We start from the raw sequence: 130,496 nt of genomic DNA on the forward strand, positions 1-130,496 counted from the left end.
ATAATCAAGAAAAACAATGATGTCATTGTTAAGTGCCACTGCAAGGTGGAGTGAGCTGTGGAACTCCCTATTTCAGATTCCTTTTCCCATTACAATCTATGTTAATTGTTGGTCTTGTGAACAGTTACATCTGTCTGCTTTTCACGCAATGAAAACATAGGTTTGGAAAGAGCTTCATCATCCTGCCCAAGGCCAGGATTGCTTTTGGCATGCATTTTTCTAATCTTGGAGACATTCAGAAAACCATCCTATTGAAAAAGCCAGAGCACTTAAGTACTGCCTGGTTATCTGCAGGAAGCTTACATCCTATCAGCTGTTAACAATCAGCCATTGGAATAATCTCCTCAGGGAAGTGCAGGATTCCCCAGCGTTGGACACTTTAAAGATTCGGTGGAGTAGGGTGTTGGGACATTTTGCTTTTGCCAAGAAGGTTTGGACAAGATGATGCTGGAGCTCCCCTTCCAACTTGGTATTCTATGACCTCAGTTTATGCCTTAGCCCCAGCTGGAAGATTTGAGAATAATCTTGGAGTGCTGAGCTGAGGCTGGTTGTTTTCAGAGTTTGCAAGATCGCACTTTTGAGGTTTGAATGGGAATGGGAGTAGCACAATTGTAGTGAGAATAGGTTAATACAGCTTCTCTACATGCCTTGCAAACAATCCTAAGTGTAATGACCAGTGGAGTTTTTTTAGCCAGTCCAGATTTCATCTACTTGCAGTTGTCAAGGCTGTGTACAGTTTTTAAAGTATTCCTACCTTAGTCCCCTCTATGTAAGTCAGGATAGAACAAAAACCGGCTCAGCAAGTCCTTAGAATAAACAGAGGATATTAAACGTGACTTTCAGTGGCAGAGTTACATTTTATTAGCAAGAAACTGAAAGCATGAAGTATGTGTAGTATATAGAACCTGAGAAAACAGCAGAATTAAATGTTGTGGAACCATTTTGAAATTGGTATCCTCTTTCTGTAAATGACCCTGGATCACCTAAGCAAATATGTGTGTCTCGGGGGGGGGAATGAAATTGGCTGTGAGAGCTGCTGTCTGTGCTTTGAAAAGATGCCAAGTAGCAGGAAATACCGTTATTCTTGGAACTCACCAAGAAAAATTATTACCCCGAGCTACATCCAAAATAGGCTAGAATGTAACCTGTGAAATCTGGACTAAAATCCCTGTAACATTTTTGTGGAATCTTCTGAAGAGGATGCTGCAGAAGTCTTACAATTTATGGACCTGTAATTCACAGGTTATAGTCCCAACACGGTTTCAGACGTGGTGGGTGAGCTGGCTTCTCTTTGTAGTTACCGGGAGGTTAGATCTGTATCTCAGGAGTTAATGCATGTATTTATGTGTTTAAGCTATTTTTTCCTCCCCTGGTTTTCTTCTAATGGTTCTTGGCCTATGAAAAAAGAAATTTGACTTTTAAAATACAAATTAAGAACTTGAAAGTAATTGCCAAGTACAGCAAAAGCTCTGATCCTACAAACCACATTAGAACCCATTTACCCCTCCCAGTATAAAAGGATCTGTTTCTGGTGTACTGTTCTTCGTTTTGATGGTACATCAGCCAGTTCTTTAGAGAACAAGTTTCTAAAGACTGACACTTCTGTGCCCCTTGCCATGAGATATATCTCTGAACTTTGGATTTATCTTGACTGGCAGAATGAGATGAATCAACACACAATCAGCACCCAGGATGGAAGCTAAATTCTGGGGTGACATAGCACTGAAGGAAACAAATAATGGCTCAATTGCTGTGTTAATTGTGGGCTTTGTTTATTGGTTCTTGCTTTTGTTTTGTTGCTCCTTGGTCATTCTCATCTGACTAAAGACATGGTAATTCCTTAAAAGGCATTTCTGAAGTATTTAGTTTTTGGAACTAAAATGTAAGGGAATCTCAGTTTTGTAGAACTGAGAATAATTTAACAACAACAACAAAAAAAGTGCAGACTTAGTTCCTGAGTTTCTTGGGGCTGAGAAAGTTCTGCTTTTGTTCTGTCCTTGGTCTTACTTTCAAACAAAGGCTGCATCTGATGACATTCATAGCAGTAATATTTCAAGGGCATTTAATTAAAGGGAATGAATCACCCTGAAGACAGGACTGTAATTGCTCACAGAGCTCTTTTACAGCATGGTGGTAGATGAAATGTGCCATGTTGGTAGAAAGTCTTAACACTTCAGAAGGATTAATGAAGGAAGTCTCATACAGAAAATACTCTGGGGTTGTATTTGTAAATCCTGTATTGAATGCTAAAGGTACTCTGTGGTTAGGATTTTCAAAGTTGTCTGGGGATTTGAATTCCCAGAATAGCTACTGAAATGTGATTAATAGATTTGATCTGAGCTGGTAAATATCCTTTGGAACTGTTGTTAACTTTAGTTGTTAATATGGCTATTAATACAGAAAACATCTGAGAATGCTCAGGCCTGAGCAATACATGCTTTTCATGAAGCATTTTGATGAACAATTAGGCTTTAAATATTTTCCCATCTTCTGGAAAGCTATTATAAAAATGTGCACCCATGACTGTTTTATTTGGCATTAGGATGAATGTATATGTTTTTGATTATGTGTTGGATGAAGGAAACATTCGTATACGTGGAAGGGTGTTGGTGGATATAAGTTGCACTGGGGGGGTTGTTCTTTTCTGTAAGTTGCACTCATGGTTGTCAGTAACTAAAAAGATGGAGGAATTTTGCATCTAAAGCAAATGTACTTCCTGCTTGGAGGGCTGCAGCTCATTTGACTGGAATTTAGTAAAGGTTATTTGTTGTGCAGTTGGCTTAGGGATGGGGGGAGAGCAGTTAGGAATACTCAGTTGTTCCTGTCAAATATATTGATTTACTTATATCCACAGAATTGAAGCAGGGCAAACTGGCCTATTCCTTTTAGTTTCAAACTTGAGGTCCATCACAGTTTTTTTTGTTGTTTTTTTTTTTTTTTTTTTTTTTTTTAAATATATTATCTGGAGCTAGCCCAGGCAGAGCACCACAAAGTTAATGCTTTTGTCTGCTAGAGGTCCCCAGGAGGAGAACTGCCTGCAGATGTGGGACAGGGGCACTTAACTTTGTGGTGCTTCTTGTTCAAGTACTTAACTAGTCGAGTTCCATCTCAGTCCAAGCACAAGTGGAAAACTTCACAATTCCAGTTGTTCCTAATGAACGGCCAATTGCTGCTAGTGAATAACAAAAATTATTGTCTGTTCAGAGGGTTTGGTAAGCTAGTTTCATCTGTTGGGATTTACATGCACAGATGTGAAGAGTGCAGCACTGATTTTTAGGTTAGGGAAGGCTACTCCAAAGTCGTTCTGGGGCTGTCTCTTCTCTGGGCTGAACAAGCCCAGATCACTCAGCTTCTGTTCAAAGGGCAAGTGCTCCAGTCTCTCCCCATCTTGGTGGCCCTCTGATGGATTTGCTCCAGTTAGTCCGTGTCCAGTGTCGTCGTTGTACTGGGAGGAGGAAGGTGACCCAAAACTGGATGCACTATTCTAGATATGGTTCAGTGAATGATAAGAAAATGGTAAAAATAATTTTTTTTTTTGCTTTTTAGCTATGGCTCAGTTAACACAGGCCAAATGCTGTCAGCCTTTTTCAGTGCCAGAGCATATTGTTGACTCTTGTTCATCTTGCCGCTGTAGGAGCCTTCAGCTTCCCTGCAGTGCTGGCTGGCCTGTGTTGTGCTCCCTCCAGGATGTTTGCCAGGGTCACAGCATGGTTTACTCTGTGTCCACAAAGCAAACAAACAAAAAAACCTGGCCAAATATGAAGAATGATAAATTTCAGCAGATTTGGGACTGGGGTAAATCCTGCCAAATCCCACAGGCATAATGTATATTCAAAGTGTTGTACTCCTTGATCCATTATTCAGAAGTGCTGTACCTTAATCAGTTGTGTTGTTAGGGATAAGCCTGTGGTTTGGGGCTGCAGTAAATAGGAATAATGATTCCCAACATGATCATAGATGACAATGAGATTTGGGATCTTGTTCTGCCTCAGTGTCCAATGCATGTGGCCAATTCCCTTCTGATAGCCAGAGCCCAGGGGCTCCTAATGTAATCTTAGCATCTCACTATGCTGAAAGAATTTGAGAGTTTTATGTGTTTGGGACACATTTTACTGTCAGGCACATGGTCCCATGTTGAAGGAGCTGATTAACAATATATCTAGATAGTGTGGATGTACCTTTCTTGAGGTTTATGGACAAGCAGACCTTCGCCTCAGCTTCCAAATATCCTCACGTTATTTATTGTGTAATCACCTACTCATCACACATCTAGTCAAGACATGTTTTAATAGACATGAGTCAGTAGTCCTTATTTTCACTCGTTGCATTGTGACTCATGACACCCACTGCATTATTAAAAAGACAGAAACATACTTCCATTTGGATATTGCCGAAAGCACTGTGATCACTGGTTTGACCAGTATGTTAAATTATCAATACATTTGAAAGGATCTCTGGGTGGAAGGGTAAAATGAACCTAAAATGTTTGGTTTCACAGCTTGTTGCCAAGTGCTGCTCCCCTCTGAAATTGTGACCCCCATTTTGAGTTAGACTGGGACATGTGTTTGATGAACACATGCAGAAAAGCAATGCCTTTAACGAGTAGTTAACAACCCGTGGGTGGAAGGGTTCAGTCGAAAGTGTTTTTCTGTTGAAATTAGTCAGCACTGACTGATTCTCTGACAATAACATACAGTATTAAGGTTGCCCTTCTCTTAGAGCAGAACCTACCTCACAACTGCTCTGTAAGAGATGGGAGGAACTGGTGAGGCAAAGCTCATTTTGAGCTTTAATCAACCTCACAGTTGGGGGACAAGTGCTGTAAAGAGTCAGTGTGCATCTCTGGGCTCTATTTAGTTGCTTTGCACATTGCCATTTTCAGAGGAACTCATCTATTCATTTTCTTGTCCCATTCAGAAGTACTTTAAAGGACAATGTTTAAGAACCATGTGTTTTGTACTGCTTGCAAAATGGGAGTCATGTTTGCTTAGCATTTTGAATGCAAAACACTGCATATGAAAAAATGATATAAATCTCAGGCTGAAATTAGAGCTAACCATATGGTAGATAAACAATATCTGTGAAACACTCACACACTACCATATCTTAAATTTGTACAAGATTCTATTTGGCAAGAAAATAAACTAGCACTTCATGTTTCTCTTCTCACTAATGGCCTCAGTCTCATGAAATGCCAGCATGTGTTTTTTCTTTAAGTGGGGGTCCAACAATTTCAAAACAGATGGTAAAAGTCAATCTTTGTGTTTGAATCATTACTTTGCCTAGTATGTGACTGTGATTAGAGTAGGTATTGCTTGTAAGAAATAAGCTGATTGATACTGCTGTGTGTTTGTTTTGTGGATGTTTGCTTTTGAGAGTAGTTTGTAAATTACTCTTTGCTTGAAATTGTCTGTAGAATTCTTTGGAATTTACCATTTGAAACTACATCTGCAGTTGGTCATTTACCATGTTACTTAACTGTAAAAGCCAAGTGTTATTATTGTTGGTTCACTGTTGCTTTTTGTAAATAATCATCAGAATTGAATTGAACTGAGTTCTGATCTTCCATTAAAGGTTTCATAAATGTAAACAGTGCCTTTTAAAGTTCTCCTGAGCATTTGTTAGTGTGTTTACTGCTCAAAACTGGCTTTTTGTATCTCCATGATGTTGTAGGGAAGCAAGAGCTCTGGACTGCAGAAGGTGAAGGGAGATGCACCTCAGCAATGTTGGTGTGAACATGTGGCTGCAGGTGATTGGGATGGGAGCATATGGTGGGATGGAGTTGGAGAGGAGCAGAAACAGATGATTAATAGGATTGATCATGAGCTGGTAAATTTTTAGAGATTGATATTCAAAGCAATGCTCAGACACTGATATTGTGCTTGGTTGGTGTCACCATGGAAAAGTTGGTGGTTCAAATAGCTTCAGGTATTCATTGGTGGGCCAACATGTCTGTTAGATCACAGGGGCTAAATGTGGAGGGAAAACAGCATGTCAGATTAGACTGCCTTTTCCAATCTTTACTGCCTAATGATGTTTATTTAAGGTTTCAGATAAACAATTCCATGGTTATAAACTAGAAGTGAAATTAAAAAACTCACCCACATTACTTATGAAAACCAGAGGTATAATGCTGCAGGTGTGGAGTCACAGATGCTAGAACCAATTTGGGTAAGGATTTAACAAAATGTTAAATTCAACTTTTGGATTAGTATAAGTAGTTTAAAAATGTGCTGCTGCAGAAACTCAAAACTTTAATCTTTGGCATTAAGTTTCTCTGATAGTTCAGCTTTGTTTAAAATACTTATTGGGTTACTCTTGTGCTGTTTATATCAACAGTTGTCTCTTACTGTAACACTTACATTATACAAGAACAGGAATCATCTGTCCTCTGACAGACCCTGAAAACTCATGTAAAAATATAAAGCAAATATAAGCTCTGTAATTTATATTCTTTCTATTCTATTTCTATCACATCTCAATGTGATCTGTGTAGATCCTTCTATTGTTCAAATTTCTGCTGCTGACTGATCCAACAGCCATAGATGTGTGGTAGTGCCTGTGGAAGCCTGGTCTTAGCTATGGATGAGAACATTTTATCCTGGGTATTTGAGTTTCACCTCCTTGTTCTGTGAAAACTGTTAGTTAGCTGTGGCCCAAGTAACTTGTGACACTTGTGCCATACAATCACTGGATGCAAATAATCCCTCAAATCATGCTCACCTAAATACTAAATTGAAATCAAATTAATAACATGAGGTGGCAGAGTACGTGAGAACTCTTAATGTAGTTCCTGGAAGCAAAAAGATAATGAAGGCTTAGATTTTTTTTTTTTTACTATCAGTGGAGGAGGTTGAAAACTGAAATTATTTTTAAAAGATAAGATTGCATCCTTATTGACCAGTTTTGTGGATCTTTTATACAGATTAACTGAATTCAAAGAAAAAACACAGGAGAAGTAATAAAAGAATCTACTGGGTTTGCTTCTGAGTTCAGATTAGGTCATACTGAATATTATTTCATGGCCTTTCTCTAGTGGTTTGTGAATATTTTCCAAAGCCAAAATATACATTTTTGACTGATTAATGATCTGCAGTTAAATGAGGGCGAGCAGTGAAATACTCTTGAGGTTACAGAACACAAAGTGAATTGACAGAGTTCTTCAGCATAGCTACAACATCCCCCTCACAACAGGGGAAACATTATTTCACTGTCCTCATTCCCTTTGACTGGGATTTTGTGTTTCTCACGAAACTACTGAGGTCATGATATAAAATTTAATAATGGTAATGTACATTTCACTTCTTAAGACATAATTTAGGCAGAGAAAATGAGGGAGGCAAGCCAGCAATATGATCAGAAAAATCTCCACAAAGTAGGAAAAGTAGATATATAGATGTAGGAGAAGTTGAAACAGGTGCAGTGCACGCATCTGTTTTCAGCCATTTTCAAATTTGGATTATTTGCAACACAAATCTGTATAAATGTATCAAGATTAATTTTATAATTTCATGGAATCATCACTTTTATCTAGCTGTATTAGGAGGAGCAGGTAAATGAGCTGAGCAGCATTGTAGAAGAACAAAGCATTTGTCTTGCCTTTGTGTTCTTAGCTACTTTCTAAAACAGAGGAATAAATGGTACAATTACAGCCAGGATTTTCTTATGGACACCTGAACTACTTAACTAAGAGCCTGGTATGGAGAGAAAATGTCCATTTGGAAAATGCAGTTTAACATGGGCTATTTTTCACATCATTTAGAAAGAGTTCTCAGGAGTAAGATTCCAGGGTAATTATTCATGTGTGGCAGGAGCCTGCCCTGGAAGCATTGCCTAACTTTGACCTGCTTTCAACCAGCTGGGAAACAGCCAGGTTGCTCAGTGGAATTGATAAAACATTCAAAGGATGTATTAGCATAATTTAAACATGTCATAAGCATATCATCACCAAGGTTTAATTGAGGGCTACCCATAATACAGATTTTTAAAACTGATTCTAGTTACTGCAACAGTTTGGTTCTGTTCCCACTGAAGTCAGTTGAAGTTTTGATATTGAGAATTTTTTTTTTTAAGTTGTCAGACCTGTACAGTCTTTACTAAATAATTTATTACTCTCAGTGCCACATGCAGCAGAAGCAGTTCTGGTACCATTCCTATTCCCAGTTGTAGGAATAGCTGTAATCTGAGTGTAGCTCTCTCTCTCACAGAGTCTACTTACCTGGGATATTAATAATATAATTGAAAATAAATCTTTTAGAAACAGAAGATTGAATAATTTTGTATGCATGCCATTTATTAAAAGGTTCAGAGACTACATCAATTGCCAGATCACTGAGGGTGTCCCACCTGACAGAAGGAGCAGTTACTTAGAAACCCTAAGGTTTTGTGTTAGTGTGGCTTGTGGCCTTAGTGCATCTTCCTTCCATCCTCAGTATGTTCCCAGACACAGTAACTCCTGCAGGCTTTTTGCAATATGAATCAAATGGATTTCAGAGAATATGGGGGCCACTTTCAGGATCAGTATTTAGGAAGAGCATAGACATGGACATCTGTGAAAACTGTTGTGACCTCTACTTGTGAAACCCTGGCTGAGAATGATGAAGGCTCTGGGTTGAATTTGCTGAACTTGCCATGGCCCTTTTCCTGATAATGTAATGTTTCTGTTTATGGAGCTGTCAAATGTAGCACTGCCACTTGCTGTCTAATTCTCCAGTAGTATCTAATGATGCTGTCCTTTCAGTGGTAATCACACAATGTCCTGATTCAAACAGGAGTAGGAAACAATTTATTAAAAGCAACAAACCAAAATTAAGCCCTCTTCCTAACTCTATTCATTGCTGCAGGTTTGTTCCTATTAGCAGAGCCTTTTGAGGTGTATATCTAGAATTAGCCCCATTCACATATTTTAAAAGAAGGCATTGAATGTTGTTAGCAAAAGTAGCTGGGTAAATTAATATATCAATATTATTTATTCCAATAAATGAAGGAGCTGCATGCAGAAACTAAAGTCACTCAGTAATGAATGACTTTTGCAATGAGCATAAGGAGAAAGCAGCAAAAGCAGACAGCTTTTCCTTTGCAGTAATATGATGTAGACCCACAATTTTTTGTATGCTTCTTAGGGATTTAAATTCCAAGACTCAGCTTAGAGTTACTGAATAGGAAGCTATGACAGATTACAGACCATTTGCAGGCTCTTGATAGTGCAGTGTGATTTAAAACTGCTTGCCCCGGTGTAAAGAAAAGCCAGGTGGCATCTGTGTGCTGTGAACAAAGACTTAGCCAGGTGGTTGTTGCAAGGAGGCCTGTCAGGTTTGTTTGTGTGCAAAGAATTTTGAAGTACCTCACTTGAAACAGGGTTACAATATACAGTGCTATTGTAAAAGAAACAGAAATGATTAAGTGCTCACACATTGAAAGTAATTTAAACTCTGAGAATGTACGGGAGTGTCTTAGTTTCTGGATCATCTTCAGACATAAGTGAACTAGTAGCTTATTGAATTTTCTGTCATTCTAGGTACAGAATTTCCTTATATTTGTGGGTATCTTGTGTATGCCATTGGGATTAGTCACTTCAGCTAAAGGACACTGGAGGATTTTCTGGCTTTTTATGGATTTGTCTAGTAGGTGCCTGTGCACAAATGTTTGATTTTGCTAGATAATGAATCACATTATTTTGAAAAAGGCTGGTGTGGATGTCTGGCTCTGGAAAGTCTCCCACAATGCTTGGATTGGTTTGGATCTAGTGAAGGGCTGTGGTGAGAAGCTGGTGCTGATAGCAAAGACTCAGGTTTGGAGCAGTGCAGCCTGGGACTGAGTAGCTGCATTCCCAGACAGATTGCCACAGCCTAGGCAGGCACAGTGCAAGGCACTGGTCTTGGGCTTGTGTCAGCTGTGGCTTCCAGGTTTGTAGGTGTACATTTTTTTCTGTACTCTTCACCACAGATCCAGCTCAGTTCCCCTGAAATGAAATGGAAAAATCCTTTGCAACTCCCTTGGGTGCCTTGCTGATTTGAACTGCACAGTTCATTGGGAACAGTAAGTGACAAGCTGGTGGCTGAGAGCTCCACTGACTGCGTGCAACTGCAGAGCAGAGGCAAATGTATTTGTGTGTGTGTGAAATTGAGCATCCAGACTGTGAAATGCTGTCAATTGGCAGCAGAACAATCAGACAAAGAGCTTTTGTTGCTATCTCTTCTCTTGAGGAGTTTGTTGTGATCAATATGTAATCACTGTGAGAAAGAAGCAAAAGATCTACTATTCTTTATCTATCTATCTATCTATCTATCTATCTATCTGTGCACATATGTGTATGTATTTTTTTCATTAGAAATACTTGGATATTTTTCCTGACAATAATTAAACAGTTTAGATGTTATAAAAAAGTCAACAAGCACTGTTTATGTAATTTTGTTTATTCACATAACAGTGCTCCTTTAAGTGATTTTATTTTCCCTTTATTCAGACATGAATGCTGTGAGGGATGAAGGTACAGAAATAGCCCACCAAGCATAATCATTCTTAGTGTGTTGGAATCTTCAGCCTCGGGGTTTCGGGGGCTGGGGCGCGCAGGGCCGGGCGCTGCAGCAGAGCCCGCGCTCAGCTCCTGGGTGGGGTCATGGCGCTGCCACTCGGTGCCTACCTAAACCTGATGGTTTGTACAGCTCAGTGAGACCTGCTCGGATACGTGCCGGCTTCTCAGAGCTCACACTCCTATCCCTGTTTGCCGGCCCGGCAGGGATGTGTGCGGAAAGCAGCTTTGGGGACAAGGCTGCTGTTTCACCTCTAGAGGGACGCCCAGGACCGGAGATGAGGCTGTGCCACACGGGCGGCAGCGCGGCCGCTCCATTGCTCTGCTTCCCTCCCGAACCCGCTCTGCCTCAGGACAGGGCGCCCCAGGCTGCTCCGGAACAGCAACAACGAAATCCTGAAAGGAGGGGAACGGCGGGAAGCAAAATGTTTACAGGAATGGCACTAGCTACGTGTAGTGTTCAGGGCGGTGAGAAATCCCTCCTGACGGGGTTCGAATGTCTTCTGCTCCGTCCCCTTCCTCCCTGTGAGAGAGAGGAGATGACTGCACTCATGCTTCGTTGTGAATTGTAAATACAAGTGATAAAAAGCAATAATAGGCAGTATTAGTGCTTTTTATCACTTGTATTTGCATTTCAAACAGCTTTGAAGCACTGTTCCTCTCCAGTCTGGCCTCTGCCACTACCGTCAGGGCAGGATGAGCCCTTGGAATATGGTGGGTTACGTGATGTCTGGACGTACCTGTAGCATTTTTGTCTCTGCATTAAGCATTTGCACTGTGAAACTTCTGCTAGGATGAGTTAGGGTAGAAAACAGCTCTTTGACAAAAGATGAGAAATCACTCATTGGCCTGTGATTCAGAACAGAACAAGGTGAGCGTGATTTCCTTGTTACTGTCTCTCCAAACTAGTCTGAGCTTGCTCTTCAGCATGACTCTTTTACGCAAAATTCTGAAAGTTTCCTCATACTCTGCCAAATGTGTCTCCATGATCTTTGATTTACTTATTTTTGATAACTACTTACAGTGAAATGCTTTGAATACATTTTCAGCTTTTTGATCTTAAACCTCTATAAATGAGGAGCTTTAGGTATGCAATGCTGTTTACATAGGCAGCCTTTGAGAGTACTGATTGTCTAATGCTTTGTGGAGCTCTGAGCACCACTGAACCTTGAGTTGGTGTAACATGCTGGGCATTGCTGCACTCACTGCTCAGCCCTGCTCCGCTGTGTATGCTTCTGCTCTGCTTCCAAAGGAGAATCGAAAAACTGCAGGGAAGGTGACTTTCCAGTGTTTTTATTCACACTTATACATCACCGTGTGTCTACGTTTGTGGAGCAGCAGCCGAATGTAGCAAGTGAGCAGCTCACTGCAAGGACCAGGTTACCACTTGGTGGTTGCAAAATAAATTATCAGAAACAAACCAACTGCAAAATTCAGGAGACTTCCCAGCCACAGATTACTTTGTTGTGTGAGTAACCAAGTCCAACAGGTGCTCCAACGTCTGTGGGTGTAGACAGTGAAGTTTATATGTTTTCACTGGTTTGGGTCACATCCCTGGGAAAACCCTCTTTTGGGAGGTCTTTTAGGTGAATGAGCTGTGTCTGCCTGGGACTTGGTCAGACACTTCTCACCTCTTCTCCAGTGGAAAGAGGTAAAGAGGAAGAGAGGGGACCATTGCATGAAGTAAAGGGATAGCTGTCGTTTCTGGAGAGAGTTGGCTGACCAAAGCTCTTTTTTGACTTTCCTTTTTCTGGAGAAATTGTTCCACACAATATAGGCCACTCTCCTGGTCTGTCTTGCTGCTTCCAACAGTGGGTGATGCAACTTGTCTTTTCTGCATAGCTGGAGGGTTGCTGCTGCTTTCCGGCAATCAATGTCTTCATGGAATGAGCTTTGTTTTCCATAGAAACTTGGAAATTGGTTAATTTCTTCCATGAATTAATCAACTCTAACTTTTTCAGATCATAACGCTCAAGGGACTTCTTTTTGCAAGCATCTACAGTTTTCCCCCTGCTAAATTGTAAGAACAGATCAATGTTTTCTTTCTTGAAAACAGCCTCACTCTTTCCCCATGCTACATTTTCATCTTCCTACAGCTACCCTGATAGTCAGGCTGTTGCAGGTAGTCACTCTCAGGAGAAGACAGTGATGATGAAGGTGACTGGGTTGAGCTTTTTTTTTTTTCCTGCCATCCTGTTCTTGCATCATGTAGATAGAGAGTAACCAAACAGCAGGAAGCAGTTTCATAGCAACCATGCTATTTTGCTGTCTCTTTTCTGAAGGTTATGCAAAAAGAAGGTAGCAGAAAAATTCCAGGGACACCCCTGTGTAATGGCTCTCTTGGAGTGTTCCTTGGGCATTTCTCTGCTTTTATTCTCTTATCCATCCTGCCATATCAACCAGTCTTTCACCTCTCCCACCTTTATCAGACCCTTGGAGAGCCCCAGACAGCATTACTGTCCATTTTCTCTGAATCTCTTTGGGGGGCTGGTGCTTTTCAATTGTTTCAACTGTTTTTAAACAAAGGGACATTACCCTCATTTAGGTGGCAGTAATGTGGGTATCACAACCAGCAGTTTCAGAGAGCTGTTTTAAATCCATTCTTGGCAGCATAGCAAAATGAAATGGGTGTTAGGGATGCCAACATAACCTGTTCTACTGCCCAACAGGTTTGAAGTCTTCATTATCATGCACTGAATTTGTTACCTGCATTGCTGAACACACAACTCATGCAAGCTTTTACTTGCATGAGTCAGCTTCTCCACTCTTGGAAGCATCTGCAGAATTATGTTCTGTATCAGTTACATGCTCACAATATGTGATTTCTCATTGCTGCTGTGAAGGAAAAATATGTAGGCATTTCTGATTGCTTTGAATTTTATTTACTTTCATATTTAATGTTATAGTCTTGTAATTTTTCAGGCAGTGTGTCCAGATTATTTTTTTTTATTTCCTTGTTACAGAATGCTGCATAGAGGTTAATTTCCCCCCAGCAATCTCTGAACTTTTAAATGCTGAAGTCACTGCTCCCAAGAACTGATTATTTTATATTGATCTTCCATCTTTAATGCTTCTGCTGCTCTCCTCTGGATACACAGACCTCATAGAGGGATTAGGGAATCCTTAATGAATGTAGGTTTTTGCCTTATTGCTCTTTCTTATTTTTTTCTTTTCTAAATTTTTTTTCTACTGATTTACTTCTTTTTCCTGTACATTCAAGTGCTCCTGGTGACTTTTGTCTGTTTATATGTCTAATAGACTGTAAAGCAAATGTCTTTCCAATATTAAATTACATTATGATTTGCTGATTTTCCTTTTCACAAAACCCTGAGAACTTAGAGGAGGTTACCATAACTTCATGTTCATTTTTGTCCAGTATACCAAAGTAGACATGGAGTTAAAACTAGACCCAGTGACCATGGTGCTAAAATCTGTATGTAAATGCTTTATTTCCAGTAAAATAAATGGCTGACAGTCTAAAACAGTCTGGAAAGAATTAATATTCGGGCTTCATGCATACACTTACCTTCTTTCACTGCTGTTAATCCATGGTTAATACTTCTTCCCTGGGGGGTTTCACCCCCAGAATTGAAGTGTCAAATTGCATTGACACCAACGATTGCCAGTGGACAGGTCATGGTGCAGGCACATGGACAGTAACCCCAGAGGGAGCAGGGGATGGATCAAACTCTTCAAATCAGCTTTTGCAAGAGGAGATCTAACTACATTCCTGAGACACTTGTTTGCACTCTAAAATCTCACCCTACTTTTTAAATTTATATTCTTGACATATTCTCAAGTCACTTTTCTATTTTGTTATTTGCTGTTTGTAACAGAGAGGTGCCATGGGAAGCTATGCCCAGTCACAGACAAGGATGTCATTATGCTGGATACTGTATAGATACATGCTTGAGAAGGGGCTTTGAAGAGTTATAGTACATTTAATTTTCCATTTGTTTGTTATTTATTTAAATGATCTAGTTATGAAATGCCTTAAATCTGTATTAGCAAACTTTCAAGGGAAATTAAAAAAAACTCTACAGCCTGAAGTTTGCCTTTTCTCTTAAACAAAGCTAATGAAGTCAATGCAAATGTGTTTTCCATAGAGGAAGCTAAATTCACTTTCCTGCTGACCCTGTTTTCACATTTTTTCTAGTGATCTGTACTTGTTTTCCATCTGCTGCCTGCAGACCCCCAACTTTACTTTGGTTCCTGGATCAGCTTTTTTTGTTCTCTCTCTTTTTAATTTTTTTTTTAACTTTAAAGTGAAATCATGATGTTGGGGGTAAAAATGGAAGAAGTAAACTATAGTCTGGTTGAGAAACTTTAGAGGCTTGGGTATCTGGATGACAAAGTAACCAGAATAAGAAGATTATGTTCATTGTTATTATAAAGGTTTTTTTCCAGGTTTGAGGGTCGATTTAATAACATCCAATTTCTATAATAAGTCCTAAAAGCAGCTGTGAACACATCCCCAAGGAGTAACACATGCACTCCTTTACCCCAAATATGACACAGTAAGTGGGTGCTAGGTGGGAATGACACCAAGCTGGCTTTGATCCATCCAAGTGACACTTCTGAAGCAGAAATTCCCACTAAGTCAGTTTTATTGTTTTGTGAAACAGAGCATGGCCCCTGTGAAAATGGATGAGAATTTTTACTGTGGTTTGTATGGCATGATTGGGTGCTTTGGGAAGGTAGAGTGGGCCAGCTGGAGAGAGCCCACAGCAGTGGCCCCAGGAGTGTGTCACCTGTCACCGGGAGGGACATCCCAGGTTCTACAGACCTGCCTGTAGAACGAGCCATGCAAAGGGACCAGACCAAGCCACCCAAAGGGACCAGTGTCACCAGCCAGGGAGAGGAGGAGTGTGTTCCACCTCACCTGGTGGCGAGGGATATCTGGTGTGTGCCACAAAGCCACAGCCCCCCCAGCACCACCGCAGGGCAGCTCACTGTGCAGGCTGCCTTGCTGCTCAAGGGCTGCTCTGGGGCTGGACACGCAGGAGCTGCCCTCGCTCCTCACTGGCAACACGGGCTGATCGCTGAGAAACTGCTGGCCTTGGGGAAGGGAGAAAGGAGTGGGCCAAGCCAAGGCTAAGAGAGCAACAGAGTAACGAGAGGGAATACGCGACAAAAGATGTGAAGGGGAGGGAGGGGACTCCCTGTGGGTGTAAATTTTCAAGGACAGGGCAGGGATCGGAAGAATGAGGCTGAAACTTTCAAGTAAGGATGTAGTCAGCAAAATGGAAACCAGTGGGGAAGGAGTAATACAGAGTTGGTTGGTTATTTAAGGTGTGTGTGGGGAAAGGATATAAAATCAAGCAGACAGGGCTGTGGTAGGGTCTCTGTTGAGCAGCCCCATACCTGATCACTGTGGCCTGGAGCAGGACAGACCACACATCCCAACAGACTTTCTTTTTCCTTGCAGGATTTCTGCCTCTGTTCACTGCAGTTTAGTTAGACTTTTGAAAAGATAAGTTTGAACTTTTTCATTGGTCTCTTCAATAATAATCATCTTCACAATATCTCTGAGATAAGTGTTGTCTTCCTTGTATAGAAGTGCATCTAGGTCATGAGGAGAGTCAAATTGAAATTCATGTTGGGTGCCTGATTCAAGAAAACCGGAAGGTGACCCTTCAGAGAATTCAGCATGATATTTCACTGTGCCTATTGACAGTGTTCTCCACTGGCGTGGGTGGCAGATTCAACTGCTGTGTTCTTCTGCTCACTGGGATTGTAAATAGCTTTTATTCAGAAAACGAGACACTGAAATTCCAGAGGTAACATGATGCTTCAGTGGCCTAGTCAGCAAGCTGGGGGACTTCCAGAAAAGGCAGACATAAAACTGTGTTCTCCAGCATTCCTTGCAGCTGCACCTACTGTGCAAAGCTGTTCTTACTATTGCAGTAACCCTGTCTTGTCCCAGCGTCCCTCACCACACTGCCCTATTCAATTCCATGGTGAGTTCTCTGAAACTCCAGCAAGAACTGCATATGCACAGTGAAGTTAAATTAAGGGGCTCAGTGGAAGCTTAGCTGCTGTTTTCACATCAAGGAATATAAATTAGCTGACAGCAGGACAAAATAACACATTAACCACCACAAGCATAAAATCCTGACCAAGCATTTCTGCCGTTCCATCCAAGGAGCTAATCTGATCATACCTATGTCAGCAATCCAGCATCCAATTAGCACTTAAAAGCAGAGTTGGTCCAAATGTTGCTATTATCAACTACTGTTTAAACTCACATTTTTTAAAATAAAAAAATCTCTTATAATAAACAGATTTTCGTTGAGATGGATGAAATAAAATGTTTTAATAAGTCTTAGTCCTGTTACTCTTCAAAGTTTTTACTTAGTTTTAATTTTAACTAAGTAACTTCTATGAACATAATTTCCCAGCTTTATTAATAGTTCCATAGGTAAATGAATCTATCGGATTGCAACATATTGACTCAGTTATGTCATCAGCTTGCAGTGTCAGTCTTACACACAAACTCCTCCTTGTGTCTCAGGCTTGCCCCTCAGTTTGTTCACAATACCTATTCCAGTTGTGTCTCCATCCTCAGGCTCCTAATGAGTGAGCTTACCTCTGTTTCACACATTTCTCAATGTAGATTTCTTGTCTAAGTAATTTGTTGGCCACAATGCACCATCACACAAAGCTCTATTGTACCTGTGGGTTGTGGTTCCCCTCCTGCATTCCTCAACAATCACCAGTCTTAATTTGCCACAAGTAGCTCCTAATGAAATCCCAGGAGTTTTTGACAGTCTCTCATCTTCTTTTGCATCTTGCTCAACTCACCCTTGGTCCTGAACCTGCTTCTATCTTGATACCTACTTCTCAAAAAAATTCACGCATGCTTTGTTTTCATTTAACCTTCATTTTACAAAGTTAAACAAGATGTCAAATAGTAGTATCAATGTAAGAGGGAAATGTTATAATACATCATGAAGAAAATTAAAGTGGGAATTAGAAGGCTTTTTGCTATCCATGGAGTGAAATTCTGCAAGATCCTTTGAGAAATAAGTGAAAAGAGGTATGCTCAAATATTTTCATCTGTATTTGCACGGAAGTTTAAATTTGCTCAGGAATAACTATCTTTGAAATTTCAGCTATTAATCTCTAATAAAATCCCATTGACCGTGTGTAATAAAAGATATTGCATAAACTTATGGATTTTAAATTCTTGCAGGATTACTGATCAGGAAGGTAACAAGATTATCCATTAATTTTTAAATTTTTTGGCTTTGTTCAGACTCACAAAATCACTGAAATGGTGAGGTTGGAAGGGAGCCCTGGAGATCATCTAGTTCAAAGACTTTGTTATGCTGAAGTTCTTGAGAATCCTGTCTGCCCATTTCTCCAGCATGTCCAGGTGTCTCTGAATGGCAGCACAAAGAGTGGTGTATTAACCACTCTCCCCAGGTATGGCTGGCAAACCTGCTGAGAGGGCACTCTGCCCCATCACCAAAGCCTTTAGTGAGGAGCTTACAAATACTGAACCCCCTATCATGCCCCTGAGGATTATGTGGGACTCTTGTCATTTTATTGCCAAAGTGACAGAGCCTTTCTTCACCTTTCCTTTCTTCACCATACAAGTTTTGGCTTTCTTTTTCCTCTTTTTTTTTTTTTTTTTTTTTTTTTTTTTTTTTTTTTTTTTGGTTCCTTTCATTTATTTTCTTTTTTTTTTTTTTTTTCTTTCTAATTTAATAATATAACAAATATTTACAGAAGAAAATTTAGGCTCAGTTCAGGAAAATAACCTAGTTGTATGAAAGGACTTTGGGATACACCTGGCAAGTGGAATTTCCTTGGTGATATAAAGTCACTGGCACAGGATAATTGGCAGCTGTGTTTGGGGTTAATGTGGCCAAAATGGTACTGCACCTAAGGAATTATGAACTCTTGGACTTGTCTTTCCCAGTTGCATAGAACTGATCTCATATTAAAGGACTGCACATAGTTCATCATGGATACAGCTAAGAGTCTGGGCCTATAAATCTAATCTTTCTAATCAGTTAATCTGATAAATGTCCTTTCTGAAAGTGCAGAAGAATGCTGGTTGGAAGGGAAGAATTGGAATTCTTTTAAAGCCTAATTGCCTCATGATCACTATTATTTTAATGTATGATACAGCCAGCAATTGGCCAGGATATGTAGTTCTTAGGCCACCTTTTAATATTAGTTTATTCCTGCCAAGAAAGGAAAAGAAGGTCCTTGGCTGTATTTATGTGCATACTACTCCACAACAATAATGCAAGCCTTCTCACCAGTATTCTAACAATGCTAATTGGGGGGAGTTCAGCAGACGTGTCTGGTATTCTCTGAGGTCCAGCTGGTATCCAATTTCCAGCAGAGTTTGCTGAGAAACATGAAGGTCAAGTAACGTCCCCAAGGTTACACCATAAATGGCTCAGCTGGGATTAGGACCCAGATTGGCCTTGCTCCTAATCTTTTGCCTAATTAATCACTGTAGTCTCTTTCTGCAAATACTGAACAGGTTTATCTTTGTAGTTCCACCAACAAAAAGTTGTGGGCAAACTCACTTAATTTGGGGGAATAGATTTCATGAGGAGGGAAATAATGAAATAGCATTAGCAAAGCTAACTCATAACTGAAATGGAAAACAATTAGGACTGGATTTTGCTTCTGGGAGATATTATTGTAATAGCTGTGTTGTGCTTCCCTTCTTGGTCTCTTATGTTTCAAAGCTGTGCACATCCAGCCACTCTCCCCTATCAATTGTTGAATGCTGTTGAGAGCACGATATTTGCTGAAATTTTTGGACTCTGCATTTATTTATCTTTACTGTAACTCAAGGAAATTGGCTGACTGGAAATGCAGAAGCAGTATTTGGTGGTTGTCACATGGTTTATTTATCCTTTTGTAAAACACTCTGTGATGCAAAAACTGCAGCATTTTGGATACAAAACTGTTACAAAGCAGTTGTTTTACTCATCTCTTGTGTGGGATGGAATAGTCAAGAGGAAAATCAGCAACCACAGTTTTTAGGTATTTTCTCTCATTTTCTCTATATCTAACTGAAACCCCTGGTCAGTATTATGGAGCACCAAACAATTTATAAGTGCCAGCTGGTTCTAATTAAAGGCTTAGTTTCTCCAACAGAAAGACACTTCATTACAAACCAATGAACATGTTCACACCAGCAGTCTGCCTGTTTCTGTAAATAGGAATGGGTACAATGTACAAGTCTGGAAAACTGCTTGGAAAGTCTTGTGGTGCACAGAACTAAAATAATAGCTCACACATGAATTAAGGAGCCAGAAAAACAAAAATGGTTTTATTTAGCCTGTTGCTAAACTACATCATCACAGTGTAACTGATCTCCTGCCATTAGGCAGTGAAACCCGAAGACACTGAGCACAATTAAAAGGCAACCTGACACCTGCAGTCTCCAATAAACCTTTTAAAATAGGAGAAAGAGAATATGCAGCTTATCAAGAGGCTGAGGATGGTATATGAAGGATTATCCATGGTAGGTTCCTACTTTAAATTTATCCAGTACTAAAAGCTTGGACTCTTACATAAAGGGAGTCCAGTCTCTATCTCCACTCTTCAAAAGTTACTTGATATTAGCAATCTCAGCAAAAGTGCATCAGATGAATGAATATGGGAGTGGGACTTGTTTGCAGTGCAATTACAGATGATTAAATGCAATTACATAGTTGTGGGGCTATGCAAAGAAACTCTCTTGTGCTGCTGCCTTTGTGAGACCTGCAGTGCAGAAGGATCTGCTAGACTAAGATGCAAGATGACACAAAATTTAAGAATTGAAAACTATATTAAACCAAAAGATTGCTAGATTTTAGTTTAAAAATAATAATTTAAAATCAATTTGAAACTTTGTAGGGAGCCAATTAAACAGATGAAAATTGGATAAACTGGGAAAGATTTCTGCCAATATCTAACTTGAGACCATGATGAGACATTTTCAAATCAACTTCTGGAAGATCCAGATAAAATTCAACATGTGGTGATACAACAAAAGTACAAAAAAGCACAAAGGTATGTGAGGAAAAGAAAGGAATTTCATTTCCCATTGTGTTTAAAGTCGGTGTGTATTTTGTTAGGAAAGGTTTATCAGCAGTGACTGGAATGGAAGTTATTGTTCAAGCAGCAGAGGAAAACAAGTCCTGACTTATTATGCATGGAGATACTTCTGCAATTTTCACGGAATTCAGCAGGAATCAAACATTCATGCCTGAATGTGGTTTACTTCTCCAGTTTTAATTTGGTGTGAAGAGTATGTGTGTTATCTCCAGTTAAAATGCAGAAAGTCCTGTCAATACTCATGAGAAAAATAGGTTGTATGAGAAATGTCACCTAGTTCTTGAAAAAGAAACATAAGAATTTCCTAACTGATATCAAAGAATGTACAAAGCTATTGGTCAGAAAAACAAATTAATCTTAAAATAACTAATTCTTTAGGAGTGCACACCTTCACACCCACTGATGGATACACTGAAGCAGAGCGGGTAAACAGCCTGACCTGAAGTGTGCAGGTGTGGACATGTGCATCCAGATGGTAAAAACTCATGAGAGGGCTCTACTGACAGATACTCATAACTACTAGAAATGCAAAAATGGATAGAAGTTATATTGTTATGATATATATAATGCCATGTCTTATGTTACGGCACAGAACAACTTGTTGGTTTAGATATTTCCGTTTATCTGCACCTTCCAAAAGGGAAATGAGTACCTCCCTTGCTAAAGAACACAGCCCACTATCCAGGATGTATTTTGCAATGTTGCATCAGGACAGTATGTGCAATGGTGTGTGGTTTCTAGTTTGATTGCTACCAAGAGTAAAATCTTCCCCATTTTCAGAAAGGCATGAGGTTAATCGCATTTATGAGCATGAACATTATTGCAGTTTGCCAGTCTCTCTTGTCTCACCTGGGCAATCATGATCCAGCTCACTGCTCACATGTCACTTGACTGCTGATGAAAAGTGTTGAGGTCATGACTATCTGACTATGAGGAAGATGCTTGTGTCACTCAAGACATCCTGCTTGCTCAGCTGCCACTGAAAATTGTGAAGTCAAGGTATCTCCCACAGGCAGCTCAGACACCTCTTTATTACTCATTTTTTTTTTCTTTATTACTAGTTTTCCAAAGGGTAATTCACCTCTGAGAGGCTGGTATAGCCTGTCTTGGTGCACATGAAATAGGACCAGGTACTCTGGAAAGCTTAATGCCTCTTACTTGTAATTGTGCTCTAGAATCTTAATCTTGAGTGTTACTTCCTGTCAAAAATCCTGATCCAGTTTCCTGCTTTCTAGACCTAGATCTTGTCCTAGTTCCTCCTACTGAGTGCTAGATCCTAATCTGCCCTTCATGTGTTCAGCCCTGGTTCCTAGATCTTGCCGCTTTCTTTTCCAGCTCCAGTTTCTGCTTTAAATTAACTTGCCTGAACTTGCTGCAGTGTAGACTGCTCATGATGGTGAAGACACTTGCAAACATTGAGACTAAAACTATAATGAGCCAAATGGGATCTTCACTTAACCATGCAAGCCTCAGTTTTCATGAGATTAAAGCATTTTCCAAGGACAGTGATAGTGATTAGACAGCAATAGTCTAATCAAGATATAAGATCTGTAGAAATTCTAGTTCAAGCTACTCGTGAAGGTGTATCACATCTTTCAGCAGATTATCATGAATTGATTTACACATGGTAGAACTATAAATAAAGTGATAAACTTTAAAAAAAAAATTGTTTACCCATTTCTAAGAGTGCTTCTTCCTTTTGCTGTTTGGCAATACTTCCCCATTCACAAATTATAACCATAAAAAGTCTCTTACCCATTTCACATATTGTGAAGGCAGAGAGATGCTTTTTCCACAAGTTTCCAAAGAAGATTCAATAAGTTGCTAAGAATGTTTTCTCAGTTGTACAACAGACCCTTTGTATGCAAGTGATCAGAAATTGTACTTGAAAAAGCTATGCTGAGAATAAGAGTGTGAATAAGGATATTCATTATAATAGGGCCTCTTAACTGGATGTGTCCATCTGGTGGCTGTATTAAAATAATTAACAGGGGAAACTGATGTACGGGGTCTATTTAGCAGAGCATCGTTTGGCCAAAAGCAGATTCCAACAGAGCTCTAGATTATGGCAAAGGCTGCAATTTCCCAAGCTGGCTTAAGAAACTTACTGTCATCAAATTTTTGGCATGGTTCTATTTCACCCTTCTTCCTGAAGAAAGATAAATTAATTTAAATCCTTGTTAGATTGAATGCTGTCGTTATTGTTTGTACTTTTATTCCTAAAGTTTTAACAATTATGGCTGAGATAGCTCCAAGACTGATTTCTGCCACGAAATCCACCAAGAAAACTTAATTGTTGACTTCTTTCAATGTTGCAATATTGCTTTAGCTGTGCAGGTGGAGAAATGAAAAGAGTGCATAAATGTTCTGATATTAATAATGACACCTTTAGCTGTCATCATTAAGGCTGTTATGTTTATGAGATAATATATGTAGAGAAGGAAGGCTTAACATTATGTTTCCCTGCTGTTTTGCCCTAAACAAAAGTAGGCTATTTATCATAAGAAATACAGAGTCAAAAATTACAGTGACATTTGTCACTGACAGTAACATATAGGCAACCATCCATTGCTCAATACTTCATCGTCAAAATCAATGATGTAGTGTATTAGGAACTGCTTAAAAAGGCAATTTTCTTTTTTTCTCTGTGTACTGGTGTTTCATCTTAGAAATATGGAGCTTCTCTTACAGCCCTACAGCTTATTCATATAAGCATTGTTTGAAGTACACTGTACTTTGTGAGCTCTGTCTAACCAATGTATTATTTATTTAAGTGACAAGCACAGTTTGGAGATTTTTGTAAGCAGATCAGTATAAAATACTAGACTTGAAGAATGAACTCAAAGGCCCCACTGAAAGGCTTTTATGTAAGAATTCAGCAGTAAAATGTTTAATACAGAAAGTCAAGTTAGCACCTTTCAAGAGTGAAGTGGCACAGAACAGAAAAGAATGGATGTATTTTCTTTGAACCCTCCATTTGTAGTGTGCTGTTTACCTGTAAGATTACACTTTCTATTTATAGTCATTACAAGAATTTGAAACAACCACCTAGCAGTAAGACTACTTGACTCAGACTTATTGTTACTATCACAACAGATATTTCTAACTCCTGTGAACCTGATATTCTTAAATAGAAATAGAATCTTAATTCTTTCTTGCTTATCACTCAAAGACTGTCCTGCTGGGTACTCTGCCTACAAGGTACTCTACCTGTCAATTCCTAAACATAATCTTCCTACATCTGAGTATGTTTAGCCCCAGGTTCCTTCTTCCACGAGTTTGCAGCCTCTGCTACCTGTAATATTGCCCCCCAGTTGTACCATGAAGACAGACATATTTTTTAAAATAATTTTTCATGGACATATTCAGAACTTGCTGTCTTTTGGAGAAACACATAATCATTGCAGCTGTTCTGGTGACACTGAGTAGAAGCTCTAGCTGCCAAGCAGTACATAAGAATATGGTTTATAATCTCATTATATACAAAGCAAGAAAGAAATACCAGTTAATTATATTTTATAAAGTGTGTATTTAATATATTTATTAAATGCTGACATAGAAGAATGCATGAGATTGTTTTATTTACTGTCACTAAAAGCCACAAAGTGATTCAGAATTTTATCTGCTATAATTATGAAATGTTTAGTCCACATCATAAGAAAACTATCAGAAACAGGAATTCTTCCAGAAAACCCATACAGCCAATAAATGAGCACTCAGAATTTCAACACTCATATGTGTTCTAAATTTGAATTACAAAGTAATAAAATACAGATAAAATATTTGTTCCCATCTTACATGTAAATTCATTGGGATTAATAATTGACAATATGATGTATATTTTAATTTGACATCTGGAATACACCAATTTGATACTGTAGCTGCTTGTTAGACTAATGATTTTCATGGATCATTCTTTTCTGTTATCTTTTCTGACTTTAGGGTTTCAGTCAGAACTATGCTGTTTTTCTTTCTTTTTCTTCAGTTGTAGTTAAGTATTCATATATGAAAGACACCATGGATGTGTACAATCCCCCCTTTCAGAAAGCAGAAGAATACTTTTTTCTGCTTGCTTTTGGCACAGATTTATTCATTTGGGTGTAGTAGAACAATTATATAATTCTTTCCTTGAAGATATTTTTTAGGGCCAAGGAACCCACCCCAAAATGGCATCTATAAATTTTCTTTTACAGTCTAGGACACAAGGGAAATAAGTGATGTCAGCTGGAACAAGAAATTAAAAATATGTTCATGTTCAATGTACCCTTAGTGTACGCACGCACACTCAAAGACGTCAACACTCCTCTTTGTTCTCATATTTAATCATGAGCAAATATTGCACTTATTAAACTTTGTTATAACTAGTAAGATACCATAAGATTTGTGGAGAAATGTTTAGCTGAATTGCTAGGCTAAATTGTTCATTAGTCAGATTTCCCAAAGGAAAAAGCTCAAGCTTTCTCCTCTTTGCTTTCAAATTTTGATCACTGTTTCCGAAGTGGAGAATGGATTTCCTTTGCGATGACCTCTTCATTTAGAATTCATCTTTACAGTCTATTTCTGCCATGGGCATTCGCCCTTTTCTGGCCATGGTGCAGCTCCAATTCCTGCTTCTCCCGTGCCCTCGTTCCCTGCGGTGACCTCACTCCGGGTGGTCTCCGTGTGCCTCCAAACCTGCACAAACGTGAGGAGCAGCTCCTACCCACTGCTGGTGCCACTCCTCAGCAGAAATGGTACTGTCTAACACGACAAGCACTTTGTAGTGATTATCAGCTTTGATTTTTGTTATTTTCAGCATGTTAAAACAAATTAACCGCTCTATCGCACGTATATTTTCCTGAATGCTTCAATTGCTGACATCTCCTACAAACAGCCCTTTATTTATTGTGCCTACTCTTGTGTCTGTGCAGCTCAGCGAACCCACGAGCGCGGTACGATCATCGCGGGCCAGGCTTTTGCCTGGGAGCGTTTTGTGAGGGGCAGCGGCTCTCCCTGCCACTGCCATTGGCCGAAACACGCCCATGGGTGCACAGCCAATGAAGGTACCGACGGGCGGAGCGGGGGGGCCGTTCCCCGGCCGTGCCATGTGCCCCAGGCCCCCATCCCATCAGGAGAAGGAGGACGGGGAGCGGGACGAGCTGGCGGAACGCAGCCGGACCTGCCGGGACCGCCCCGCCCGCTCCTCCCCCTTGGGCCTCGTCGGCCGCCGTCCGCCCATCCCTCAGGTGAACGCGTATCCCTCCGCCGCGGCCGCCCCTCATCCGGGCTCGTACCCGGCAGTCCCCGGATGGAAACTGTGATGGCGGCCGGCAGCGCCTCGCCGGACGGTGGCGGTACCCGAGGTAACTCCGCGGGGGTTGTCGGGCGGGGAGCGAGGAGGCCCCGCGCGGGGCGAGAGGGACGGTCCGGAGCGGCTCGGAGCAGGCAGGGGGCGCGAGTGGCCGCGGCGGCACGGGACTGGACGGTGCCCCGTGGTGCGGATAAGACATTAAATAGTCCGCGCTCGCCGGCAGCGGGAGGCTCGCGGGGCAGCCGGGGCTGGGGGCGGGCGGGACCGCGGGGCGCGCCCGGGGCGGCGGGACCGGGCACAAATGGCCTCGTGTGCAGCCGCCGGGCCGGCTGTGGGACCGTATCCCTCCGCCGGGCTGCGCGCCGAGAGTTGCGGCCGTCCCGGGGCCGTGCGGGCGGGGGCGGCGCTGCCGCGGGGCTCCCGAGGAGGAGCCGGGCAGGGACGCGCCTCGCTCGTCCGTGCCCCAGCGCCCGCTGCCGTGCCCGCGGTCAGACGGAGCTCCCGAGCTGCCGCCGCCTCGTCGCTCGGCCCCGCGCTTTGTCCCGCCGCGGCCCCTGCCTGCTCCTGGGCACCGCTGCTGCCCCGGCGGGCGGGGGCAGTGTCAGCCCGCCCGGGGCCGGCGCTGGCCGTGTGTCGCCGCCGCGTTCGGCTTCTGTGTTTCTAAAAGGCAGGTTCGCCCTGTGGCACGGGCAGTCTGCGTGTGTGAACTCTGAGAGCGCTTCGGTGATTTTTTTTTTTCCCTTTTTTTTTCTTTTTCTTTTTTTTTTTTTTTACTAAAACGTTGCTGTTCGGGTTGTGTCTGACTGCTCCAGCTCTGTGCGTTTCATAAGATCCAGTTTTGAGAGTTCCTGCCTGTGTCCCGGTCTGGGGAGAGATTAAGGCGCCACTCTAAATTTGCAGACACACAGAATGGAACTGGGCATGGGATGTACTTCAGTATAATTTTATTTATTTATTTATTTAATAGAATTTACATAAGCCGAAAATTCTTCAGAAATCTTGAAGATCCTGCCTGCTGGGATACCTATTTTGAATGTAGTTTGAAATGGAAAAACTGTAAAAGTTAACTAATTTAGCAGTGTCCAAGTGCTATCTGCAATTTCTTTCTAGATCAAAATATATACCTTAAACTTCTTATCTGTACTTTTTAAAACGAAATATGGACAAATTGCAGCATTTTTGAGGGAAGAAAATTGTGGCTGAGAGCCTCAAGTGGTTGCTTATCCTTGTTCTTAGTGGTTTGGGGATTTTTTTGACTGAGAGTTAGCTGTGGCACATGCTTATGTGTTTTCAGTGTTGGTACTCATTTTAACTGCATTTAAATCTACGTACTGGTTTCAGATACTGTGAATGTAATATTCTGCCTCTTTCCCAGGCTTTTGCGCAACTTTATAGAAGTCTATGGTTAGGTTTTTGTCATTAAATTTTTTGCTTGAAAAAAGATAAGTGCCTTTTGAGTTCAGGTTAAAATTTGATGGACCGAGATACCAGTCACTTCTTTCTGTGCTGTTTTTAAGTTATCATGTGCTTGTGTTTCCCAGCTATGAATGCCTGAGTTGTAGTGGCAAATCTAAGGTAAAATAGGCATTGTTATATTGTGTATATATACAGTATTGGTATTGCATTTGATGCTGCTCTGTGAGAGAAAAGTTGGTGTATATTCTTGTCTTCAATGTGGTAAAAATCCACATAATGTAAATTTCTGAGGGACATGGGCTTTTCAGCTTATTCTTTCAGTTATTGCTTGTATTTACACGATTTAAAATACCTTTTCTTTTGTTTCCCGAACTTCTTCTAGTATTTCTCCTGACTGTGGCCTTGTCTGAGTCTTGCAATCTTACCTCTTCTGTGTGTGTGGAAAATACCCAGCTGTTGGAGAATTGAAGTCAAGTATTTTCTTAACACGTAAGTCAGACTGCTTTGAAAATACTCCTTTAGAGATCCCTGGGATAAAAGAAAGCCCTTTTATTTTTAAGGATTGTTTCAAGTAAATATTTTTATTTGTCATGCTCCAGGAGCTTGTTGATTGTTGCATACTACCCAAAAATAATAAAATTAAGTATAAGGTTAGTTAATTAAAGGGGATCTTAGATCGTGACTCTTTGCCAAATGTGTTGCCCAGTCGAGGACTGCATTGGCTTGGTATTGAAAGCCTGAGCCTTGTTCTCTGCAGCACTTTACCCACTTCTGATTTCTACAGTTTTTATTGTAAACATACTCCAGGTTTCAGTGTCTGGCAGCGTAACCTTCTAACCTGAGGGATGGGCAGCTCCCAGCAGGATGATGTATTGCATCATGCAAGCTGTAATCTTTGTGTTGCGCCCGTGTCTTAAAATGTTGTTCAAGCAAACAAATCCAAATAATTTTTAGTTACTTATTCTTTATGAGGAAGTTCAGCTCGCTTCTATTCAAATAAGGGATATACCATTGGCAAGAGAATGCATTTTAATGCAGTACTCTTTTGGTGAAAATGGAATAATATGCACATGAGTTGTTCTTTTCTCAGGGCTCAAAGCTGGGTAATATCCCACATATTAATCATCTGTGTGGAAGATGGGGAGTGTGTCGTTGAGTTAAAAGAAAAATAAAAGTCCTGTACCCAAAGTGTTTCCATTTGGAGAGATTCTGAGGAGGGAGTGTATGTCTCTGTGGTTTGTTGTTTTGGGGTGTTTTTTGGGTTTGGTTTTTTGTTTTTTTTTTTGGATGTCAGATGTGTAATTGAAGTCTTGGTGGTCTCATAGCTGGAGAACACAGTTAAGTGAATTTACTTGATATTAGAGTCTGTGTCTAGTGTCGAAGTCTTTTGTATTTATTATTTTCAAGAATTGTGCCGAAGTGCTAGTATCTTCTCTAAAGAAAGGCATTAAAGGATGTGCTTTAAAAATATGGTTGCTTTTCTTGCTGCATGATACAAGAACATGGAGTTGAAAATTTTCAATCTCCATTTTCTTTGTCAGGTATTTGCATGTCTAATGCTAGATACTTCCTTCTCCCAGGACTGGGAAAATATTTGAAAGATCTTAGGGCCAATGCTTATGATGGCTTGGAGATCTAGAAGCAGCCGTTGCATTTATTCACAGTGAGGGTGTGATCATTCTTTCAGTTTGAATGTGAATAGATACGATGATCTAATGAGTTGCAAGTCTGTGTTGCTTCAGGGCGAGCCCCAGAGTAGTGGAGAGAAATTCACTAATCAGCCTTCAGCTAACGATTTACTAACTTCTGTTAGGAAAGAAGAAAGTGACTTTGTGACTTGTACTGCAAAAAAAGTTTTTTAGTAAAAAGTGTTATACTAGTAAAGAAACAGTTCTTCCTTTCCAGTGTTGCTTTTCAGAATTTATGTTAATTTTGCTGCTGTTCCAATTCTGCTGATTCTGTGTCCACATTCTGTGCAGGAGTGTTGTTCAGACATAGACTTGAGCTGATATAAATTGTTATGGAAACACTGACATGAAATCTGTAGTGAGACAGTGATGCTGACCATAACTGTTTGAGCCTTTTAATCCATAGAGGGGTACTGTGGTCAGTCATGCACTGAAAATATTAACAAGTACCCAGGAACATGCAATGAGAAACCTGAGAACTTGTATCTGTTGACTGATTCAGACTTGTGTGGTACTAAAGGTAGGCATGTGAAAAATTCATTGTAGGTCAGTGTGATTGGTTTTTGGTGTTGGTAAAGGTCATATCTCCATTGGTGAAGTGGATCTTTTGTCAGATTCTGATTTTACTTTCTTTCCTTTTTAAACACAATAGTAACTAATAGAGTAGCGCACTTGAGTAATAAAAATGTAAAATTCTGTAGATTTTGACTTCTTTTTAATACTTCAGTTAGTGGCATGTCACAAAGGAGTGGTTTTATTTGCATGAAATCCCAACTGATTTATTACTTATTTGATTTATTTGCATGAAATCAAATAAGTAATAAACACAGGCTTCATTTAAAAAAAGTAGGTCTTCGGACTTTATGCCTACAGGGTGGGAGAAACCCAAAATTTGATGACATGTATCCTTCAGTAGATGTTCTTTAAAACATATTTTTCAAGTTTTATTTATTTTTTTAAAAAAACCCACCAAGTAACAAACCAACAAACACCCCCAACACAAACAAACAGAGGTTATACTGTAATAGGTTTTTTTGCCTCATACTTTTTTTTTTCACCCCTTGAGTAATATTTTAAAAATTACCAACTTCAGAGATTGGCATATATTTGTTAGTGAATTGTAATAGGTGTTCTAATTGCATTAGTTTTAAGAGTAATTATTTGCTTTGTTTGTTTTTAATTTCAGGAGAATGAAATGGGGAAGTTGTAGATCTTTGAGAGTAACTTGGTGCAGTTGTCTCATTTGCTGCCGGAAGTAAGACTAAATCTCAAGAATTCATGTAAAGAAAAGTAGAACCTAAAATCATGTCATCTGAACAGGAACACTTTTTTTGTGACAGAAAGCAAATCAGTGTCTTAAAACACAATGCTATGAAGAATTTTTCTACAGGCATTACTTTGAAGAAAGAACTGGTGAGTGATCCTTCAAGTATGACAATTCAACCAGCAATTTTAGATATCAATCTCACTTATGGACTAAAAAACGTGAAGATTGAATTGCCCAAGGTGAACATTCCAAATGAAGTATTAATGAAACATGAAGTTGATAGGTTTAGAAAACTCTTTCAGTGTAAGCAGCGAACTGCTAGGAAATCCTTAAGTCTAGAGAAAATTAGTGGAAGCAATCTCAGTTGTTCAGAAGGAAGTCACTTGCAAATTAAACCAGAAGTGCAATTTGAAGAAGGATTTAAAACTGCAGCAAAAATACTGAATTTCACTTGTACGAAGTGCAAGGATAACATTAGATACAGCCCAAATGACCTACAGAAACATTTTCAGCTGTTACACTATGGTGAGTTGCCTCTGTATCCTTGTGAGATGTGCAGCTTCTCAGCTAATGACTTTCAGTCGTTTAAACAGCACAGACGCATCCATCGTAGCACTTTAGTAAAATGTGAGCTCTGTAATGATGAGCAGATATACACTTTGTTGGCTTTGACAAAACACTTCATATCAAAGCATTGTGTAAATGGACACTTCCAGTGTGAAAAATGTGGGTTTTCTACCTATGATGTGGGTACGTTTGTTCAGCACATTCACAAACATAAGGAGATTCCCTATAAATGTGGAAAATGCCATCAAGAAAACTTTACAGAAGAGGAGCTCCAAAATCATCTGCTTGTTCATACCAGTATGTTTTCTTTTGGTTGTCCTTACTGCAGTTACAGCACATCACGGAAAGATTATCTTTTAAAACACATCATAGCTTTACACAGAGACCACTTAATTGCAAAAGAAAAACTGGAAAAGGATAAATATGAAAAAAGAATAGTAAAGACTCCAGCAGGACTGAAGCTTGTGTTAAGGAGGTATAAAATGGGTGCATCAAAAAAACCACTCTGGCGACGGAAGAAGATAAGCAGTGGAAGTGACAGTGCTGGAGAAGAAAATACACAAGTGCTAAGAAGTGTAAATAAAATTCAGCCAAATGCTGAGGAGCTGAATCAGTGTGTGAGAGACGTGGAAACAAGTGAAGAGAAACATCAAGGTAAATACACGGAAAAGCGTCATTTCATGGGTGGAATGCTCTCTGCTACTACTGCACAATACAATAAGGCAGATGATGGCACAAGTTATGGCCTGGGATTATTGAAAACTGCTGTTCATGGGCCAACAGTATTGATGTTTAAAAACAATAAAATATCAGTACCAGCAAATTACAGTGCAAAATTTATGGGCTTTAAAATGGTAGATGGAAAACAACATATTGTTATAAAATTGCTACCTACAAGTAAGCAAAATGACTGTTTGTTGGGTCATAAAGTTGATCCTGTTAAAGATGGTTCTGCAACTCCTTTGCTACAGACTGCTGATCCCTGTGGCTTGTCTTCAGGTGCTATACCACATGTAAGTGATCAGTCGACTTTAAAGAACAATTGTGTTCATCCATTAACTTCCCCTCCGTTTTCCTGTCCTGCTCCTCATTCAGGAAAAACAAAAGTGGAAAAACAAAATAACTACTTGTTGTATGGTAGGAGTGTTTCTGAAACTGTAGCACCTTCTAATATAGCTGAAGGAAAAGGTCCAAATTGTTTGCCAGTGAAGCTGGACTCAACTGTACCTCCACATGAAGCAGTAACAAAAGTTGGAGCTCAAACTGGTATCTCATGGGGAAGCTTTCGTCCTTCAAGTCATCCTCAGGTATTATCACCCGCTATTACAAATACCCTTCATTATGACCCTATGAAAATGCCCTACTTTCCTGAACTGAAAATGCAAAATGGTGGCCTGAATAATAGCAATGGAACTAATAATCTCTGTTATTCAGCCTCAGTGGATTCATCTAATGAAGGGTTGTTGTCTTTTCACAACTATTCCAAAGTGGACTCTTTGGATAATCCATGTAGCATTTGGACGTCAACAGATGACAGGTACAGAGAATTTAGCAAAAGAGGTTCTTATCAAAACTCTGGAAATGAACTTCCATCTTCACATTCAGAGTCAATGAAAGGTTTGAAAGCAGAGAAAATTGTGTCAGCCCAATCAAATATTAATAAAACTTACAAACACATAAACACTAAGAATAACTCTGTGTCTTTTAAAAGCCAATCTCAATGTGGTGTTGACAGCGAGTGTTTTACAGAGGACAAGCATAATGGCCGACAGTATTTGGACACTAACCTAGAGCAAGGCTTTCAGAACGTAGCTGAGAAATTCCAGGAAAATGCCTCTGATGGTGTTAACTCTTTCTTAATGCCTAAAATCACATCTGTTTTCTCATTGCAAAGTGAGCAGGCAGCTAATTATTTATCGCCTGAGATAAACCAATTACTGCAAGATGTGTTAAAAGTAAAAACAGCCTCTCAGCAGGAGTTTCACAGCAAGACTAATTGTGTCCAACTTTGTTCTGATAAGCTGCTTTCTGGTCCTGAGACTGGGAGTGCAGCCTGTGTGTGTTTAAAAAGCTCTGCAACTGTGTGTGGTTTTCAGAGGCCTCCACCTAATATACGCTTCCCTTTATGTAGGAGAGAGTTCAACACAAGATGTAGCACAAATGAAGGTACATGTTGTGGGAGAGAAAGACAGGCACCCAAAACATTACTTGATTCACAGGATGTGGACAAATTATCCAAAACTCCAGGTGTTGGTACATTGCTAAAAACTCCTACAGATGAGTTTACACAGCAGGTAGTAAAAGATAAAGTACTGTCTGCAACTCAAAATCCTAGCAGCTTTTCACCAGTTTTGCCTGTTCTTCAGGAACAAAAGAAAGCCCTTTTTGTTCAGTCCCTTCCGTCACGATTTTTCGTTCCTTTCCACCTTTCTAACCAATCTAGGCAGCAGATGGTGTCAGGAAAATCTCTTCCATCAACCAGTTCATCAGATGTTACTAAAGGTGTACCTGCATCTTGTGTTTCAAATAAAGGACCTGGAATGATTTTGACTTTTAGTGGGGCAGTTGGAACAGTTGCAAATGCTGCTAATGATAGTTCTCAGGTTTTAGAGGGAGTTGCATCCAGAGAATTTGGGAAAATACCACCTTCAGAAGTGAAGGGGAAAAATGGCCATTTTAGAAATTTAAGAAGTTCCTGTAATGAGGAAGTATGTGGTACAGTAAATGACTGTATGCCATTCAAAGCACCTCTTGTAGTTCCAAACTCATCAGAGTCATCTGTGAAGGCAACTTCTTCTGTGAAGGTGTTACCAGAGCACCGGGATGCTGCCTTTGGGTCTTTGGAGTCAGTAAGACAACAGGAAATTAAGCAGGAACAACACGTTTATGCACTTTCGCCTGATGGACAGCAGGGAGTTTTTCTGCAATGTTTGACACCAAACAAGCCTGTAGTTCATAAACCAATGTTTTTTCAGGATAATGCTCATCGGAATTGTCAGCCAAAGAAAACTGGAGCCATGCAACAACAGCCTTTGCTAAAAATAAGAACTCGTACTTCAGATACACTGTCTGATAACACTCAGTCAGTAAGGAACTTGGTGCCCTCACTACAGGTGGATAACTTGCAGTCCCTTACTCCTGCACTAGCACAGAAACAAACTAATCTTAGTTTTAATGATGCCTTAAACTTACCAAGTGGGTTAATGCCAGCAAATGCCTCTTTGGCAAGCTCTAATCCAGCATGTCGTGTTCCTCCTGTAGAACCTGTTTATTCTGCTAAATCTGCAGGGATGCGGTTGCAGAAATGTTCTATCGAGAGTATGCAAGTAATAGCTGCTAACAAGAGGAATAACTCTGGTTCTCAAAAGTCCACATGGAACACCCAAAACAGAACTGCAAAAATAAAACCTGGTTTAAAACAAGCTGGATCTAAAAGTTCGGTAACTGTGGGTGGGCAAAGAAACAAGAATTTCAAACGTAAACGGAAGGCTAGTTGCCCAGAACCTCCTAGAAAGAAAGCAATGTTGCGCAGAAAGTGTAAAGAAAAGAATCAAGCTGAAATTGTTAGTGAATCAGGTAGCCCTTACAAACCAAGGGCATCAAAAAAAACTGTAAGGACTTTGAAATTGCTTCCTTTTAATTCTAACCAGCTTGTAAAATGCCCTAGGAGAAATCAACCAGTTGTTGTGCTAAACCATCCTGATGCAGATGTTCCAGAAGTTGTAAATGTAATGAAAACTATTGCTAAATTTAAGGGACATGTTCTTAAGGTTTTATTGTCAAAAAGAACCATTGAAGCTCTTCTGCAACCAGACTTCCGCAATCCTTCGGATGTAACTACTGATAATTTTTCTCAGAAAAGATACAGGACAATAAAACCCCTTAACCCTGTAAAAGAAAGATTTGTCTTAAAATTGACACTGAAAAAGACTAGCAAAAACAATTACCAGATTGTGAAAACTACCTCCAATAATACCTTGAAAGCTAAGTTTAGCTGCTGGTTTTGTGGTAGAATATTTGACAATCAGGATAATTGGGTAGGACATGGACAGAGGCATCTGATGGAGGCTACTCGAGATTGGAATTCATTAATGAAGTGATGACCAGTGAAGAAAATAGTCATTAAAGTTTAAAAAAGCACCCCAGCTGGATTAGGATACACAAGTCATTCTGTTTTCTATGTCAGTATTGTAACTGAGGTTGAAAAAGTATGCAAAGTTCTTGTGTTATACAAGAAAGAGTGTATTCCTTATTGCCATCAGATTGGAGAAAGATCAAAGAACGTTGTGGTTTAAATAACTTGTAACTAACTGCAAATACAATTCCATGAAAATATATATTATTTTTATTACTGCTATAATGTGCTATATTTTTATTCTATAGAGTAAGTCTTCAGGGCCTTTGTTCTGTACATACTTAAAATCCCTAAACATGTAAATATTTTTATACTTTTCAAGTTACTTGGTATAATTCTTGCACAGAAATTACATCCTTCCCCCCAGTTTTTCAGTTCTGTGCATGCACTATTAAAAGAAATTTTTAAAATATTTTCAAAAATACACAGCTGTTATCCTGGGATTTTTGTTATTTTCACTTATTAGCTCTTGATTTTGTTTTTCAGGGATTGAACACTATTATTAGCAAGTGCCTCAAAGATGTGAAGCAGTTTACATTATGTTGACTGTGTAACTTTGGGTCTGTATAGGGCCATTCCCCCACAGTTTCATTTAAACAAAGCCATATGTAAATGCTTTAAGCTATATTGCTATGCACATGACACTTGTACTATTTCTGTGCAGTTTGTCTACTTTCTTAGTGAAGTATTTTTCATATAAATTAATAAAACAGATTATGATTGTGTTAATACGGTGAGTCAGAATGAAATCAATTGAAAATATATATTCATAATGTATATGGTGTTTAAGAATGGTGAACATTCCTAATCTGTATTGATTTTGTCACTATTAAATTTGCTATAACTTGTGTTTACAGCATATGACTTTGAGCATTTATAGAAAATGTTCCTATCTTATGTCTGCCACAAACCCTATAGGGATGGTCAGGATGTGGGGAGGTGCAGAGCACCATTTTAGGCTTGTAATTGCTTCATAGCTTTATTTCAGGTGGATGTAATTTGTCCCCATAATGATTTAATGTTTTCTACTATTGCTTATTCTGATGTACTGCCTTTTGGGGCACCAGGGATTTGGCTAAACCAAGGCTCGAGTTGTTATTCCCATATTTTATCAGCTGGAAGTGTAATGTTCTTAGCGGCCTGCTTGCTTTCTACTTTCAGTTTTAGAGATAATGAAGGAACATTCTATGCATTACAGTTTTTAGTCTTTATACAAGGGCATGTCAGCAAAAGACCTCTTAACCATAGTGACTGAGCGTATAGAGATGAAGGTTGTTATTATCTACAGTAATAATGTCTTGAGGCTTTGTGCTCCAGGTTCTTCATGAACCTCTGTAGGCTCGAAGTTTCAGTCTAATGTGGGACTGCTCTTACCATATGGCTGGCACCTCTTGCCCAAGTATGAAGGTGTAAGCCAGCTTCATAAAGTATTGATGGAAAAGCTGTCAAAATTGAACAGTAGGCTTGGAGAGGACTGGGGCATTTAAATCCTGGGGTTTAGATTGTATGCAAGCCCAAGTAGTTTTCTCTTACTGGTGAAAATGAAGATTGCTTGCTACCAGTGAAACAGTAAGAAGTCATGGATGTCACAGGCATGTCACCACTAACCTGAATTCAACTTATGTTTTAAAAAGTGTTCAAATTACTTAAAAACAATTGCTTCAGTGATTAGATAAATTTTTCTTTCCTGATTTGTGTGTTGGCAGGAAGATGCACACTAGCCTTGCATCTGGTGAGTTATGTATGGAAGACAAGTGAAGCAGTCAAGACATCATCCTTTGGGTGAATTAATACACAGTTGGCATGTGTTGTGTGCCTAAACTGAATCATTTTGCGCTGCACAGTGGACTTGAGCTCTGATGTTAATTTAGCTAGGAACTTTGAAGAAGACCAGTGTAGTGGTGAGGAAGCAGGTTGGAAAGACAGTGTTAGGAAAGGACAAAAACATGTTGAGCTTTTTTGACTACAAGAATCTACTGTCTGCCTCTGCTTGCTCTTCTGTAAACTCTGAAATTGAACTTGCAAATTTTGGACATTGCCTTTGCTGCCTTTGGAAAAAATATACGTGAAACCTACTTGGTGCAATTTCAGTGAGGATGACCAGTCTTTATTAACAATTACTTAGCATTGAGGTGGAAGTTCTGCTGTAGCATTAGGGAGTTTTCTCTGTATTGATGAAGCATGAGGGTGACAACTGTCACTGGAATATTTTTTCTAACTTGTTTATTTTTGTATGAATTGACCTTAAATGGTACTGTGAAAACATTGTAAAGCTAGGAAATGTTGAAATAAGGTTACTTTATACAATCTTAATTAATTGTCATGTGTCACTTTTTCCATGGACATCCATCTCATTCAGTGCAGAGAATTTTTGCTTCCTCCTGGGTAGCAATTCACTATTTTGTTTCCCCACCCTTAATTAAGTCCTCATATTATTTAGTGCAGGTTGCTCAAGTACTGTTCCAAATACATAATTTTATTCTTATGACCTTTTTCATAGTGCATTGTTTGAGGTTCTTAGAGTTTGGCATTTCTGCAGATCAGGTTTCAGAAAAACTCAGGTGGGCCTTCACTGAAATTAAGATCACAATTAATTACCATCAGGAGAAAATTAGATTGAAGTGATCTGACCTGTGTTGCAGTATATGGTGTGGTAGAAGATGCAGGGAAGATATGTTCAGTTCTTCAGTTCAACTACTTTAATTGTATGAAGCCACCTTTTTACTGGCTGACTTCTGCAATGTTGGTGCATTTCTCAGCATTTTCAGTAACTGGGGAAAGGTGTTCTACAAATATCCTACAAACCACGGTTTTTCATTATACAGCTACGATTTATCCTTGAAGTATTGCATGAACCAAGTGAAACATAAGTCCATGTGGAAAAATATTCACTGATTGTATATCTAATGCTTGTATTGTAATGGATATAGCTGATGTGGCAAGGTTGCACAGGTAACTTGAATTATCTTGATTTTGAGTGCTTTACTATGCAACCATAACATTTTAGTAGTTTGTAACATTGCAAATAGCAAGATAAACCTTAAATTGATGTTATTGTTTTGGGACATACAAAGAGAGGTGCAAGCACAAGGTTATCAACTATTTGTACAAACTTGAAGAGGCCTAAAATCGATCCCATTATGTGTTCTTGGCAAGATGTGCATTCATCAGTAAGTCATGGTGCCCTTCCTCAGTAATTCCAGTGTTTTAACAAAAATTTGTTACAGAGCTGTTATTACGTGACACACCTTTATGTTGTTATGTGACACGCTTTTTTTTCCTAACAATGCTTCCTAATAATCTCTTTTTGCTGCTGCTGCTTTTGATTGAAGGAAGAATGGAGTTTTGTACCTTGTGTCTTTGAACACTTGGATTTTTGAGAATGCAGGTTCTTATTCCTTTCATGGAGCAACATTGTCAGGAATGATATGCAGTAGTCATTGTACTCTCTGTATCAGGTAGGCAGACAACATTTCTCCCTTTGTGTATTATTAAATATGACACTTGCCCTGAGTTCTCAGACAAAAGAATTCATTTTTAGTTCTTGATTTATGGGTTGTTTGTGAGTGTGTGGTTTTTTGGTGTGAGGTTTTGGGGGTTTTTTGTTTTTTGTTTGTTTTAACTATTCAGTGAATGATATATGGAAGGGAAATTAGCAAACAGTATCACAATATCAAAGAAAGATGAGGGGAGGGGTGTGTTGCTGTGTCTGTCAGGTCAGACTTGATATACCTCTTACCTGGAGATGACTGCTGGCACTGCAACAGCCACACCAAGTCACCATTTCCTGCATTCTGTAATGGCTTTTCAGCCCACAGCACTGGGATTTTTAACTCAGCATGCTTCATCCTGAGTGCCAATTTATTCTATGTCCAGAATGTAGGAAATGGTAGCTTGGTGCAATACCTGAAACTTGCTTAAACCTTCTCCAGATAAAACTTTGTTTCGTGGTATGTCTGCACCAAAGTCCTGCCAAACTAGAACAGATCTAGCTGGAGTATGGAAAACAGAGTAACCAGTCTGGTGCCTTTGTTCCTGTACAAAACACCAAGTGTAGTAAAGTAGGTGGTAATGTACTGGTGTGTTTTGTGTGTTTGTTGGGGGAGGCTCCCCCAACGAGCCTTATTTTGCCTAAATAGTGCCTAAAAAGTTCTCATTTCAGGCTGATTGGATTATTTTGTGGAAGGTTGTGTTACCTATCAGCTCCCTGCCTTGTTTTGTTGTCCAAACTATAAGGTAGCCCTATAATCGTGTAGAACATGGATAAAAAGTAAAGTAAGGTTTGAGGATGAAGGTAACTGGCCCCTTTATCTAGAGCAATTTGTTATTTGTAGGTCAACCACAATATTCTATGTAGTGCTGAGCACTTAGAGCTGAGGGGCAGGAACAGTGGTGTTTTAAAGTGCTCAGTGCTAATTACCTTTTAAAAAAGTGATACTTAGTCCCTGTTATGAAATATACACACTTGAACTTCCCTTGTTCATGCTATTTTTTCCCCCTCATCCTAGAATGATGGAGATACTGCACACTTAACTTGGAAAGAATGAAGAATCTAGAGATTTTGAGGAGCAACACAGAAAGGTTGGCAGACAGTACCAAGTTGAAATACTGTGCAGTACATGATTGAAAGGCAAGGACAACATGAATGCAAAGGAAGTTAAATACTCAGTGGCTACTTTTTCAGAGTACTTCCATTGTGAGTATTGCTTGAAATAGCTTCTAAAGTGATACTTGAAGTAGCTAAATAAAATAATAGTACACATATAGAAAGAGTAAATGAAGCTTGCAGACACTACTAACTTGTGGTTTTACACCTTGACTTGGTAATCTTAACGTTCTAAACATTTCAGTAGTATTAGGCATAGTGTTAAATATAAAATACCAACTGAGCAATATACTAAATATAGCCCTTAGGTAGTACTGTGTGTAGTCTGTATACATTGTTTCTTATTTGCCAGTGTGTTATCCCATCACATTTGGGTAAGTGTTGCCTGTGTTGCAGAGGGAAGAAGCTGACCTGCCTCAAGGTATGTAGGTAGCCATGTGCTGAGAATCCTGCTGGCATACAGTTCTTTCTAGGAGACAGCTGCATGACTTTTAGAAGTATCTGATCAAAAGCACAAGAAAGTATTTGCAGAATTCAGCCACCCTGTGGTCCTAAGTGACTTGCTGAGACTTTGCAGGTCTTGACTCGGTCTCATCTTTAAAGCCTTGAATATAATCCTAGAGAACACTGCTTTATATGGAACAAAAAGAATGAACTAAGTGTGTGTAATATGTCAGTTTTGGAAAATACCTTTAAGATGGATCAGTCTTCAGGTCCAGTGAAATCAAACACTGCTAGAACTAGTTAACAATTGCTCCTAGAAGTTTTTAATTGATGCAATTTCTACATTCATCAAATTAATTTTTACCACTTGAATATTTGTGGAAGTTTACTTTTTCCACAAAATTACAGTAATCACAGTATCCAGTAATCACAGTAACCACTGTGATAGAACAGGCTATCACATTAAAAAGTGGTTTTTTTCCTGTGTGTGTCTCCATGAACTGTAATTCAGCAAGAAGTGAGTAATTTAGCAATGATGCAGTGTGCCTGGGTCAGCAGCAGTAGGCAATTTGAAGACAAAAGATTTGAAAGTCATTAAGCCAAATTGTGTGTATGTGTAATATATATATATATATACATATGAGATAAAGTTGTAAAAGTGATGCTTTTTCATAACATTGTGAAGGAGCACATACAAATATATACATTAAAACATCAACACTAGTGATGCTTTCTTGCTGGAAGGGTGCCAGAAATGCAGTCCAGCAAAGTCTCCATACACTACTGAGTTTACAGTATATTTTAAATTTTATTTTTACATTTGAAAATACAAACAAAAATATCAGTGAAACAGGGTGAAGCTGACGGAAAGTACAACACATGTCCATAAATCTAAAACATTCAGGTGGATTTATTACCACTAATCAAAGTCCAGTCCTATTTTCACCTTGTGCACAGTGGTACATTAGGTCAAGTTGCTCTAATTTCTGGGGCTGTGCACTTTACAAAGAAGTTGCTGAAAGCAGTGATATGTGGTAAATATAAATTGAAAGAATAGATCACTGTGGGTATTCTCATTTTTAAAATGAAAATGTCCTTCAAGAAATCTGTCTCCAAACAGCAGTCAGAGGCTGTGGTATGCAGTTGTTCTTCCCATGACTGGATACCCATGTTGTCACAGATGACAGTGTGTCTGCTTTGGCTTCTTGTGTTAAACTTTCCTGATAAAAGTGACGTTGGGTTGAACTCTATGAAATGCATTTCTTACTACTCTGTAGGTGCTCTTGAAGAGTGTTTCCCATCATTTTGGATTTTCTTCTTTTAATACTTTGTCCACATCTCAGTATGTTGAAAGAAATGATTAAAGAGGTCTTCATTTTAGCAGTTCAGTTTGATTAAGAAACTCTTACAATATATTTCAGTTTTGTTGAGTCTTTTGTGTTGTTTTGGCTGTCAATTAGAACCAGGGAGGTGCGTTGATGATTCTCTACTATTTCAGCAACACTGTCAAAGCGCTGGAAAAAGAAAACAAAAAAATAATTAGTGCTGGCTTCCTTTATGCTATAATATTGACAAGAAATCACTGCATCTTTTTATCTTTGCTTCTCATCTAATTGAAGAGAATTAAGCTACCTGTTACCAAGTTAGATGCTTTGCCTTTTAGTGAGAGCACTGATCCTTCACTTAGTTCTGATTTTAGTCATAAACAGATTAGATTTAGACAACAGAAGATACTACAGACACCAGCTGTCCTCCTTTCCATTTATGATTGCCACCTGAAGAAACTGAACCACTGGGTTTGCTGTGGGCCATAGTGAACTGACATTTCATTTTCCCTTAATGTATAGTAGGCTGCAGCCTGGCTGCTCAGCAGCTGTGGCAGATGTGGTTCAGCCACCTCAGAGGGAAGGCTGTGTCCAGGAGTAACACGTACAGGCAACCATCTATGAGGCCTGTTCTAGTTACACAGCTTTAATGTTTGTCACTGTAAATTAGTATCCAGAATCTGCCAGGGCTATTGCTTTTCTTTTTGGACTTTGGTCAAATAAAGACTTTGGACTATCTATTTATCCTGAGGTCATTTTTCACCCTTTGCTGAAGACCAGGTGAACTCCAGGCTATTATATTTCCTCTGATCTCAAAACTGGTGCCTGGGAGGCAGATAATTAGGCTATGTCAAGCCTACTTCCACACTGCTGAAAAGCCTACTCTATGCAGTGATGAACTGTTTTCATTGCTATTTGTGTTCCAAGTTTCTGTTTTCCTATCAGAGTAATTATCTCTGTGGCAGAGTAGATAACCAGTGATCTTTTCAGTCCAGAGCTGAAGTTTAATATTTTCTTTATGTGAAAACAGTACTAACAATAATGTCATTCTCATTTTTAGTAGTGTTGGAGGGTTTTGTTTTTTGAGCATGGCTGTTCTTCCTTTGCAGTTTTCCAAGAAACATAACTACAGTTTTAGACAGAAGGTAAGTGGAGGACTAAACAGTCAGAAAATTTATCTAGTGGCTGCAGCTCTTATCCTGTTAACTTTATTTAAACAGCTCTATGAGCATGTTTCAGATTTGGTCTGTGGTTTTAGTTACAGTGTACAGGAGCTGTTACAACACTGGTTTCTCTAGCTTGACAGATTGGTCATTATGAAGGGTATATTTTTGTCTTCATACATGAGGAATCTTTGTGGTCATAATGCAATATATCTTAGTCCTTGCTTATTAAAGGTATATAACTGAAAACTGTTAGGAAAAATACCCCCAAATCATCTCACCTCTTCACCACTTTTTTCTCTGCCCAGTGCATATTGCCTTGTTGATTCAATGAATCGTATTGGGATGTTGTACACTCTTCTGTTGTAAAACACCACCAGTGTATACGGCTGCCGTGAGTCCTGCCCAGAACTCTTCCTTATTAGAAAAGATCCATCCTAAAGAGAGAAAAGCAGTCAGTGTATTTGGCTCATTTCTTTCCAACAACTTAGTCTGCTTTTGGCTTTTATTTTGATTTATATTTACATTGAACCATTTTTTCCCATTAGAAAAATAATAGCAGCAGATGAGAAGTAGCATGTATTCCTGCTAACAGTAGCTTGCAAAGGTGTCATTTAGGAATCAGCTTTGTTGCTGCCTGTTCTCTCTCTCAACCAGAGAGAAAATGAAGAAATAAATACACAGTGGCAGCCATCTGTTGGGATCCACAGACTGTTAGGGAATAGTTTCTATCAGTGTCAGTAGGCAGGGAAGGAAGCAGGGAGGGGTGGTGACACCATTTCTCCAGAGCTGTAAAAAGGAGCTCACCACAGTCAAGCACCTGCACTCCTGACTATGTAGCCCTGTGCTCACTAACTCACAGTAGCCTTCACCTGGTGACAGCCCCCATGCTCTGCCCCTTTATCCTCTGTGGACTTAGGCAAGAGTGGAAATGTACTTGATGCTGAGGATGCAACTCCACATGCTCCTCTTTCCTCCTGTGGCACTAGATTTTGCACAAAGAATAGTTGAGAAAATTCAAACTGTCCAAATACCTAAATGCACAGTGTTGCTATTTCAAAAGGCATAGCAACACCAGCCTTTCCAAACAGCTGTTTCCACATGAGCCACTGGACAGTGGTGGAGACCACTTAAAAGCCACTGGGCTTTGCATTTCTTTTAAGGGGGTGTGCATGAGCTGTAAGATCTTCCTCAGCTCTCTAGTAGCTTTCTCTGTAGTGCTTTGGTCTTTGAGTTGCACTAATGCAACTTTGTGTTGCAATGAAAGCCAGCATTAACTGGCCTAATTAAATGTCACCACAATAACTCCAGGTTTGACAGTACTTGCATGGCACAGCAGTTCTGACCTGTTCAGAAGGCAACTGATGCTCTTTGAATACTTCTGGTTGTCTTTTAAAAATTTTTTTATTTGAAGTTCTGGGGTTTTCCCCCATAAAATAGATATTCTTTAAAAGTGACCCACCTTGTTTGATCGGTACAATGCATCTTCTGCCATTTTCCTATCACAGGTAGCAGCATACCATGCTTTTCTGTGAACACCAGCATCCTAAAAAGAGAGGAACAGTGTTTCACCTGTAAAATAATAATAATAATAAAGAATACGGCCTGTAGGGGAGTTATTGCTAAACAGTGACAGCTATGAAGAACTAAAATGCAGAAAACTCAAGAGTTTAAAAAAGTCTTTGCCAGGAGTTCACAGTTTTAGTTGAGTAGAGGGAGGGCAAAGAAAAACTGGGAGTGTCAAAACAGCGGTAACAGATTTGTGATAGAAGCTGATAAATGACAAAAGAGAGATGCCCTGAGGAAAGCAGTCAGGTTCAACTGTAGGATCCTTCTAAAGACAAAAGCTATTCCAGTAGAATTTAAAGAGGAACAAATTGTCGAGGAATGTTGAGGAATAATGCTCTTTGTGAACACAATCATGCCTGACTCCACATGGACAGCATGATGCCTGGATAAGTTTTGCTCCAGCTTTACAGTAACAAGTTTAATGATAAAATTAATTTTCACACAACCTTTGTCACCTCTGTACAAAACAGATTAAAGGTTGCAAATTATAACTGAGCTGCCAGAAAGGGAATGTCTTGGCTTCTCTTTTATGCTCATTTTGTTGCTCATCTGATCCCATGGTGAGATAATTCACTTCATTAAACTTGCAGAAAAAAAACCAAAAAACTTTCCTTTTTTGTTTTGCCTTTTTTTGTGTTTGACTGCCAAGCTCATTTTCTGTCAGTTTAATGACTTGGTTCAACCCACTGCAGGATCAGGAAGGAACACCACACAAGCTGGGAGGGGAGCTGACAGTGAGGAAAGAGCAGAGCCTCAATTTTGGGGGCATTGTACTAAATTCTTAGACTGGCTCAAGCCATAACATATAATTTTACCTTCAAAATTTTTCCATTTATTTCTCCACTCACACTATTCATTGGAAAAAGAAATGCTGAGAGGAATTGCAAAAATGAAAGATACTTGCCCACATAGCAAACGAGTCCAGTGAACAAATCTTTGTTCAACAAAAGAAGGAATTAATGGCCTCCAGACTTTTCTTCTACCATTATCTGTGGCCTATAATGTAGAAGCAGAGAGCTGCTGCCAAAGTTTGGATGGGAACCAAGCAAACAGTGAATGTTGTGGGAATTAATGACATAATTAATTGTCATTAATCTGTGAGCACCTGTATTGTGGAGGATGCTCCAGCAAAGGATACCACTGTATATAATTGCTGGGAAAATAACACTAACAGCTAATTTTTTTTAAACAAAATGGATCTTTGATTAAGTTCTGTTTCTGCCCATGGCTGTTACATAAAAATTGCAAATGTAATTGCTATAAGCTGTTTATGTAGAGTCTTCTGGATTGCTTATTTGAAAGTAATTTTTATAATAAATATCTAGTATTACATACAGTTAAAAATTTTCCAGAACTTCAAATCCTTTGTGTTCTTCACTGTTGTATTATCTTTGTCAGAGTTTAGAACGCTTACTGTTACTGGCTCTGCATGACAGAGCCTTTGGTTTACACTCAACAGAACTATTTTTACCTTGTTTGTGACTACTAGGTTTATAAGAATGAGTTTCTGCATTTTGTAGTCTCCTTTCATCCAAAATGAGAGTAAGGGGAATAGCAGTGAAATGAAAATAACCTTGCATTTGCTTAGATCATTCAAAGCTTAATGTTGCAACAAAACACATAAAAAAGAGAATTGGCCATAAAACTGACAGTGTGAACTGTAATGAGAAGAGATCTGTTTAAAGGAACAGAAAGGAGCTGGACTTGGGAGAGACTAAAACAGAGGGGAGGCATCACAGCATCATTGTATTTGCTCACTGCACCTTTTTTTCCTGTACACAATTTGTACAGCTATAAGTTAGAAAAAAGTATGTGATTAAAAACTCTTTATAGCAATCTGTATCAAAGACTAGACTTAAGTATATCACCACAAATTTCCTTGTTACAATGATGTTGAAAGTATGAACTGGAGAGTCAGGAAGACATGAAACCAAAGCTTTTTGTGATTGGTAGGGTGCCAAGATTTAATATAATACTGTTTACATATTTTTCTACAGTTTGTTAAACCTCTCCTATGCTACCTGTTCTGTGCATATTTTAATGAAAGATAACATTCAGATTATTTGTACTACAGAAAAGCCTCATTGCAAAAGGAGGCATAGAAGCCCTCCAGGAATGTAATTTTCTACTGAAAGGAGGTGGAAATACTATTTTAAAATAAAGGATATTTTTGTAATATGAATTTAGCTAATACTACACCTGGTCTGCAGAACTTGAATCAGATGAAATGCTGCTGGGAGGGGAAGTACCCAAAGATCGGTTTACAGCTTCTGGGACTTCTAGAAAAGAGAAAGAACAACATGTATAAATTTTCAAAGTATGTTTGTTATGATGTAAGAAACTGAATTGTTACAACAATTGAATTGTTTGGAAGATCTGGAAACATTTGACCTTTGATATCAGTCAGGAAAGTTTTCTACTGGAAATAGATGGGGCCTATGTAAGTGCTGACACACTTGCTTGCCCAAAGGGTAGCCTTGCTTGTGAAGGAAAAACCAGTCTGGATAACAATTTGGTTACTAGCAGAACTACACTCAGAGTACAGGAAAAAACCTCTTCCACCACCAAAGTGAATGAATGTAGCAGTAGATGAGAAAATGCAGGAACTCGATGCAAGTAATTTTCAGTCCTGTGAGAAGCAGTCTTACAGGTGAGCAAGTCAGGAAAATGAATTTATTTCAGAGATAATTTTTCACCAATTTAGACTGCCTGAATTGTTTGTATACATGTTCAAGAAGTCCAGGCAGCAAAATGGAGAAGCAGAATTAATAGAAAACATTACGATGCTTAATTGGAATAACAAAGCATAGTTGAAAATAGTTACTAGGGCTGAAATACAGATGTAAGAGTTTAAGAAATCAGTAGTGAAATATTTGAGTAGTGTTGCATAGTAATGATATGATGAAAGAAGTATGGATTATTGCTTTCTGGTAAAAAATAATTTAGCCCAACAGTGTAGGTGTCTGCTATGGGTACTTGTGAACACAGCTGGATGCAATCAATATACTAGAGAAGATCATGTTAGAAAGTTGAGTGATCCTTATTTTGCTATTATGGGAGGCTTTTTTTCCTGTGTGCTTTACTTATTAGGGAAAACAAATGCTTCCCTTTCTGGATATGGTACTCTGCAGCTTGTAATGTTAAATCTTCACTAATAAAATTCTGATTTAGATATTGGTTTAGAAAGCGATAGAATGTTATAGAGAAGACCATACAGTGACCAGAACTAAAAAAATGCAGTTGGACTGGGGACAAAGACAATTGTGTGAAGTACATTTAGAACTTCTTTTGCAGTAAAGATGCAACTGTCTGGAAGCTGCATCCCAAGTGGAGGGCAGACATTATAGAGAGCAGTTCCAGCTCTCAATGAATTAATAATCACCTGAAGAAGGCTGTTCAATATTACGGATTTTGGTTTTTCTGGCAAATTTTGACTGACTGGCTGTTAAAGCTACATCTGAAAGTAGATTGTATTAATAAAGCAAGAACTGAGAGAAGTCAAATTAGTGAATTAGACTTGACAAAAGGATATTAAAATAAGTAATGAAAGATGCCTTGGCTGTGTGTAAAAAAGTAAAGAGAGATGGGGCTTTATGCAATAAGAATTTTATTGATTTTAAAGATAATCTAGGAACTAAAATAGTAGTTCGGGCACAGAAATAGAAATTTCCATAATCAAATTGGAAGCAGAGCTTAAATAACATTACAATTAAACTGATGGGCCCAGATTATCTTTACCTATGAAATTTTAGAAACTGGCACATGTAATTCAGGGGTGGTAACAGTTATTTTACATAATTTTCAAGTCAGGATGGTACCAAATAATTAAAGAATACCAAACATAATTGCTATACCTAAAGTGGAAAAAGTGACTTGAGCATCTACAGCGCTTTTTGCCTGATTCCACAGAACACAAGGCCCTAGGAGAGAATTTGAAGGAAATAACATCACGATTTGGAAGCAAAGGTACAACTAGCAAGAGAAAATCTGAATTTTAGCCAAGTAGATAAAATGTTACAGCTCTTTCATAGAATAACAGAGTTCTCCAAGGAGGGGATGTGGCAGTGTACTTAATCTGGACTTCAGAAGAGCATTTGACACTGTGCCATATGGGAAAAAAGTACTTGCAATGATGAAGACAGAAGTTAGCTCTAGGCTTGTGTACAAAGAAGAGATGGCAGGTCATGCTCAAGGGACATCAGTGATTATGGGACCAGTGGTTTGTATTATAAAGTTGTTATTGGACCTGGCACTGAATAAGATTATGCTAAAGAAAGTTTACTAATCAGAGCATCATTTAGCACCAGATGGTCTTGAAGAAGAGTTACAGTTCCAGGAGTAGTCAGAATTTATGCTTCCAGTTGAAGCACATCAGTTGTGTGATGGGAGCAGACAAACTTGAGTGCATCAGTCAAGAGCATTGATGTGAACCATGTATTAATGTGAACCTCCTCAGCACAGGAGATATAATTGCAACATGCATCAAGCAAATGTTTCCAGGAAAGAAATACACTAATAACAGCATGTCAGTTTAAGCTACACCAAATGCAGATTTATATGTGCCATTCTCACCATCTGTTTACAATATGAAAGATATGTTCAGACTGAATATGTACAGTAAAGGGCTTACAGGAAGGTCAGACAAGTGTCTGCTAACAAGCAACTAGAAAAATGTTAAATCTGATTTACACTTCTGTACAAAGTGGGTTTATATACACATTACCTAATTTGTTTTTAGCTGAGAACTGAAACAAAGTCCATCTTGGAAAGCACTACTTAGAAAAGACCTTCAGCAATTGCTATTATAAAAGTACTTTCTTTTTTCCTTCTGTAGAAAAAGAATAAATTGAATGTAATAATAATGTCTGTCTTGTAGGCAACAGAAGCCTGGAGCAGCCCAAAAATGTCATATTTAGGATTCTTCTGTGACAAGGAAGATTGATGGAATCTTTATTATGATGGGAAATGACCCAAATTGCCTTTGCTACAGATTTCCAGTATTCCTAAATATAAATGAAGCACTCATTTTCCATCAATAATCATGAGATACTCCCTTAATTTTACTAGCTGAACTAAAGTCTTGGATACTTGACCTCCTCTTTGTATGCATTACAGATACATTAATTGCAAACTAATTAATATGCATGGTACTTTGAAATAATTTTAGTTCAAAGATTAATTTGAAATAACAAGTTAATAATATTTTAATTCAAAAACTGAATTATACTTACTGGGCAGAATTGAGGGCTTTTGGAGCAGAGGCCTGAAATAAATGTTGAGAGATTACAGAAAGGTCTGAGGGGATGTACCCAGTCCTGATAATATGAAAACTGAAAATATGCAGTGGTAGAATGTGTTCTATCTCACCCATGTGTTCATTGAGAAACATGGGCCTGATACCGGTATTTAAAAAAAAATGATATCCCACTAGGAGGAATTTAAACATGTGTTTTAAATCTTGATTACTTTATTACAGATTATATCCCCTCATGCTTTTTGGTGATGGTTAAAATATTTGCATGCATTCATTTGCCATGTTTTATTTTTTGCCACTGTGAGGCTTCAGGAATCTCAGTTCTGAGAAAGGAACAAGGAGGCTCCAGTGAAAAGAGTGCTCCCCTCTGAGCCTCTCAGAGCTGGTGCACTGCAATATTCCCAAGAGGATGGAAAGGGACCTTACTTTTGGGCACCACTTGGAAGGGGGGGAAGTGGAAGTTCCTGGCTGGAATTGCGCCGTCGGTCTGGTACCGTGGGTTTTTCTGGAGTTTGGGAAAACAAATGGTAGAGTCAAGATTTCTTCAGAAGTATATTATCCCAGGTTAGGGAGTCCCAGTAGGTGAGGGAGGGTTTCTTTTACAATAAATTTGGGTTTTTTTCTGACATGGCAGCCTGCCATTGTGCTGCTGTTAACTAATTCTAGGCAATACCTGTGCTGTGGATGCCTGCAGGGCTGGGTGGGACTCTGTGACTCGGGGAGGAGGGCAGCCAGCCCTGAGGAGGCAGCAGCTCCTGCTGGAGCCGCCTCGCCCCGACACAAAGAGAGCCACAGACACAGCCAGGACGGGATGGATTCCCTGCCCACACAGACACAGCCAGGATGGATTCCCTGCCCACACAGACACAGACACAGCCAGGATGGATTCCCTGCCCACACAGACACAGACACAGCCAGGATGGATTCCCTGCCCACACAGACACAGACACAGCCAGGATGGATTCTCTGCCCACACAGACACAGCCAGGACGGGATGGATTCCCTGCCCACACAGACACAGCCAGGATGGATTCCCTGCCCATGCCAGGGGCTGCCTCTTGCCAGGAGTCGGCTCTGTGAGGGATGCTTCTGGCTGAGTTCAGAGCCTGTCCCTCCCTTCCTCCTTCTCCACTTCCAGGGCTCCATGGGCACACTGCTGGTCCATCACTGTGCTACATTACCCTGCCAGGAACCTCAGCAGCTTTACTGGGACTGCTGTCAGAGAACAATGATACTCACTGCAACTAAGGCTGCCCAGATCCAGTTTGAAACTGCTAAAACCAAATACCCCTCAAAAACCTACAGTAACTTGAATGTGGTGCTGTTTGTTTCATGTTTTTAGTAAAAAAATAATCGGATAAATGTCAACTTTTCACATTAGTGGGTATAATTTACCTTCATTTGCAGTTAAGGTCTCTCTGGAAGGTAAACATGGTTTCTGCAGTAAAAGAGAAGGACAACTAAGTATTAACTGGCACTTGTGCAGCAAATGTTTATCATTTATACTTTTTGTGAAACAGTTTAGAATTGACAACATCCCAGAAGAATTAGGAGGCAGGGACATAGCCATTCTGTGGAGTCTCTAGTTGTATGACCTTGAAGTTTGTGATTTTGCAAAGGAGATTTGGAAAGAATCCCAGCTTGTGGATATAAATAAATGGAGAAAAACTAAAATCTAGATGGTTCATTCTTATCTCAGGAGCTAAAATCAGAAGTCTATCCCAAGTACCTGAAAATGAAAATTGGATTTTCATCCGTACTGAACTATGCACACAAATATCTGAACACATTTTCTTCTGTTTACTGGAAGTTAAACTGTCAGTTTAGCTCACAGTAAAACTGGAACCAATCTTCCACTTTTTTTTTTTTTTTTTTTGCTTTCATTTTGAAACAATGATAATAAACTGCCAGTTTTGAAACATTTTTTGAATTAATTTCTTTGAAAATTTCAACCAGTCCTCTTACTTTCTGCCACAAGAAGTTTTTGGATATTTTTTGAATTACTGAAAAACCTCAGACAAATTCTGGTAAAATCCTGCATATTTCTTGAGCTATCACTTTCAATGAACTCATGTTCTCCATAGGCAGCCCTGTACATTCTGGGAATACTTCTGAATTGTCTGTGTTCCTATCTATTTCTCATTTATTCAGTTCATGCACTGTTTTTATTGTTACATCCCAGGGCATTGAATTGAAACGTTGCTTTGATCAAAATATTTTTCTGCTTGAGCAGAAAGATCACTGATTTTCACTTGTGTAATAGCACCCAAATATTTCCTGTCTTTGTAACTCTTTCCCCTAGCATTTTTTACATTTATCTTGTAACCAAACTCATGGTAAAACTAAGTTTTACAATAAATTAAAAATATAATAGAAGTTTTGGGTGATTATACAATTACAAGTCAACTTACTGGTGAAATTACTGCATTAGAAGTTTTCTTGCTGAAGTATGGAGGAAAAAGAAAAAGAATATGGTTACTTAGCAGATACATGGATTCATTTAGCAACTAAACATCAGTTTCATTGGTTCTCAGGGTATTTCTGTCTAAGATGGGATTCACTGGATACTTGTACCAGTTAGAAACAAAGAAGAATAAAAAAGGAATAAGGGTATTATCAGATGCAATGTGGGCACTCACTGAAGGTACTTACACAAGGAAGCTACAGCTCTGTCCAATACTTAACATGAGTTAGGAGGGCAGGAGAACTTAGTGAAAGCTTTCTGCAGCTCCAGGCTTGCCTGTGCTGCAGTATGGGACTAAAACAGCCAGGGCAGCCAGCATCTGCCATCAGTGGCAGGCAGTGAAGGGCAAGGCCACTTGGCATACAAAGAGTGTTCCTCCAGAAACAGCAAAATAACAGCTTGCCTTTAGCTAGTCAGGATATCTTTCATAAACAGGAATAAATATTATTCCTGAATTCTAATTGTTACAGGCAAGGACAGGAGTTAGCTCCTAATACACCTATTAAACCCATCCCCATCAAAGAAGTACTTTTATAATTTTTTACTCACAGGCCCCTTGGTAACGGAGATGGAGCTGCTCCAGTAGGAAATCTGGATTCCTGTGTGTTATTGAACCTCTGACCTAGAGATGCAAGCAATACATTTAGTATGCTATGTGAGCTGTATCTGAACAGTGGATTTTCCTCATTGCCATTTTAGTAATAGAGGTAAAAAATATCCACTGCTTTAATTTTTTTCTCAACACTTTCAGTTGAGAAATGTTCAGTTCCTCTCATATTGCTGTATTTTCATCTGAATACTTACTTTCATCATTATTGTTTGCTTCATGGTCCTGCAATGGAAAAATAGGTTAGACTTGATATGAAGGAATTAAAAAAGGAATTACTGTGTTCAGTTTTAATTCCTTCACTACCAGAAGGACACAGAGGTAATGGAGCAGAGAAGGGGAACAAGGCTAGTGAAAGGACTGAAGCACAAGTCCTATGTGGAGTGGCTGAGGGAGCTGGGCATGTTTAGCCTGGAGAAAAGGAGGCTCAGGGGGGCCTTAATGCTCTCTACAAGTACCTGAAAGGAGTGTCTCAGACTTTTCTCCCAGATAACAAGTGACAGGACAAGAGGAAATGGCCTAATGCTGCACCAGGAGAGATTTAGATTAGATATTAGAAAAAATGTTTTCACTGAAAGGGTGGTCAGGCATGGAATGGGCTGCCAAGGGAAGTGGTGGAATCACCATCCTTGGAGGTGTTCAAGGCCATGTGGATGTGGCACTTACGGACATGGTTTACTGGTCAATATGGTGGTGTTGGATTAACAGCTGGAACTTGATCTTAGAGGTCCTTCTCAGCCCGAATGATTCTTTGATTATTAAATGAGAACTGCATCAATAATCAAATATTTCTTTAATTTTTAAAGAAATATTTGTACAGAAGGCATATAGTATCCAGAATACTTTCATGATGTTATTTGAAAAATTTTAAGCAACCATCAAATTTTGAACTTTCTAATAATCTTGAGATTGCTTGTAGTAAGTATTGAGAAAATCTAGCCTTAGTTTTGCAGTGATACCTTTTGATTCACGTTTAATTTCTGACCTGGAAGACAGAAATTTTGCAGCAGATTTGAACATACCAAAACGACATCTTCCATTGAATGGAGAAAACTGAGTAGACCTTCTTATCACCATGCTAGAATTGAAGCAATCCACCTAATTTCCTGGCTTCTTTGGGAGAATCTTAATTTTGACTCCCATTTCTTGACTTTTAGGGAAGCAAGACTCCCATCTGATAAGTATCTTTCAAAGAAGCACCAGTTATTAATTTGTCTGTCTTCATCTACCCAGCTAATGGCTTTTCACTAATGTTAGTGACAAATGCCTCCATTCTCTTGCTGGAGAGGTGTAATCCATCACCCACCAGCTGGGGAAATGAGACATGGCAAATTTTTTCTCCCAGTCAGCTCAGGCCTTTGAGAGGAACAAGGGTTACAGTTCTGTGCACATGATCAGTGCTGGTTAGTGCTGCCAGCAGACTGAATGGGAGCAGTTAACAGATGTTTTCGTTTTTGTTTGGGCTTTGTCAGTGTGCTGTAGCCAGGGATGGAAAGGAACAACAGAGAACCGGACAAACATCATGCTCATTACCCTGTATTTGTATAAAATTGTAAAGGCTGCCACTTAAAAGACAAGCAAAGATCCCAGGATTGGGATTGCACTGGATAACTCTTTCCTAGGCTGACTCTTGTGACAAACTCGTGAGCTGCAAGCACCCAGGAGCTGAATATGCTCACGGTACCAATGAGTGTTTGTCTGGGAGCTTCATCTTGGAGCTGTAACTCACTCAGTGTGTGGCTCCAGCTAAAGGATAGTTTCTTTTTATTCTCTGCAAAGCTACTATGATATCCATCTCAAATGCAAGCTTTGAAAATGCATTAATGGAGAGGTTTCAGCAGCAATGTGGCATTTGAGTCTGTTCTGAAGCAGGAGTATTCTTAGTGCTGATCAGATAGTGGAACTTCTGTCCAATATCCTCCCTTGAGATGTGAGATTTTTTCTTATATTGTATTGGTAAGAAAAGCTGAGAAATCAAACTATTTCCTAAAAGAGAAATCCCAAATTTGGCACTGCTTTGGATTTGTTCAGAATCCCACAGGATACAGATCTAAATGGGAAGAACTTTGTGATGAGGTGGAAGGGAAACTAAAATGCTGTTGTACATACAAACTGCTTGGCACGTCTAGAAATTTAAAGACTGAAGACTATAAGATACTCATATACCATCTGCACTGTTACCATAACTTCTAATCCTGTTATATGACCCCAAATTCCTGGTTTCAAGTGTCTAATTTCTCTATATAGTTATTGGTAGACTGATTATTTCCTAGGGACAATTCAGAGCACAGGGCTGGGACAGGGTCTGAGCACGCAGCTTTCGGCACAGATGCTGACACAATTGACACACTGCTCTGTCTGGATGGTTGGCTCCTCAGGAAGACCCTCTCAAACTAGCACAGCTGTGAGTAGAGCTATGGTGTAGATCAGTTAATGGAGCTAATCTGGCTGAAAAAGATTTGCTTTTGCTCCTTTCTGCAGCTGGACAAGTTTCCAAATAGTTTGCTTAAAACAACTTAGCACAGTGGAAGGGACAGATGGCATAAGATCAGAGGGAGGCAGAGGGAGATAAGGACTGTCTGAAACACAGCCTTAGGACCCAAGGCTTGTAATGAGTCCTTCAAGGACTGCATTTTCTAGTGACACTGGTTATTCACACTATCCAGTCTGACATTTTAGAAGGTTTCCATTTTCAGAAAGTAATAATCATTCACCATCTGAGAGGAATGAGGCTCAAGGAAAAGTGCTTCAGATTGGGCAGAATAATCCTCTGCTGCTTAAAGTAAAGTTCCTGAAGTACAACTGGTACAAGAAATTGTTTTTGTGGACTGAAACATATATATATATATATATCCCTTACATCCCAAAAAACATTTGAACTTTTTCTTGGATCAATACAGATGTCCAGTGCTCTTTTGCCCAAAGGATTAATAGCAACAATCACAATATTAGATGAATCTGGCATTCAGTCATCTGTTTCTGTTATTTAATCCAGATAATAAATAGATAATCCATCTCTTTAGATATGAAACACAGGACTAAACGTAACACATTCTTTTAGAGTGGCCCATTAACTACTCACTGGTTTTGGATGAAGACGACTTCTGGGGAGAGGCAAAATATTTCTGAAAAATACACACAGTAAGTTATAATGAATAGGATTTATTTATTTAATTGGCCCAGATAGGCTTTTTAAGATCTAGAGGGAAGGAGGTCTGCAGTAAATGGATTTGATTTCAGCTCTACACAGCTAGAGTACTTGTGTGGATGCTGTGCCCTTGGTGTGGAACTACTCTGGAACAGCTCCTGTCCTGGACCTTGGGTCCCCTGTGACTGCACAGGACCTCATCAAACACCCTCACACACAGAGTACTGTGGATGCCTCCTTCTGGGGGCACATAACATACTCTGTAAAATAATGACCTAGAGAGGAGGCAGGGCTTATGATGCAGCTTGCTATGCTTCTGGGGACACAGGAGTGAAGGTAGGCTGCCCACTCAAGTATGACTTTGCCCTTTTCTGACAGAGACTTGGGATATAAACAATGGATTTACTGAGCCCAGTTTCTTGACAAGCAATTTTATACAACTGCAAAAACATCTAATTTGCAAGGGTGCAGAGATGGCTAATAGGACCTTAAACTGGCTGGCAGAGATATTTTATCCCTGTACTGGATCCCTGAAGGGTTATTTAAGAAAATCCTATCTAAATGGCAAACTGCCTTCAACACAGAAGTTCACAAAGCAAGGAGAGCTTTTGGTTCTCACCTTGTCCTAGCATCCCTAGCTATTTGAGTGGCCTGACAACTGTTTATTGTTTGAAGTCTACACATTAGAGAGAAGATTTTTTTTCTCTGCTAATATTTCCTATTGATCTAAGCTGCTGTTAACTTACCTGGAATTATCCTGCTTAGGTGACTCTCTGGTCATGCTGTGCATGTGGGAGTGCTCTGTACTCTGAGCAGGCATGAACATGAGTGGCTTGGTGAACCTAGTAATTAAACATGAATTAAGAAAGGAAAATTACATTTAACAACAGTGAATACAAACAAAACCTCTCTTTCTTCTCCCTTACCCCCTCAAAATTCTAATAAGTAACCTCAATACATACAATTTACTGTATGTATTTCTTACTTCTGTTACTGTAATTCTTCTAGAGAAAGAATTACCAGACATGTAGTATCTAGATGAGAAAAAATATTTTCTGACAGTTTTAAATAATGCACAAACATTGACAGCAATGGGTTACCTGGTTACTGGTGGTGGTGATGGTTTTTCCTGTAAGAGAAAATGCACTGAATTGTTTTTTAGTCACTTTTTAATTTCATAAAATAGATATTATGATCCTATTTATGTTATCACATCAAGATATTATTTTTGCACTGTGATACAGATTTCTACTACAGCTCTGTGTGGTAATCTACATTAGGATGGGACAGGCAAGAACTCAACATCAGTAAATCTGCTTTGGCCATATGTTATGTCAGTACCAGCAAATGGGAAAAAAATTACTGTGTCAGAACTGTCACTGCTCCTCTGCTGCAGTTCTTCTGCAAAACATTCCCTTAGGCTGCTGCTTCACAGATTGGGTCACTATCACAGAGGACTGGGAAACTTTCCCCTTCCCATTTACTCTTTTGAAATGGTTTGCCAGCTTTTCTGAAAAGGGAGTGTCAGAAAGCTTTAAGTGCAGGAAGAGTTATGTTCCCAGTTTTCCCTTTTGAAAGGCTGATAATCTTTTCTCTCAGTCACATCTGTACCCTGCCTGAGGGCAACGGGATTGATACTGTAGAAAGGCCTCACCTCTTCTTCAGGAACCTCGTAGACTTCTACAGGACAGGGAAGAAATAAAAAGCATTCTTTAGTGTAGCAAAACCATACTGCATGTTACCATAAAAGCTGATCTTAATTTCTATCAGTCATGCTTCTTACTCTGGAAAAATAACTTGAAGAATCTGCTCAGAATTTGAATCTGCCACCCTGGAGCAGCAACAACCCCTGTCTTGTAGGGAAAACTTCAGGTGAAGTCTGAAGGAATTCTGATATACAGTCACTATATTAATCAAGTTTCCTCCCATTGCAAAACCGTTTTATTGTTTTGTTTTTCTTCTCATTCCCTCCCTGCTGCAAGCAAGATGAATGCTTGTGTTGTGCAAACCTGGGTCAGTTTGGAAAAAATGTGTTATCACACCTGTAGTAGCATTTAGCTTTTCCTTGACTCAGGGAGGAAGAAATCAGGTCAGTCATAAATACAAGCTGGCTCATTTGCATGGCCAACATCCCTCCCTGAGTTCTGACCCACAACTATATTTTAGTTCATAGATCTTGGAAGAAAAAACCACCAGCATCTTTATCTATGCCCAGTTTCTTCGATGCAAATAGAATCCTATTTCAGTAAATTTCATGTCTGGTTTCATCACTTTGCTGCACTCAAGTGTCCCAGCTCCCACCAGGGGGAGATGTTTTATTCCGCAGTAACATCTGTCAGGAGCTCGTTGTTGCTTGACACTGATTTACAGAAAGGCTGAGATTGAAAAGGGCATTTTAAAATGTCTGCAAAATTACTCACAAAGTCTTAAGCAATGCATAACAAATGTTAGTTTATGACTTGTAGTTTGTGACTTTAAAGCTAAACACATTGCTAATGAATATGCAAAGCTTTTTAAAGAACTGTGTCATGTCTGGAAAGGATACATCCAAGCAATTAATGAGACTGAGGATGCAAAACAAGTTGGAAGAGAGAGATTAACAAAAATATCTGAATTTACAAAAGCAAGTAGGATTCCTCTTATTTGCTTCTGCTTTTGTTTCTTTTCCAAATAAACTGCTCTTTACAGAACCTCAATGGGAACACTGTTATAAAAGGCCATGCAAGACATCAGCCTGTAGAGAATTTCTATATGGTTAAGTCTGAAGTATTGGCTCTTGATTCCTGTGGTGAAATGGGATTACTGACATACTGAGTCCTATAATTCTTTTTACTGTATTGATCAATTTTGTGTTCCTCCACTAGAGCAGAAGACTAAAAATAAATTAATTTGGGGCAAATAGCTTGTTCTAGTTTTATTCATGCTTAAAATGGATTTACTGTTCCACCTAGACAAAGCAACTGCTACAACACAGAAAAGCTAAAGGGGAACATATTTTTGTTTTACTTTAGTATGTCACAGGGTTAGTGGTGTGAACACATCAGGCATAATTTAATATTTCACAGTTTTACATTCTTTTATTCTAACAGCAATGCAAGCTTCACATACCTTGCATAACAGAAGTAAGAGAAGGCTTTGGAGAAATAGGGGGGGCTGGCTTTGTTGTCTTCATAAATCTGTTCACAGGTGCTAAAAACATATTTTATTAATGTACATATATATATATTTGTGCATGTGTGTATATATAGACATATATTTATATATATCTGTTTACAAACTAACAATGTAACATTTATACAATAAGAATGAATATTAAGTAGGTCCAAATGACAACCTTTTGTGTGACCTTGAATAGATCAACTGAGTCATAAAGCAGCTCTCATTTTAAAAATGAAGGATTATTCAGTATTTCAGCCTTTCTGAAGAGGTTTGATACTGTCAGTAATGTCAGACAGCAGAACTACAGTCTCTTCTCTGTTTACTTTTCACCTTTGGGCTGTAGTAGTTTCATTTTCTAGTTAAATATATTTATATATAAAGTGAGATTAAAAAAAAGCAAAGTCTGTCTTTATCGACTAAATATCTAAAAATGCTTGTTCTTCTCCTGAAGCACTTCAGCAAACAGAGAATTTTAATGCTACTGCTCCCTTGGTTGAGAAGGCAGGTCATATGTCATGAGAAGCCTCCTGGTTGTACAAGGGCTGGACTTTGAAACAGCTGAGAGAGGCAGAAATTAAACATGTCTTTCCATAGTTAAAAAATAATTTTCCTTGGCCTTGTCATAAGCCAAAGGAGCCAACTGCCTTTTTGCAGGCTGTGATCTCTTTAATAGCTGCATCTCCACTCTTTGAACCCTAGAAACAGACCCATTAATTTGACCCATATTTTTCCACTATTAGTCCTAATAAAGCAATAATTATAAGCTTAAGTGACTAAAACTCACATCTTGTAGGTAGTGACATGCTGCCTTCTGTGGGTTGAATATAGTTATCATCATCATTGTCCACTGGCACAATGTAGTTATCCTACGAGAAATTCAGGACAAAAATCTCTCAGTTAAACCTCCATCATGCCATCAAACTGTTTGGATTGAAGCCCTGGCAGCAGTTTACAATAGTTGCCATTTCACAGTGACTCCTATTTCAGACATTTATCATCCTGTGTGGAAGGGAATCCCAAAGACTGAAATCCCTTTATTGAATTATTCCACTGGTGCATGGAAGCCCTCCCTTCCCTCCAGTCCTGGAGCCTTTGAGGTTACTCTCTCCCCACTGCCTGCAGCTTGTTATGGATGATCAGGAGCTATTGCACGGTCTAAAGAGCCTCCCTGATGCTCAACGCAGGCAGATATCCCCTAGGAGTCAGTGTGGTACTTGCAGGTCACTGTTAGTGATGTACAAAATGATTTGTACTACAAAGGGTAAGATGAGACCAGCCCATGGCATTGCTATGACATTTACACAGTTATAACAAATATATCTGTAAACTTTACCTCATCATCACTGCACTCCTTAGGCTTAGGTGGCACTTTTGGTTTTGCAGCAGGAGATGGCAGTGGCATGGATGGCACACATGGTTTCTTTGGTCTGGACATGGCTGGACTGGGTGTGCTTGGGAGAGGTTTGTTCATGGGAGGAAGCTTCTGGTGACTGGGGCGATTGTCTTTTAATTAGTAGAAAATAACAATTTTAGTAAAAATTACACATTAGTCTCTGCACTTTCTTCTACTGCTTGTGCAGAAGTCTTTGCTGTGGCTGCAGCACAGGTCAAATGGCAGACCTGGGCACAGCTGGACCTGATGTTGAGATTTGTGTGTGAACAGGTCCTGCTCCCTTGCCCAGGGCAGCAGCCTGTACAGTGCAGTGGGTGCCCAGGCACTGGCTGCTGTATGAACAACTGTTCAACTCCCTGGGAAAAAGGTGCTGCCTGGGTGGGGTATTGCACATGAGACATGAGAAAAATCACACTGGGTGGGACTGGAACATTAATTATGCCAGGTTCTCTGGGGGGTCAGGTCCTTCCCTTTTCAAAGAACACACAGGTGAAGGGCTGATAAACTTCTGTGAGTACATATGTGGTATTTTTTGATGAATAGGCTACAACCAGTAACAGTCTGGTGTCATACAAAAATGAAAGCAGGCATCATGTCAATGTTTCTTTTCTCCATGTCTCAAATCTTCATTAACTGAAGCTAACTTTCATTCACTTCAATGCAACCTATCCATGGTTGAAAAGAATCAAATCAGAAAGAAAAAAATCCCTTTATACTGGACTGATGAAAATAAAATCTTGATTCTGTCCTGTTTTTTAGGATATTTATCATCCTTAGTACCTATTTTGAAGGAGTGAATATTTGGGCTACTTCTTTTACTGCTTTGCGAATAATGATTGGAGAAACAGAGAAGTTTAAGAAGGGACCTGTCTAGTCTTATGTGCTTCATCTTAAGAGTAATTGCTGCATCAATATATGTGTATTAATTTGGAGCCCCAACTTAATAGTACCTCTCAGACCTCTGCTTGAATTTTGTCATTAGTAGACGTCTATCGCAGTCTCTAGAACACATTATATTAAAATTATAAACATCACTACTGGCAATACTAACCTGTTTCATGCTGTAATTTAAAAAAAAAAATCATACCCCTGAATGCTTAAGATCTGAGTAAGAGAATTAAAAGCAAACTCTTGAGGAAAGGACAGATAAGTGCATTTGGGGCCTCTTCTCTTCTGGTACTGATAAAAAAGCAATTATGAAAGTGACATAGTTAACTATTCCATATCTACCTGCATATTCACCCCTAGAAATAGGGAATGCAGAGGGAATCTTCTTTTTCTCCTTCTCACTTGGAGGTGGCTCATAGCTGTCATCAGGATTCTCTTCACTGGGGACCACATACATCTCAGAGTCAGAGTGGTCATCTGGATTTTCATAATCACTGTCCTAGAAAGACACAACTCCCCATTTCTCATCTCATAGCATTCTATAACACAAAATTACAACAATGTACCCTTGAACAGACACATCATCTTCCCTTTAGTATGTCACAGGGTTGCCTTGCAAAGAGGCACTCCTGCCTTCTCCCCTTCTGCTCCTCACAGGAGCTCCCTGTCTTTTTGCTATCTCCAAGCAGTCCTTTCACTTGAAGAGCTCAGTCTTCAAATTATGGACCAATTGCTTCTTTCCTTTCCCACAACAGTTCATTTCTAGATCCAGCCAGATGGATCTCAGGGTGTGTTGTCACTTCCTCTCCCTTTCCAGTTAAAGGGGTACTGAAGATCTGACTCCAGAAGAAGACTGGTCACTTCAGGCTCACAGCTGCACCACTACTTTACATGGCTGACAGCCGTGAATTGCTTCATTCGAATGTTTTCTAAAATCTTAGCAAAGTTTTCATTTTTAGTAACAAGTGGCCTTCCTCTCCTCACCCCTCCCACCCTTCCTGCCCCACAAAAACCTTCTTCTGATTTCTAAAATTATTGTTCAGTTTAGCAAGTCCTTCAAATTGATGCCATGTGCTTACTTATCCAAAAACCTTAGTGTTCATGGCAATCATTGACTGTGCTTCTGAAAGTACTTCTAAGCTGAATGTAAAAAAACTGAGGTAGCTAAAAATCAGTGGCTACTTGTGAATTAAACTGAGGTAAAAAATAACAACATTTCAATAGTATTTAGCTCAACCACAAGTACATGATTTTAAAAGAAACTTTTATTATTATTTCTTGAGCTAACTTGTTGCCACAGTAACACCCTACTAGCCCAAAATATGTACTTACAAAATCATCTGACCATTGTTCCTCTTCATTGTCTGCGTGTTCTAAACCAAACATTAGAGTTATTTAAGGAGATGTAATAATGAATATCAATGTTTGTCTTAGGTTGGTTTTTCAATCTATAGTTATGATATTCAGTTAAAAAAGAGTAAGCAAAATTTCCAAACAGTTCTGAGCAACACATCTGTTTGGACAGTAAATTAAATGCCTTTTTGCTTATTTTTGACACCTTATTTCAGAACTGTTGGAAAAGCATTAGAAAATGGCAAACTGTGCATAGTCTGAACAGCAGAGCATGCACTTTACCCACAATGTCCTGCTAATGCACCTCATTTTTAAGTAGGGGTGCCCATTTCTAGATAATGGAACTCTTGCTGACCTCTGGGCCCTGGTTAAAGTCAGCTGTGTTTATATTAAACAGGGAACAGTTACCTGATAAGTTCCAAACTCTGTCCTGCTTTCTTCTATTCTTATCTTAACAAGATGGCTGTTAACTTGTAGAAACAGCCATGAACTCGTTTGTGGGCAGCACTGTATGATAAGCAAGTAAAGGTCTACCTTTAAGATAATTCATGATGATTCTACCTTTAAGATAATTCATGATGTCATAATTACATTAATAGCATTAAGATTTTAAATCTGTAATGATATATTTGTTCAATTTCTTTTGTATTTACTTTCACAGTTTCTGTAAAGAGGGGCTGCATGCAAATTCTCCTCCATTTTTACAGCAGCCTTGATACAGAACTCTGATTAAGACTGATTTTGAAAGAGTGGTTACTTGCTACTCTTTATGCTGGCACAATTAATAATTTCTTTCTTGCCTTTCATTTCAGAGGTGTGAACTACCTTCAGAGTTGTTGATAATGGTATCTTGTTCTCTCATTAAAAACAAATTATGAGGCACTGCATAGCTGAAATACTGTTAGGCATATAGACAGCAAATTAACACAGACATGCAGTTTAAATTTACATTAATACAGCCTTACCTGAAGCATAATCCCTTTGTGGCAGACTTGGCGGTGGCTTTTTTTTAAGGCTGTAAATTATAATTATTACATTTATGATCTCATCAGTAACATTCACTAGAAAGGAGTATTAGCCAGACACATTAAAAAGCTGATAACTAAAGAAACCCGCAGCTAAAGAAATACAGATTACCATCACAGATACTTAGCAAATAGCTGTAGAAGAATGCTTTCAAAAGCTAGAAACTGATAAAATAATAAAATAGAATCTGAGAATATATTTTTTTCACTAAGAACATAGGTTGAAAGGACAGCTTCTTTGCTCACCCCACGTCTTCTTCATTTCCAGAACGAGATAAAATAGGGGGCAGAAATAAATGATGATGTATCAGAAGATGAAAATCTGTTCAGGTTCACAGAGGCTTTATTAAGACTATGGTATAAGAAAGTGGTGTAAGCACTCTCCATTTGTATTTTTAGAACGAAATAATTTTGCATGCACTTTTTTTGATGGTTAATATTTAAATATATACGAGGTCACTCAGTGAAAGATTCCACTTTTTATTATTTTATGATGTTATGTCCCTTTTTTGGTAAAAACTGTTACAATGGCATCACATACCAAATGAATCAAAAGATGACTGATTTGTAGAAATACTGAAAGGATCTTTTTGGCTACACAGGAAGGTTCATAAGTATGTGCACATATATATATCTATCTAGGAGGCAGAAGTACACATATGTGTAAACACATACACACATACACATATGTAAAATACACATATGTATATATGTGTGTATTCATGTATACTCCTCCTTACTAACTTGCAGTTGTCCAAAGAATACATTGAATTACAGTCAGTTGAATTATTTCAGTACCCTGTAATGAAAGAGAAGAATTTGGGTTTAAAGTCAAGATGAATGGTGCATGTGTGGCATCACAGGCCAGACTGATGCCTCTGCAGAAGGAAAAAACAACAACCCTTTGTTTTTAGTAGCCAGATAAAACATTAACATAATGACATTAAAATTGTTCTTTAAAGCGGCTTTTGAACATTGTCTGACAGCTTCCTTGTAGCACTGATGAGATCTCACTGTGGACCTGAAGCTTTGTCTACTAAACTGATGACATCACTCATTCTGCAGTCAGGTCCTAACAAATTAATTTGCAAAAATAAGCAAATAATTAAAAAAAAACCACATCCCCAAAGAATTGAAAATGGTTTTTTGGATCTCTGAGCAATAGTGTTAACAAATGTTGCTTTACCACAAGAATTTGACACTCAATATTTAGGTCCTATTTAGGGTTGCTGCCTAGGTATCATTGTTCAGGCGCCACTTTTACTCAGGGTGGTGGCAGGCTGGCACTACCACATCAACTTACAAATTTTCCTGTCTGTTTTGAGAAATTAATGGGTTGAATTAATGGAATTCTGTTGCTCAGACAGTCGCCAAAAACACCCCATATACATGAATCAATCAATGAATAAATGGTGCAGGTATTGCTAAAACTCAAAAAAGACCAATCCCCCAAACGAAACAAAAACCAGACCAGGAAGATAATTTTTGCAACGTTAGCCTGCTTTGTTCATGGCTAACGACACTAATGGTGGATAGCTGACTCCTCAGAGGTTTTAACTTCCTGAAGCATAATGTAACTCAGTGTACAAACAGTAAACTAAAAAGCATTCTCAACAGCTCCGCTCTGGTCCTCTGTCCAGGTTAGCACAGCCATGTTAGATAGAAAATCCCAGGGCCACTGCCAGGGCTCATCTCACATCTTAGGAAGGGGAGACCAAGATCTCTTGATGTATTTTACAACATATCTGCCACGAGTTGTTTGGAAATGGTGGAGACTTGGAAAATAGTGGAACTGAGGCAACAGTAAGAGGCTCTCTGGGTCATGGTATAAAGTACATAGCTAAGCAATATCACACATTTCTAAGCTGCTAAAGAGAAATCATCCACGCTCGGTACCAGGCCCTGTAAATCCTGGCAGTGGCCCTGGCAGAAAGTGTAAATAGGTTATAACGAAAGCACACGAGGGAAGAACAGAGGTCTGTGTCTAAGCAGCCTATCATGCCATGTGCAGCTATGGAATAGCATACCGATCCCAAGTATCTTTCCCAGTTTTGCAAATTAAGGCCACTTGTTCATTTTGGAACCTGAATATCAACAGAAGAAAACAAATAATGTTTCTGTCACAGAGCTGAAACAGTTCATGGCCACATCTATATTTGCTAGAATCTTTTCAAATATGTTATTTATTCTAAAATTCAAATCCACTTAAAAAGACGTTTTCATGGTACTGGTAAGATTTTATGAGTGCCAGAACTGGAATCCAAGCTCTTTTGAAGTCAGCTGCAGATTCACTTTACAGGAGCCAGAGCTCTACCCAACGTGCAAACCACAACACAAGTTCAAAACACACAACCCTACACCAAGGCGTGGTTACCCAGCTACTGCAGGCTCTGACCTCACTGTCCACACAGATCCTTGCAGAATGGCAACTGACTCTGTCCTGTTCCCTGAAGTTACTGAGAAGGGACTGCAAGATTCAAATGCCATCCAACTGACCACGCATATTTAAATGTATTTAATCCTAGCACATATACTGGAGCTTCAACAAATAACCAGGGAGCGCTTGAGACACTTCATATATTATAGATGCTTCTCACATAAGAATATAATGCAGGGTACAGAAATTTAGAATAGCTTTTAAGGAATAAATTATTCCATTTTAAAACAATATATTCCAAGATTTCCCCCTATAATATGCTGAGCTTGATCCAACAAAACATTTAGGCATGTAATTAATATGTGGTCCTGTAGGAGCTGCAAATATATTACTTAGAATTTGTAGCACATTTGTGTTCTCTGTTTTGAGTGAAGAATTTTAAAATAAACTGCAGCAGAGATCTGGGTGTTTTGCTCTAGCAACACTTGTTTTTACAGGCTACACCCAGAAAAACAATCAAACACACATATTAGTAGACCTTTACATGTAGCACTTAAATTTTCCCACAGGTGCATTCCCCTACTAGTGTTTCTGCTCAGTCCCCCAGCATTTAAGATATGTCTGAAAACTCACTGTTTTCAGAAGTCCCTTGCTTTTTTGTATTGTTAAGTCCGTACAAATTCCACTCCCTTGTTAGGAACCATTTTAACATAACAGTTTTTACAAAAATTATATTGGCATCTTTTCTGACCTGAGTATTTATAGTATGTATTAGCTTTACATGCACTAGAACATCACACTTGTGATTACACAATAAATTAATTGGACTTTGCCAGAAACATTTTCAGATGTCCAAAAGGTGTGATGAGAACAGATAAACTTTTCCTGAACTGTGTATTCCTAGTGGAAGAGTTTGTTATACATGTGGAATTATGCAGAAGTTGTACAAGACAAAATTAAACTGAAAGGGTTTTTTTTTTAAAATTGTTATTATGACTCTTTCACACATGTTCTTACAATATGATGTGGCAGTTTTAGTAATAAAAATCCTGACACTCAAAACATTCTATTCAGTTACACAGTAATTTTCATGTTCCTTCAGTGTAACAGTTAAAATCAGGTATTATACATTTTCCTGTTTTCTTTTTCTAAGTGTGGTACAGCTTGATTTTGGTACTTTCTCTCACTGTTTGGTTGATAAAATACTGCTTTTCCCTCTGCCAAGGGTTTGATCACTAATGCCTTTTAGTTGTAGCTACGCAGGTTGAAGAGATATTTAGTGACACAACTATTTTTCTGCCTGAATAGTGACACAACTATTTTACTGCTTAAATTATAAATGACATAGAAAAATGGACCACACAAATCTGAAGCAAAGACTTACCCAACTAAAAAGCTGGGTAAAGCATCTTTGTTCCATTTTCCAGGTCACAGGGCAAATGTTCAAGAAATGGACCCATTTGGATAGTGTGCAGTCAGAAACATGAGTACAAGTGCATGATTTCTGATGGCTTTGTGAAGGATGGGATATTACAACATGGAGAATACATTGAACTTCTTGTTTCTTACTCAACACAGTAGGTCAGCCCATGCAAAACTTCAGGTGAAGTCCTGACTTTGCTGTGCATGCAGTGTTACTTTTAAGACTCAACTTCAGTGGAGCCAGGATTCCACTGAAGAAAGCCTTGAGGCTGAAAGCTGATGATGCACAGATGAGTGCTCTGTCTTTACAGTGTGTTTCAAGCACAGGCCACCATCCTCCATCCTGAAACCTATGATTGCTCTGCTTCCCTGTCCTGTATTACCAAGGATATGAGTATGAAAAAAATGTCCCCAGCTCTCATTGTTTATCCAATGCTGGCTGCACTCATTGCTTCTACACCTGAGTACATAATGCTCCCTGACACTGTGATCTGCACAGCAGCTGGGACTCAGGGCTGTAAACAGCTTTGCATGTGATTAAGGGCAAGCAGGTGACAGCTACCCTGCAGTGGCCAATATTTTTACTGCCAGAAAACGCTGAGTCGGAATGGGGAACAAACAGGAACTTTTAAGCAATGAAAAAACAACCTTTCTATTTCTTTCCTGCTACCAGGACTGCTCAGCCTGCTTTCCACACACCTTTAAGACATATATGGATAGCAGATTAATTCCTCCCCACCTGCACCCCACAGATGAACTAGACTGGATAGCAAAGGTTTTAATTTCTGCACTTCTGAAATGGAAGTAGTGATCATCTGGATAACCATGTTTTGTTTGTTTTTACAAACAAAAAGCCCCCAAAGATTGCACAGTAAGGAACACAGCCAGCTCTAATCCTGTAAAGCTTAGCACCTCTTGTACATATCCTTATCAGTGCTGTCAGCTCATGCTTTTACTGCAAGTCTCATTATGTGCTGAGTTCAAGATTTGAACTCTGAAGTCATGTGCAAATATCAGAAATTCTTCAATTTTTAAAAATTAAATTTCTGATCTTCATAGCTGCAAAAACGATTATTATGACTCAGATGAATCACAGTAACATCGGAAAGATTATTATGCTTTTATACCTCGTGTTCTTTGTGTTCTTATAACTGGGAGAGTTGACATGTGAGTTTTGTGCTGCAGTCATACTTTGAGTTTTTATGAGTCTGCTCTTTTATATATATATATATTTTATCTTGAGTGAATCAAAGAATTACAGTGCTATAGGAGCAATCTTTGACACTTAATGATGACCTTCCCAGCTTCAGAGCAACTGATTAACATCAGAATTCACGTTCAGGCTACTATAGGAGACACTTTGTAGCCTCAAAATGATAAACCTTAGATGCTTCTGTTGTTTTTGTCATCTTTCCTCTCCGAGGCTTTTGAACTGAGTCCACTGGAACATTATTAATTGGAGTTAAACAACTACTGAGAAGTAGGAAGCCACCCTTTATTAAAAAGCAACAACTATAAGAAAGCTCTAACCCTCTCCCCTCCAAAACCCCACAAAAAGCCTTGGACAGCCTAGCAGCTCTTCCCTGTGAGCAGGTCCCAGGTGAGAATGAGTCTTTTGTAGATGGGTGGTGAACACAGTGGTCACCACGCTAAAAAAACCCCACAAATTTACTTAAAACCCCAAGTAGTTGAAAGAGGGCCATTTTATGGGAAACTCTCTTTTGTGCTTGCATGGAAATAAGTATAGCAAGTGACTGTGATTAACTGTGAATTGCAGCAATCTTAGCGTGAAAGAGGATGAAAACAGGAAAAAAATTATCTCCACAATCTATCTGATAGATCAGGTGCTCAGGGTCTGTGGGCAGAAAACACAGCTGTGGAAATGAGAGCACAAAGGAGGCCAAGATCACCCCTCCTGGCGGGGGAACAGCAGAGCTGGGCAGTCGTGCTGCTCCTGGGAGTGCAGCCCCTCCTTGGCAGCTCCAGCAGCTGCCCACCAACAGCAGCCCGGGCTGGCAGCAGGGCCAGCAGCTGGGCCAGCCTGGCTCTCCAGGGCTCCTGCACAGCCACACCTGCCAGCAGCTGGCTGAACACTGCAGCTACACCCAGAATCAGCTGCTCCCCCTCAACTCTGCCATCACGGTCCCTCTTTAAAAATAATTTAAAACAATGCTTCCACGTGTCTTTTATGTACAAGAGTTGTATTTCTAGAATTTAACACGGTTGTCCTGGAAACACTGCAGATAGGTGCTGTAATTAACTTCTAAAAGTACTTAATACTTTTGTTGCCAATGACCCATGTAAAGAAACACATCTGAATGAGAAAATCACATCCAAATGGAATTTCAATGCAAATGAGCTGTTGCATTAAGAAAAGTGTGCTAAATAGCTAATTGCTTTAAATAGATGTTTGTCTGGAAACAGTGAATAGTGTATTCATTTGACAAGGATGCAAAATTACTGGAATTTCTTTCTATGTATAAATACATATGAATATTTTATAATACTTTCATGCACGTGACACAATCTGCATGTTGTTCAGTATGTCTTACTAGAATAAGGGCGCTAGGTAATTCTGCATTTTGTTTTATGAGACTGAAACACAGGAGGACCGTGCATTTTTATGGGAATTTTAAGTATGATGTCTGACCAGTTGGTTCAAGGTGGAGCTCAAATTCAACTTAATTGCAGCAGGAAGCCTAAACAGTTGCCTAAGGAGAAAGGCAGACAATGCAAACAACAAGCAATGACCACTCCCAGCAAACATTCAAAAAAAAGGCTCTTCACTCAAATACTGTTTTTTTTCAAAGCTACAAACACAACCTATCATTGGACTCCAGTTCTGCAACTCCTTTATGATAATCTTAATACTGATGACCATTCTGCAGGTTGCAGTCCGAACCAAAGCTCCTTCCATGAAGTGCATCCCTCTGGAATGACAATGGTCCCATCACTGAAGTACCACACACCACTCTGCTCATAATCCAAACTTCCCCACATTGATAAAACTAGGGATTGGCATTGCAAACTTACTTTTTGAACTTGTTTATTATCCCACTTTCATTTTTCTTGATGTCATGCACCATCTTTTGAAGCTTCCTGTAAGATAATAAACAAAGCCAGCATTAATTTACCAAGTGGTTCAACATTAATATAAATTAAGAAAAATATGCTCAGTATATCTTCAATAAGTAGTTTAATTGTTAAATCATTTGTGCATGAAGTTTTCCTTCCTTTTAAGGAGCTCTTTAGCATTATTTGTGTTATCCTTCTAAATACAATAAAATATGGTATAAACAATCAATTTAAGAGTAAGTGCATCAGGAAAAATCCTTGCCTAAGTTAATAGTTTTGAATATTTAAATGTTGACATTTTATCTAGAACTGACCTCAAAACTCTGCAAGGTTATAATGGTGATGCCCTCTGATTTCTAGCCATACATGCGACACTTAAATATAATGAGAATAATGGACAAATAATTCACAAGCACATCTTTACCTCCTGCTGAAAACTCAAACTGGTCATTTACAGCAAAATGATACAGCGTTACATGCTAATTTAAAGAAATGCATTACTTATAGATATGAGAAACAGGTGTACAGCAATGATCCAAAGTTTCTAACAACAATGTACTACACCTATAAAAGCAGCTTGGATTATTGTCTAAACTAACCAGATACATTAAATGTGAGGTGAAAAGCTCAGAAGAACTTCTGCTTTTCTGTTGTATCTGCTGGGGTTTTTTTCTTAACAGATTCAGCTTCTGGTTCTGCTTGAAACATCAGAAATAGCCATCATCTGCAGTTTGCTGTTTCTGTGCTGTGCCCCAGCTGGCACCCGGCAGTGTCTATAAATGAAAAGTAATGAGGAATGAAAAGAATGAGAGGAGATCTAAATGGTTTAGTTCTAGTTTGGGCAGAAAGCTTGTAAGTGTTTGTGTTTCTTTCAAAAAGGCTTGCCAGACTTCAATTAGGGATGGATGTCAGCATCAGTTACATTTCCTTTGTTGTTTGTCAGAAATAGAACTCACCCACAAAAATCTAATTGTAGATTTCTTTCTGAATATTGCTTGTTGCTCTTTACTGACACTAATATTTTTACATTAGTAAAACTATTACTTTATTATAAAAAAAGGTGTGCTTTTTTCATTTTACTGGTTTTATTCTATATTGTCATTTATTTGCTAAAAAATCCTTCACACACACATGCAAATAAGACCCAAAACAAAACTGATAAGTAAAAGCATCTGAATTAGTTTGCTTTTCATTTGATCACATTTAGGTGAATTGATTAGAGCATCATGGATATTCCATGAGCCTTGAGTAAGGCTACAGTTTAAAAGATCATTTTATTACATATTTCTATTTTAAAAGATGCATTTAAATTAGGAAATCACATGCACTGGTGCTATTATGATATTTTTTTCCAAGCAGATGGACTGAAATGAAAACATTCCCATTTTTTGCATAGTTAAATTTCTTAAAAATCTGTGCCTCTTATGCCTTATTCTATTCTAAATGCCTCTAAATGGAGGCATTTAGATTTCTAATTCCAACTTTGATAAACTAAAGAGTACCTAATATGCATTAGTGTGAATTTTTTCAGCTGTTAAAGTTACATAGCTCTTGTAGGAGTTGTTAAAATCCTTGTTTGTTGCCCCTGGAGAATTCAACTTTTCTGAAGCCCGTGAGAGTAAGCAGATAACCAGTGCACTAAGTGGGAAGTGTAGGAAGCCATCAAGCACAGCTGATGTCCTGTTCAAGTGGAATCCCCTTCCACCATAGAGCTGAATGAGCTGCAAAAACCAGTCTGTCCAGTCAGCTGGAGGCTGACATCTCTTGAAGTGCCAGGCCATATAAAAGGCAACGACTGAAAAGTTTTAGGAAAAGCTGTCTGTCTGATTTGTGATCTTGGAGGGACAGAAGAAAAGAAGAGAGGCAGATTGAAAAGTCTATGGCAAGAGGGTTCTCCAAATCTTCAAGCACCCAATCCCAGGCCCAAAGGCCATTCCAGACTGATGAGGAAAGTGAAGCCCAGAAGGGTATTTATAGACATACACGTATGTAGACTGAATCTATGTATCTGACTAGTACTAAAATACTTGTATGGCTCTCAAATACTTGAGATTGCACTCCAAGAAAAGGGGTTTGTTGAGAGAGGGCCTCACCAGAGCAGCACCCAGGCAATGGGGGCTGCCATGGCCCAGTGCAGGCAGCCCTTGTGCCAGGTACAGAACTACAACCTCCTCCTTCACAACACCTAAGTCAGGACCTTGTCACCAGCTAATGTCTATTCTCTGGTGCTCTTTTGGGATGAGCAGATACTAGAAACACTCAAGGACCTCCTGACTACAGCTAGTACTGTAAATAAAAATAATGAGTAATGCTGGTCTTACTTGGCATTGCATATAATTAAAGATAATCAAGAGGTAAAACTTAAAGTTGCTTCTTTAACTACAAGCTCCAACTCTTCATTAAACCTGCTTGGGATCTTTTTATGCAAAATCAGGTTTGCAGATAAAAGCGCAGTCTGTTGCAGTCTGTGTTACTGCTAATCTTTGAAAACACATTTCAGCAATAGATACTTTGAGATCCACTTTAATTGTATCTTGCATAGACTGGATGGGACCCTTTGATCAGGATTTCATGGCGCACAATAGATTTTCAAAGTTCTGCAGACAGCAAGTTTGGAAGTCTTGGCTGTAGGTGCTAATAAAAGTTTTAGGTTTCTTACAAGTACATTAGAAATTCTTACATGTTGGAAGGAATAAAAGAAAAAAGACAGAAACCTAAACCAAAACCCTTTTTAGCCCTGTGTTGCTAATTTTGTAGCTAAAAACTCCAGTAATTCAGAATTATCAGATCAAATGACAAAGGGGTCATAAGCTGTGATAAGTACTCGAAGGAAGGTGCTAAGTTTTCCCATTATAAATACCATACATCCTGAAAGAAGGATTTGTTGTGTGCTTGCTGCACTCAAGGACTGTCAGAGCTGCCTCAAGATAAAACAAAATGAAACAAACCCACCCTCTCTTTGATCTGGTCACAGCTCAGCTTATGAGGAATATGTGATGATGAAGTAAGGATGATGGGTGGACCTGGCCTGAGACACATCCCCACCTTCAAACATCACCTGGAAGCCTTTGGCTCTTTTGCATGCACACTATCCTACAAAAACTTTCCAATGGTAAAATATGTTTTAAAGAGAAAAATGAAGAAGAATAAAGTGTGTAACAAGTTTTAACTCAGATGTGAGATGAGGTACAGAGTCTCTAGACTTGAGAAAGAGAAGTCTGTCTTGCTTTCAGACAGATTTGTGTAATATGGAATTCTCCCACCATTTAGACTAGTTTTTGAGAAATTGTACTTATGGGTATTACAAATCTGTAATTGCTTTACAAGCAATATTGATTCATTCAACATTAAGGGACCTGTATGTTTCTTCTCCTTCTCCTCACATCAGTTAGGTCGTTAACTGATGAAGCTGAATTGGTTTTAAAATAGTAAAAATAATTAAAAAAATAAACACAGTAAAATAGACAATTTGCATGCCAAGTGCATGTTCTTATACCTTTTTGGTATCTGTTTCTCACTGATAGGACAGCCTGTAGCTCTGTGCCTAGAAAGTCCCATTTTCTGAAGATTAATTTGTCCATTCACTTTAAGTAAGACTGTGGGTAGGTGCAGCACTCACTTCTGGCTTAAGAAAGGAAGATCACATTAAAACAAAAAAATGTTTTTCAAATGTTTGTTTGTTTGGGGTTGTTTTTCAGGCAAATTTAAATACTTGGCATTAGAAAACTAGCATGGTATTTAGTAAGTGCAAATTTAGACTTAAAAAAAAAAGTCTCCAAAAATACCCACTTGCCTCAGCTATAAGAACAACAAAACAGAAAGCAACGAAATTTGGAAAATAAAAGCTAAGTTATTAGAAGATACAAACCAAAACTCAAAGACCAGAAATCTAAAAATTATAACAGCTACTTCTGTTAATTAAAAAAAACCCACATTAGAATTTGAAACTGAAGAAAGAACAGTGTGTCCAGACCCCTCCTTTATGGCTTCTCACAGCACAATTATCCCAGCACCTTCTCCCCAGCTGGTCTTTGTTTTGTGTTTCTGTTATCCTTCAGTTTTATAAATAGCTATGCAGGTGACCAAATCAAGAAAGAAAGTTATTGTTTCTGGACAAAGGGAAGACTCCTGCTTCTTTTTGGGGGGAGAAACTGCTTACCTAGAAGGGGATTTGTAAAACTGCCACTTGAGATTTTGAAAAGCATTAAGCTCTTATGTTGAAATATCTTCTCAAATTGAATTAACAAACCAGAAAAGGACCACCTTTCCTATGGCAGGCTTCCATGAAAGCAATGCTCCTGCCATGGTCTTTGTGGAAGAACATGGATTTTGGTGAACTGGGTGTGTTCCTAAGATGTAATTTCCTATTACTTGTCACTTTTGTGCCTCAAAGACAATGCAATTAAATGTTATGAAACAATTCTACCCCCTTCATCTTCACTTCTAATTCCTCAGTAGAAAGCAAAAAGAAACACCAAATAAATCTACTTCCTAACTAGACCTCCTTCAGGTGCTTCAGATCTCTACATGTGCACACCCTTACATCCTATTCTACCTGGAACAGAAAGAGTGGGAGTCCTTTGCAAGGAAATTCCAGGTTGAATCAGCCACCTGGGTCACAGTTGTTCTTTTCAATGGCTGAGATTTGTGTAAAATGCATAAAAATGTGTAAGAGACAGATGAATCCTTGAGGGGCTGTCAGATAAACCACTTCAGCAGCTACTGGTCTAAAATAGGGTCTTAGAGCCCTTCATCTAGTCTGGGGTTTTATCCACCCCCTGCAATGCCTTTCTTGGTGGGAGAAGAGGAAGTTTGGAACTGGAGGTGGTAACCTGTGGCACCAAAGCATCCATTCAAGGCACTGAGCCTTTGATCTTTATCTGTAAAGCTATCTCAAAGCTGACAAGAAAAGTTCAAAGAGGTTTGCTTATTGGGAGAAGTCAATTACAGCTACCTATCTGAGAGGAAGAAGAAACAAGGAATTGTTCTCACCCATATTTGGGAGATGCACAAGGGGAAATGACAATAGTTTATATTCATTTTGACAAGAGTGTTGGTTTCTTAAAGTCTCAGAAACATCCTGTTCTGCTCACTTTTGTATCATCCACTGTTTTGCCTAAAGGCAACCCCCATAGTTAGAGCAGGTGTGTGTTTACATGGTACACACAGAGGCACAGAAAGGCTAAATACTGATTGTATTTTTCATCTTCATTTGTCCTCTACATAATCTTTACAAAAAAGCTGTCAGTCCTCCTTGCACTGGTTAAGTACTAATATTCACTGAGTTAATAAAAAATGTAGCATGCAAAGGAATAATACATTCTTGACAGAAATCATGCCTAACATGAAAGTAAAAAATGTAAATACTTTGGGGTGACTGGGAGTTCTGCATATTGAAAGAACCCATTCTAGGTTTCCAATGCTAAGCATTTGAATTTGCCTGGAAACAAACAAACAAGCAAGCAAACAAACAAAACTTCCAAGTTTTGGACATCTCTCCCCTCTTATGCAGATTGCTCTTCCCTTTATCCCAACTGAGTAACAGTGACACTGTAGGGAATACAGAAAATGAGGCAGTACAATATGTAAGTGAATATTACATGTCACTCCTTGACATAAAAAGATAAGCTATGTTTTCTGTTCTGTAACTGACCTGCTCTGTTTTGAGCCATTTTTTGGTTTGCTGATCTTTTCTGCACCAGCTCTCTGGATGTAAGTTAATGTTTTAAAACACAAAACAAAAAAAACCAACCCCTACACAGAAGCCACATTCACAAGACTTACTCCACTTTTCCTGAAGGTTTTCAAGCAGCAGAAGGAAGTTCAAGCCATTAGGCTACTCTAAAATGCAGTTCCAGTTTAAACTCAGCGAGTGCTGTACCTCCCTGAAGGATTAGTACCCTACAGTCTGGTCACTGAAGGAGAACAAGGACAGAAATTTACAAGACTTAAGTGGCTTTTATAGTTCAACAAGAAGAAGAAGCAGAAAGACATTGTAGGGAAATGAATAAAGACAGGATCTGGTACGGACCCAGAATATTCCCACCAACAAACACTGCTGTGCTTGGGCTGAAAGTGTTCTTGCTCAAGCTACAGAAGCATTATACCCATCATAGATGTGGGGTGGCACTAACAGAGACCTAATGGAGGCTGCTTATGGATCAGTTTTGTTTGTTTTGTTCTGAAGCCAATCAAATTTTGTTCAACTCTGAAGAAATTCCCTGGCTGGTCCCTATGTCACTTTAATGGAGCCCACGTGGGCTGCCACTGAAAGGGGAAATTCCACTCCTCTCTGCCCTCGGTGCTTCCCCAGCTATGATGAATCATGGGAATTCCAGCTGGGAAACGAACTTCTTTTTTCTTTTGCCAATTTAGATATCAGCAGGATCAGACCCAGCTCTGTCACGTGGTCACTGGAACCCTGGTGCCAGCGAGAGGGCAGAGAGGGCAGGGCGAGCAGGGGCCTCGGGAGGCTGGAAGAAAGGGACCTGCTCTTCTGGCAGCTGCTCAGACTTGTGCCAAATTCAACTGGCCATGTGGCTACAGCTCCAGTAGCACTTTGCTGCCTCTGTGCATCCTGCAGAGATGCCCACAGCATCCATATTTTAAGATAGGAAGGAAACATTAAGACACATGGTTTAGCCTCTTCTATTAGTAGCTTACTTCACCTGGTTTCCCCTTGAATTAAGCTTGAAAAACATATACTCATGTTTTTCATATTACTGCCTCATAAATACATATGAGTACATTATGTAGTCATTATAACTTAGATTTCACATTTACATATAAAATACCTTATTTCAATTATTTCTAAAGCATTTACTATGTAGTAATTTATGTTGAGGTCATAAACTTGTAGCATTGCACATCTGCCTTCGCTTATGTCTGGAAAATAAACTTGTTCAAAATGTATATACTAACCAATTAGGATAAAGATGTTAATAGAATTTTCAAGCTTCTTCAGTTACTCTTCAGTAATTTATTACAGCTGGCAAAACCAGACATATCTACATTGCATCCTATTACAGTTTACCAAAAATCTAAGATGATACCCTAAAGCCAAATGGGAAAGTACTGTCCCTTTCAGCCACTGTTTTCCATCAATTTTTCAATTCTCTTGTCTGCTGAGCATATAAACTAATATGGTTTTCCAGTGGGGCTTTTTCATAATGATTTATGATTGCCATATTTGCCTTCCAAAAGCAAAGCATCTATCACATTTTAATGTCCTGTGCAGTACATAGATTTTGAATGATTCTGTAAAACACAAAACTGTTTGTTCTGGAATCAACATATCACTGAGTACCTGCAATATCAAATTATGATTTAATATCTAGCTCTCTACACAGCTGTGTGGGGCACATTTATAAACTAATGGTAAAAAAAAGAGTTTTGCCACATTTGCTAGAATGTTTTTTCCCCATGGGCATGAACATTAATTTATTGGGTTCTTTGCTTGGCTTTTAATAATTTATTATTTTACTAAAAAAAACAAAAAAAACTACCCTATGTCATTAGATCAAATCTAAATTTTTCGCTTCTGCTGAGTCACTGACAGTTGCAGGCCAAGGATGGTGTCGCTTGCCATTGCTATGGTTGACAAATGCTTCTACTCAGGACAGTTATTTTAGCAGGCCTTTAGTGTCACTACAAGGCCTTATTTTATTTTGAACATATTTTATTTGCCAATGACTTAATAATTTTGCCAGCACAAGAAGAATGCAGCTATAGGTACTACATAAGCATAGCTGATCTTGTGAACACATTGCACCCTTACACTGCTGTCTACCTGCAGAGACCAAAGCAGGGTATCTCTTGATAGTTTCAATATTATACTGCATCCTTTTGTCCACATTACCATATTTCTTTAAATATATTTATTTAAAACACATATAGATCACAGTCACACTTAAACATCCTTTCTATAAACAGCATTATAGGGAGGAAATTCTGTCTGAGAATAAATCCTATGTGGTGATTTAGTTTGGGTGTTTTCCCCCCTTCAGTTTGTGGGTGGATGCTTTTTTTTGGCTTTCTGTTTTTAATAAAAATTAGTGTGTTTCAGGTTTGGTTGTTTTGGTAGGTTGGTTGTTTTTTTTAGCCTGGGGATTAGTCCAGGTGGATGACATAGCTGGAAGGAAGAAAAGAAGCTTTAAAGGGATTGGTAGAATGAAGTGGTTGTGCAGAGAGAAGGGAATAAAGAAGGACAAATATAGATGGGATGGAGGCTATGCTGTGCTGAAGCAAGGTCAGAGGAAGAAGCAAGAGGATTTGACTGGAGAAGTCACACTGAGTGAAAGAATGGACTTTTGCAGTGGTATTTGCGGAAGTTTGCATTTCCTATCTAATTTCATTCCAAAGTCCAGAGATGAGAGAGAATTTATGAACTATTTAAGCTGACATAAACTGTGCTTTGTATGGCAAACAGGACCTAACAATCCTACAGCAAAAACTTTTGTTTGTGCTCCTCAGCGCAGCAAATGCAGCTGGTGTCCTCCTTTCCCTGTGCCAGTGAAACTCAGCTTTGAAGACTGCAAATCACTGAAGTGGGATTTCATGTGACCTTTTATGTTCAGCCTACACGTTGCTGGGCTAAAACAGGGTGTGCCACAGAAGCTGCTGCCACCACAGAGTGGTACTGTGCAGTGGGAAGCTGTCAGGAGACACTGGAAGCCGAGACAGGGGGTGGCTGTGGGTGGCAATGGGTGCTGAAGAGCAGAAGACCTTCCCAGCTGTTATCTCCTTAGGGCAGATTAGACTTTTGCTAGAAAGGGGAGATCTCCAGAGCAGGTCGAAGAGCAGAAGTGAGGCTGAGAGAATTGTGATTGTTCAGCCTGGAAAAGGCAAAGCTCTGGGGTGATCTTACTGCAGCCTTTTAGTAACTGCAGGGGTCTACAAGAAAGCTGGAGAGGAGCTGATTACAAGGGTATGCAGTAACAGGAGAAGGGGAATGGCATCAAACAGAGCAGTTTGGATATTAGAAAGAAATTCTTTACTGTGGAGTGGGGAGGCACTGGAACAGGCTGGCTTGAGAACTTGTGGCTGTCCCATCCCTGGAAGTGTTCAAGGCCAGGTTGAGCAACCTGATCTAGTGGAAGGTTTCCCGGCCCATGGCAGAGGGATGGGAACAGGATGGTCCCTTTCAACCCAAACCACTGAATGATTCTATCATTTCCAGAGCCTTTCCTCTGGACTCTATGTAACTAATGACAGGTTGAGATGTTACAGTTGGATGTGGGCTTTGATGGCTAATTCTGTCATGGAGAACATTCTATAGGTTACTTCCAGTTAATTTCTTGCTTGAGTTTGTTTTTGTTCTTTTGTCCTGTTCAAGTTCACTGAGGTAAAAAACTAAGTTAAAATTTGCCTTGAAAAAACAGATTCAATTTCTAAAACTGTTTGCTACCACTAAGAGGAATTTGTAGAACTACTACAATAAAATATTTTCTTACAGTACAAAACTCATATCCAAATATTCCCCAAACACTTTCTCCAAAAGTAAATGCTCCCTATGGTAAAGCATCCTATACATAGGATGAAATTTGAGATAATGAATAAAATTTCAATGCCAAATGAATTATTTTTTCCTACTATACACTTTCAAGAAGACACATTGCCAGAAGATCCTCTGTTAAAGAAAAAGGCCTAGCAGTTACAGCCAAGCTACCAGTAGAAAATTAGTGAACACTATAAACACCTCCTGGTTTGACAGACAACAGACATTCTGGCTTCAAGGAAATCCCTCTTGATTTTCATGGAATTAGGATTTAAACCCTTCTGTTTAACGAGGACTAATACAAAATCCTGCAAAAACAAACCCCAGACACACTTGTTCAACCTAAGAAAAGCAAATTGTCAGTTTATTTCCACTTCCTTTTAAATGGACATTATGCTTGGAGATAGGGATTTTAAACCTTTGTTTTTGCTGGGGGCAGAGACGGAGTGCTGCAAATTAAAGAAGTCATGTAAAATTAACATGCAACTGTGCCCTTGGAAAAGGCTGTGTGCAATCTGGAACTCCCTGGCTGCATGACCTTAGGCAAGCGAAAGCATGTGGCACACTTTGGTTTGTGCCATGGTTTGCCCATCACCACAGAGGCGATGATGCCTTCAAAAGGACTTAGTGCCACACAGCAAAGCCAGCTATGGGCAGAGGGTCATCATTAAGGTTTGTGGTCATAATAAAAAAATGCAGCAAGTCTGAAGAGATGCTGTGACACAGCTACATATAGTAGCTAGAAATTATTTAAATCATAGGAATCATAGGCTTGTAGTCCAGGGAAGTTAAACCACAAAAGAATTTGTAAGGTTAGTGCAGACTTTTCTTCTGAGCTTCTAACTTCCCATTACCCATGCTGCCTACTGTCCCTGATCATGAGTGCATCTATTTCTGTATGTTTGCAGCATAATTTTTTTTCCCTGAAGTTCAGTCTGAAATCCAGGCACACTAGAGCTTGCCATGGCAGTATGGGTATTGCTCATGTATTCACTCCACTCTTTGGGAAACCATTCAAAGTACCAAATTATTTCTATGAACCACAGATTAGTTTATCTCACAATAAATAACCAAGCCTTTGAATTAATTTTTCCTGACTATAAGGAAGCAGTTAGAACACACTGAGGGAATATTTGCATAATACTGTGCATGCCTTATAAGAAACACTATATAGAAATTAATACCAGAATTCCATGAAGTTCCAGCATTCCTGTCCAACTATTACTGAAGTTAGTTGAGTGGCTTAACTGCAAACAATGTACATACCACAACATGTCAGGCAGACAGACATATAAGAACATTTAAAGTTCTTATTGTTGCAATAAACTTAACAAATGGAACATTTGTTAGATCAGATCTGATCTAAGATTTGCTAATGCAACAAAAAGCTAGGTCTGGTGGGCTCAACTACACCCATGGAGAATAGCTGAGCTTAGCAAAACCACATAATATCTAGCTTTTCAGGTCTGCACTTAAAAAAATAAAAAGAGTCTCTCTCAGACTCAACAGTAGCGCTTTTTTAACTTTTGCTGCTACAAAGCAGAAATTTTAAGAAAGTTGTCTTTAAAAATGCAAACTACAATCACATAAATTGAAACTATGTTTGGCAGGAATGTTTCTTGGCATCGCATCTTAGCATATGAAGAAAAGTACAATTTTGCCATAAACATTTAGATCATGTAACATTCAATACAAACTCTGAACCACCTGTGTGTGTTCCATGCAGACAGGGGTGGAATTAGGAAGTCAACTGCACTGTTAACAGGTCACAGAGCACGAGGTGGTACCCAGGTGTTTCAAAGATAAAGGAAAAGGCTCCCACCACATTACGCTGATTTCTTCCTGTATTTGCATATCTCTCTTAAATTTATCCTGTGAATATCTAGTCATGGAAAGCTCTGCCTTCAGGTTTTAAAATCCTGACACCACAGTAAGATTTTGTAGCCACATATCCAGGTTTCTAAGGAGTATTTCAACATGCTCAAGTCGAAGTATGCATGTCCACTGTGTGTGGTGAGAACGCTCACACACTTGAGAAACAGGTGCTCCTCCTATCCCTGCACAAATCGGCTGAATTGGCCATGAGGAGGAGAGAAAGGGCAACTTGTAATACTTCAGATTAATGCAGGAAAGCAGAGCTACTTCTTTCTCTTCCCTATTTTACAACAATATTAAAACCTCAGATGAGATGTGGAGTGCAGTCTATGTGAAGGTGCAGCAGAGGGGTGGTGCTGCCTTTTGGGTTTAGGGCTTTTGAATCAGTTCACCAAAATGTTGTGGGCCATTATAACCCTCACACATAGACCCACTTTAGATACTTGAAGGTAATCCTGCTCTAATTGTTTGCAAAAGTGCAGAAGGAGAATCCCAGCTATAATTTTATGACAGCAGGAGGTGTGTACTGTATTTTTTTATGTACCAGTAATGGATGGAATCAAGCTTTCCAACTTGTTCCTCAACTTGTTATTTAAAGATAGCTAGTTTAGACCAACACCATTTAAACCAGTTCAGACTACTTAAGGTGGTAAATTGCAGGCAATGAGGAAATTCTCTGCGTTCTTCCCCCTGTCCATTGAGGCTTCCACAGGTTAGGATGCAGCCGGCTTGGCTTTCATTAGCTGTGCCTGGCTGAGGAGCATCAGTGTCACTGCAGCTCTGCCAGTACACACCTCCCCAACAACACTGCCACAGTATGGAGAGAGTCGGCATCAATAAACTGCATTCCATCAAAATTAGCTTTACAAAAGATTATTCCAGTTTGCATGAAGGTTCCTGGGGAGAGGGAGAGTGCCTTGATAAGGGTTTATAAGTTAGTATTGAGTGCTTAAGTATGACTTATTTTAGGAAAAAATATTTTTCAGTATTTCATTCTTATTTTTTCAGAGGAGGAAAAGAATTCCATGTTACCTTAATCTGAAACAGAACTTCTTTTAAGTATTCAGAAATACAAAAAGTCATGATGAAAGAGCCTCGAAGTGCCAACTGTAGCAGCACATGAAGCGAGACACACTAAAAATACTTCAGTAATGGCCAGCTTCTGCTTTTTTCCTCTCAAACCCTGTATTTAACATTGTTCTCCTTCACTTAGGAACATTTCCCGTTTTCCAGTTCCCTCCATTCCGCCAGTTCTTTCGAAGATTAGGAAACATTACAAAACTTAACTACAAAAGCCATCTTCATAAGACATTAAAGCATTAAGCAATTAATTAAGTTTTTCTAATTTGCATAAGACTCATACATGATAATGAGTCACACACTATTTCCTTACAACTTTGAAAATAGACACTTTGAAAATATTCCTCTTTGCGCTGCAGGTGAAACCGACACATATTTTACTTCTAAATCTGCGTTATCCACTCCAAACCCGTGTTTACCTCCCGCACTTCCTTGCGGCGCCCTGGCCAGCGGGTCAGAACGGGTAAAACTCCCTTTTACTCTAAAACCTCTGCCAACTTGCTCGTGCCTCGGCAGCTCCCGATCCCCCCGCGCTGCGGGAAGCGCCTCGTCCCCCGCTGCCTTCCCACCGCTGCCCTCAGTCCCGCGGCAGCGCCGTTCCCGCAGGAGCCGGGAGCGGACCAGCCCCTACCTGAACTTCTCTCCGGCCGGCACCGTCAGCCTGTTGAGCTTGTCCATGCCCGTGAGCGCTGCCCCCCGGGACGCGCTGCCCTCGGCCCGGCACCTGCCGGCGCCGCCGCTTGCCCGGGCCGGACTCTCCTTCCGCCGGGTCCCGCCGCGCTGCCGGAGCCTCTCCCCGACCCGTCCCGCCTGCAGGCACCGGCAGAGGAGGGACTCGGGGCTCGGCCGGCTCCGCCCCGCCCGGGGCGCGCACAGGTGGCTACGGAGCCGGGAACCGAGGAGGAGCCTTTGGGAACGGGGGCCCGCTGATCCGCCCCTGCCCCCGGAGCTGCCGGAGCGGCCCGGCCGCGCTGGTTCAGGGGCGCTGAAGGGCGGCCCGGCCGCGCTGGTTCAGGGGAGCTGAGGGGCGGCCCGGCCGCGCTGGTTCAGGGGAGCTGAGGGGCGGCTGAGGGCGAGCCCAGCGGGCCGTGCCGGGGCCGGTGAGCCGCTCGCTGTCACCTGCCCAGCCCAGGGGTTTCACCGGCTGCGGGGAGAGATGCAGGGCCTGGTTCCTCTCCTCCTCCCCGCTCCTGGTGAATTTGTGCCAGGTGGGAACATGCTGCGTGGGAACTTTGCCTTTCCCGAGGTTGCCCAGTGAAAGAGAGAAAAAATCACCATCTTATCCCCATTCTTTTGAATGTAACTGTAAAGAAAAAAAAAGTTTCTTACCCTATTTTAAAACTATTTAAAACTCTGATCCTTCCAGAGACACAGCAAGGCTGTTCCCACCCAAGGTGCAGGCAGCTGTGTTTTATGGCTCTGGTATCTCTGAGCTTGGGACTTTTTGCTCAGTCTTAAGCTCAGCAATATTTTCCTCTATAAAGCCGAACTTTGGAGGCAGCCAGTTGCTTCTAAGGGGCAGTGTAGGCAGTTGTTCACATCCAGCCTACTATTATTATTATTATTAGTAGTAGTAGTAGTAGCAGCTGATTCATTTGAATTCTGCACCTTTGGAGGATGGCTCTGTTGCTCCCCTTCTGTATCTTTGGCCTCTCTGCAGCTTAGTTTCTAACCTAAGGCTGTTCTAGAGAGGAAACCTAGTAGTTATTTTTTTAACTGTACATCTACATCGTGTTAATATATTTTGATACATACAATATGCTTTGGGGACACACAAAGGTATTTTTTGGTGGGATTCTTATTGCCACTTGGCTAGGTTTTCCCATGGAATTTGTCTTCCTAGAGAGTACTGACTAAAGTTTTTTTTTTCTTGTGAAACTGAAGGAGCAAAACAGAGTTTCATGGTTAGTGCAGGTGACTCTGGGGAAATAGCCTGCCATGAGATTTTTGTTTTTGATAGCAGTATCGTTGTGATCTTGGCAGGCTGCTGGTTTTGGTCTCTGAGCTTTCAACATAGGAATTGCCTGATGTTTGAATACAGTATTTTCTAGGCTGGGCTGATAGTGTACAAATTGCTTTTTTTGGGGGTATCTTATAAAGTTTGTGGGCTTTAAGGAATAATACAATGTTGACTGTCACATAATACACAAAACTGGATCTTCATGTTGCGTTGTATCTGGTTGTGGACCGGTCAACTTTGCAATTTTACTCCCTAAAAGTTATTTTGAAAATTAAATTAATTTTGAATTCGGTAAAGTTCACACTGACAGTGTAAAGAAGTAGATAGGAATATATTGCTGTGTCACTTTCCCTTTTGCTTATATAATCTTCCCACTTATCTGAACACATATCAGAATAAGAGATTTGCTCAGTAGGTTCCTGCAGGGTTTCCCTTATACAACAACTCCTCTTGCCTGACTGTCGCAGAAATCCTGAGCTTTTTTCCTCTGGGATCTCTGAGATCTGTCATCTGCAATACTGTGCTGATTTAACCTTGTTTCTTCCTGACTCAACCAAGGCTACAGGTTTAAAACTCTGCAGTGCCAGTGCCGAGTTTTCTCGCCTGTCCTTGCAGTGCTGTCACCTCCCTGGTCCCAGGAAGGGGTGGCTGCTGATGTGTCATGCTCAGGGCAGTCCCTCAGTCCCGTGCACTCAGGGCTCAGTGACACTTTGACTCACACAGGATTTCTCATCCCGGTCATCTGCTGGCCCCTGTGTTTGTGTAGCTGTGCTACATGGACTGGGAAAGGAGTCCACTACAAACAATCAAGCAAAAAGTCACAAAAATCGGGGTTTTTAGCTGCAACAGTTCTTTGGTTTGATTTGGTGCACAGATGTTTGTGAGTGTGCAGTGCAGGATGAGCAGAATAGGGTGTGCGACTTTTTAGACTGGTACTGCTGCCAAGAAGTTACTCCTAAAAAAGTCTTCATTATACAGGACTTGTTCTTGAGATTCTGTGGCACCTGCTTAGCTCTCTCTGGTCTGCCTCCAAGTCAGCCTTGGGCTATCTGCCCCAGTGCTGAAAAGGCTGGTTTGGGTACCCCAACATAGAAAAACCACTGGAGAAAAACCTTAAATGAAGCAGGTGTTTGCAGAGTCTGAACTCCAGGCCTATGTTAAGACTGATCCTGTCTGTGCTCAGGAGGATTTGTGCAGCCCATGTGGACAGGGACATGTAACTGTCCAGCTGGCAGGGTGGCCCTGCAGACCTGCACGAGGGACAGGGCAAGGAACAAGAGTTTCTCCATCACTACAGCCTTACTTGCCACCCCAAAATGGTGTCTCTGGGGCCCAGGCTGGAGCTGGGGGCAGGGCCTGACTGACCCCCAGTGCAGGAAACACCCTGCCTTCCTCTTCAGGAGCCCTGGGAGAGCCTGCAGGCGGTGGTCGGGTTGAGCCACACAGCAAACATAATGTGTGCTATTTCTGTAGCTGTAACCCCAGCAACTCTCCCTCTTTGACATTATATGCTCATTTGGATAAGGCCAAAGAGGAACTGGGATTTTTTTACCACGTGGGTGGCATCTTGACCATAGTGATGGTTAACAGGAAACTCTCCTCCCCAGCCACAGGGACTCAGGGACTGTTTTGGGTAGATGGGGATTTGTTTTGAGGTATGCCTTTGTCACCTCCCTGCTCCCTGGCACATCTGGGGCCAGTGGGGATTGTGCTGCTGCCTGCTGAGACATGGCCTGGAAGGGCTGTGGGGCATAATGGTGTCCCAGAAGAATGTATCTCGAAGTCTTGGATGAGGTGTTTTGCAGAGGTGTTCCCACAGTACTGCTTCTCTGGAGCGACATCACTGAAGCCTTTTGCCTAAATTGTATTTTCCTATCTAATGTTTTAAGAACCTGCATCCACACAGACTGTCACTCTTGTGATTATGTAGATAGGCACTAACTTTATTTTCCTTTATTTGGCTGCAAAGGATAGGGGATGGATTCCTGGCACTATTCCCTAATGCAGGTATGCAGGATTTGCCAGTTAAGTCCTTTGGCAGGATGGCTTACAGAATATACACGCATTTCTATTTTAAATTTTTGATGCTCAAAATGCCATTGTAATTTTGAAAAAGGCCTTCTAAATGCTTGAATAGATTTTATAAATCTATAAATCCACTGTCTGTTGTAACATAATTTTCTCTTCTTTGCAAGTGCTGTGGCTCCGTCTGTGTTGGTCTCTCTCATCCTCTCCCAATATGACTGCATAATTCCCCATTTATGCTCATAAATAGATTGATTTTTAAAAGCAACTTCTTTAGCATTTGATAAAGCATGTTGATAAACATGTTCAGAAACAGAATGTGTTTTTTATCCCCTCTGCTATCTTCTGCTGTTAATTTCCAACCAGCTCTTTCCTTCCACATGCTGCCTCATTCTGGCGGCATGTTCTGGTTTCTGTTTCAGAGCTGTGAGGCCATTGAGGCATGGTCAAAACCAGACTTGCTGAAACAAACTCTGTGACAAAGACTGTGAGCATCCCACCTTCATTTGGTCAAAACTGTGAATTGCCAGGTATGTCCTGTTTCAGGGCTCCAGTTTTCTATATCCTATTGTTAGAATATTGTTAGAATAATTTTTGGTTTTACTTTGGATCTCTAAGTAGATAAAAGACTCCTGTAGCATAGAAACAAAGGATCAGATGACTTTTCTAAAGCATTTTAGTTCTTGTTAAATTATGTCCCTAGATCAGAAAAAGCATCTCCATAGAGAGTCAATTGTAGAGAAATAAACAAAGTCCGGGGTTTGGCTGCTATCACTGATAAGATGGGTGTATTTTCTTGCCTGAAGGTTTTTCTCTGACTCCTTTGATGACTGCCTTTTGTTATTTCCACTGAAATTAATGCTCCCTAGTTTAATACATGGTTTGTATGCTGATTTTGGGTTTGTCAGGGGTTCCTGCTGAAGCTATTAAATTTAAATATAATATAACAGCTATGCATATCTTCCTTTAAGACTCTTAAGTTTTGGTGCTAACAGCTTTTTATGGAGACCATTTTTGCCGTTTTCTTAATGCAAGTTGCAGAGTATGGCTGTGTGACATATTAGTCTAGGGAACTAATTAGTCTGGGGAACCTGGGGGCCTGTTTGAGCTCTTGCTCTGGGTTGATGCCTGAAGCCACATCCTGACTGCTGCTGGGGTGGGGCTCAGTGGTGCAGCAGCATCTCCCCTTAGCAACTTCTGCACAGCAAGAAGCCCTAGGAAGGTGTCCCAGGCAGGAGCTCTGGCACACAGGAGAGATGGACAATCAAGCTGCAGGAAAGGGAGAAAAGTCCAAGCCAGGGTACAGGTGCAGCCTTGGCTCTCATTGCCATTTCTGAACCTCTAGGGTTTCACACAGTTGAGATAAAAGCTTTAATTGTAAACTCACATTTAGCAATAAGAAGCTGAATAAAAAGAACTGCAGGTAGATTCAAATGATTTACAGTGAATCTCTTTAATGCTTATTTTTGATGCTTTGAGGAGACAGTGCTGCGTCAAAGGATCTCAAGCTATGCATGACTATTCAAGAGGAAGCTACTTTTTACAGATTACATTAATGCTCATAGATACAGTCTAGTGCCTTCAATGTCTATGAAACTGCCAAGAAACCTGATTTGAAGTAAGTAATCAGTTGGATTACCAGGTTTCATTTTTATTCATGACATGACCATATATGACTTTATCTCTCAGTCATGTTAGGAAACCCATTTCTTAACTCCTTCTCTATTAACAAAGCTTTCTCTCCAACATTATTAGAGGTGATTGGGCCAATTTTTTTTTTTCTTAGAAGTACTCAGGAGTGAAGGATCCAACTGTTCTTTATAGGAAAGAATTAATGGAGATAATTTAATGTGCAACCTTCTCTGCTAAGTGTGTTCTTTGATTTTGACTTCCCTACTTCTGGAGAATGTGGAGAATCACAGGATATTGCACACTTTGCTCTTTAAAAGACAGCTTTGTGAGCTTTTGCTTGGCTTTTCTGTTAGGAAATCCCAGCAACAGAGCTCCACTATAAGCTCTCCTGAGCAGTATGTAAAATGATTGATAATTCACTTCAAAATATCTGTCTGATTTTACTCCCTTGAGGTCATAGTGTTTCACCTAGCTCAGAGGTACTTCTCCCTGCCCATATCTACAGGCTGTCTTTAATCTTAGATTGATAATTGCTTCAAAGACAGTATGTGTTCAAACATGAAGGACTCTATTTAAGAGAGGCATCTACTGCTTGAGCTCTGAGCTACTAGATTAGCACTAAAGAGAGCTCCAGCCATAGAAGCACTGTAATGTGAATGTAAATATAACTGGTCAGTAACAGGAATTTGGCTTGATCAGTCTGTGTTCACATGAAAGTTAGGAAATGATTGCCACAGTTCTCTTTTTCATGGCTGTGGAGTGAAAATAGCCCAAACTGGTGCCATCTGCATCGGAAGACAGCCCAAGTACAAACCATGTGAATCTAAACTAGAATCTGTAGTTGTGCTGCAAACTCGTTTTTTTTTCCTAAAAGAAAAGTGCTGTTTGATAATATTTTGTATGTATTTGATTTCTTCTACTTTCAGAATATCTGTAGGAAGATATGCTAGCAATGGGCTGTGGTAGTGAAGAGTGCAGGGGAAACAGAAAATTAGCAGTAGACAGTCACATGCTGCCTGTGAGGGTTTTGTGCTTGATCATATGGATCTGAATGCAAATTTGTGGTACTTCATACCGGGCCAGAAATGCACTCAAACTCTATTGTTTAAAACTATGTCAATTTAGATATAGTTTTTGCCCCCTCAATTTCTATTTTGGTCAACACACTGCCTACATAACTTAGTATTCAGTGTCTCATAGCTGGTATTTGGAAAACATGAGTTTATGGAACATGATTTCTCATAATATTATCTATATTTGCTACTTACTGATTGCTACAAACAGGTGAAATAGTTCTGCTTTTTATTTAAAATAATACATCTCTGTTTTTTTCCAATCTAGTATCTAGTTCAATGGAATTTTCTCCTTTCCCAGGATGCTTATATGCCATTTTAAACTAGGAAACACTTCTTGTACAGGGAGAATTACATGTGATGAGAAGAGAGTACATTTCTGTCCCAAGTGTTTTTACATAATACTGATTTTCAGGAGTTTTGGTCTTCTCACTGTGGGTCAAATAGCTCAATGTCACAGTGTTGATTTTGGAAGATTCCTATCAGCTGCCCTAGAAATCTTAAAACTTTAATCCTTTATCATTTTGGATACCAATGGCATGCTCAAAGCTGATCTTACAGTACTAGTAATAGAAGATGCAGTTGAAAATGCAACTCTAAATTTTATTGAATGGGATTTGGGTTTGTCATTAGGCTCACTGGAGGAAACAGGTCATACATGTAGGCATGTACTGCAGGCAAAGATGTGAAAACAGTAAATTTAGTAGGATTTTCTCATGAAGAGTCTTCTGAGCAAACACATTTTAGCACCTGCTGAGAACATGTGTTTTCTTTCTCTGGGGACTGTGCAAAAAGCTGCACTTCTGCTTTTCAGTTTTACTGTCATCTGTTTCATGTGCATACAGAAACACAAGTATTGCTCCTACAGACACACTAATTACTTAACGTCAAACTCAAAGCATTTGAGATCAGATTGTCTCAGAGGCAGTGACCTGTCTTGGAGCCAGCTGACACCCACGGTGACTCTCGGGAGCAGCTCTGCAAGTGCTGCAAACCTGATCCCCTTCCAGGATCACGAGTGGCTGCCAGGGAGATGCCCCTGAGTGTCCGGCTTGTCCCACTGTGAGCCTAACCACGGGAGGGAGGGTGCAGGGACACAGGGCTCTTTGCAGCACGAGCATCACTCAGCATTCAGGCATGGATGGTGAATGGTCTAAATATGTTTGTGTCCCTGCTGATGAAATTGCTCACACGGACAAAAGGCTGCACAAATTTTTAAAATTTCAAAGTTAAAGGAATGTCTTGAAATAAGGTCATTTTTGTATAGTGCTGTTACACATACCAGGATGCCTTCAGTATCTGAAAAATGCTTAAAAACTAACAATTTTAAAAGCACTTCTTTCCTGCACTGGCCTGTAATACATACAACCAAAGGGAAAGGGTTGGTGGGTGGCATAGTTTGGTAATCTGCACTTCACTGACCATAATTATGCTGTCTGAGCGTTTTCCTATTCCAGCTTAAGAACAGGAAAAATTATTTTATCTATAGTCTTTTCTATTCTCATGTGTTTCCATCTGCTTAATACTGCTCTCTCCTGTTTCCGGATAATTGGAATTGCCTGCCACTGTGTTCTGGAAGCAGAGAGGTCACTGAACAGAAAAAGTTTCAAAAATTTTTTTCACACAAAAATGTAGTGGATTTGAAATACCACCTTCCAAAGAAACCCCAAAAAACAAACAAACAAAAAACAAACAACAAAACCCCACCCTAAATAAACCCCAGTAAAATGATCAGGGAGATGGGAGACTCTTTAAAGAAAGAAATTATTGTCTTAATAAGTATCAAACTACTCTTTGAAATATTAGCAAGAGAACATTTTATGACCAAAGAGATACACTTTAATGGAATTCTCTCTTGTGTTGAGAAAAATTGTTCAGACTTGTAACTACAGCCATGAATTTTTTCTGTTGTCTACAGCTACAAATTTTGTGGATTGTTGCTAAGGATATGTTTACACAGTTGGTAACTTTAATTGCATTAAGATCACAAAAATGTAGCAGATGAATTGGAGTCCAACACTATATCAGAGAGGGTTATTATTTTTATAGATCCTAATGTGAAGCATTTATTGCCATAGTACATAATTTAAAAGAGTTACTTTACAAGTTTGTGGTCATATGATTCTTCATCTTTCCCCTCCCACAGGATATTGGGACAAAAAGTCTATGTTTACTATCAAACACTGGATTTCAGAATAACTTCCCTTCAGTTTTAAAATACAAAGGGAAAATACAATATTCAGAAAGGAAAGAAGAAAGAAAATATGACAGAAGTCTACACGTAAAGAAACACACATATGTGAATTTGAATATCCATTATACTCCATTGTATTATTTATAAACAATCTTCCCTTTTTTATATAGTGTTATAATAGAGAACAAGAAGGTCTCTGCAGTGAGGAAATTACCAACTAAAGTATTTTGTGATGGAAGAAAGTTTCTGACTATTAGTTTAGGAATAATACGCATAGGTGATAGCTCTACAAGATTTTTAATGTCTGGTTGTTAGTGAATTTTATCAACATCTCCAGCATGGATTTAGATATTTAACACCTTTCTCTGTATTGTAGCTATCTAGGGTTATGTCATACATTTGAAACAGTCCTGTTCATTTTGTCATAATGGTGTTGAGTCAGAATTGTGTTTATAAGCAGACTGATAGTGCAGACTAGATTGCACTGTTTGTAATTTGAAACTACTCACAAGATGTATGATCTTTGTATAGCTTTTGATAGAAAATATTTGTATTAGTTAGCAAATAGGAAGACAATACTGATACAGTAGAGTGTTCCAAAGAGAAGTTATTGGTTTTTAAGGTACCTTTTCCTTAGGCATTGTGATTTCTTTCAAGCTTAACCTTTCCTTGATGCCAGTTAACTTTCATTCTTCTGTTCACAGGAGAATTGCTCCTTGTATGAAAAAAACTACTCAGAGTATCATGAGGCTTCTAAAGAAATGATAGATTTCTATTACTATGCTGATTCCTGGTGGAACTGATATTACCTGAGTAGTAGTGCACTGTGCAATTTTGTTTGTTTCAGGTGGTGAGTGGGGTGTCACTGCAGCCCAGCAGTGACAGTTCACACACGGGTGTGGAGGTGCCCACCCAAATCCATCCCCTCCTTCTTTCCTTCCTCGAGCACCGGCTGTCACAAATGTCACCTGGCACCCACCTTGGAGCTGGCCCAGAACTGCTTTGCTTTAAGGAAGCTGATGCACAAGGATGTCAGAGTAGAAAGAAATGCTGATAAAGGAAGGACATTTTGAGCTTGGTGTAGAATGAGTTCTAAGCCTAAGCCTGGGTGTCTGCTGGAGCTATTCCCTGGGGCTGTGCTTCAAAATGTTCTTGGGGCATTGGTTGTGACTGAACAGCACTTCAAATCTGTCCAGAAAGTGGTGCTCCATCCTGTGGACTCGCAAAGGTACATGACAGGTATAGATGTATACAGATGTGTTGGTTTTGCCTTAGGCTGGTTCAGGAGCATTGAATTCTTTAATCCTGATGGATTTATTCCCACTATTCACTGTGATTAACAGAGGATCTGAAGCTATAGTCATCTTGGTGATGATAGAAAAGTGTTGCTTGAAAGACATTATCTGTAAGGTCTGTGATCAGAAATTAGCTACAGTTGTTATTTTTCAGTATTTACTTAGCTGCCTTTTTTTGTTTTTAAGAGAAAACCCAATGAAATACCAATGCATGGAGGTATACGACAACGGATAGAACAAGAGGACACAGTCTCAAGTTGCGTCAAGCTAGATGTAAGTTAGAAGTAAGAAGGAAATACTTCACAGAAAGAGTGGTCAGAAACTGGAATCATTTACCCAGTGAGGTGGTAGAGGCATCATCCCTTGAAGAATTTAAAAAAAGACTGGATGTGGCACTTGCTGCCATGATCTAGCTGAACAGTTAGAACATCGGCTGGACTAGATGATCTTATAGGTCTCTTCCAGTCTTGAAAATTCTGTGATTCTGTGATTCTGTGATATGATACATAAATAGTACTGCTTTTGGTTAAAAGCTGAAATTGTTGAAATTTGTTGGTTTATCTGTAATTTGGAATTAATCCCTGGAAAGGGACAATCTAGCAGAGATTACCTCTAAAACTATACATGTGAATCATACTTCTATTTCATTAAAAATAAAAATTTATACTAAGAAATAATTGACTTTGGAATGTCTTTTCAGAGTGTATTTAAATCTATTTGTGGGCTATATGTGAACAATATTTGTACCAGTAACATAAAAGGAATATAGCTGGTAATTCATGTTGACATTCCAAGCAATACAAATAATTCTTTTACTTTTATGTTCTTGAGCTGTAGTATCTGTTAATGGAAGCAACAGTATGGAAATGTCTAATATTCTTGTGTATTTCTTCAGATTATTCCCTGAGCCAGAGGAATGAAATGAGGAACTAATATACTGATAAAGGTAATTAATGATATCAGCCAGATCAGTGATTTAGGAAAAAGGATTGATTCCACTTGTGAAATGCATGGTAAGGTATGTTAATTGAAATGGTAACATATTTTTAGCTTTAGTCTGTATTCTGAGAGCTTGGTAAAATAATAAAAAGCCATTAAACTGTGCAGTGAGGAACTAAATAGGAGAAATGATAGAATTGTGGTAGCAGGTGTCTGTCAAACTCAGTGCCAGAATTGTGAAGAAGAAGCTGAGACCCAATGCTCTGTCAAGGATATCATTGGAGAGTACCTAAAATGTGCAATGGCATGGCAGTAGGTAGAAAAGCTAGTATAAGAACTGTAAAATACATGAAATCTCCTTTTGTTTTTCTTCCCAGAATTCTTGGCTATTAGAAACAGAAGGAGATTGTCAGGGTTTGAAAAATTAGGCATGGCTTGTGGAAGAATAAAATAAAATATTTTTAAAGACAGATTATGTAACACTGTTCCATTATCATTTTTAGCAGCAGTCTCAGTCCAGACCAAAACAGATTTGGGCAGGGAGACTGACCTCTTTCCCTACTATGGAGAATGTTCTTTAATGCCTCTGTCCTCCAGGAGCTTGATAAAATAACCGGGAAGACATGGTGTGAGTAGTCCTGAACTGTGGCATCCTGCAGGAAAGCTGCTGTTCTGGTCCTGTGCAGCATCCATTGGAGCAGTGTCCCTGCTTCTGGCAGCTGAGCAGCTCCTGTGCTGGATGGCAGCTCCTCAGTCCCTCCTGCACCCACTGCAAGCACACAGGTGCTCTGAAGCATTGACAATGAGAAGGCCAGGATGAAGGTGCTCATGACTCATAATTTAGTAAATATGTACATTATGGTACTGTCTGTATTTGGGTGGTTGCAGGTGATCCATCCAGAGAGGCTCTGTGATGCCCTGAGTCATGTGTTGATGGGGGTCAGTGCATCTGCATGCAGTTATGCACGAGTGCTGCCATGTCAGTGTCTGTGCTGTTACTAAGGCAATCCTACACTCCTCCCACTGTTTGCTCCTGGAAAGGGACTTTTTAAGGAAGGTGCTAGTAAAAAGGTATTTATTTGCATGCTGAACACAATTTCTGCATTTTTGGGGGGAAATCTTTGAAATATGTATTTTTGGCAAACTTGTTAATTCTATGGGTTTCAGACAGTTGGGTTTCAGGTCTTGAATTCTGTTGCACAAGGGGCTGCTGTGGCATTCCTACCAAGCGCACTTCATCTTTTCCAGCCCAGCTGCACTGAGCAGCCTCCTCTGAAGCTGTTTCAAGTGTCTGGTTGCTGCAGCCCCAACTGTCTGGCTTGCAGCTGCATCTGACCCTCCTGCCATGGTCCCTTAACTTCTCCTTGCAGCTTATCTTGTACCTTCTCTACTTTGCTTGTCTTGATGACCCCATTTTTAAGTACTGCTGTTTTAATTGCTTAGTATTATCTCAACCTGTTATTTTCTCATTTCTGAACTGAAAAAAGTTTACATTATTTGGTTTAATACTTTCCTCCACTATCTTAGCAATAGTGTGTAGACCCCCTGACATCACAGCATAAACTTATGAACTATTGAATGACGCTCTCCACATGCTTATACAAAAGCAAAAAGAGGTTGTGTTTTCACTCATTTTCACAGAGGCTAGTCTAAAGCAAGAAGAATGACATGTCCCTCCTGCAGAGAGCATAAATATATGTTGATAACATGCTGTAAATTAAATATTTTATTTCTTCCAAAAACTGAGAGGACTCCAGTTTGGACACTTGGAGCAAAATGAGCCCAGACATTTGTTCTTTTTTCTGCCCAGTGTGTACTTGAGCTGGGGCACATGTGGAATCCTGGTAAAATGAGATTATAAATTAATGGCCCTTCACACTTCATTGCTTGAATGAGTCAGAAGTTATTTTCTTCTGGTTTTGAGTCCCAGGTGCAGCACTTTCTGACTAAGAAATATGATTCTCTAAAAGGGAAGAAAGACCAATGATTTGAAACTACAACAGCCTCTTCTCTGTGGTCTGAGTGCACATATGTAATAGAGAAAAGGAAAGCACATCAACGGACAGGGTGGAGGAAAGGGATCCTGCCCAGAAATATGATGTTGGTGAAGAAGTGGTTTGTGATTTGGGCAACAGCTTCCATTTCGGGTCTTTGCTTCTGCCTTTGTGTGGAAACCTAAGCAGGTCATTTGCATACATGCCCCAAACAGATGACCCATTTATTTGAATTTTGGTACCCAAATTGAGTTGCTGTGTGACTGATATTGCATTGCTGTTTAGGCTGGTTTAGGGTATTAAAAAAGGGAAAGATATCTACCCTCACAAAAACTTAGTGAGATGAAGCTGGGTGTTACAGTCCCTCTGCCTGGACCAGCATGGGCTTTGTTCTCAGAGGCTGATCCACTCTTGCTCTTCAAAGAGGGCTGACAGGTCTTTAGTCTCTCACTGTTATTGAAGTGTACCTCTGATCTATCTTACTGAAGGTCCCTAAAAATGAGCATAGTTTCAATATTAAAGAAACACTTAAAAATTTTACCCTCATCCCCTCTAATGACATTCCATAGATGGCTGAGCATGGTAGGGTAGCATGAAAAGTGATTGGGCAAGGTTCACTAACTCTATAATTTTCTAATTTATAAATTGTCCTGAACATTAATTTTAATGTGTAATGGTATTTGAAGGATATATTATAATAAGAAAACATTATGATTATCCCAAGGATAGAGGAAAATCTTTCCTGCTTACTAAGTATTGGAATAGAAGTAATCTACTTCCTTTGTTTTTCAGTTGAAAGCTTTCTATGGACTGGGGAAAGTCCAAATGCAGATTGTCTGAACAAGACAAGATGTCTGTACTGCTGGATCTTACTTAAAGAGACAGCAAAAGCTCTTTATGCTTTTTTTAAGGAAACACCCTAGTTGTCATAGAAATCTCATTAGTTTTATTCATATTTTTGTTAGGAATTGTCTTTGATTAAGTGTATGTAAGTGTTGATGTCTGTGTCAAAGCTGAAAAGTTAATTTTCCACATTAAGTTGTTTACCTTAATAATAAAGAAATAAAAAATGTGAGCGGAGAGGGGAGAACAGAAAAATATGTTAATGTGTAACATTTCTAGTTCTTGTAGTTTGAACTATGCAAGTTCAGACATCTCAAGTGGAACACCTCAGCATTACTAGAAAAGTACTTTCCTGGTATGTAACAGCTCTTACAATTGAGAATTTATTCCTATGATACAGGAAAAGACATTGCCTGTTCTTGGAAGGCAAGGATGGAAAATTTCTGTTTGGAGTTCTTAAAAATTATGATCAAATCAAATAAAAAAGATGTTAGAAACTCATCTAGAAATCAATTATAGAATACTTACATGATTTAAAACCAGCTATTTTTTCTGCATATGCTATAAATTCCTGGTGGAATAAAGTATTAACATTTTTCACAGAAGTGAAAATTGATAGATGTTTATTTCAAGCAAAGAAGATCAAATGCTGCCCACACCATAATTACACAGAACTTGTAATTATGTGTTCTGCAACTCAGCTCACTTATTACCCAGGATCTTCCATAACTGCATGTTGCTATATACAAATGGTAAACTCAAGACTTGACACCTCAGACCTGATTTGCAGGTGAGGATTTCTCATTTACCTGGCAATCTGTCACAGCCAGAACAGGCTTCTGAATTAGCATGTGATAGAAAGTACTGATTTTGTGATGAAAGATTTCAATCCTGATTTTGTAAAGTAGCCCCCAGAGCTCCCGAGCTGAGAGCAAAGTTTATTCTGAGTTTGATCTGGGATGAATTTCTAATCACATTAGCTATAAAGGCAGCCTTTTAATTTCACGGTCCCTGGGAAAATGAAACTTGGGTAGACTGAAAGCATTATGAAAAAACTTCTGCATAAACATCTGATACTGTAAGTCTTGGAATATCTACACTGAGGTGATGAAGCTGTAATTACATTTCTTTCTGAGATATGTTTCCAAATTTTGGATGTTTGTAATTGAGTTATAGCCTATATGCTGGGTTTGGCTGGATACAGTTATAAGTACCAATCTTATTTGCACAGCAAGACAGTGTGTTTGGAAGGGCCTTAAGTTCCAGGATTCTTGTGTATCTGTGGTATAAGGTTGATTATGGCACCTGCACTCTCTTAAAAAGTGCTCCTGAATGTAGCTTGATGTTTTTCTATAGAGTGTTCTCCCTGGCATAAATGTTAGCACTGACTAAAGGGGCCCAGGACTGGAATCAGTAGGATTTGAAACTGCTCTCAGGGGAAGTATCTGGAAAGTGCAGTTGTACTGGCATTCTTGAGAGTGAGCTGGTTCAGTGCTTTGGGTGATCTCAGGCTTTCAGGGTGAGAGTTTATCAGCTGAGTCTGCTGTGTGGAGTGAAAAGTACAATGGTGCTTGTGCAGGAGGAAAGGCTTTAAGCAGAGCTCGAGATTTCAACATGCTGTTGGGATTGCTGCAAACATGTAAACCTGTGAGAGCAGTTTGTTGCACAACCTTGGCAGCTCCAGAGAGGGTTTGGACTAGTGACTCACTGCTCTGCTGTTCTGTGTTTTAAAGCAGGACCTCTCTTCTGATACAGTTTAGCAAGTGGGGAGGAAAATATTTCATTATTGAATTTCAGAGGTAGGGCAAGACACTAGTAGAGACTGCACCTTGGTAATTTCACCTTAACATCCAGTAGTTTCTCAGAAACAATCTAGGTACACCTGTGGCTTCAAGTGTAGGTGGGAACTAGTTTATATGGGGCTGTCATTAGGCTGTCAAAGCCAACATTGACACATTAAACTCAAAAGAATATGGTAAGAAATTTCATGAGAAGCGTAGAGCAAAAAATGTTTACTTAAGGGTATCAAAACAGAATTACTATGATAAACTCTTTCCAGATAAACCATTTTGTCTTTTTTGCCTAGACAATTTTTTTCCCCTTAGAGAATAAGCATGGTACTGGCTGGAGGGAAAAGAGCCTTGCATTAAGTTGTTGGAGGTGTTTGGTGCAGAGGGCAGGGAAGCACACCCACGCATGGCTGCAGATTGCTCCTGCTACCTCTGTCATGAGATGTCCCAGCAGAATGGGGAATAACTCTGTGTTTTAGCTCAAAGGGCACTTACAGCCTTGTGGACTCAAAATCTTGTGGAAAACAAGAATATCAAGTGTTGAACTGGAATAGGAAAGGCAAAGAGCTTTTGCTGGTGGTCAGAGAGCTTAACTCCTGCCTGATGAATCCCCATGAAGAAACTTTCATCAAGGCAGAGACCTGAAGCTCTGAACACAGCCAGGAGAAACACAGGATCTCAGTCCCACTGTGTCTGGCAATTATTAATTTTCTGTTTGTCTGTCCTCAGTGTCTTGGTCCATTGGGAATTACCTGCTGTGTGAACATGCTGGAACAGGCCAGCTGGTCTGTGTTAGGTGTATCAATGTAGACTCAGTGTCTCCAGTTAAACTGGAGTGCTGGAAACTCAGGCAGTTTTTGCAATAGCAAGTAGTACGATGTAAGAGTAACACATTTTAGATTGGAAGTTGGTACTGAGGATATGACATCCACACTGTGCATTTAAGGAATTTTAATGCTTTGGACCGTGGAATTCAAATGGCAAAACACTTTTATTATTCCAATATACAATTTGAGGATTCAAAGCTTGAATGCTCACATCACTAGAAGTGCAACTCTTGGCCTAAGTTCAATGTTTGCCCCAATATTTTAGCAGATCAGATTCATGTATGTCAGAAAGAGAAAATGTATCCTTGGTTGACTTTCTCTCTACATTTTCTCTCAAAATGATGTCCTGTTAGACTAAAGTGCTTTGCAAGAAAGTCCATTCATTTTTTTACTTACCTAGTAAATTATTAAATTAAACCCAGAAGAATATTTACCTATGCTCTCAATGAATTCCTATCAATAGGAATAGGAATTTATTGGGTAAAAATGCCTTCAAGCTTATCCAGTTTCTTACCAATAGAGTGGAATTCAGAAAACAATTTGCAAATTGATCAATGTTTTCCCACCTAGTGATGGAGGGGAAAACTACATGGAATAGTAACAACCATTAGGTGAAGAACAGCAACACATTATATTAAACTGATGTCTTCTTGGTTTCACTGGCTCATAGAGAAAATTCCCTAATATTATTTCTGTGTAGTACTACAAGAGAAATAATATGTTTGAACATTAAGGATATCCTTTGAAACAGACTTGATTTGTCACAAGTTATATGAAGGCATTTCTCATCTGTTATATCTATATTTGCTTATTCAGTACTATATTTAAATTCTAGTTAAATTACTTTCAACATAGCACTTTGTTGAACTGATCGCTTAAATTAATCCCTAAGTAGCAGATGAAAATTTGACCTCAAATACAATACAAGCAAAGAGCCTTTATGTTCTGGAATAGGTTGAACTTGTACTTTTACTAATATCATGTTTGCCCCTTTCTGCTCTGAGGAAGAATAACATCCAGCATCTGCAGAGAGGTGCAGAAGAGACTTTCCCATCAGGTGATCTGAACCATAGCTCTTGTAAATATTCCTGGATCCTAATCCTGAGGAAGTCCCACCCTGTCAATGTTAAAGTTCACGTGATCAGGAGGTTTCAATTCTCATTTTTCCTGATTTATTAACAGAGCAACTGTCAGGGTAGAAGTGTATTAGTCATTCAATGGGGAAGTGGAAAATAATGAGAAACTTACGGCTGGTGCATTGTTTTGAATCTGCTCAGCTCATATTCTGATGCATTCTGAAAAGACAGAAAACAAGTTTTTTAAATTAAATGGAGATCATTTTAATCAAGAGCAATTCAAGTAGTGAAATACATGATATTTTAAAAAATGAACAAAGGAAAGACCTGAAAAAACAGTTTTTAGTTCAGTAGCTACATGCTTGTCCCATCTTGGTTAATGCTTAACTTTTTGTTATTAGCCTGTTGTAACATTTCTAGAAAGCTGGTAGTAGAGGCTACATTGCTAAACTGGAATTTTACCAGGCATGTGGCAGATTAAATTAGGTGGGTTAATGAATCTTTCAAGAAGTGATAAGCAAGCCATTTAATATGGTCACTTCATCACAGAATTTCTTTGTATTTTTTTCACTCAAATCAGCAGATTAGTATAACAATGGCTGAGTGGAAGATACTTTAACAATTGCTGGGATATTATTAACCTCATGTTTGCTCTCTTCTTGTTCTAAAGTTCTGCATGACTTCTCAACCCATGAAGAGCTGGTGATGAAAAAGAAATAGAATTTGTAGAGTACTACCTTGGCACATAAGTGCCCATTCTAATGCTGAACTAGCTAATGCAGGTACTGGAAAGAGTTTCCCCAAATGATTTCAATAGTTTGTGTAGCTCTATATACCTCTCACCTCAATGTGAACAAGGAGTTCATGCAGGTCTTTTGATGTTCAAGCTAGTGCACAACTTGCAGGCAAACTTCTCAAGTCAGAGTTTTAAGTTAGTCTAAGTAAAACATTTTTATATCTGTGGGTTTTTCTTTAGTGCAAAATTTCCAGTGCAGTCTCTGGATTGTACTAAGACCAGGGGTGGGATTGCACACTTTCAGTCCAGAAACCTAATGCTAAAATGCCCCCTTTTCCAGCATAGATTTCAGCAGAGGATAGGTCAGGCTGAAAACATGTCCATTTAATAGATACAATTCTAACCCTCCATCTGTTTTTGTCTTGGGAAAAGCAAATTAATTTGTGTATTTCCTGACACTTTCTAGGTGTACCTATAGTGGATGTGAAATCTCTGAAATAGATACTTTCCAGTGAACTCAGTGATAGTGAGTTCACTGTGGTATGACTGGTGTTTGCCCAGATCTGCTTTTTCTGAATAATGTCCCAGCCATCAGTCCCAAACCAAGCTATTTTGCCTTTTCTCTCACCATCTCATCAGCATGATAGATGGGTTTGTATCAGGCATACAAGTGGAGACACTAATAAGTGAATGAGAGAAGATCAAGTGGAGGACATGCACATTCCCAGAGAAAACATATTTCCTCAGTCTATATTTCAATCCCAGTGAATCTCTGCATTTCTTTGACATATTTGTTGGGAAAATATGCCATTTCAGACAGTAGAGAAGCCCCTACATTTAATACTTAGCCTGTAATTATACTGTAACAAAAAGCAGCTGCATATCTACATGTAGTGGATATGGTACTTAGCAGATGATCCAGCAGATCTAGAAATCACCAAATTCCTGAGGAAATTTAAAGCTGCATTGAACTGTGTGATTGCCATTCAGGCCCATCTGGGCTCCTTTGGCTTCATCAGCTGTAGCAGTGATTCACCCCATTGCCTCTGCATATCAATGACCAGCAGAGCAGGGCCATTTCCTCACCTCCTCTTGCACTTTGTAAGTAAGAAGAGGAGGCAGCTATGCTTTTTGTTGCAAAGGTTTGATTCTTGTTCACTCCCTTTTCTTTGCAAAATAGAGTATTTAAACCTTTACTTGTTCGTATAAAGATTGCTGGGGTATAAGGGCTTGATGATTTCAGGGAAATATCTTGTGTAACTTTCAGTCTTCCCAAGATGCTGTTTTTTGGAATGTGCTGCCTAAGCACAGCTGCCTTTCCACACAGGCAAGTGCTGTGTGTATGGTTAGATCAGGCACTTTTAGAACTTGCAGTGGAGCTTGGTAGAGAAGGAAGCAATGGATCTGAGCCATTCCCTTATTGAAGAATGTTTTATTGAGAGAGTTTTAACCTATTTCTCCTCCCCAGGACAATCTTCAATGAAGGGATCAAGCAATGTGTCTCTCTGAGGTTTGAGATTATTGATATCTATGAGTCCAGCTGAAAGCTTTTTCTTTTTTCCTTCTTCAGTAAAATGCATGATTGATTGAAACTAAGAACTGCTGCTGCTCTTTAGCAGCAGAATTCTGGTCCTAGGAAAGAGTACAAAAATATCTTGCAAACCTCAACACTTTTGAAATTACATGGTAACTTCTGTAGGAAGATGACTAATGCTTCCAGGTTTTAATTAACCATTGCTTCTGTTGTTGCTCATGATATACATTGTTAGTGATTCATATTGGCATGAATGGAATAAGTTGCAAATGAGTATGTGTGATAAAGAAGAAGTTAAAGTCGTTTTTTTTCCTGGACGGATTTGTGTTGTCAAATCTACAATGAGGAAATAAAGGGACAGATTGTTCTTAAGGGTTTTTTTTCGTTTTGTTTTCTTTTTTTTTTGTTTGGTTGGTTTTTTGTGTGTGTTTGGTTTGTTTTTTGGGTTTTATGTTTACAATTTTATATTAAAGCGTAATTATAATTTAGAAAGCATATAAATATATATAGTATTAATATATAATATTAAAAATATATAATATTAGAAATTGATAATTTTAAAATATATAGTATATAATTTAGTACATAAAAAAGAGCCCATCCTGCTGTAGGTACCTGCCACCATGGGTGCTGACGGAGAGGCTGCCTTGCATCAAAAGCAGAGAGCAGGTATGATCTGTAAAGTCTGGAGCTGTGGGTGCACAGGGGGCTTTGTGGATTTTCACCTGGAGAGCTTTGGACTGGCTCATGCCCATGGACTGTGCAGTGCATGCAGAGCAGTTTGGCGTGTCTGAGGTGCTCTGCTTCTGTGGAGGGAGCAGTGTGGGTGCAGGTGGCTCACATGCTGTGGCTGGGTGGGATTTAGGGCATTTTGCAGTCCTGGGGATGCCTGGTAGGTGGATAAGGGATGGTGAGTGTGGTAGGAAGGCAAAGGGAATGGGGCAGAACGTAGCAACACAAAATGTAGCACATACAACACCCTCATCTGCCCCAGCCATGGCGCTTTTCTAAGGAAGTCATGAACATTTCTGTCAGCAGCCATGGCACTGGATGTGTTTCGGATTCCATCTTTGCCTCGGAGGTTTTCTGCCATGCTTTTACATTGCTGAGACTGTGCAAAGAGATGGTTTCAATGGAGTTGCTGTATAAACAAGTTTTTGGATGTCTTTGGAGAAGATTGTTGATAGAGTTGATTGCATGATACAGTGTTTTCAACTCTGTTTTGAAGTTCATTGATGTACACCTTTCCCCTTCGTTGCTTTCCTCCCCTTGCTGGTAGGCAAGCACTTGTATGAGATGGTTATGGCTGCACGTGCAAAGAATACCTTGAGCAGTCCAGGAGAGCTGTGAAGGATCAGTAGGAGCTTGAAAACATCAGATTTTGATGTGAATGAGGGTGGGGGGATTCCTTTGACATTATGATAAACAAACAAAGTGTGTTGCTAGCTAAACTGTCAATATCTGGACAGTACAGCTTCATGAAAGGCGACAGTCTTGTCATTACTTTGTAAAAACTCAGAGCTACATTCTGTAACTTTGCCAGTTCTGAGCTTTGGAGAGCTTTGTTGTTTTCTGTGGAGTATACATATATTTGACTGTAATAATGTATAATGAATTTGACTTCATCCCAATTTTCTTCAACGATCTTTTTTTTTGCACAAGGAAGTAAAGACAGATCTACTTGACAAAAAGCAATTCCATTTTGTGATAAAGTAAATGCATAATATAGAAGTTCTGTATTCAGTATGACCAAGTTTATTTTAAGGCTAGCTAATGAAAAATCTTCTTAAGAAAAACACCTGTAAAGAGCCCTTGTAGGAGATTGGAGGAATGTACAGCTATGTTTTTGACTCTTGAGAGACAGAGATTTGAAGTATAAATAAAATCTATCTGCATTTAGGCAGTCAGTCAATATAACTGAAAATCTGAAAAATCATAAAATTGTAATAAGCCATATCAATGATATTCCTTATTATCTGGCATGGCAGCCTATCTGTAATTACTTTGGCATTTCTTAGTAAAGAAATGTAATGGCATTTCTTAGTAGAAGTGTCCTTATGGAATATAAAAATATCTCTGGGGAATAAAAGTAAGATTTCAGTGCTGGCCTCTAGAGACACAATCTGAGATATAGACTTTTGTCAGTGACATCTGGCAAAAACTGCCAGTGTCTCAGACTGAGCAAATCATGGAATAAATGCATAGCGGAGTTTTTTTTTTTTTCTTTAATAAAGGAGAGCTATGCCCCGAGGGGCTGGGGAAGAAGTGGAGAGAAGGTAAATAAAATGTGAGACACTTCAAATTAAAGGTCAGTTCAGAAAGAATTGCATAATATAGAGCTGTTTCTATTGTGAATGGAGAATTACTATTTTTAAGGGAATTGGCCATTTTTAAGTGTGTAAAACTGACATCTAGTGGTAGCAATAGCACTTTGTGCAAAATGGCTTTACAGTGAGACCAGTCTGCAGAGCAGATTAACAGATTGTAACTATATTACATACTAAAATCGCAGTTCTTTGTACTTTAGCTGGGTTTTACAGAGCATTCAAACTAAATCTTGCTTCTTTTAGTAATATCTTGCTTGTATAATGCCAGGTTGTGAGTCATCTTTGTGTATGCATGGCCTCATGCTGGAGAACTGATGAACACATTCATTAGAGGAGAAAAGGTTGAAAGGGGCATGAGGGTTAAAAAAAAAGAAGGTGACAGTAAGGGTTACAGAACTTCAGGGTCAATTGGGAAACTGTTTGGAGATACCATTCTTAGACCTCCAGTGAATGAACAGAAGTCTAGCCTCAGAGCTGTGATGTGCTTCTCAGGTGTGGCATTACTCATGAGTGTAAGCTCCTCTGGGAGAGGAAGCAGGAATTTATGGCCAAAACTGAGATCTCACCTGAATTCAGGCAAGGCATGTGGGCTCTGAATCAATAAAGCACATAGACATGTGCTTAAAAAATTCTCATTTTTATTTGCTAAATCATGGTTAATATATTAATTTCTAATTCACATTTTGGTTCAAAGGGCATTCAAAAATATTTTGCTTTTCTCTTTTGTCTGGCTTGTGTCTTTGAAGAAAAAAATCCCTTGGTAAAACTCTGCATGCCTGCCCCACTGAGACTCTAATTTATCTTTGCCTCCAGTGCCGTTATATACATAATGAATAAATTACTAATAACAAGCAAAGATATGCAAAAATGAAATATCAATTATTTTTAAAAACATGGCTTAGGGGCACCATACCTACAGTCAAATGGTGCAATTTAAAATGAACATGGAAAAATATAAAAGCTTAATTCAAAGCTATCTCCCAGATTATAAAATGAAAGAGATCAGCATTAGAAGACTGGGTGAAGACAAAGACAAATCTGAAGGAAGAAGGAAAGGAAGTGTGCTTCAGTGAAATTGTAATTAGAAGTGGGAGGAAAAAATTCATAGATTATTTTTTCTGGGTTAGCAGTTTGTGGCAAGAATTGTCAAACTATATTGATTTATTTCTGGTTGTGTTTATTTTACAGTTTTCTCATTTCATAATAATTGTTGCAAATATTTCAGAGATAAAAGATGTTGGTAGCATAATTCTAATTCAATGTGTGTTTGTGCAGTTGTGCAGTTTCAAGGCTGGAGTGAATCATATGCTGCCTCTACATTCCATTTCTGTTACTTTCAAAACATGGTGAATCATATTTGTTGAACACAAATGTTGACATTCTGCAGTGAGACTTGAGTCACAGTTATAGAAGTGGTATAAGAAACAGCAGCTGTCATTTCAGATAGGCGAGCCTGCTGCTTTAGTGGAAAGCAGAGCTGAGCAGCAATGCTGTTTGCTGCAGAGCTCCTTTCTAAGGATGAGATTGGTTGTTAACACTTGTGCCAGCCAGAGCTGGGAGATGCAATCTTGTCTGTCCTGAACCTGGTAATCCACTGCAGGTGCTTAAGAGCCCTAATAAGCTTCTGACCTTTTGGGTCTGAGTGGGAGCTGTTGCAATGACATGAGGCCAATTGCTGTGTGCAAAGTCACTCTGACTTTGTCTGCACTCCCTGGGGCTGCTTCTTACCTCTGGGACCTTTCCAAAGTTGTGGAAGCATGCTAGTGGCACCAGAATTGTTAATATACATGAGATCTCTAAGATTTCAGAGCAGGTGCCTCTGTTTGGTTTATATAAAACCTTTCATAGTACAAATGTAGTTGTGTTGCTGGCAGTGGTGGTATCAAGGGAATATATTCAGGATGTGCTTGTTGTAAATACAACTGCTGAGATTGGGTTTCTTGGGCTGCTGTGGATTTGTCATCCCTCATGGAGTGCTGCTGTTATTTTTTTCCTCAGGCATGCTTTTAGTTAAAAACCTGCCAATCTAACACTGTGTTACTAAGAGCTGTGTTCAACATGTAATGGGAGTTTGAGATCTAGATGTTTCCCTTACTGGAAGGAACAGTAGAGTACTCTAAATCCTTTAGGGCAGCTGGAATTTATTACATTGATGGAGACTGTCTGTGGTATTGCTGCTCTAACACTTCAAATTAAAACCAAGGGGGTTTTGGAATTATTTGGTGAAGTGTAATATGCATTGAGCTGTATGGCTCTGAGGATTCTGTACTGCCTCACTTATCACATTTTTTAGCTGTTGAGATCATAGAAATCTGTTTTTTGCTTGACTGAAAGATGTTTTCTTTCAACAGTAGCTCAGTGGACCCCTGTGGTTTGCATTGTTCTGATACTATTGTTCTGGTACTATTGCAGTAGTACCATCTCACGTTAAGAGCTCAGTGAAACCTTAAACTAGTTGACCCTTTATTCCTGTATGTGCCATGAGTGGGTTCACCTATGATTTATTTGTTTATGACCTAGTGTTTCTATCCTGTTGTATACCCCAGGAGCTGTTTGCTCAGGCTTGACTGTCCAAGACTTTTTGAACCTGTTTTACTCAATCTCATGTGTGGAATGTATGGTTCTTCTCCTTGACAGCTGGCTGCAGAAATAGCCTTGTTCTAAGACAGACAGTAAGGTTTGATTTGCAATATAAATCTATTTATATAGTGCATTCAATGGGAAAGGTCATGTTATCTTTCCTAGAACATGATGTCCCCATTAGTGTTAGGCTGATCTGATGGAGAGATGAGAGGTTTCCAAGGTTCTTTCAAAAATTATGCTATCTTCCTCACTGACAGTGTAATGTTCTGTGGGCTGAGCTCTGTCTGTGTTTGCATGTCCTTATTGAAAGGACATTTACTGGAACACAGAAAATAAAACCACTTCCCAAATCTTTGCAGTAATGCACCCAATATATGCTTAAGCAAATTGAGTTTTAGTGTTTGAAAGAGGAAGGAAGTTACCACATATAGAAATAACTGTGTCCACCAGAAATTTAGCCTCAGCAAAAAAGCAGCAGAGCCTCTGCTGATGTAGGCTGCAAGATTAGGAAGTCTGATTTCTTTTTATGAGAAGAAGAGAATTCTAAAGGGCCAGCTGAAATTCTTCTAGTAGAATAATTTATCTCTAAAAATGCTTCATCAATTAAAACAAGTTGTTTTTCAGGGTTTTTTTTACTTCATTGATGATTAAGACTATTAAAAAATTGGTGAAGTTGAATAAATTAATTTTCATGTTTTTTAAAAAAAGGTAAAAGACCCAAATGGGACATGTAAGCATTACTGCCTTAGTGATTCCAAAGCACTTTATTTTTACTTTTATGGGAAGTTTGCAACTGTTCCTTCTGAATCAGAGCAAAGGGAAATACTGAAGTGTCAAAAGCTCCATTTTTGTCCACATCTAAGAATTGAGGCCTGGAAAATATTTCTAGTCTGTAGTCAAAATACCTGTCACCTGAGAACGGGATATGCTGCAGGAATGTCCTCAGTACAGGGAGTCTTGCTGGAAGCAGACCTGGTGCTTTAAGAACAGGCTTTTCCTCAGGACTCAGCCCAAGGTGAGTGCAGTAAGCTGTTGACCCAGTTTAATGGTGACATACAGCAGAACTGACACTGTCAGCCTCCGTTAATAATCTTGCTTTTGTCAGGGCTGAAGCAGGTCTGAGGCCAGCTGCTGCTTCCAGCAGTTACCTGAGTGCTGTTCCAGTAACTGCATGCAGGTGGTTTCAGTCAAGTGGTGCCCTTCAGTGTCTGGCTTATGCTGTGAAAACAAAGATTGTCCCTTGGCTGGGTGATTATGCACAGTTTCTTTCTAGTTCATATTTCCTATTAAACAATCTGGTTTTGCTATTTGTTATTTCCTTAAGTGAGCAGACATCTCTGCAGGTATGAAAAAGTCCCTTCAGTTCTTCTAATTTGCCTACTGAGGGAATGGAAGGAGGCAAGAGCTGAAATGACTGTGGTGGTGGTATTTTCAGTATTTGAATATTGAATTAGTAGGAAGAGTAATGTCAGTAAACAAAGGCTGAGGCTGAGTTGGTGGAAGATGCTCTGTGCATTGCACTGAAATAGAAAACTCAGTTTTCTGGGTGCTGACTGTTTCACATCCTGCTCTCATGAGGGACACTGAAAATGACCAGGAAATTGCCTATCAGGAATCAATTCTCAGGTCACTGGTAGCTGAGACTGGCAAGGACTCTACTTTCTTAGGGAAAGTTAAGTCATAATCTTAGTTAACTGCTGCTGTACAAGCCAAGTAACTAAATATGGAGCTCCCCAGGTGTGTCAGGCTGTGGAGACTGTGGGATCAGTCTTGGAGAATCCCAGGCAGTGTGTGACATTGGACCTTCAGCTCTCCCCTGCTGGCCAGGGGCCTGGGAACTGTGCAGATGTGCTCCCTGCTGACACTGCCTGCACAATCTGCTGCCTTCTGCTTTCCTGAATCTAGACAAAAACAATTACAACAAGAACTGCTGGGAAACAGCTGAGACAAAAAAAGCTGTAGAGAAGGAGTATGAGAATCATCTTACCACTCAGAGCAAATACTATGGCAGAAGCTGTCAGCAACAGTTAAGCTGTAACAGCAGTCTTAAAAGCAAAATCTATATGTTCTTGAAAGATTAAGAGAGAACATCTGCATAATTATAAGCACATTACATTTCATCAAGGGAACTAGGAGTAGCAAATCTTAATTATAAGAATAAATACTCTTACAGAATCAAGAAACTAAATGTGGCTTAGTACATGCTTGTCTACCCTAAACACTTTGATAGCTGCCTGTCTTCTCTTTGGAAAAAAAACCACCTCATAAGCTCCTTGAGCATCTATATTGAAGAAACAATTTCAAATACCCACACAGAAATGTGCTGGCCTATTTGACTTGGAAAGTATTCCCTGGATAGTGGAATAGATTTGCTGTACCTCCTTTGATACTGGTTTAGGTTTTTGAGGTAGTACTGGAGTTCCACTGTTTAGATTTGAATAATTGCAATGGTTATAGCTGTATATGGTTATAGCTGTATATGTATATATAATCACAATGGTTACAGCTGTCCTGTATAGATACTCTTTAATGCACACAGTCATGAGTATGTCATGTATTTATATCTTGAAAATGAGAACCAGATTTGCTTGATTCACATTACCTCAGCCACAGCAAGCAACATCATTAATAGTGACTAATCACTGACTTCAACAGCAAGATCACGACTGCTGCATTTCAATGGCTGAAATAACTTTGTGAAAAGTTCAGCCTTAAGTGCTGGCTGGCAGTCATTGCAAGTAGGGCAAAACACCACATGTAGTGATAATTTAGGTAAGCAGAAGAGGTATCAGGACTGAGCATGATTAAGACCTGTTACTGTGAAGCACACACAGGTTAGACCTTATGCCCGGTCTAAGCTGCTGCACAAACTCAGCCTTTACAACTCTTATGTGTGGAAAAGACTGTCTGCCAACAGTGAATGCAATATGTGGCCCTGGCTCAAACAGGAGAAACTGTTTCTGCCCCTGGAAAAAACAACTAAACATGCTTGTGTCTGTAAATATCTTCAAAGTATGAACAAAATCTGTGTTGGATCGCTGAGGTGAGTCTGGATGAGGACTTCTGAGGTGGGGAGGAGGACAGCTGTAGCACGGATTAGACACCTCTCCCCTGGTCTGTGATAGAGAAAAGGTTGCTGTTTAGTGGTTTATGGCTAGGACAGCTCCAGATTTTGAGATCCACATCTTGAAGGGGCAAAGCCAAAGGCTAGTACAGTATTACTGCATGTGTACCAGTGACACAAAGAGCTTTGCAAACTTTTTAAGTACTTGGCTACAAAGTGTTTAAGGGTGTTTGGTTTAAACATCTGCTTTATTTTTCTTAGTTTGGAAATTTGAAGACAGCCTGTAGATAGACCATTCCCTTCCTCATACCCCACTATCTCATCTTTCCGAGATGCCAATAGATTTGTTAGTGTATTCAAATGGTTTCATTAAAGTATTTTCTGCAATTAATGCAATCAACAATGTCTTTTGTCAGTGCAACACGTTTAGTGCTAATGATGCTTCTGGATGATAGATGTTGTGGAATAGCTATCAAAGTAGAGAGTAACTTAATTTGAGAGGTTTGATTTCCTTTTACTTTAGCTGTCAAGACCTGAACAGTTAGTGTCAGTTAGAAAGAAGCAAAGGAAAAGGTGTTTTGAAAGTTTTTCACCTCCTTTGTTTTTGTGTGGAAATTTAATAGTACAATGACCTGCTTGTGAAGTGACATGTCTATCTAACAGATGTTAGACTGTTAGATGATTTCAAAAGGAAAAAGTATAGGAAAACTCTCAATATATTAGGTGAAAGTTTCGGTGTTCCTGTGTATATTTATATTGCTCTACAGACTGTGAAGCACACATGCCAAGTATGTAAGTGATCTGTGTTTTTTATACTTCTGAATAGCTGCTTGGTCTGTACACACAAACATTTATTTATTTGGATTTCATGCTGGATCTGCATATTTACTCAAGGTCCTGGGGTACCCAGCGTGTGAATCTTTCCCTTCCCTTTCAGCATGATGAATCTTCATAAATGTAAATATCAATCTTTTTCTCTTTGACACTTCACGGTAGCCAGTGAAGTCTGTCTACATCTGAAGTTCTCAAACCTTCAAAGTATTCAGATTTTATAATCTTGCTCCTAGTATATTCATATTTCATAGCATTAGATACTGTTCAGGAATGCATGTGTAACAGACTTCCTTTTGGCCCATTCTTGAAGTGACCCAAGTTAATTTGAGAGGAAGGCAATTTGTATGGGTTCTAAAAATGATGCCAAATGTCATTGAAGTGGCTCTTCCACTACATATAAATACACATGAATCCTCTTTAAAAAAAACTACTTCTACCAATTTTTGAAATTTAAATTAAAGTCATTAGCAAGCATGGCTCCTGAAGAGATATAAATACCAGAATATATATTTAAAGTCTAAAAATAAATATTTTTGCTTCAAAGCTTTATAAGTCAATGACCCAACATGTTGTTGACAGCCAAGATTAAATGCTTACAAGAAATTCCAAATTTCCACTGACATACAGACACTCTTTCTTTTCCTGGCAGTTCATAAAGCAGCACTTGAGTTTCAGGATGCTGCCATTGCACCATTTTGAAGCAGTATGTCTTTAAATCTATTACCAAGTTTGTGCAGAGTTCAGAGTGTGGGGAGAAAGGAAAAGCAGCATGTTTTCTTTGAGAAAGGTTGCACTTTGAAAGCTACTGGAAGTTTTGGGATGTTAAAAGACAAACCAGCTGAGATATATTAACAGGCAAAGAGCAAGAGAAGAGGTCAGAACTGTGCATGCAAATGTCCTTTCACATTCTAGTAATTTCTGAAGATTCACATGGCTTCCAAAATAAGCTTGTTCCAGGAAAACAATACACATATTTTGAACAGTTCTAATATTAGCCTGTCCTTATAATGGTATCTGGAAGCCAGTGATATTTATGCTGGGATGACTGTGACCAACATGTTAACTTCAAATTACTCTCTTAACCCCAGTTTCCTTGTGTGTGGGAGTAGTTTCTTTTTAGGAAAAAGTCACTGTTGGTTAATTTTATCTCTCCCTTTCTCACCCTCAAACCATTGACTAATACTGAAATTTAGCTTGGAGTGACTATTTCAATTTCTTACATTTAAATGCTTTAAGTGAGGTTTTAAAGAATTTTATTGTGCAGGGTGACTATCATGTAGTGTTTGCATGCAGAAGCAAACTAGGAATTGTGTGAACACTAAACATTTATAAAAACATATATGCCATTCTCTAAATGATTTGATGATTTGTGAAAGTAAAGAGGCAATAATGGATGATTATATTACATAACAACCATCCTTACAATTGGGCATATACACTCGTAAAATAGGAGAAGAACAAAAAGAGAGAGCATTTGAATTTTGATATGTCAATTATCAATTGCTGGCAAATTGTTTATTAGAAGTTAATCTCCCACTGTGTCAAAAGGTTTGTAATGAGTTCAATATCAATGTGAATCAGTTTTTTTTTGTTGATCATGTGCAAAATAGAAACTTTTTTGGATAAAACTAGGCAATTTTGATTACTTAAATTTCTTCATAGTTCAAGAAATACTCTAAGTACTATTTTTTAGCATGGCTTTCCACATTCATTCTAGTGAGCAAAGATGCTAGCCATGACCATATTACTTCAGTTATAGGTTCCAATTACTTGTAGCCATTTCTGGTGCAATAAAAGTAAAAAATGAAAACAAAAAAAATCAAACTCTCTAATAATGTGAGATAGTGATGAAATGGATGGGTGCTGTTGCTAAATCTGTATTTTACCGTCACTTATTTTTCTGGAGGGGGGGGGGAGGGAAGCACAGATTTAAAACTTCAGACATGCAGACTTAGAAAACAAAATCAATTAAGAGACTTGTCCATATAACTTAAAGAAATTACCCATAGTAGTGTGTACCTCTTACATAAAACTAAACAGAAGTGTTGTATTTTTAGTCCAGAAAAATAAAACATTGAGTAATAAAAGTAAAACTTTATTTACTTAGTACTTTCTACTGCTTTTTACATGTGACTGTAGTTACCCAGCCAAATAATATAGTTGCATAGTATTACCAGATGTCTTCTAGAACACTTAAATAAGGAAAAACAAAATATTTTTTTCCTTTTTTTTTGCATCATATGCCAAGTAAGTGACCCTGGCATTTCCCACTGTAATATGTTTGTAAAATGAGAATGGCTTCCCACTATTATCCATGTGTGAGAGAGGGAATCTGCAGCTCATTCAGATGTGTGTGAGGTGCACAGCAGCTGGATGTTGGAAGAGTTGTTGACCTGACTGAGAGCCAGGCTTTAGCAGAGTGTCAGTGAATCTGGGTGCTGCTTAACATGATAAAAGTGGCTCTATTTGGCTTTAGCTGATTAAAATTCACAAGTTGATGTTACTTCAAGCTGAAGCTCAACAAAGGCAAAATCATATCCAAGAAACTCTTGATGTTGCAACCATACTTCATGTTGTGTTGTGGAAATTCAGCTATTGTCTGCCAATATGAAATTATACCAGTTTTATCTGTGCTGACCAAATGGATATTTATCACATTTGGAACTAATGTGGTGGTTTGTGTTGTGATGAAAAACATAGGACAACATAAAAAACCTCCTATGACCTAATTGTTGAGTTCCTCAGTTTTATATATTTCTGAATTTATTCATGAGCAGAGTCACAAAAGTCCTTCAAGACCCAACAGAAAATGTAGCTCTGCACTGTAAAGTTCAAGAATACTTAATTGGACAGGGAAAAGGAAGAAACGATAACACCATAAATAATGCATGGTACGGTTCTAAAAAACACTGAAATTTTGTCAGTGGAGGACTTTCTGTTTGGAAAGTGTATATATGACCAAATAAACCCCAGGCTTTGGGGATGATACTATTACAGAATTTATTTGCCCTTTTTTCCTGCTGCCTCTTTAAAATCCAGTGCTGTGTTTGTACAGATGCATTTCCAATACTCTGATATAACCTGAATCAAAAACATTCAGGTAAAAGAGTGAGGTTTTGAGGTTGGTTTGTTTGTTTGTTCCAGTGAAGAGTCTCTTACACTTACAGTGTGATGCTGGTGCACACAGACATTTCTATAATCTGCTTTTTATATACTGTGGGACCCAGACAGTCTAATACACAAATGAAATGTTGCATTTTCCCCTTCACAGGAAACTAGGGGTTAAGGGCAAATGTCAGCATTTGCCTTGAGTGGTTCTGAGTGAGTAAAATAGGTCATCAGCTATAAATAGATAACATATATTTGTAGTCTAATGCCTCTTTTTTTTTTTTTTACCAAAAAATTGTATGACTTGTTCAATTGGTTTTTATCTCGTCCTACATTCAGATGGTTAAGCACCCTGCCTGCTCATATTATGCTGATTAGATGTTCTAGATGTCTAATGGGACATTTAAGTAAGTTTGATAGAAAATCAAGTTTTACTCTATCAGGGTCATACCATGAGAAATGAACCCCATGGCATTTGTAAGGTTTTAATAATTCTCTGTCTTATGCTTTTCAAGGACTCTGTTGCAATGGATGCAGATAATAACACCTTTTAAAAGTGTAAATTGCATTCAAGTAGCAGGGGACAAAATAGTTTAACTGTTAAGGGAAAAAGCCCAGCTACACAGGAACATTGGAAGAAAAAAAAATAGAAAAGCAAAGTAAAAAACTTCTATAGCATATTGAAAGAATATTAATAAACAAAATATATTTTGTAGGAATTTTGTGCCTATCTGCTTATTAAAGTGAAGTAAAATGCTGCAGGTAAGAGTCAAATTCCTATGCTGCCTAAAAAAAGTCAAATACCCTACAAGTAGAATCTGTGTTACTGCATTTGACACACTAATGTGAATTTTGAATAGAATTTACTCTTCAGTATTCCTGGGGCCTAAAATACATGAAATGATTGAAATTCTTATTCTTCTAAGCACTGGTTTTGTAGGACCTCTGGGAATTCTAAATTCTTTCCAGCATGCCTCCTCCTGAGTCCCAGTGTGTGATGTGGTTTCCCAGCAGTCCAACCCAAACTCCAGGCCAGATTCCCTAATGGTAAGGTCTGTGCTTATGCACAAAACTGGCACTGCAAAAACTCATGAAAGATCTCTGCAATTGCATTTGTGTATGTTCTGTTTTTATTTTTTAATATAGGCAAATTCCATGAGTTTTTAGATATGGAAAGATTGATAAATATTTAATAGTGTCTTTTGAGACATTCTAAGAATGGCTGGAAGCTTTTGCTCTTAGCACTATGCTGAAAACTGACAGCTTTTGCAAGACATCTGCTGATCTTTTTAAGTTAAAGACAATATTACATTGAAATTCAGAAGTCACCACATTAGTAGCAATCTATAGGCTTGGTGTTCCTGTTGTGTTTGCTTTTTTTCCCCCTTCCCCTTATCATCATGCTTATTCAGAGCAGATGTCATCAAGCAAAAAAAACCCAGGATGGCTTCATTTTACTAAGGGAAACTCCCTGACTCTTGGTAACTTCCTCAATGCTTCTAGTTTCTATAACTTTGCATTGCAGACTTCATATACTTTCATTTTAGATGCCTTAGGCTTTTTCATACAGCCATAATAGCTCAGTCAGCATTAGCAAAAAGTGCTCAGGTTATTGTGGGTTATACGTAAATCTTAGGCTGCAAGGGTTTCTAAGTGAAAATCTACCATCAGAACTGTCCTGGCATAATTATCCTCAGATAATACCCCTGTGGATGTCCTGTGGGGGTAACAGTGTACTTGTTTTAGGTTCATTCATGTCACTTTGCAATTAGTAGCTTTGTAGTTGCAATATCCAGATAGGTTTCAACAAAAAAGTATTCCTTTTCCTGCCTTTTTTTTTTAATTAAAGTTCTTTTAATATTTTTTTAATAATTTCTAGTTATTTTTAATTTCTGCACTTAGGACTCCAGTTAGTTCCTTGATTAAGAATAGCAGGTTGAAATGTATCTCCTTGGAAGTTTATCTCATTTTGGCACTAACATCACCCACTGCCTCAAATAAAATGTTTATATTCAAGGCCTTTCCAGGTTCCCTCTGTTTGCAATAGAAACTTAGACTAAAGTCAGCTGTACATAATGCAATCCTGTTTTTACATAGAAGGCTGATGAATTTCTCTCTTTCTGAACTCAGTAGAAACAGACAACTTAAAACTTCAGACTCTCTCCAGCCTATTCCCAAGGAGTCCCTTCTTCCTGCTGTGTTGTCTGGTTCTCACAGGGTTTTCTTGTTTTCCATGGAATTGTACATGTGTTCACCTTTCCAAACCAACAGAGCCCTAAGAGTCGGCCCTTTCTTGGAAAAACTCCTCTATAACATAAATTTTAACTTTGTTCATGCTTTCTTATGAGAATTGCTAATATTCACCTGGCTTTAGTCTTTACTGCAGAAAAGTGTGCTTTGCCAGAAGCCTTTGGAAATATCTCTCAGGTTAAGAGCACTATGGTGCCCCTCTTCAGCCACCCCTTTAAGGATGAAGTAAGGAGTGGAGAATGAGGAATTGTATTGGAAACAGATAATAGGAAAGCAGAAGGACTAAATTCTGATTAGGCATGCTAGAAGATTTCTGAAATGGTTAGCAGCTGGTATTTAACAATGGGGTAGTGACTATGGTTTCTGGCTCAATTTTTAATCGTTACTAATGATTTTGCACATTGGTATTGTGAAGCAACTTACGTGTATTGTCAAATCTCCTGATCTTTCGTGAAGGAACAGGTACAAAAGCAACCAAAATAAAGGTTCTTCTAATCACAAATCCTCTAAAGAAGGAGTGCACTTTTATAACTAGGATGCTTGAACAAAACCAGAAACAGGAGGAGATTGAAAATTACAAAGCCCAAGGCTCTCTGGAGTTTTCCTATTTTTCAGTGAAGGGCTTACAAAGTCCACGTTGGAAACTATGACACAGGGGCTTAATTTCCACAACTTCTCACATTCTTTTTCATGTTCCCTGAACTTGAAAGGTACACAAAGCTCAACATTTAAAATTATCAGCAAACTTTAAGAACAAAGAATTCTGTGTCAAAAGATATTCCTTTAATCCATATTTAATGTAATTATGACTATCATGACATTTAGAATTCAATTGAATTGTTATGGCTGGAGCTTAAAGACTGGAAAGCAGACAAGCACTTTACATCCTTTGCAACTACTACATAAAACAAACAAAAAAAGTTAAAATAATTTCTGGCAGCAGCATTTGGAATATGAATAGAAATACTCTTCATCGCAGAAAAAAAATAAGGGGCCACTCCTGCAATAAATACTTTTGCATGGGCTCAGGATTTTTTACTGCAGGATTCCATTGCTGGGTTATGACATTAGACAGTTTTATTAAGTTGCTTTTGATATATTTGAAAATACTTGGCAGAAAAAGAATTCAAAATTATTGGATAAAATTCAGTTTCTAAGCTAACTATCATGGGAATCTAGCAATAATGATGTTTGACTTTGTATCTCAGTCTAATAATTTCTTTTGAGTGTTTTATTTGCTAATATTCATATATGTTTAACTAATAACTTGATTGCTAAAATGACATGTGTTCTTGTGTTCCAAGAATGATGTGTATTTTCCCAGTGCCCTGGATTTCTGAATTGTATCTACATTCAGTAATACAGCTTCATATTTATTTTGCCTTTTTTTTTTGAGAATAAGGATAAATATGCAGATTTTACTTTTACTTTACAATTGTCTTATGCAGTACCCTTGTACCATGTGATCTGGTTGAAGATGATTGATAAGCAGCAGAGGTGTTTAGCTGTAAAATATCTTTCTTTTAGTCCATGCCTCTTTAAAGTGACTCTTTGTTTCTTGTTATGGGATAAGTTAAACAACATTTGTCTTCTTTCTAAGACATGCTCTTACCATTTTCTTATTTTTGAAATGACTCTGAGTAACTGATTCTGCTTTCAGAAACAGTTTCCTATTTGGTTAGAAACAGCAAGAAACAGAACCAAAGCCCTCTGGACTTGGCAGCTGCTGATGTTCAGGGGACCCAGGGAGCTGTTCTCACCTGGCCCTTTGCTCTGCCCCCCACTGCATCCCTGTAAGAACTGCTCGGGGGCAAAGCTTGCGCTGCTCTACTCTTTGTTATGTTTTCTGCTTTCTCTTTTAATGCTTTGCATCTGTCTCCCCGGAGAAGGAACTATTTTCAGTTTCTTCCTGCCCTGAAAACTTTCATTTTGAACAGCTTCATTTTAAATGTGTTTTCAAAGTCTGTGAGGTACTTGCTAAAGGGGTAGGTGCTAAGATCACTTCTCTTTGCACAAAACAAATGCAGCTCTTAAGGTGCACAGCTCCTACTACTATCCACTCTTCATTGAGAAAGTGATCACAGCCTGTAGAAATACCTGGAAATTAAGGTGTTTCTGAAAAAAATACTTTTGATATCTAAGGCACTTCTGCTGCCTCTGACAGGAAACCTTTACATCTGTGAAGAATGGAAATGAGGCAAGCCTGAAGGAGTGTAAATCCATGAGGAATGCCAGTAGGAGAAATTTCAATCCATGACTAATAGAAACTAATTAAGGAGCAAAGGGAAGGAGAGCCCTGGCTAAAAGAGGAGCAGAAACAAAGCACTGGGTGTTGGAAGGCACTGGAGGCAAGGAGGTTTAAAAGGGAGTGGGTGAAGAGGGGCTCAGTTGTGGTGAAATGCAAAGGGCAAGGTGGCAGATGGTAGATAAATAGGAGAAAGCAACATCAGATCAATAAAAATAGTGTAAAAATGCAACTAAATTAATGCAGTTATATGGTCTAATTTAGTTTTGTAGCTGAAGATGTGTATTTTTGTAACATCAGTTTTCTGTGGTGAGCAATCCTTTTTTTTTTTTTGCCATGGTAACCTTGTGTGCTTGCCAAAGGCAGGACAAACAATGCCTACATCACTTCTACTTCCAAAACAATTGGGTGTGCCAAAACTTTAATATTCAAGTTTTGTGTCATTGCAAAAAGCTTATTTTATGGCTTTCTGAGATATGCAGTGTATGATTAAACCCTGGATGTGCACTTGGGTCATTAAGGTGTCAACAGCCAGCCCATGGGTGGGACTCAACAGTACCTGCACCTGGGACCATGCTTCTCTAACCTTACCTAAGCTTGCCATGCTTGCTTGACACCCAGGGAAAACACTGCAAGACTCTTTGCTCTTTCCCAGAAGAATTAACTTATAAGAATGTACTTAGTAAGTCTTCAATTTCTTTTGTTTATATAGGACTTAGAAAAGAGCTTTCCCCCCTCTCTGGAAACTCAAGGCATTCATGGTCTGAATTTTATTTGTCAAACTAAGTATACAGGGGCGGATGTCAGATCAATCTGAAAAGTACCTGATGCTGGTTATCTTTTTTCCAAGCAGATATCCAAGCCACCTAAACCAATTTTAATGTCTTTCTACCTATTCCCATATCTCATGCTGTGAAAATATCACTCCCATCATTGGGAAATACTCTTTTAGCTGAAACTGGGGAAGGTGGGAGATTTCAAATAGCAGCAGAGGAGCTCTAGGTGTGGTGTGTTTGGTTGTTGTGGTCACCATTGAAAGCAGATGTGGTTCCTGTGCTTTCCTGTCTGCTGCTTCTGCATTGCAGGGATGGGAGGGAGCACCCAAGTGAGACCAGGGCTGCTTTTTCTGGACAAGAGCTGCTTTTTCTCAGTAGCAATGCTGACAGAAATGGATGTCAAAGGACAGGCTCGGTGAGTTGAACCTGACAAGCTCTGGCAGTGTTTTGCACTGGCAGGGAGTCAGGAATCTCCCACAGGAAGACACCAGTTCCATTTTTAAAATATTATTCAAAAATCCCCAGTAGAGTATTTGTGAATAACATGGCTCTGGTTTTCTCCAGGGCATTCCTATTCCAGCCATGCAATTCAAAACACATTTTGAAAGAGCAAAAAAGATGAGAAATACATAAAAGTAGTTTAGAATCAATGCCTGACCATTTTTGCTGTGTTTAGAGTTCTTTTAGTGAATTTCTATATACAAATCTAATAAGAAAGTCTCCTATTTTTAGTTCTGAAGTTCAAGTAAAACTTCCCTGTTTTTATATATTTTTCAATCTGTCACTGGGAATTCAAAACAGAATTAAAAAAAAAATCAAGCAAACAACCTACACTTAGAGGGAACTGAAAAGCCAGGAGCACACTGTAGCAAGTTCAGACATTAAAAGCAAGAGAGAATATAATATGCTCTGTGCAATGCAGCTGTGGCTTAATGCTGATTTGCACATTAGGACTAGATTAGCATCACTCAGATGTGACCTGCATATTGAGTAACTATCAAAAGTATGGTACTATTGATGAAAAATGAAACTGCATGGTACACTTCAGATCTAATATACCAACCTTTTGTGTTTTTAGATTCTACAGAAGTGTAAAAGAAGCCCTATTACTTCTAAATTTTTATGAAATGCATGTAATTTATTTTCCTAGAAAAGTTCAGTTGGATGCTCAGTATGTTTATAAAATAGAATATGATATTACCATAAAAATGATTGTTTTTTAGCCACTCAAAGGGAAGAAATATTCAAAGAAATGACCATATAAAGGTTGATTATTTTTATTCTGAAGGCAGTCAAATTGATTTAAGGTGTTGTGGCCAACTCATCATAGATTTTGTGGCTATAATGCCTGCATGACTCCGAACACTTTAAAGTTCAAAAAGACCTTACTGTTGATAAATGTTTGATTCACTTTCAAATAAAATGCAGTTTGCATTTGACATGAAAGATTTTGTGCTCCCTAAGTTGTTTTGTGTTAGTTCAGTGGCAGGCTATAGGATAATTACTTTCTGCAGCATTCTCCCAACATTTGGCAATATTCCTCTTTGGAAAAATTGAAAAGATGGGTGTCCTCACTGGGAAACCAGGAAATAAGGGCACATCTGGTGGGTTGGTGTTTATATCTTTGCTAAAAGTGCAGTATGCTGGCTGCAGATCTTTCTTTCCAGGAAAGCTTCCCTCCAGTGCTGCCCAGAAGTGGGCTGGCACGACCTCTGGATTTTGGCACATCGCACTGGCACAAAACCCCTGCACAGCATGTTCTTAGGGGTCAGTGCCATAGCAGGGCTTTGGGGCAGGCTGGAGGAGTGACACTGTGAGAAGAGGGGGTTGGCTGGGAGTTGTGAAGGCTGGGATGGGTTGGTGTTGGAGTGGCTCCCCTTGGGGTGCCCTGCCTGCCTTCCCAGGCACTCGGATGTGCCTTCTGCAGCTGGGATGGAAGACAATCTTCCAGCTGATGCAAAGGTAAAACAGCAACTTGGGCCCCTCTGAATGTGCTCACTGTGTTCTCATGTCAGATACCACAGAGTTGCTTTCTTCTTTATCTGCCAGGCTAAAAGGAATTTTCACTTTTAGTGATTCCTAACAGATATCATAGCAAAACCAGATCTGTATCTAAATGTTCATCTGACTGTTGCTAGACACACAGAAACACCGCACATGTATTGTGAGATCTCCATGTGTGCACAGGGTGTCTATGCACACACAGCAGCAAACCTGTATTTGCTTTTTAAAAATTATTATGCAAAGGTAAACCTGTAACTTGTATTTACTAGGTGTCATCAGGCTTGTTCAAGTGTTTTTAGGGTTTTGGGCTTGGTTTTTTTGGTTCATTGCTGTGTAGTGATAGATGGCCAGCTTTTCTCTAATGATTCTAATCTCAATGTCTAAAGGTGATATTGAGCTTCTGTTTAGACTTTGCAGACAGGAGTAGAAAGAAATAATATTCTTCTGATAACTGAAGGATAAACTGAAGTGCAAACCCTCAGGTTCTTGCAAAAGACAGTTAACAGGCACATAACAGCTTCAGGACTTGTAGGATTTTTGAATTCTGAACATCTCTACAGAACAGTAAATGCAGTTAAGGAATCATGCTATATGTTATGTAGAAAACCTCAGATTTTCTGAGTGGCAATGACCAACATGTGGTTACTCCATTGGATACTGTGCTTTCTAAACACACCTTGTAGCAGATAAGGAACATTTAATTTCTGGTGTAGTACAGATTTCTCGTATATTGGGCTAGGAGCTTGGAATAAGAAACTTGGCTGTTGATTTAATTACTTTTAAGTTGATATAAGTGTTAGCTTGTACATAGGAGAACAGCATCTTACAGTTAGTCAAATAAGGCTGTTAATGATAGAAAAATATAGGTATTTAAATTTTTTTAATGTTGTCATAATTAATTCTGTTTCAAGCATGCAGATTTATCATGTTGGCAATGCTACTGAGCAATTCAATTAAAGAATATATAAAATTTGGAAGAAAGTTTCTACCTGTGTGTGAGACCTGTCTCAATTTTTCTATACAGACATAAAAAATATATGTTGCTTATTGTGTTGCATGTATGATGCCGTGTTTTTGGCAGTGCAAAATAGTCTTTAAAACTATTTTGAAGACACTGCATAGTTTGGAGAACATACTAGCAAATACTTTTGTTTTTACTCATACTCCTTTTCTATTGTAGACTGTCCAAAGGTCATCCATTGTTCTCCTTGCTTTTTTCACTTGTGTTTTGAATAGGTTGCCACTAACATCTGAAATTACTTCTCAGTCCACTGCTGCTCTACAGCTTTATTTACAGAGTCACAGGAAGCTGCCACATCCACCCTTAACTTTAACTTCACTGCCTCTCATCCAGTGATGGGGACTGCAGCACCTTCAGTGATCCAGTTTGAAATGGATGGATGGGACAGGCATCAGTGTGGACTTGGCAGCTTTGTCAGCCCGACTGCATTGGTGTGAGCTGGTAAAACCCAGTTTTACTCTGTGGCCATGGTGCACCTGCAGTCTCATGAATCATGTTGCAGCACTGAAGCTCTTGTTAGAGTAAACAGCAGATATAACTCCTGATGCACCCAGGAAACAGTTCTGTTTAGCAATGAATTGCCAAGCAAACATATTATCTCTGCAGTGCATAAATGCACCATAACAATAATTTCACCTTTAAATAGGTTTTAAGGAACTTTCTTCAGTAGTTAGACAGATGGTATTATTGATAGAGAATTGCTGCAGTTCAAGGAGTTACTTTAGTCTTCTCTCCTTATTAGTTGCAATCAATTAAACATGCTCATACAAAAAATTCTACAGAGGTCAGGAAAGGACATTATCAGATTTTTCAGGCATTGTTTCTTTAAACTTTTACTATAAAATTTACGTACAATTCTGTGCTGGTAAATATTCTTAATAATGCAATTTTTATCAAAAAGCTTTTACATAAATGATGGCTTTAAAATATCTATACTGTTAAAAAAACCCACAACCTCCTCATATTTCATGAGCTGTCCCCTGCCACACCTGTGTGCTGATGGCTGATTATATCTGCCCTTTCTCTGGAGGGGGGAAGGCTGACTGGGATTTCTTTTGTGTACAGGGATTCCTTGAGTCAGAGGTGGAAATCAGCCCACTCAAATGCAAGATCAAAGCAATTGATGAAGAGTGTATAGAGAAGGAAACATTTCACATTATTTCCTGGCACTGTAAGGGGTACAATCCCCAAGCTGAAATACACCCGAGTGAGAGCTCTTATGGAATATTTGCTTACCAAGAAATGAGATCCACTCATGCACAGTTTTTCTACAACCACAGCAGATTCAGGCATTCCAAACTGAGGTGAGAAAAAAGACAAGATTGCAGTAGTGTGAAACTTGGCATTTGTAAACAAACTAATTAATATTTCCATGCTCAAATACTCAGGGTTGTGGAAATTGTTATACTACTTGACAAGGATAATTAGAAAAAGAGTATTGAGTAACTGTAATGCTCAGGCAGTGACTTTCACGTAAGAGATAAGACACAGTTTTACCTCTTTCTTAGGATGAAAGATTACAGGGGATAAGGGCTAATGAAATTGTGGATGGAGTAGACAAAAAGAGATTTCCAAGCAGCAAATATCATATAAGTGGAGCAAGGAGCCCAACAGGAGTACTGTGGATTGCTGTGGGATAAGAAGCCAGAATTAGAAACAGGTTAAAAGGTAACCTGAGGAAAAAGCTAAGCAGTAGCCATGCCATCATCCCACATGGCTGTTTACCAGCCTCTGTTTGGTCTGCTTGACTTTGGTACCAGCTATTTGGGCTGTGTCTTGCACTTACCATGCTGATGGGCATTGCTGGAAAGAACTCAGGCTCAGAAACAGGGTTTTTTTTCTGTAACTTGGCTGTGGTAATCGTGTTTTTTAACAAAGTTGATGTTAATTATAAATTCAAATGAAACCAGAATGTCCAGAAATATTACATCTTGAAATAGAACTAACTGCTGAATAGTAGTTTGGAAAAAATGGACACATTGGATTTTCTATTAAGGAGAGGAAAAGAATGCATCAAGGCTGAAGATGTCCTAAAAAAATCTCATGGTGTGTTAGATGACTTAGTGTGGCTTTTGAAAGAAATTAACTGCTATGCATAGAAAGTGGCAAAAAAATTTGGGAATCTTTTCTTTAAGAATGTACCACTCTCAAATTGAGTTTTAGTATTTGTAATGCTTAGATGTAAATGTCAGTATCAGTACTGACCAAATCAGATGCTAACAGAGAAATATTAGGGCTATAAGTTCTTATAGACGTAGTTATGTGGCCTTCCTAAGATAATTCTATATTTCTAGACTACTTAAAACTGATCATGCTTAAATATTCAGTGTGTATTTTTTCTACTTTTTGATATGAAAATGTCCTGTTCAGATATATATTCTTTTTTTGGTCTGTTAGCTGATAGCCCTTGGTTTATAAATTTTTTTCTACTATGATTGGGAGAGTCCTGCTTGTTTGCAATGCAGAATAGATCACAATTCAAAGGGGAGGGTTGCTGTGGTTGTTGCACTAGTGGTCATTTGTGCATTGTGTTAATTTGCCATCTGTTGAATAGGTGTTGGTGAGAGACAAATAATCAAGGCTATGGACTTTCTGCTTCTCTTGGCTGGTGCTCATCTATTTCTAGTTTCTACCAATATCTTCAGTTACTGGCTTGATGAGCTGCTTTTGAGCTTTGCCTTATGCTATTAATCAAGCTTTTGTGTAAGGGAAAATTTGTTCATTTTACATGGTTAATGCATTAGGCAAGTGGGTGTATTGCTGCTGGTGTTTAGTGATGACCATGGAACTGTTAATTTTCTTGAGACTGCATTAACTTTTCTTACAAGTACATTAAGGTCAGTACTAGGAGAGGGACCAGACTATATGGCAAATGGAGGCCAAGTAGATAATCTCTGAACACAATATGGAATATTTCAGTGTTGCAACTACAGCATAGGTGCAAGATGACGTTGAGGTACATCCACATGGCTAACAGGTCTCCATTACTATCTTCACTTACTTATGAGGGAAAATGCAAAATCTGTGTGGTTAATTATTATTTAGTAGTTAAGGTATTGATTTTATACAAAATGAGGCTTTCATGAGGCTGGAAACACTTTGCAGAATGGCTAGTCAAGAACTTCTGTATTTATGACGCAAGAAAATCTATATCATTAAGACTTAAATTTCAGAAGATACTAAAATTGCATGGTACACATGTACATACCCATTATATGTATGTATTGTGGCATCAACATGAGTATACCTCTAGAAAACCCAGCCTCAGTCACAGACCACGGAAGCTGATATTATTTTCCTGAAGGTTGATGTATTATTTTCTGTTCAGTGCTCACTGCTTGTCTATCTTGTGTACCTGTCCTGCACAGTACTCAAAACCTTCTCTGAACCCAGAATGATTTTTTTCAAAATTGAACTGTTCTACAGTGGATTACAGGTAGAAATCTAAAACCTGAGTAATAGTATTCAGTAGGTTAAAAGGAAAAATGTGATTAAAAAAGGCTGTATCATGGAGGATATATTTTCTATATCTGAGAAGAGATTAGTAAGATAGTGAAAGATGTCTTTGAAATGAGCTTGGAATACTTTGTGCAATTCAGGTTATTTTAGATATACTAGAAAGGACCTTGTAGAACAAAGAAATATACAAGCCAACAAAGGACTGACTCAATTCCCCCCCCCAAAAGTTCAAGTACAACTTAAACAACATCTAGCAACTACTGGTGTGTATATATGCATTGAGAAGAAAACATGAAGAGTAGATTCTTACTTACATGCTGTAAATTTTAAAGCTATACTTACATATAAAACTAGACATACTTTCTCTGAAATGATTATTTTTTCCCAGTAGGAAATAAATTTGGGCATGAAATATCTTTTCTCTTATAAGCAATACTCCTGTGAGAAAACATTTTTTGTATGGTTTGTTATGTTGGAGATCTTTGCTTCTACCATGAATTAGATTTCTACAGAAAACTGAACTTATATATAATATAAGTGGTGACTAAACTATTTTTAGTACTTTTAAATATTTGTGGTAGATGTAGGATAAGATATCTCGTTTTCAAGGATAAGTCCAGTGTTTCTGCTAGCTGAATATAGACTGAACTCTCTAAAGTCTTACATACAGATTCAGTACCTGTCTTAAGAGATCTGCAACTTGAAAAGCTGTCCAGTTCTCAAACTCCTCTTGAGATGGTAGTTTTGTGGTCATTCTTCTCTCCAGGGAGAAAAAACTTGATCTGCATGAATACTACTGAACTCTTGCTTTACTCTTTTTTTACTGATGTAGAAATCTGAAGGGGAAGTCCTTTTTGCAACTTTTTTCCTGTTTGGTCACTTAAAGTGAACGCCTGTAAAGGGTGATTTAGGAAGTCCCAATGTTCTCATGTGAGTGACTCCAGTATAAGGAACTGGTTGTTATATCAACATATGCACATACCTGTCATTACTGAAAAAGTTCAAGTGTCTCATCTGCTATCCTTAAAATTTTCCTGCATGCTTTTTACTGTTAGAGTGACTGACAGGTCAGGTGTTGCCAGTGAATACGTATTTCCTATTTTTTGCCTAGGCAGAACACTGAATCTGGCAGAACTCCATTCCCAGAGTTGCAGAAATATGACTGAAGCTCTTGCATCTTAAATTTGGCCTCCTCAGAAAAACCTTAGAGGTACTTGGCTGGCATATTATGAAAAAATGATGTTGAATTTCATAGTGCTTTTTGTTGTTCAGTGTTTCAGAAAGTTGGCTGTGAGTTTTTCCAAGGGGGGTGCCGTCTTCCTGGATGTCAGGAGGCAGCAATACTCCTTCCATTATATGCAGAACCAGAAGAGAGAGGTGCATGTATTCCTTACAAGACAGTTTGCTTGCCTAGTTTGAGTGCAGGAGTGATTTTGTCTGTTGTAGAGTTGTCATGAGTTGTGAAGGTGGGAAGCAGCTTGGTAGGAGTTGTGTGAGTTACAGGTTTAATGGCTGCTTACACGAAACAACCAAATAACAGATGGCATCAGGTGTGGAACATTAATAATGTGAAGTGCAGGCTGTTTGCTTACCGAGTAGGTGTTAGCAGTCCTAGTTCAGAACATCTCAAAGGCCAATTAAAAATAGTGCGTTAAGAATTTTGCAGTTCAGTGTGTGCTGCCAGCGGTACCTGCTCCTCCTCCCCATCAGGCAGGGAGCATTTTTGGAAGTACTGAGGTGCTGAGAACTGCTCCTGGTTGCCAGTTGCTGTCTCCTTCCTGCAGTGCAGGGTGAGCTGCAGCTCTGCCCTGCCAGCTGCCCCACCTTGCTGTGCCCAGGTGTCCTCCTTGTCTTACCTGTTTCTCTCTGCTCTCCCTCAAAACTAGATTGTGGCTAGTTCTTCTGTGTTGACATTGCCTTAATTTGTGTTCTAGGCTCTTAGGACAGTCTCTTAAAAGGCCAGGGTTAGTGCAGTCAGCCTCTGTCCACGGAATGAGGCAGGAATCTGTTTGGGAAGGTCCTGCTCAGTTTTCTGCTCCCAAAGGGGCTTTGCTTCAACCAAAGAGACTTGTAAGACTTGCAGGAAATATTTTTCCATTAGTGTTTTAGTCAGATTAAACATAATGACAAGAGGGAAAAAAAAGAAAAAAAAAAAAAAGACCAGAGACATGGGGAGGCTCATCTGGGTTCCTGCATCTCCTCTCTTGATGCTGGTTTTGCCCTTGGCTCAATTGGTGCTGTAGTTCTCTGTCCTTCAGTGTGTGTGACAGAAATGGAGAATATTGTCACGCACTTCCACTTGCTTTCCATTACCCTCAAGAGGATTATTTCAAGAATTGTTGGCTGGGGAACCCCAAATTCCATTACTGATTCTACCTAGTACCCTCATACTTCTAGTTCCTCTGTGTAATGTATCACACCTCCGTGGTGTGATAAACCCAAATAAATATGTGCACTTGGATGCATGTTGGCTGTGAGGGCTCTAGTGGGAGGAGTTCTTGAGCAGAATACCGAGGCTTACAGAGTTCCCCAGATAAAGACAGGCCACCGAAATGGGTTCTTTCCTAACTTTCAGGTGCTTACATAAAATTTTGAAGCAGAATTTAGATACCTGAATGTGAAACAGTACTAGCCTGGGGCAGATCAGGCTCGCTTGCTACTTGAAAATTCCCTGGAGCTTCCTGATCTGCTGTGAACCCTGTTACGCTTAAAAATGTATTTGGTATGTGTGCAGAGAGTAATCTGCTATTTTAGAAACTTGTGTCTTACTGGAGACATTAACAATTTTAATCTGCACTGTTTTACAATTTTATTCCTCCAAAAAAGGTAGAAATCTGATTCTACATATTAAGAAATTTCATTTTCTGATTCCTAATAAAAAAGGACATCTAGTGCTTGAGAACTACCAAATTTCAGAGGAATCTAAATGTGAGCATTTTATACACCAGGTATTTTGTCCTCTTAAGAGAAATTCATTCCCATACAGAACGTGTGTATCAAGCAGAGTTAACACATCTTTACACTCTATATTGCCTAAAGTTCATTTCCTAGAGTCTGAAATGTGCAAGCAACATAAAAACCAAGTTTTTGCAGGTTCCAACTCCTTGGCTTTTTGTAAATGAAGTTCTCGATTTGTGATTTCATAGCTAAAAAGCAGTATAAAACTATTTCCTAGGTCATACCACTGGCATTTCTTACTGCTCTGTATATTCATGAGCATAAGCACTAAATGTGTTAAAAGTATCTCAAAACTTCCATAGTAAAGTTCGGCTTTGCAAAACCCCTCAGCAGCAGCAGCAAGCAACTTGTTTTACTGGATGTAACATTGGAATGCTGCCCCAGGAAAATACACTTGAGCAAATGGAATATTACAGTACAGAAAATATGAACTGTTGTCCCTGTTTTTTTTCCCCAAATTTATATAAAAATAATGAAAGTAACGTGACTTACCACATACTCTTTTTTTTTTTTTTCTCCCAGGCACACATGTTGGAGTTGATTCCAAGTAAGTTAAAGGAGCAGTTTCTCATGTCTGCTCTTCCTCCTAAACTGTCCCATATGTATCTTCTTGTTGTTAGTGTGATTGACAGGCTTGGCATTCATGGTGGGTGGGAGAAAAACATTCTTAAAGTAAAAGGCTAGATTATACTCATAGTCTAAATAAGTCTATAAAGAACGTTGGAAAATGAAGTCTTGCTTACAGTTATCTGTCTAGAAGTTTGATAAAAGTCTTGCTAATTGGTTTTGTTTTATTTTTTTTTCATTTAATAGGAAATAACAAAAGCAACATAATCAACAGAAATCACAGAGTCTGAAAGGGACCTGGAGAGATCTTGGCAGGGCTTCAGCAGAGAGGCAGGATCAAACACAACTAGAGGAAACTGGGTCAGTCTTGGAAAACAGTTCAGTAACCCATTTTTTTAACTGAGTTGTTGGGGATGCATCAGATTGACCATGTCCTTAAGTGGAACAGCAAGAAGGAGATCTAGAATAAATTTTCTGCTCTGCTGCTGGAGGGAGCAAAAGGAAATGTCTGTTTGTAAGGATAATTGCTGTCTAAGCACCAGATGGGTTTGACTGAGACATCCTGCTGATTCTGAAGGAGCCAACCCAGTTTCAGGAGCATTTGTTCATAAGTAGTGGTGTGGGAAACTCTTAAGTCTTTTCCCTTTCAGCACACTCTTCAATTTGGCTGTATCTTTCTGAAAAATGAGGT

The 130,496-nt window shown here is 39.1% G+C and overlaps 2 protein-coding genes across 3 annotated transcripts; one reads left to right on the forward strand and one right to left on the reverse strand.

The window, feature by feature from the left end:
* The first annotated feature begins 25,887 nt into the window (after positions 1 to 25,887).
* ZNF518A (zinc finger protein 518A) lies at positions 25,888 to 35,740 on the forward strand. Its single transcript, XM_058810377.1, has 3 exons — positions 25,888 to 25,947; positions 27,694 to 27,800; positions 30,186 to 35,740. The coding sequence occupies exon 3, from the start codon at positions 30,305 to 30,307 to the stop codon at positions 34,931 to 34,933; it is 4,629 nt and encodes a 1,542-aa protein (XP_058666360.1). The 5' UTR covers positions 25,888 to 25,947; positions 27,694 to 27,800; positions 30,186 to 30,304; the 3' UTR covers positions 34,934 to 35,740.
* A 4,979-nt stretch (positions 35,741 to 40,719) lies between these two features.
* Positions 40,720 to 83,544, reverse strand: BLNK (B cell linker). Of its 2 annotated transcripts, XM_058810296.1 has the most exons (23): positions 83,323 to 83,544; positions 70,199 to 70,264; positions 63,307 to 63,356; positions 62,321 to 62,361; positions 61,331 to 61,487; positions 60,041 to 60,210; positions 59,492 to 59,573; positions 58,657 to 58,737; positions 57,203 to 57,228; positions 56,649 to 56,677; positions 56,295 to 56,390; positions 55,483 to 55,525; positions 52,598 to 52,625; positions 52,343 to 52,415; positions 51,741 to 51,771; positions 50,725 to 50,767; positions 49,756 to 49,834; positions 49,307 to 49,338; positions 47,930 to 47,995; positions 46,275 to 46,354; positions 43,969 to 44,052; positions 42,788 to 42,943; positions 40,720 to 41,532 (listed from the first exon to the last, which is right to left on the reverse strand). In XM_058810296.1, exons 1-23 carry the CDS (start codon positions 83,367 to 83,369, stop codon positions 41,413 to 41,415), a joined length of 1,680 nt encoding a protein of 559 aa, XP_058666279.1. In that variant the 5' UTR covers positions 83,370 to 83,544; the 3' UTR covers positions 40,720 to 41,412. The 2 variants fall into 2 exon arrangements, with proteins under 2 accessions (XP_058666279.1, XP_058666280.1); XM_058810297.1 differs by lacking the exon at positions 63,307 to 63,356 and having other exon boundaries at positions 83,323 to 83,338.
* Positions 83,545 to 130,496: the final 46,952 nt, after the last annotated feature.

This window comes from Ammospiza caudacuta, chromosome 9 (assembly GCF_027887145.1).
Source record: "Ammospiza caudacuta isolate bAmmCau1 chromosome 9, bAmmCau1.pri, whole genome shotgun sequence".
In the NCBI taxonomy this organism is placed as follows: domain Eukaryota; kingdom Metazoa; phylum Chordata; class Aves; order Passeriformes; family Passerellidae; genus Ammospiza; species Ammospiza caudacuta.

Excerpts from the sequence above, each read along its gene's own strand:
- ZNF518A (XM_058810377.1), top strand. The coding sequence starts at position 30,305 with ATGTCATCTGAACAGGAACACTTTTTTTGTGACAGAAAGCAAATCAGT.
- BLNK (XM_058810296.1), bottom strand. The coding sequence starts at position 83,369 with ATGGACAAGCTCAACAGGCTGACGGTGCCGGCCGGAGAGAAGTTCAG. Across the intron at positions 56,678-57,202 it reads ACGAGGTTCCTGAAGAAGAG|GAAAAACCATCACCACCACC; the intron begins GTGAGGCCTTTC and ends TTTCTCTTACAG. Across the intron at positions 52,416-52,597 it reads AGCAAACAATAATGATGAAA|GTCAGAGGTTCAATAACACA; the intron begins GTAAGTATTCAG and ends TTGCATCTCTAG.